Source organism: Rhinichthys klamathensis, unplaced genomic scaffold, assembly GCF_029890125.1.
Source record: "Rhinichthys klamathensis goyatoka isolate OS25496 unplaced genomic scaffold, OSU_Roscu_1.1 h1tg000393l_1, whole genome shotgun sequence".
NCBI lineage: Eukaryota > Metazoa > Chordata > Actinopteri > Cypriniformes > Leuciscidae > Rhinichthys > Rhinichthys klamathensis.
Genome location: NW_026606895.1, coordinates 169 through 144,347, shown reverse-complemented (window position 1 = coordinate 144,347; position 144,179 = coordinate 169). Strand labels below are relative to the sequence as shown.

At 38.9% G+C, this 144,179-nt stretch overlaps 5 protein-coding genes, 1 long non-coding RNA gene and 2 pseudogenes across 12 annotated transcripts; 5 read left to right on the top strand and 3 right to left on the bottom strand.

The window, feature by feature from the left end:
- Positions 1-2,235: 2,235 nt before the first annotated feature.
- Positions 2,236-13,829, bottom strand: wu:fj19g03 (uncharacterized). The gene is made up of 6 exons (XM_056234323.1): positions 13,704-13,829; positions 4,517-4,678; positions 3,737-4,225; positions 2,686-2,755; positions 2,566-2,604; positions 2,236-2,486 (listed from the first exon to the last, which is right to left on the bottom strand). Exons 2-6 carry the CDS (start codon positions 4,671-4,673, stop codon positions 2,417-2,419), a joined length of 825 nt encoding a protein of 274 aa, XP_056090298.1. The 5' UTR covers positions 4,674-4,678; positions 13,704-13,829; the 3' UTR covers positions 2,236-2,416.
- Positions 13,830-30,788: 16,959 nt separating this feature from the next.
- LOC130070049 (oocyte zinc finger protein XlCOF6-like) lies at positions 30,789-44,593 on the top strand (annotated as a pseudogene).
- Positions 44,594-49,687: 5,094 nt separating this feature from the next.
- Positions 49,688-53,292, bottom strand: LOC130070054 (B-cell receptor CD22-like). Of its 2 annotated transcripts, XM_056234331.1 has the most exons (9): positions 53,283-53,292; positions 53,080-53,123; positions 52,347-52,688; positions 52,015-52,263; positions 51,658-51,933; positions 51,494-51,584; positions 50,070-50,127; positions 49,913-49,984; positions 49,688-49,836 (listed from the first exon to the last, which is right to left on the bottom strand). In XM_056234331.1, the coding sequence occupies exons 2-9, from the start codon at positions 53,120-53,122 to the stop codon at positions 49,765-49,767; spliced, it is 1,203 nt and encodes a 400-aa protein (XP_056090306.1). In that variant the 5' UTR covers position 53,123; positions 53,283-53,292; the 3' UTR covers positions 49,688-49,764. The 2 variants fall into 2 exon arrangements, with proteins under 2 accessions (XP_056090306.1, XP_056090305.1); XM_056234330.1 differs by having other exon boundaries at positions 49,691-49,984.
- A 1,140-nt stretch (positions 53,293-54,432) lies between these two features.
- Positions 54,433-68,523, top strand: LOC130070078 (zinc finger protein 721-like; annotated as a pseudogene).
- A 5,568-nt stretch (positions 68,524-74,091) lies between these two features.
- Positions 74,092-78,613, bottom strand: tekt4 (tektin 4). The gene is made up of 6 exons (XM_056234352.1): positions 77,744-78,613; positions 77,050-77,120; positions 76,596-76,739; positions 76,180-76,402; positions 75,568-75,722; positions 74,092-74,412 (listed from the first exon to the last, which is right to left on the bottom strand). The coding sequence occupies exons 1-6, from the start codon at positions 78,290-78,292 to the stop codon at positions 74,199-74,201; spliced, it is 1,356 nt and encodes a 451-aa protein (XP_056090327.1). The 5' UTR covers positions 78,293-78,613; the 3' UTR covers positions 74,092-74,198.
- Positions 75,653-75,922, top strand: LOC130070071 (uncharacterized). Its single transcript, XR_008803833.1, has 2 exons — positions 75,653-75,765; positions 75,805-75,922. It is a non-coding gene; the product is annotated as an uncharacterized LOC130070071 (long non-coding RNA).
- A 647-nt stretch (positions 78,614-79,260) lies between the features above and the next one.
- Positions 79,261-83,560, top strand: LOC130070069 (cell death-inducing p53-target protein 1 homolog). The gene is made up of 5 exons (XM_056234351.1): positions 79,261-79,364; positions 79,546-79,655; positions 82,385-82,468; positions 82,971-83,112; positions 83,203-83,560. The coding sequence occupies exons 2-5, from the start codon at positions 79,556-79,558 to the stop codon at positions 83,306-83,308; spliced, it is 432 nt and encodes a 143-aa protein (XP_056090326.1). The 5' UTR covers positions 79,261-79,364; positions 79,546-79,555; the 3' UTR covers positions 83,309-83,560.
- A 5,814-nt stretch (positions 83,561-89,374) lies between these two features.
- Positions 89,375-139,169, top strand: si:ch211-202h22.8 (Lipopolysaccharide-induced tumor necrosis factor-alpha factor homolog-like). 6 transcript variants are annotated; one of them, XM_056234339.1, is made up of 5 exons: positions 89,375-89,443; positions 94,676-94,785; positions 96,342-96,416; positions 96,580-96,724; positions 98,631-98,783. In XM_056234339.1, the coding sequence occupies exons 2-5, from the start codon at positions 94,686-94,688 to the stop codon at positions 98,734-98,736; spliced, it is 426 nt and encodes a 141-aa protein (XP_056090314.1). In that variant the 5' UTR covers positions 89,375-89,443; positions 94,676-94,685; the 3' UTR covers positions 98,737-98,783. The 6 variants fall into 6 exon arrangements, with proteins under 6 accessions (XP_056090314.1, XP_056090315.1, XP_056090316.1 ...); XM_056234340.1 differs by lacking the exons at positions 89,375-89,443; positions 98,631-98,783 and adding exons at positions 91,536-91,621; positions 139,063-139,169; XM_056234341.1 differs by lacking the exons at positions 89,375-89,443; positions 98,631-98,783 and adding exons at positions 91,536-91,621; positions 121,587-121,843.
- The last annotated feature ends 5,010 nt before the right edge of the window (positions 139,170-144,179 follow it).

Genomic DNA, 144,179 nt, shown 5'->3' with positions numbered 1-144,179 from the left:
CACTTTAACATGCTATAAAAAAGTAAAAATGTTCCTTAATTTCTTCATGTAGTTTCTAATGCATTGCATTCTATCAGAAATATGCACTTATGAATTATGAAAAAGACACGTCCTATATACCTCTCTCTCTCTTTTCTGTACTACATGTGTTGTAGACTCTTGTAAAACTTACTTTTAATAAAAGTGTTTCTAAATGACTAAATATAAATGTTTGTCCCTGTTATAGAACAAACATCCAATAGTGATTTTTCTTTGGTTAACAGAAAAAAAATCCCTCGACGTCTATAATTACACTGAGTGAGTAAGAACACCATTATTTCTTGGATGTTTAGTCATAGTCTTTTCACTAGAAATGCCTAAAAAATAAAGCAGCCCAGCATTAGTGTCTGTGTAAATTATGTAGCCGGTGTTTTGACTTGTGTTCATGCTTCAGGCTAAGAATTAAAGCACACATTTGTGTTTCTTCTCACAAAGTGTGGTTTTTTTAAGTGAATTTCTCTTGTTTCTTGATTGTGGTGAGGTTTGTTGAGCCGGCAGGGGTGTGATGACGACAGCTCACACCCACGGCTTCTCAAATGTCATATAGCTTTTAAGCTCGTCTCCCTGTTAATACCTCGCACTCTTCCAACCAAATAAAGTTTCTCATTTTTGTCTCTAAGGGAATTTACTGTAAGAGCTGCATTTGTTAGTTTAAAGCAAATTCATGTTATTTTTCAATCAAAATTGGTTATTTTTCAAACGACTTGTTTGACGGATTCAATTCCTTTTCTTTTTTTAAAAACAAAATATCCTAATCTGAAAATATATGAAATACGCCACTGATTTATTGGATTCTGTTCAACCTGAATATGATGCAAAATGGGCTCCGAGAAACAATCCTGAATTATTAACCTTTCATTTGGTATTTTCCATTTCACTGCTTTTCGATTTCTTCCTTATAAGGTTTTCCAGGTCTAACCCTGCTTCTCATTACGGCCCAATACCTTTGTCGAGTGACCCGAGAGCGAGCGGTCAGCCTTTGGTCGTCCATGGGCCACTCGAGAACCACAGAGAAAATTGCGGGGTCATTACAGCGCTCGGGGCTCGTTGCGAATGAAATGGTTTGATGGTTTTGTGTGTGAAATGATTCTTAGTCTACCTCAATAGATGAAGTCAAAGCAGCGGATTCTGTGGTTTCAGAGAGTTATTGATCTGCGTCGCACATGGACAACAGACTCTTTGTCTTCTGCTTTCATGCACACACACACAAAATGTGGTTATGGTGAAAAGAAAAAGTGGTCATATCTGAGATTTTAAAAAAGAACAACTTGAGCCTGAGGTTTGTTACTTTTGACATTAGATTGCAACTTTTAGTGACAGTACATTAAAGACAGTTGCTTATCCTGTTGGTGGTTTACGGTCTTCACAGTGGCTTTTAAAAACACCCCTACAAAACTACAGGTTATAGGAACACGTCCTTCATCATGGAGTCCAAATATATTTATTATCCTAGCAGACATTTTGTTTGACAAATACATCAGAGATGAACTAAAGATCGTTCAAAAGTTTGGGGTCAGGTCCCTTATGTTCACCAAGGCTGATAAAAATATGGTAAAAACAGTAATAATGTGAAATATTATTACAATTTACAATAACTGTTTTCTATTTGATTATATTGTAAAATGTAATTTATTCCTGTCATCAAAGCTGAATTTTCAGCATCATGACTCCAGTCTTCAGTGTCACATGATCCTTCAGAAATCACTCTAATATGATGATTTGATGCTCAAGTAACATTTATGATCATTATCAATGTTGAAAAGAGTTGTGCTGCCTCATATTTTTGTGAAAACAGTGATACATTTTTTTTCAGGATTTATGGAGAACAGCATTTGTTTGAAATAGAAATGTTCTGTAACATTATAAATGTCTTTACTGTCACTTTTGATTAATTTATTGCATCCTTGCTGAATAAAACTGTAATCTTACTGACCCCAGATTTTCTTTTTAACCATTTACAATGAACTCATCTAACATTGAGACGATAAAAACTTAAAGAGCTCAAGAATTGGCTTGTTTTTTTTTAGTTTGAATCTGGCTAAAAAAGCTATTTCATGTCATAAACAAGCCTTTTATGTATATTTTAGGGGGTGGGATATTTTCTTTCTATAGAGCATTTTATTAGACAAAAATATGGATAAACCTATTTTCCCAGAGAATAATAATAACCTCAAATTAAATTTTCTCAGCTTTTCTCAGGTACATTAACATATAAATGATCTAAAAGCCCCTAAAGGTACAATTTTGAATTCATTGGGTCTTTAAGTGTGTGAAATAGTAACCGTTGAGTCTCCTTGCATGTGATTGAAAAACGGCCTCAGCGGTGAAGATGGTCGTTCCAGCCGTCGGATGGAGAAGCTTCATCCGTCGGGATGTTTTAAGCGCACTCAGCGAAATACTTAGAAGGAACGACAGAGCGACACTCCTTCACCAGCTCCATTGCCAACCTGAAGCACATAAACACACGTGTAGCTCAGCGCTGGAGCTCAATCACAGGAACAGTTACGGACCGGTGTTCATACTCACATCTTAGCCAGGAATCTCTTCTTGGGATTGAAGCCACTGCTAGAAACAAGATATTTGGGTTGAATCTGCAACTGATCGTATGTGCATTTGTGCACTTGCTTTTGCATGTGTGAAACTTACAGCTTGCCGCGACTTCCCGCCAAAGTCTCCAAGCAAGCGATGTCATCGGTGATGTCATCATTGATGAGAGCTGTCAAGGTAAAAGAAAGACAGGAAGACATGGGGCCGGTTTCACAAAGCTATTTTAGACCGGTCTATAGTGTTAGACAAGTCTAAAAGTTGCTCATAGACGAGCCTAATGCAAGTTAGACTGGTTCACAAAAACAAAGACTGACTTAATTTAGACCAAAACAATTAGACACCTTAGGCTAACTTAGGTCTAAGACTCTGTTACCTTGGCAACCAGCAGTAACAGTCAGTTACATTACAAACAGCCAAAAGCAAACATAGGCCATAATCTTTTTCCAAATTAAACATTTCTTCTTGTTACTGCATTCTCCGCTAAATTTCCCAAGTAAAATGTCCTTGTAACTGTTATATTCCTCCAACAAACACATATTTAAACTGGGGTAAACTGCACTGAGCGGTTGAATGCGCTCACTCGATCCGCCATGTTTTTTGTTTTAAAAAGTGTCTTATTTTACCCAGAATGCATTGCAGTGTAGTCCTACTTTAAGATAGTCAGAGTCTTGAGTGCTTTGTGCAACGGTCTGATATAGATGTCTATCTGAAGTCTGACTATCTACTATATCTAAGCCGTAGTCAAAGTCTATCTGTGTGAAACCGGCCCCTGCTTTTATTGCTGTCGCTGCTGAGCAAGTACGGGACTTGCTACTGCCGATACACACACGACACGCTGCTGTGAGCAAGTAAGACATGCTGCTGCTGTACAATATAATGTACATGAGTTACCCGTAGCAGATCTATACAGGTGGAGCTGGGGAAGGAGGAGGGTTTCTGAAAGTGCACTGCAAACTGCAACAGCAAATGCTGACCAAGTATTTAAAGGTTTAGCAGCGAGCTCATTGGCTACTGATACAGCAGGAACCAATCAGCTGTGCCCTACAGAGGACCTTTTAGCCTGCGCCATCTAGAGTCTATATATATATATGTATACAGTATATCTATATATATTTGTTTAGGAATTTGGGAATATTTGTTCTCCACTCACCACTGCACTCCAGACCACAAAGGTTTAGCGATCCACTCAATCCGGAGTCACAAGCAACGCGATCGCTCAGCTGGAAGATTCCCAACGGGCTCCATGCGACGACATCTTCCCGTTCCTCCTCCTCTGAGCTGTCTCCGGAGCTGTCCTCCTCGGACGTCGCCTCTGAGCCGCTTCCAGACGAGTCGGCGGGGACCTTTTCCGGGAACAGATCACGGTGCCATGCCCAGAAAACCTCCTTTGCTCCCTGTTTCTCAAAGGTCTTGCCCTCAGGGACAGATCTTCCACGTCTTCCCTTGGGATGACTTTGTGGTTGAACAGGGATTATGTGTTCTTCTTCCAATTTCTCATCATTGTCTTCCTTTGCTGGTGTTTTTTCGTCTTTTGGTTTGGGAGGAATTTGGAACGGGGGTCTGATCTCATCTTGGTTGATCTGGACGCTGGTGACGAGGCTGGTGTTGAAGCCGGAAATGTTTTCCACATTACAAACAACTGAAAGAAAGAGAAGGAAATAATTTGGCGGACACTTGAATGTAAAAATATGAATGGGGTTTGAGAGATTTTCAGTGAAAATGGCAAATTTGGCCCTTTTTCCTCAGACAATCTTTTGAATGTCTATTGGGTACAGACATTTTCTTAGCGATTTTCAACCCCATCTCAGAGGAAAAAGTATCTATTTTACCAGTTGGCGATTTCATATGAATGACATTGTACACATTTATTCAAATTAAGGTGGTGTTGTGATTATTTTTGGTCATTTTTAGAGCAGAAAGGGTTACTCACGTCTAGCGATGAATTTGTCCACGGTTGTTTTGTCTCCCATGGCTTCAGTCACCTGAATCTGAGCCGCCTCGAGTTGTGCCTTCAGCTCACATTTACTGAGAATCCGTCCCTCCGTCGCACTGGACACCAGCAGAACCAGAGCCAACGCCGCCAACATCTTCACTGGGAGAACGCTGTGCATCAAACAACACAATCAATAAATACAGAAATTCATATAATTTTTAACAGCAAGCTTGCAAAAAACGATACTTTTCCACATACAGGCTTTTGGATAATGCTAACTAATAGCAAATAGCTATTTAAGTAATTATTTTAACTATTTATTGATTGTGTTGTTTGATGCACAGCACAATCAATAAATACAGAAATTCATATAATCTTTAACAATAAGCTTCCAAAAAAACAATACTTTTCCACTTACAGTTTTTTGGATGATGCTAATAGCAAATAGCTATTTAAGTATTATTTTAACTATTTTTAAAAATCGATTGATTTTATAATTTAAAGACCATTCTTAATTCACAAGGACAATAACTAATGATAACTATGGCTAAAGTTTTAATAATCATTCTAAGAGAATAGTGGAGGTCACAAAACAGCTACTATCATGTGAATCATTTTCTGAACGTTTTTTTCCAGCTGATGAACGATAAAAAACACTGACAACCAATCAGGGGTGCTTTTCCCAAAGCCAAGTTCCGTCGTTACCAATAGAGTTCAATGGAAATTGTGATCATAGTTGGATAACGATGCTTTCAGGAAACGCACTCCAGAATGACTATAATGTCATTTAAAGGAGCAGCTGCCACAACTGCAGTGAGCGCTTATAATAAACAATGTTATCATCCGTTTGTGTGTGGATGCTGATATAGTAAAGATAAAGTTATAAAAATCATATAAAGATATAGTTATCATTGTAAATATAAAAGAATAGCAATTCCACACAACAACTATAACGATAAGGGCACAGAGAAATTACATTGTTGAAATCAGAACAATTTTTGAACAATTGACGGCCAATCAGAATCCATCCTGCCGTAACGATCTCGAGCATTTAAAGCGACAGACAAAACTGCAGTGCGTGCTTATAATGAAAAGAACATATCATGCGCTGGCTAATATAATTATCGTTATAGTTATCTTTACAGTTATCATTCTTGGTGTGAACGGGCTTTAAAAATCAAGTCCTTTCCTACATTTTTTCTCTCTGAAATAAGATTCGGAAAAGGTGGCCTATGCTAAATCATACTTCAGTAAAATACTGGAAACCAATTGTTGTTGCAATTAAGTTAGTGTCACGCAAACGACAGAAATTTTAAGAAAAAATATAAAATGTCCCCAAAAATGACTCAAATTAAAAATGACATCAACATTTTCAGTTTATTCCCGTTTCTCCCTATCATTTGTTCTCAGGCAAATCAAGCCCAGAAAAGGCAAGGGTTGTCCTGAGTGTGTCTGAGAGGAGATAAAAGGAAAGCCACGCTGAGCTTTGGTAGCAGGTGGGCAGATGTTTATGTGCCAGCAGACGTGAGACACATTTATAAGGAGAGAAAGAAGCAAGACAACTGCTTCACTATCAGCCCCTGACGATTTCCACTTTCAGCCTAAATTTTTAGTCACTTTGAGGAGAGAAAACACTTTAAAAGCGAGCTCCAACTGACATTAGCACTCCGAATCTTTTTTAAGATGCAGAGACCATCTAAAAAGAAAGTATGTTTTGATTCGGGGAGGTTTATATAAGTTACATATAAACCTCCCCGAATCAAAACAAATGAAGTTAAGCCATTAAAAGCTATACGTGAGGACACCCAGTCAGACCAAATTAATCATGTTTTAAATATCAAATGTTCAAATAAGAGAAGTGTCATCACTAGCCTTACCAGAGGATGTGTTGGGAAGATGCTTTGCTGGAGATTCCTTACTGGTTTGCTGCTGGTTCTTCTTATATATGTAGCGGTGACCTGTAATTATATCAGTATGTGTTCTGGTCACACCAAGACCAATATTTAGGACAGGCATGTCAGCCTATGTGACAAAAGCTTCATTCTTTCGTTGTTGTTTTACCTTTGGTTTTTCTTCAGTTGTGTAACCCTGACAGTGTACTTAAGGGGTGTTTTGAAACTCTTATTGTCACTATAGATAAGAGCCATAGTCACGCAGTGATGTGAGTATAGAGAAACTAGAAACACTAATGCAAAGTGTCAATAATCACGCTACGGCAAACACATTTTCTTTCCTTGAGTGTTTTGGTACAATGCTTGACAGCAAAGCAAAGCACAGAACTGAACTGTTATAGTTTTGGTTTTACTGCCTCTAACGCTTACAAAATCCCTCCTTGTGACAACAGTGCAGCATTAAAGAGGCTTTCATGACAAGGTTATCCAGCTCTGGAATGTTTTTCTACCATTTACACTGATCGGGAGAGTCCCAAATGATTCATTTGTTTTGTGCAGAACAATGTTTTTGTTCTAAGAATTTTTTCCAGATCATTTAGGTTTGGTTATGTAAATGTTAAAATGCTCAGTTTTCTTAATGTTAGAGGGACGTTTTTTTTTTTTGAAAAGGTTTTTTTTTTTTGAAAAGGTTATGTGTTTTTTTGAAAAGGTTATTTTTATTATCAACTCGACATTCTAGGAATGTTGATTTGTAACAGTCCGAGAACATAAAAATGTCAGTTTCCTTAATGTTAATAGAATTTCATATAAAGGTTAGTATGATGTTCCTCAAACATTCTGTCAGTCATTCAAACACCTGATGTTAACAAGCAGAATCACTGAAGAAAAGAGAAACAACAAGAACAGAAAATACAACTGACTTCAGCCACAAATAACTGAAGATAAAAGAAGACATTAAGGGGCTGTTTACACGACACCATTTTCAACTAAAAATGTAAAACTTTTTATGCGTTTTGGCCGTTCATTTACACAACAGCGTTTTGGGGGCATGAAAAATCAAACTTTTGAAAACTGGTTTCAAAGTGCAAGTTTTTGAAAACGGTCTTCGAGTAAACAACAAAAACGCAGATCTCTGAAGACGATGACGTCATACACGTGTATTACGTGTTCAGTCTATAGCAGGGGTCTCAAACTCAACTTAACTGGGGGCCGCTGGAGGTAGAGTCGGGGTCAGGCTGGGCCGCATCAAGTATTCCACAAAAAAATAGTATTCAAGTATACCAAAAAAGGAGCACAACTGATCCAATCTTCTCAATCTTTATTATTAACGTTTCTTCTGAACTGTTCCTCTGAATTTGAACATTCATTTCTGTACATGATTGGTTCTTCATGAGCTGTCCTTCTGACAGTTGAAGTTCATTTTACAAACTTTCTTTGTCTTTTCCTTATACACAACATCTTTGTGATTCTTATATTTGCTCATGTCCTTTTTATTTTCAATATGATATTGAATGTTTTTTTGGAAGGCACATTTCCTTTTATTATACTTAGAAAAACAATTATTGCTTTTGAAATACAAATATTTGCAGTCATGTCTGCCCGTCTTATTGAGTTCTTTCTACACATGTATAGTGTCTCAGGCAAATTACTGACTGCACAAATCAAAGCAAACCTTCTTATCAACCTGTTGGCCACGTATTACAAGCTCAAAATTATTAACTTACTCTCACATTGTTTTAGAGCAGGGGTCTCCAACACGTCGCTCGTGAGCTACCAGTAGCTCGAGGCCTGATTGGTGGTAGCTCGCCAAGGGGCCGTTCACATATCGCGCTCACATATTTTGCGCGCTCAAGTTCGTTATTTCAAATGTAGGCGCGCGGCAAGCGGGCTCATAATTGAAGCGACGCGCTCATTTTTTCCAGGCGCAGTACGTATGTTTGTACTTCGCGGTTGTCTATGACAACTATTGACAACAAACCCACCCGTAAGCTGTCACGAGACTATCTATGGTAGCCCATAAGGGATAAAAAAAAAAAAAAAAAAACGCGGCACACGCAACGACGGGGCGCACTAACATTAAACTTTAAAGTCAAGTAGGGGGCCACAAAATATCACCCCGCGGGCCGCGAGTTTGAGACCACTGGTCTATAGTGTTTCATCGCCACCTAATGCCCTGGCAGCAAAATACAGAGTTTTTAATCGTTTTCACGGATCGTTTTGATAATGGTTTCATCTGTACGCAGAAAACTCTCCGTTTGAAGCATATCGTTTGAAGCAAAACTTCTCCGTTTGAAGCATATCGTTGTCGTGTAAACATACCCTGAATCTCAAGATCTCATCTAAACAACTCCACAAACAGCTTCACGTAGGCTATTACTAAGCAGATTGACCTTATTTCTTTATTTTAGTTCAAAGAATGATGTTCAGAGAATGTTTTCAAAAGCATGCATATTGTAGATACTTACAACATCAGCAAACAGACAGAATCATACAATTACACGTCCAGTGGGTTTTTAAGGGCATTTTGAAAAGAAAACTGGTCGCCAGGGTGTTGCTAAGGTGGAGTGGCTTCTAGTTGCTATGTGGTTTCTAGCAGGGTTCCAAATGGAACTGAATTGAGAATGCCTTTAAATTCTGATTCCATTTGTGATTTTGAATTGAGGCAATTTGGAATTAAAATTTACATTTGAAAAGACGTTCATATAACTGTCATTTTAACTACAAAACCAGCTCCCTAAGACTAAATATTGGCTTGTTGCCTCATTTGAGATATGTAAAAAGCATTGCTGGATAACCTGACTGATGCCAAACCTGGTGCGGCACATCGTGACAGAACTTAAATATTTTGCCGCATTAGCCTATTCCTTGAGCACACACAGTTTATCAAGCTGAACATCAGTCAGATGCTTTGCAGACGCAGGTTTGACGCCTACAGACTTTGTAAGCAAATGTCAAATTTAACAACCATCATCTGTTCCCTACATGCTTGAGCGAAAGAGACTTTAGCGTTTTTTTCCCCCCGGCTGAACAGAAAGTAGATGATTCGGGCATACATTCTGAAACTGCTTTTAAACTCTGATCTATTGAGTATCATAGGAGGCCGGGGTCAACACTTGCGTTTTGAGTGTATTCATAAGATGAGCACGCTGGGCCATTCAGATGATGGATTACGCATGTGTTTTCTGAGTCCTCACACAGTGAGAGTGAAGGCTGCCTCCATCCGCACACATCTCTCATTAAAACCAGGTTTTATCATTAGATTGGTCATTGCTTCTTGTGTTCAGAGTGGCCTTGCGCTGAACAGAAACCGTGTTGATTCCTCTAGTCTAGTGGACAAAGAGAAGTACATTTGCATTAGCAGAAAAAACCCTGGAAAAAGCAGTTAAAGTTTCAGGTCATTTTAGGTTTTAGGCTTTGGTTCTGAGTGAATTAAATCTTGAGGAGTGAGTAATTAAAAACTCCAGGGCTTCTCACTTTATCACATTTTTCGGTAGCAATCCAGCAGCTCAGCTATTTTCAAAAAGGTAGATTTTCCAATAAAAAGCTGCTTATTTAATGAGTTGCAGAGTAGTAGCTTCACATGGTAATGCAGTGTGCCAAATACTCTCTCTCTCTCTCTCTCTCTCTCTCTCTCTCTCTCTCTCTCTCTCTCTCTCTCTCTCTCTCTCTCTCTCTCTCTCTCTCTCTCTCTCTCTCTCTCTCTCTCTCTCTCTCTCTCTCTCTCTCTTAGGCTAAGTGAACTGGTTTGCTTCACAGTTCATGCAAATGAATTATTATTATTTTGTATTTATTTGAGCAAAGAAGTGCTTGTATGGCATTTTGTGTCTTGTTTTTTTCTGCCGTGTTTTCTGTTGCCGATGAAGAGCATCATAACACAACGTGGCACCACCTTTTCTGAGTAAATGTAGAGATATAGAGGTTAAATGGATGCAAATGACAAAAGACCAATCACAGTTCAGTATGCAAATAGGCTCGGAATGCATGCTAGAGTGATGTCATAGTAGTCAGTCAGATTTTAAATGCAAGCATGCTGTCAAATCCAAAGTTGTGTCCTAAATGATTAATTATATACACTATGTACTCAATCGAGTAGAGTATGAACTTTATAAAGTTATTTTGTCATGATATCCTCCCCTTTGCTACGTAACTAAAGCAGCGACAGTTGAGTGTTTTACATTCCACACTTTGTTTTTGTTTTTTTCCGGGTTAACTTAAGTGCATCTTCCGGGTATTTAAAGTGCACTTTTTCTCTTTGGAATTGTCAGTGTGAAAACAATACTCACTATGTAAACTACGAAACGTAGAATAGTGCACAAGTACGCGAATTAGAACGCACCTCAGGTTTAGACTAGCTTACATTTTTTAGTAAACAAATTGATAAACAAAAAGAGAAAGAGACTGCAGAAGTCTAGTCTTGTTTTACAAGCATTTATTTTATAGGGAGTGGCGGTAATGATAAAGATAAGATATTTTACCAGATAAGATATTTGTCTATTTTTGTCTATGATATTTGTCAATGTCGCTCAGGATCTGCTGCGCACCAAATCCTCCGCCATCGTCCAGTCAGTCATCTCTCTTTACTCTTGTCACGCAATCAGTGAAATCTGATGTACTGTAATGTGACTGACTACCACAGCAAGCCTCACCATGTCCCTTTAGGGGCTCCGTAGAACGTGTTACTCATTTTCCGTGCCTTTCCGAATTCGGATTTAGGCTTCGGGCACATCCCTACTCGCGTGAGCTAACCTTTCTGAAGCTCTGTGTGTTCAAGGTTTGGTGTAATTTATGACTCTTTGGTGTGTGTGTGTGTAAAGGTTCTTGTAATTGCAGTTCAGTAAGGGTTGACCGGGTGCAATGTTAATCCCACACACACTCGAGCACAAAAGAACACCTGACATTTTCAAGGAGAAGGATTACTCACCGATTCAATTAGTTTATCTCTCGGAATCTCCTTGTTTCTCTCTGTACTTTTCAAAGCTTGTAGAGTTAATAAACAGCACTGGTGTAGGTACAGTCAGTCCTCTCTGCCGCACTACAACATATCAAGCAACCAAAACAACATATCAAGAAACAAAAACTCTTTACGCTAGGACAGCCTAAGGCACACCTGTGCAATAATCATGCTGGCTAATCAGCATCTTGATATGCCAGACCTGTGAGGTGGATGGATGATCTCGGCAGAGGAGAAGTTCTTACTAACACAGTTTTAGACAGATTCGTGAACAATATTTGAGAGAAATAGGCCTTTTGTGTACATAGAAAAAGTTCTTTGAGTTCAGCTCATGAAAAATGGGGGCAAAAACAAAAGTGTTGCATTTATAATTTTGTTCAGTGTATATACATATATATGTATATGCGTGATTACACATCTTTAACCACACATTAATATTGAGGCAAGTTGCTACAGTATGTTAGCCTGGCTCCGCCCTCCTACGCACTTCCGCTCAATTTTATTTTCCTTCAGTACTACGTCTGGGATTGTGCTGTAGACTTTGGTTTCCAGAAATAATTTTTTTACCGGTCCAATCAGCGAACAGAGGGAGTGGCTGAGAACGATGACGTTGATGTAGCGCGTCAGTTTGAGTTGGAGTTCAGTAATGGCAGCGGAGAAAGACGTGAGAAAATCTATTCGGTCCGTTGTTGCAAAACTGCCGAATATCCAGAAGTTAAAGCCGGAGCAAGATCAATGTTTGCTAAGTGTTGTTGGTGGCCATGATGTTGTGGCCCTCCTCCCCACGGGGTTCGGGAAAAGTTTAATTTTCCAGCTCACTCCGCTAGTGGTGAATGTCAATGAGTTAGCTAAGGCGAACGATAGGATGCAAAGCCGATAGTTGTTGTCGTCTCCTCTTGTTGCACTAATGGAGGACCAAGTGAGGGAGGCAGAAAGGTTAGGAGTTGGTGCTGGGCAGCTCGGCGTGCACGATGATCACTGTACAGCATTTGCGGCAGATCCGAAACGACCGCAGCGGCGTATTGTTAATGATTACACCCAGCTTCGACAGTTGACTGAATACATCACTGTCCTTAGTGTCAAATATACATTTAGAATTTAGAATTGTTCCTTGAACTCTTAAATTCGATGAACAAAACATGCAGCTCTCGTTGACAGACATCTTATTCTAAACATAATCCTCTGATCATTCGGACTTGTTTTTTTTTATTGCTTAAAACAATACACAAGTAATAACAGAAAACATAATACAAAAACAAACAAAAAATAATAATAAAAACAAAAATAAAACAGTAGGGGGATAATATAAAATAAACATGAACAAGTTAAGAGAATTACATGACACTGAAAAAAGGAAAATAATTACAAACAGATAATGTTTTTAAGGCTTTTTTTGTTCTCAGACAACTTAATTGAAAAGAGGTATTTTTAAAATTCTTTCACAAATATAAGAAAGAGAGGTTTAGCATTTAGATATTTAGATTTATGAATATGGAATTCGGACTTGTTGTTTCCAGCCGGTTTCGGCGCATGACATACGTCACGACCACACGTTAGCGATTGGCTATGGCAGATCCTGAGTGACGCTGGGCAGATCCAATAGTTTTGAACTTTAACAGAGAACCCGCCTACAAGGAAGTAAACGTTTCTCAATGGAGCGAGGCCAGACTCTCTGTACAAATGAAATGTACGAGAGTCTGGTAGAACCAGGCTAACAGTATGTTGCCTATAAACCGTAAATAACCTAAAGTGGTAAAATCACTAATAATGCGCAACCTCTCGTGGCTCATTGCCGTGTTTCTTCTTCATCATCCTGCCTGCATTCACAGAGGAAAGCAAACACACACTGAAAATCATTTGCTGTTGTCCGTGTGTTTATCGCTGGTAACAATCTCAAGAACAGCTTCTGTTTGTCCTGTGTCTGTGTGTTTTATGGGCTGTTTGCATTGATTTATAGTCTGCATGGGAACAACTCTTTAAATATATCCCTCTTCTTTATTGAAACTTTCAGTTAATAAGGTCAGAAAAGTTATTTCTGATTGATATTCATCCGTTTAAACATTACATGTCTACGACTTTAAATGCACATTCGGCTTCAAAAGTGTGCTTGCGTTTCTTTCTTTAAAATAAAAGACACTTTGATATGTTATCCAGTGGCGTTCTGACATTGATTTATATATTGTTTAGTCGTAGTAGTTTATTTTGGCGCAGCTGGTTCATTCACTTTGTAAGTGACATTCTCTAAAGGCCTTGTCTTGGTGACCTTACGGTGTGAAGTTCAGGTAAAGCATTGTGATTAATGTGTTGTGACTGAAATCTTTGGTGATGAGGATGCTCTTACGTAATGATGGTGTGGGATGAGAAGGCCAGACAGCGATACAGCCCGATGAGCTGACGCACCCGTTTCAAACACCTTGACCTCCTGCGTCCTGAGCAATCGACCCACGCCGTCTCTCGCCTTCATTAGAGCTCACCACAAAATTACAATGCGGTTTTAGACACTACGTGTCATTCCAAACCCATTTTTCTGAGAAAAACACACAAAAAAAGAAAGATTTTAGAAATCTTCATACATAGTTACAATGACTATCAAAAATAAACAAGATGTCCACCTGTCTGCAGATGGTTGTGCATCTTAGTCATTCAAAACACTCGGTTACACAATCAGGATAACACACTCTGCAAAACCTGGCTGGTGTGAGGAAAGAGTTTGGCTTAGATTCAAACAGGAAAATTTGTCTTTTAGTGATTTTCTTTTTTTTAAATCATTGCCCTCCAGAAACATCCAAAATGAATTTTAAAGCAAAAATGAAAACCATGCTCAGCATAAATTAGGTAATGGCACTTTAATGTGTTTAAATGTTTTTTTTGTTTTTTTTTCTACATTTTTAGAAACATGATTCTGAAGAAAATATTAGTGGTTGGTGAAGCTGGAAATTCAATGCTAAGGTATTCCTACACTCTTAAAAATAAATAGATTTCAAAAATAGAAGAACAATTTTGGGTTCATAATAGTTCATAAAATAACCATTTTTTTCTTTGAGTAAATAACTTTTTTTTTATAATCTAAAGAACCTTTTGCCAAAGAATCTTGTGTCCAATGCAAAGGCTGGTTGTTTACTCAAGTCTCTGTGATCTATGGCTCGAGTCCATGCAAGTTTTTGAAAACGATACCGTTCTCGTCTCCGTGTAAACTACAAAAATGTGAATTTGTGAAAACGGTGATGTCAGGTGCATGTGTGTTTCCCAGACAGCAACATAGTGTCAGTCCAGATCCGGCCCACATCTGGACCGTGTGGAATCCCAACCCGATCACACTAAATGCGTCTCTATAGCACGCAGTGTGTTTATCGTGTAATTTATACGCGAAAATGAGTTTTTACGTGCATAGGATACGCATGGGTTGGTTAGGGTAGGTTTAGTAGTGGTGTGGGGTGCGTGTGTATTATACGTTTAGTAGGGGTGGGCGATATGAGCAAAAATTCATACCACGATATTTTTCACTGTCCGGACGATATCGATATTATATCGCGATATGAGAAAAAAAATTGGAATCACATTTTAGTACACCTTAGTTAAATTACAGGCAAAATATGTATTTTAACAGTAGATAACTAGAAACAGGTGAGGCATTTCATTGGACATAGACCTGAAATGTTTTTTTTTTTTTTTTTTGCCTTTTTTTTTCTCAAAAAGTGCAAACGTGCAACATGAGGTAGGCCTGAATGCACTTGTTATGTCTTTCCACTTTTTGCTCGTCTTGTTATAATGAGAACCGGCAGCGAATGAAGACTTTATTGATTTCTGAGTGAGAGCCGTCTTCGGGTGTGCTCTGTCTCCGGGAATATCTGTTGTTATAGTTTTGCTTTTTTAAATTAGCTTTTCTTTTAATATCGTTTTCAATTTTGCTTTAAATTTCAGTTTAGTTTTAGCTAGTTTCATTAATGGTTTTGTTAGTTTTTATTTAGTTTTATTTTGCAAACACATTTCTATATAGTTTTTATTTTATTTAGTTTCAGTTTTAGTAATTATAGTTTAGCTTTAGCAGAGCGAGCAGAACACTTCCAGTGTAGACCAAAGCGAGACGTTTAATTTAAGTTTAATGTTTGCACAGATTACAGTTAACTCTTGTGCAGACATCTTAATAATAAAAATAAAATAATGGTTTGAGATTAAACAAAGCACCAAATAAATAGAACTTAAAAGTATAAGAAACTATAAAAGTAAGAAAAAAACAATGAAAATTTTCATACAAACTAATTCATTAGTGTAAGGAGACAGAATAAAGGCCTACAGTTTGTACAGTATAAAACCCATTACGTCTATGGAGAGTCCCCACAAAGATAGTGGACCAGTGTGTGTGTATGCGCGCGCTTATGTGTGTGTCGTGTGTATGCGCGCGCTTATGTGTGTGTCGTGTCCTGTTATTCATGGCCTAACGTTACATTGCGGGGAAATGTCTCCACGTGGATAATATTATTAGCAGTAAATGTTTTGTAAAAACAAAGATAATAACAGCAGCTTTCAACCTTCATGAAAACATGACATCTCAAACATACAGTACTTTAACGTTTAAACTTTAACGTTTGTTTGTGCTTGACGAACTTGTTTTGGTGTTGCACCCGCGTCTCGCAAATGAAACGGCATTCTAAAAATGCTGCGCTCAAGTTAAAAGTCGAACTTGCGTCTCATTACCTTGTTATTTCCCATTCCACCGCAAAAGATGCATCCTTTATGAACAGCAGCTTAGCACTAGCGATGTGTTCTACGTTACGGTCCTTCATTGAACGCGTCACAGGACAGCGGTTAATCGCCTCAGCAACTTCACGCATGAAGCGCCAAATCAGCCATTTCCTTAAACAGTGTATTCGATTCTGTATCGTCATTAGTGTTAACAGTTGTAAAGAGTTGGCTACCAAATTGAACAAAACAATATAACTGCAAAATTTGAATTTATGAATACGGTATCCTCAGTATCGCAAAATCCATATCATGGCACAACATAATACCGGTATTCACGTTCATACCGGTATAGCGCCCACCCCTAACGTTTAGGTAGAATTAGTGGTGTGGGGTGCGTGTGTATTACACGCAAATGAACTACGTATCAAATGCACGGGAAAACTGCGTATCATATGCACGTAAAAACTCATTTTCGCGTATAAATTGCACGATAATACACAATGCGTGCTTATAGAGACGCATTTACGTGAGAACAGGCTGGGAATCCACACGGTCCAGATGTGGGCCGGATCTGGACCGACTCAATGGGTTACGTGTTCAGTCTGTAGTGTTTCTTTACAAAGTGACATCGCCAACTACTGGCCTGGCAGCAGAACAACACCGTGTTTTTAGTCGTTTTCGCGGATCCGTGTGAACGGGGATCGTTTTGACAACGTTGTCGTCTGTTTGCAAAAAACTAAAGTTGAATTCCGTTTTTAATACACTGTTGTTGTGTAAATACCCTAAGAATGTGAAGGTTCGGTTCACTGAAAGGTTGGGGAACACAAAACGGTTCTTGTCTCGCATTGCTGTGAAAACACGCTTTTGGAACCTTTATTTTTAAAAGTGAACAAACAGCATTATTTCAGCTATAATTGGACGTGTAATGCACCGAAGTTTAACACTTATGGTTATTGTTTATCGCTAACCCTATATATGATCAAAAACCAACAACAACTGCCTTAAAAGGTCATGAGCCGGATTCGAACTCACGTTCCCGTATAAGCACCACAGATCGACCTGTGAGAGTGACCACACGCAGCCCCAACAAAACGCAATAACTCTTCATTATTTCACATTTGTATGCAAGTCCCCAGTGTGTTCATTTGTGATGTTTCTATTAATGTGAGGCAACTGTCGGAAAGACCTACAAAAAAAAAAAAAAAAACGGCTTAATTGCAGTTGAGGAAGTGGAACTAATCCTACTTTGATTTGCATGTCAAGGTGCAAAAAGAACAAAGACAAAGAATTTTCATAATTATGATGGTACAGCCAGAACACTTGTTAAAAAAAGTAATATCTCTGGTTTCTCACCTGCGTTGACTCGCCTTTTCTCTCTTCTTTTATATTGAAATGTAAATCAATAAGGTTACAAGTCAGTTGGTGTTTAGCGCTCTACAATCAAACTCATTTACATTTTAATGAGGATGAGAGAATACAGAGAAAAGGGGATGAAAACCCAACTGATTGACTGCTTTATACAAGAAAAGAGCAGAAACAAATTTAGGTGAAAGGGAATGAAAGACCAGGGAGAAAATGAGAAGGTTTTGAGGATGAAAGAAAAAGAAAGGTTGAGCAGGACATTCAGCACTCATTACACATATCTCATTTCATTCACACCTCATGATATTTACTTTTGAAAAAAATCTAAGTTTGCTCAGTAATAGAAATTAAACGAATAAAATGCAGCCTTGAAGAGGCTTCTTTCAAAAACATTAACAAATCCTACAGACCCAGAACATTTGAACTGTAGATATATGGATCGTTACTGCTTATTTCCATGACTTTTTTATCATCATGTTCTTACGGTTCTGTGCGTCACAGATGTTCCTGCCCAAACAGTGAGCGTTATAATGACTTTGATGTAGACTGAGGGAATACAGTTGCTAAAAAGTTGCATGGATAACTCATCTTGAAGCACCTCTTCATCTTTCCTCTTTTGATCGCATATTTTTGGACTAAGTGCATGTTTTCTTTTTTTAAATTCATGGAGTTTGGACATCCCTGCTAATGTCTGAGCAGAAACAAAAACACGAGATCCAACATTTAATTATACATAATTCATAATTCTGACATGCAATTTTAAAACGCAGCTTAGATCAACTTCCTGTGGATGAACAGTTTCAATTGTATTTTTTTACTTCAGGTCTTACAATAAAATTAGCTTTTGGAAGTAGCATATTGTTTTTTACGGAAGCGTATTGCATTCACTTGAGAAAAAAAATCTAATCTGTTTTTCTGAATTAACGAGTTAATTATCCAACGCTATCTCACGACCAATTCGTACGAATTTGTACGAATGATTAAAAGGTGGCTAATTCGTACGAATTCATACGAACTCGTACGGATTCGTACGATTTGTCTAAACCCACGTGATGGGTAGGTTTAGGGGCGGGGTCAGGGGTAGGTCATTCGTATGAATTCATACGAATTTGGAATTCGTAAAATATGTACGATTTAGCAAAAATCCTACAAATTCGTACAAATTTGTACGAGTCAGGTCGTATGAATTGTTACGAATTAGCCACTCGTACAAATTCGTGCAAATTGGTCGTGAGATCGGGTTGAATTATCTCAGAATTACGAGATAATTTTTCATGGAAAAAAAGGTTTTTCTCTGTTTTTCTGAATTAACGAGTTAATATCTCAGAATTATGAGATATGTTTTTCTTGAAAAAAAAATTTCACTCTGTTTTTATGAATTAATGAGTTACTCATAATTTTGAGATAATTAAGTCATTAATTCAGAAAAACAGAGCAAAAACTTTTTTTCCATGAAAAATTATCTCGTAATTCTGAGATAATTAACTCGTTAATTCAGAAAAACAGTGTAGATTTTTTTTCCTCAAGTGAATGCAATACGCTTCCGTAGTTTTTGACCTTGCACGCCTGTGATCTAAACTCAGCTGATAGTTACAAAAACTATGAACATTTATTTAATTTGTGTGAAACTGTGTATTTCTATCCTTTTGGGGATTCAACATCCCCAGACGAACAGCAAACCCTGACTGAAACTTTAGATGGGGCTTCTCACAAAGACTGTCTCATAAATAATTGAGGTTAGGTATATTTCAGGATTCGGTTCATATATGATAATGGAAATCCATGTAGTTGTGAATGGGAAGTCCCGATAATACACTAGGATAAATATACATGTGTGTGTGAGAGAGGGCACTGTTTTCCCACATCTTGTAAACCACCACATAAAGCTCAATTAGATTCAAACCTAAATTCCTCTGGAGCGTCGCAAAGCTGAAACGCTTGTCTCGCCCTCCATCAGCCGGTCTGCACTGCATGAATCTTTCTTTCTGCAGACCCAAAAAAGGTAAGGATTGACTATAATAGAGAATGACACCAGTGTACATTCCAGTCACGCAGACTACATCAAGATCTCTTCTGAGAGTTCAAATATGTCTCCGCTAGTTGTAAACCCACGACAGGGCTAAATAAACGTGTTGGGTTCATGAGAGCTGTTGTCCCCGATAAACATTGTGGACGCACTAAATGAAGCGAAACAGACTACGAAAATAAATGGTTTTCCTCAAGCACTGGCCATGGATCATATGCGCTTGGTTATCCTTTATGTTTCATGCAACTCTGCCTTGAATAGATATCAGTTTGCAGGCCTCAATGCTGGTTCATTTCTGGTCTGTACAAATCCACAATGCATTATTGTATACATATACTGTATAAAAGACTTATGTTGCATTGTCATCTACACGGATTCACAGGCACTGACCTTCAGTGAAAATATGAAACGCACAGCATTTATTGATGAAAAAGCACAGATTCGTTATAATGTGTATGAGTGACTGTCCTTTTTTATCTACTGAAGCCCTATTTGTTTGGTTTTGTTTTCGCGACGATCACGATTTTCTCACGGAAAGTCATTCAGTCTGTTTATTTGTTTGAGTGCATATTCAAAAAAATATTTATGCCTGATTTTAAGAGTTGTATATTTGAATTACATATAAACCTTCCATGCATTTGGATATTTTATGGTTTTAACCTTGGCTAATAAAACAATACGATGCATATTTGTCAGCCATGCATGCATAAATTAAACATATAGTACTAATTAGTACTAATATACTGACTATTATAATACACAATAACCAGGTTTATATACTTATCGATAAATCCAACTTGTTTCAATCGACAGACAGACGGACAGATGGACGGACGGACGGATGGATGGATGGACGGACGGACGGACAGAAAGACAGAACTAAGATAAGATAGATAGATAGATAGATAGATAGATAGATAGATAGATAGATAGATAGATAGATAGATAGATAGATAGATAGATAGATTTCTTCTAAAAGCAGATGCACTAAAGGAAGATTTTGATGGCTCTTTTTCTCTTGCTTCTGTCATTTCCTGTGGCAGAGTGATCTTGATCTTGATATCTGTCCAGAACTGCAGCTGCTGCCAGAGACCCAGCGTCTGAACTTCCCTGAGCGGGGAGAGCAATTGGAAAGGAAAATAGTGGAAAAGAGGAGTACGTCCATGAGTGTCAGTCAGCAGGTCTCTGAGATAAGATGCAGAGAGAGGCACGATCTCCCTCGTGTGACGCACACGCTTCAGTTCGGACAGAAGGTTCTGCTGGAATGAGAAATACTGATTGCATTTCCAGCGGAGTGGAAAGATGCTTTCGATTAGATGGCAACAAAGAAGTTTTTACCCCAGCGTGGAATATCACTTTCATTTTTTTCATACTTCAGTCCAGTGTTAGCAGTGTTTTGATATCATTCTCAAGGGATACTGTTTTTTGTAAAAAAAAAAAAAAGATAATTCAATAAAAATGAGAAAACATTCAATCTAATCAGATTTCCTGCAACACTGCAAGCCTGTAAAACCTAACAGTAATATTTACTCAATTAAATTGAGTTCACTGCACTCAAATAATACTGAAACTTGAAGTGGCTTGAAGGACTGAAACAGAACTCAAACTGAATGAGTTATAAAAAAATTCTAGATCCCAGAATGATAATTGAATAATAATAATTGTATAGTTAATTAATCATCAATAAAGTGATGATTGCTCATTAGTGATGAACACTTGCTGTTAACAAGCAGAATTACTGAACGAAAGAGAAACACAAGAAATACAAGGTTTAAGGTCACCATGATGGAGATCAGCGTTTGCTTTAGTTGGGCTCTTGACCCTTGACGATTGAGTACAAGTCTTTCTTTGGCTGCTGTTATTGAGTGTTTATGAAACATTTGTTATGGCACAAAAGTCAAGGAAAAGTATGATCGGGTGATGATGGTCAAGGTTTGATGATGACAATCATCAATTAATGACTTAATTCACTGATCTCATTCAGAGTCTAATCTCTGATTATATTATTAGTTGTATTCGAAAATATATTCTACAACATAAGAACTAGCAATGTTATGACTATCAGATAGTATGAAGGATTTTACAGAAAATGTAATTATTACCAAAACTAACACAGATATCAAGAATCAGCATCTGAATCTCAACAATGGTGACCATTAAAAAAACTATTCATACTGCAATGCATGCTGGGTACTACCATAATACAAACCTTATCCATGGCTCCCAGGATGCATTGCAGCATGAATCGAATTTTTAATGGTCACCATTGTTGAGATTCATATACTGATTCTTGATGTCTGTGTAAGTCAGCATGATACCATAGAGGTTTTTAAAATCTGATCGAAACAACAATGGGCCTTGCAGCAGAATCACTGTTCTTTTATAATGGATAATACAAGTTATATATCACCTGTTTAATCAGAGATTATTCTCTAGAAAAGATCAGAGAATCAAGACACCAAATGATGATTCATCATTCCATAAATCATCATCAAAAATAAATTTTCTTTTGGCTTTTGTGCCATAACAAATGAGTTATATAAACACTCAGTTACAGCAGCCAGAGGAAAAACTGGTGTTATAAAGTCAAGGGTCAAGAGCCCAACTAAAGCAAACACTGACCACTATCATGGTGTCTTTAAATGAAAGTCAATAAATCCTCTTCATCTAAACCTCTGTTCATTCACACTAACAACTTCTGTAGACGCGTGATAAAAGTCAATCTGGTTAGTAAGTGAAGCTGGTAATGCTGTTTGTGGAGTTGTTCAATCCTCCTCAGCTGAGATCTTGAGAGATTTAAACATTTTATCTTCAGTTCATTTCATCTAATGTTGTGGTTGGAAGTCAGTTGTAGTTCTTGTGTTTCTCTTTCCTTCAGTGATGTTAACAGCAGGTGTTCATCATTAATGCTCAACAATCACTTAATTAATCACTTATTTAATCTACTTTTAGTGAACTCAACTGAAATAATTTCAGAGTACTCATAACTATTGTTTTTTATAAACTTAAATGAATTGAGGCAATCGGTTTCCTCAAATGAAATGAGTTAGCTTAACTCATTGGATTTGACTTTGTGTGTGATATTGTGAGCTAGCAGTAACTGCAAGTGCTCTGAGTTCATTTAAAGTTTGTCAATTCACTGTTTTTACTCAATAAAGTGAAGTTTCAGCTATATACAGTATTAAATGCAGTGTAAAGTTTAATTGTGTTTTAAGAAATATTATTGTTTTAGTGAACTCGAATAAAATAAGTTCAGAGTCATAACTATTGTTTTTTATAAACTTAAATGAATTGAGGCAATCGGTTTCCTCAAATGAAATGAGTTAGCTTAACTTGTTGGGTTTTACAGTGTGTGTGTTCTTTTAACTCATGACATTTAGACCAATAATGGAGCTAATTGTTAACTTAAATTTGGTCTGTTTTTCACACAAAGGTGGAAACATGAATGGAAAAGGGTGTTTGGATCACATTCTGGCCACCGGGCTCAGGCTTGTCTTTAAAAACATTTCCAAGATATTGTAATGTTTTCTCCAGAAAGATTCTGACTGGTGGGAATTGTAGAGATTACTCTAACCCCATAAAGACCGATGCCTTCCCACAATCTCTTCCTACACTCGTCCCTCTGCAGTCCTCCTATCTTTAATTGTCTGTCATTCCCATGTTTCAGTGGCTGTGGTTCCGCCATTCATCATAAAGGCCATCATTAGGGAATCCAGTGAATCTGCCGTACCTCCGAGAGCATGGAAACCCACGGCGAGGTCATGAGACAGTACATTACATGTCACCATTATTTTTAGCACGGACAAAAACAAAACAGAGACACAATTAGACTGTATTCATTCACACGTTTAAACGCAAACAGAGCGACTCTCGGAGGCTCAATGATAACATACGCTGTTTACAGTAGCAGAACACACTGTTTATCCACACATTCACTGCCACTGCAAAAGAAGCACGTGTGTCACACTAATGGTTCTCACGACCGCATGTTTATGTCATGCTTAATGAACTGTGCTGGGTTTGGAAGTCTGAACTGTGAACTTTTGGAAAATTGAAAATTGGCTACGATTTTAACCTGTCAGACTTATCAGAATGTAAAAATAAACTGCTATCTGCAGCCCTGCGCACAGAGGATACATGACTGATTTCTGCAGAATAAAGTATAATGTCTTCCACTAGGGCTACCCATATAGTCATAAATACATATTTTATAACAAGTATTTTCATCATCGCAAAAGAACCACATTGTAAGGGGCTGTTGTTTCAATAGCGAATGCATTTGCACCCCTCTGTGCGCCCATTGGCTGCTGGTCTGAAAACGAGGTGTGTGTTCAGGTGCATTGTTGGCGCGTTGCTATTTTGAATCAACAGAAATAGACTGCGCCACTGACCAACTGAAACCTGCTCTAAAGTCAATGGCGCAGTATTTTTTTTATTTATTTAAAGAGCGCGTTAGTAAAATGCGCCTATAGGCGGGTCCACAGCGTGCGTACACATTGTCCCGTAGATCGTCTGCTTGTGCGCTTTAACCTCGCGCACGAGCAAATCCGTTTCTTCTCTAGAGAAGTGTTCAGTTTTTCCGCTTACAAATTCCGCCATGTAAAATCCCTTTTAAAGGGAATGGGAGATGAGACTCTGATAGGTTTATTGCACATTACACCCAAAACACACCCATTACTCATTAAAGGGGTGGTAAAGTAGTTAGTGTGTAATGTTGCTGTTTGAGCATAAACAACATCTGCAAAGTTACAACGCTCTAAGTTCAAAGTAAAGGAAGATATTTGCTTTAAAAGAAAAGGACTACAACAAACGGTTGGCATGGACTACAGGACATTCCTCCTGGGTTAGTGACATCACCAGCCCTAAAATGTACATAAGCCCCGCCCCCGGGAACACGCAGTCCATGTTGAGAAGAGGAAAAGTTGTTGTATAAGAGTACATTTGTGAGTCAGCTCAAACTGTAGAATCCATCTTTTCACATGCTATAGAAAGTCACTCTGTGTGCATCTCACAACAGTTCCTATATGAGCGATTTATAGATTACCATGACAGAATATCCTTGAAGATAGTTAACTCCACATCAGCAACATAAATTCATCAACTAACCATTCAGAGACGTCCTGTTGAATTCTACGTGTTGTCACTTCTTCTTGAGTCTCTCCATCTTTCTGTGACTCTATTTTAACATTAAAGGCAGAACAGTTTCTGTCATTTTAGTGTGTCTGCGTGAGGTAATCGCAGATGCTAACACACGGGCTCTTGAAACCCCGCCCTCTGCAGCAGCTCATTTGCATTTAAAGGGCCAGGCACAAAACGGTGCGTTTTTGCAAACCCTCAAAAAGTGTAAATTTTAACATGCTATATAAAAATATCTATGGGGTATTTTGTGCTAAAACTTCACAAACACTCTGGGGACATCAGTGGTTTATTTTACATCTTATGAAAATGGCATTTTACCACCCCTTTAAGAAAATAGGGACAACTCTTTTAGACCATGCGCCGGGAGCGCCGACCAGTTTTCCCGTCATTAAACTATAGCAAAAGTGGATTTGGACGCCCTAAGTGCACTCGTGCCGTGTGCTTTAGAGTTTAGACCATGCCCTTAGATCAGGGGTGCCCAATCCTGCTCCTGGCGATCGACTGTCCTGCACAGTTCATCTCCAACCCTAATCAAACACACCTGAAGCAACCAATTAAGGTCTTTAGAGCACGTCAGGATCACTTGAAAATTAAAGGCAGGTGTGTTTGATTAGGGTTGGAGATGAACTGTGCAGGACAGTCGATCGCCAGGAGCAGGATTGGGCACCCCTGCCTTAGATAGTTAAAATAGGGCCCTTAGAATCCAATATGGAGCTGATTTATTATTTACAGTTTTTTATGCACCATTTTATAGGCCTGTATGTATGCTTAGGCTGTTAAAAACTTTTATATAAACAAATATTAAATATGAATATATTTATATAAAATATAAAGAACTGCACAAATAAAAATAATAATACAATAAACTATGACTGTGTTAAACAAAAACAGTAATCTTAAGGTAGTTACAAGTAACGCAGTTAAATGTCAAAATAACTTCAATATCATACACTAGAGTTGTGTGGGGTGGGGGTCAATTAAGCGCGACCTGCTGTGACGTCACAATCGTGGTCTTCGGATCTGCCTGATGTGTACATGTTGAGTAGACTCGCTCCCTCTGTCAGAATCGAGGGGTCGAGGGTCTGTTCAAGTAAACTTCCCTCAACCACTTGACGAAGTTGAATGCACTTCTAAAGTCTAAAATTGGCCTTGAACGCAGCCCAAGTTAAAAGAAGTTCCGTTTTAGAATGTTCCAGGTTTTTTTAGAACGCCGTGTCACAAACATAGACAGTAAAAGAAATGGACACAGCGACCCCATAGACTTCAACGGAGAAAAGTGAAGTCAATTAGAAGAACTCACTTCTTGATTGCCAAGCGCACTGCGCAGGCTCACACTGAGCTTGATGACGCAGATGTGACGTGAGCAACCTGACTCACAGTTGTACGTCTTCTAGTAGCTGTGCCAAGACGAATCTGAATCATTCCCTTCCGAATCTTGCTGAGATGGAGATCGTGAGTATTAGCTGTCCACGAGCTCGTAGCAGGATCAACTTTACAACTCTCTATGGGCTTCTCCCTCGACTTTATGCCTCCACGTCCCCCCGATTGCACGCGAGCTTCTACTTCTGTCTATACGGTAATTTCTGTACTGTGAGACAGAGAGTCGCGTGGTTATGACGCAATCGTTAGCCTATTTTTATAAAAACAGCTTCTACAGGGCCATAACATAAGATACAAGGTAATGGAGCCTTTTATACATTGTCGTGTTTCTTTAGAAATAAACAATGGACAAATGGAGTCTTTAAACGCCTCAGATGTAAAGTTATTCGCTGTCAAAGTGACGCCAAAATGAATGGGAGTCAATGGAATGCTAACAGCAGATGAAGGCTTGCTAGCCAATGGCGGCCCACGGGGAGACTTCAGTTTCCGGCTGGTGGATTACCCCCTTGGTCACAAACAACTGAAGCAAGACTCTGCACAAGACACGAGACTTGAGCGCAATGGACAAAAACGTAGGCCTAGTGCTTGTTTAAAAACAATGAGAAAGTATCATGGCCCCCTACTGGCCTGGCAGCAGAATAACAGTGTTTTAGTCGTTTTCGTGGATTCGTGTAAATTGGGGATCATTTTGACAACGTTGACATCGGTACGCGAAAAACACAAAGGAAAAACTTTTCCATTTTTCTTTTCTTTATTAATAGTAATAGTGACGATAAAAAAGATAATCTTTGATATTTTATCCCATTTAAGATGCTGCTAAAAGTGTGCTAAATCAGATTTAGCAAACTGCTACGCCATTTAAATTAAAATAAACGTTTAAAATTTGTTGTAAAATACTTATCATCAATGTGTTTTATAAAGGTTGTGCACCTTTATAAAGGTGTCATCCAGCTTTTGTGGCCCGGCCTCTCACTCAATACGTCTGTCGTCTGTGTGTGTATCTGAAGTCTTGTGAGTCTTGTGTTTGTGTTTAGTGATTTTTCTCCAACACCTTTTGATTTAAACCTGTTTCTCAGGAGGCGGTTTCACCCTGAGCTGGAAGAAGTGACCAAATAATGTGTTAATGGACATATTACACGTTTGTGCAAGGGCTTGGTTTCATAGCAAATATTATTAGTTTAATATAAAATCAAGAGAATTATATAATGTGTCATGTTTTACCTACATTGTTGTGAGGCTAAAATGTCCCCTCAAGAAAAATATAGCAAACGTAATAAATAACATCTTAATGAACAATGTTTGTGTGAGAGGTGATACACACACACACACACACACACACACACACACACACACACACACACACACACACACACACACACACGTGTATGAGAGTTCTCGAGTTTAATCTTTTCTGTCTATATCCATGTGAAATTTGATTTCTTATCTAAGGAGTTTATGATTAGGCATTATTGTGTGAATGATGCTTATGATAAGGGAAATAACTTGCACACATTCACTAAACTGCAAAACAGGAAGAAGAGGCGTGCAGAAAGGCCGTGATCGGAATGGAAAAGCATATATTGGTCTACTATTTTGTAGAATAAAACAATAACACAACGGACCTCAATATGTTGCATGTTGTGTCATCAAGCTATATCATCTCAGAAGGTAATAAAGTCAATATTTTGCATTTTTTATCCACTTTTTAATATCTGGATATTCCATGCATACTGAAATGTTGTGCACAGCATACAAGATATATACTGCAGAAACAGTATGATTACTACAGTAGTGTGTTTTCAAACCTAGCCTGAATATCATATCGGAGTAACAGAAAGAATAGACATAAATATGAATGATGGCTTTGAAGAAAAGAGGAGAAAAAAAGGCTAGAATGAGAAGTTTTGAAGTGAAGTGAGTGGCCCAGACACACACACACACACACACACACACACACACAGGCCTCATGTGTCACTGAGACCCCGCAGTCCCAGTATTGACTTTGATGAGAAAGTCTGTATGAAGTTTGACCATCCTGTCGATCAGAATAAACATCCAGGGAAAAAGTCAAAATCCTGGTTGCAACTTCCCTACTTCATAATAAGCAAAGGGGAATAAGTGAATGAATAGGATGACAGAGTACACATTTATAATTTATGTATTTGAATTGCATTTTTTTTTAGATAAAGATGTAGTTATAATAATCGTAATAAAAGTACAAAAAAATATATAAAACATAAAAGATAAACAATATCATTAATCATGTTCAGAATCCTTTTGTTATTTTTTTTTTCAGCTGATGAACAAATAAAACATTGACAGCCAATCAGAATCCATCCTGCTTTAAAGAGCTCGAGCATTTAAAGCGACAGACAACAAAACCGCAGAATAAACAGGACGATATCGGACAGTATGAACATATTCTTTTACTTTTATAACGATTATTATAACTACATCTTTATCGTTCTTGGGATAAACGGGCCTTGATTCTGTTACCACTGAAAGAAAGTGTAAAAATCTAGTTTATTTCAGAGTAGACTATGCATAAGCGGAAGTGAATGATCAACCACGCATTAGTGACTAGAAATGAAAACATTTAACAACGGCTCTGTGTGTTGGTTCGCACACTCGAAAAATTGTCATTTTTAACACTAGTGTTGAATAACACATGACTGAATGAGCAAGAGGAACACTCAGATAATGCCCTACAGTGACAATTAACTGGCTGTGTGTGTGTGCGTGTGTGTGTGAAGTTTTTATAATGGGAATGAAATTTCTGAAAATGGCCTAAGAGGATTAAACCACATTCTGAGCACGTCTCTAAAAAATAAATAAATGCCCATGGATACTTTAAAATGATGCTACAGTTTATATTTAATAATGCAAAATGTTATATTTTAGTGTTAGGGTCAGTATATCATTATCTTAGTTACAATAGATTGAACTGGCAGCCTGGATGGATACACAATAGTAAATGTTTGTAAAACAAAGAAACAATGTGAGGTTTTCATTTCTTTTCTCATCTCGAAGACCTGTATATAACATCATCCCTCCGAAACGATCCAGGCTTTGTGCCTCTGTTCTGCTCTCTGCTCACTAAACAAGATACGGCGAGTTTGCAGCATCTGTGAACCTCCAGATCTCATTTCATCTCAAGAGTATAATTAAAAGAAAAAATCAGGGCAAAGAGGACAAAGAACATTTTCATCTCCGTATGAATACATGCTACAGCTGATGCTCAGCAATAACCATAGATAATAATAGATTTTCATATGTTGTTCACACAGACACTCATCCTTTCACACAGTAAAATGAGTTGTGGAAAATGGATAGAGATAAAAAAAAAGTTAAAGGTAAAGATACTTTGCAATGTTTATATATATATACATTCCATTAGTACTGAGTCTGCAACTATGGGTCTATTTTCTTCACAAACTTGCTTTCAAAGATGTGAGATACTACAATAACTCCTTCTGTTCCTTTGTAGATTGTAACTGTTTTTATCGATTAAAGTAATGATAGGAGAACAGAGATTTTAGACACTTAGAATCAGGTGAAGCAATTGCATAAAATGATTCTCCTCTGAAGCGCTCGAAACACTTTACGCTGGCGACACCTGCTGGTCAAGACGATGTGCAAGACACTTTACAAAACAAATGCAAATTGCATGAAAGAGTAATCTATTAAAAGTGATCTATTAGTCAGATACCGTTAAACATGAAGTGTATATGTTTTGTGGTGTTTTTTTTATTCATTTGTCTTCAAATTCCTTCAGATCATCGGACTAAAACACTGCTGAATCACATGCTGTAGGGCTAGAATAATCAAAAACATAAAATGAATAACATACCCATATGATCACTGGATGAAATCAGTGAATCCGCCCACTAGATGATGACTGTCACCCCATCCACTTGATCACATCTTATCTTCTTCATAATAAATGCGCCTAAAAAACACACAGTTATGGCAGTCAGAGCTAATGTCAAAGAGTCAAGGGTCCAACTAAATCAAACACTGGTCACCATAATGATGACTTCAAACGAAACATTTTCAATAAAACAATATCTGAATCTTTGTTAATTCTTAATAAGGACTTCTGTAGACGTCTGACAGAAATAAAGTCAAACTGGTGTGCGTTTCCCAAAAGCATCATTACCCAAGTATGGTCACAAGTTCTGTTGAATTGTGTTGTTAAAGACGGAAATTGTGACTACAGTTGTCTTTGGGAAATGCACGCCATGCACCCCTAGGTTCAAGGAGTCTAGTTAGTAATAAGTGAAGCTGGTAATGCTGTTTGTGGAGTTGTCCACATCCAGTGCACACTGGGAAATTTCCCTCTAAAAACTTTATAAGAATATTAGGGGATAATAATGTACAGTGTTAGCACTAAACATATTTAGAATGTTTTTAGAGAATGTTATCCTATAACTTTTAGGAAAACGTTCCGGGAACAAAATACAACTTGCTGCTGAAAACATTACTAGAACAAAAAAATGTCTAGCTGGGTCAATACTTTTAATTGTTGTTAGATTTAATTTCTAACAGCTTTGTTGTCATTAAAGCATTTCGTAAATGCCATAAATTTGAAAGCTAAATTCATTTTTAAACATCAGAAGTATTGCTAACATTAATAAAATGCCATACTTTCTGCCATGTCGTGTCTTTCTATTACCCCACCTCCATAGTGAACTGCTTGGAGGTTAAACAGTGACTGTAAAAAAGGGTTTAAACCTATGTGCGCTTCACACTTCAGACCAGTAGCTGGCGGAAATGCGCCTTTAAAGTTGATGTGCCAAACCGTGATAAAACTCGATGAAGAAGAAGTTTCGGAGCTTCTTAAAGCAGTAGTGTTTTTAAAAGCGACTTTTTCAGTTCCAGCTTATTCCAGTTATCAGTTTTGGTTGTGTAATTTGTATTAGAAGATATAGAGTGAACAAAATGACTGATGGAGCGATCTGTGAAATGATTATGAACGGGATCGAACATTTCCAGGTGATGAAGACTGAACAGCATGAAAACACCCAGACCACACAGATACCAGACGGGATGACAGAGACCTTCGAGTCGACACTAGAGTGCAAGAATGAAACGCTGTGTAAGTTTGGTGATTCAATTACAAAGAATAAATTAAGTTAAAAGCATTGGGTAATTGTCAAATCTACAAATTATCCATTTTAAAATTACCCGACTAAAATTGAACCAGAGATCCAATTGCTGCAGAAACGGCGATTTTTCCTCATATTTGTTAGTATCTGCTGAAAAATTGTAAAAATGCAGTAAATTGGGCCACTTTTTGAAAAAGTAATAAAATAAAAGCACATATGCACATAATGCTCAATTTTACAAAGGTATTCTTTTTTTAAAAACAAAAGTTTTCCAAACACAACGCCTGATGCCATGTGAAAACAATTTAATTCAGGTAGAGAAACTGGGAGCAAAAACATAATTAAAGAAACAAAGCTTTAAATTTTTTATATTTTTTATTATTATTTAAGTATTCCAGAGTCTTAAGTTCTGGTTTAAACGGATAATTTCTTCACAAACCATCGAAACGTTTTTATTTAGTTCATACTGTAAAATGCAGTTACCAGGAAAAGCAAATCACTGCCGTTGCATCTTGTGACAAATGTGATTTCAGCCATCGAATCACAAAACATTTCTGATCCTGTGTTTACCCCTGTATTAACTGCTATAAGTGAGATGGATGCTAGTACCTGGTGTAAATTGAGCCTAAAGGCCTTTCACACTGAGCACAACGTGATGAAACTAAGCAAAGTACCAACAAATGTGAAGCAGTTGATCGCCTTCGGCTAATTCACACCAGCACGATAGGTGGCACTGAACCGAGAAAGCATGTATCTCATAGGGTTTTCCATTTGGAAATTCAATTCACAATTATTTGTTTAGCACTTTTTACAATACATACCGTTTTAAAGCAGCTTTACAGAAAATGCACATGTCTACAATTTAGAGTGATCTGTTTATCAGAAGTGACCGTGTCCAGTGATGTATTTCAACCTCGTCAACCTCTGCTGTAACCTCTGCTTTAAAGCTGCCGTCGGCAACATTTTTTTTATCATATTCAGTGAAATCGACACTATAATCCGACAGAACAACATAAATAAAGTGGTTTTTAGAAAAAAAAACCAGAGACTAATGCCGCGTTCCAGGCAACCTGTAACCCGTGTTTTTTCAACTCGTAACTGGGAGTACATCGATCTAGTACGAATTCACGGGTGGGAAGTCACGGGTTTGACTGCCGTTCCAGTGCACTTTCACCAGTATAAGGTTGAAAAAACACGGGTTACAGGTTGCCTGGAACGATGTACTCCCAGTTACGAGTTGGAAAAACACGGGTTACAGGTTGCCTGGAACGATGTACTCCCAGTTACGAGTTGGAAAAACACGGGTTACAGGTTGCCTGGAACGCGGCATTAACTCCACCTGGAGCGTGTTATTTGTTTTGCAAAAATCCACAGCTCCCGATCATCGGGTCCAATCAGCGCAGGGGGGTGTGAGATCTGACTGTCAATCACAGATCGGGCACACGCCACCCCTCGCGCACGTTACAATCACATGCACACGCCGGAAGTTCGCGCAGTAACGAAGAGTGATGGCGGATGTATCTCGCTTTCACTAACACTAACAAATCAAGTAAGCTCATTTAGAGTATAAATGATGTTAGCAATTGCAATCCATCGGTAGATTAGCCAGGGCAGCATACCTCCAAATACTCCATGGTGTTGATGGATGCTGATGAGACGGGCGCGTTCACAGATAACCTGGTGCACACGCACTGACGAGCACGAACTCGGTTGGGAGGGTATCCGTTGATAGTGGGGGAGGGCCATGAGAGTTGTAAACATTCAAAATTTTGCCTAAGTCCACTCAATCTGCCAGACTTGCCGACTGCAGCTTTAACCTCATCCGCTGCACAACACACTGCAGTAAAATAAGATAAATTAAGTTTGGTACTACACCAATAACACAAACTATCTAAAATACTTACAAGACCTTATTATGAGAAATATTTAGATCGAATACATCTTAAAATATAATCACAGCTGGGTAACAAGTGCATTAGAGCTACAATTATCATCAAGCTAATTTATGAAATTATTACTGTTTTTGCTCAAACCCCCCTTAAACCATCATAGAGTGCTTGTATAAACTTCCAATTGTGATCTAAAGTCGATTTTGATTATGTAATGTCCAGACATGCATTATTTGTGTTTTATAATGGACTGCATTTCTCATGTAAACGTCCTCTAAAAATACCCTGAAACACATTGAAAAACACATACAGAACATATATCATTGTAATGTCTATTTGGCTTCATGTTTCATCTGTAGAAACGTTTCCCTCAATTGTTTATGCACAGAACTCAGAACGAGGAAGTAATCAGGACGTTGTCATCTGGAAGTGCAGGAGTTATGATTACGTATTATGATTGACAGATATAGAGTGAATGAGTGCACTCTGACTCAACACACATTCACACAGAAGTAAAAGAGACACACCAGCGCTCTAGAATAACTTACATTCGCGTCGCTTGATTGTTCACCTAAAAATGAAATTTCTGTCATTACTTGCCCTCAATCCCGTAAGACCTTCGTTCATCTTCGGAACACAAATTAAGATATTTTTGATGAAATCCGAGAGGTTTCTGATCCCTCCATAAACTGTAACGTAATCACAACTTTCAAGGCCCAGAAAGGTAGACACCGTTAAAATAGTCCATGTGACTACAGTGGTTCAACCTTAATGTAATGAAGCGACAAGAATATTTTTTGTGCACAAACCACCAATCTCTTCTCTTCCATGTCAGTCTCTGAAGCTGTTCGCGTAGTAACAGCAGTGCAGCGCATCCTGGTTCTACGTCTGAACGCCGGCTCTGAACAAAGGCTGCGATTATTTTATGTGCAGCTTGTCAGTGCAGCACAGGACTGAGTAAAAACATGTTATTAAATGTTGAATTTTGTTGGACAAGATGTTCATAAATGCTTCTCAAGATGGAAAGATGTTTGACCCGTGTTGCTTTTTCAAATGCACGTTATAAGTGACTCAAACTCGCAGTGCTTTCAGATGGAACAGCGTTTACTGACATAATACTAGATGATGACTGTCACCCCATCCACTTGATCACATCTTCTCTTCTTCATAATAAATGTGCCTTATAAACACACAGTTATGGCAGTCAGAGCTAATGTCAAAAAGTCAAGGGTCCAACTAAATCAAACACTGATCACCATAATGATGACTTCAAACGAAACATTTTCAATAAAACAATATCTGAACCTCTGTTAATTCTTAATAAGGACTTCTGTAGACGTCTGACAGAAATAAAGTCAAACTGGTGTGCGTTTCCCAAAAGCATCATTACCCAAGTATGGTCACAAGTTCTGTTGAATTGTGTTGTTAAAGACGGAAATTGTGACAACAGTTGTCTTTGGGAAACGCACACCATGCACCCCTAGTTAGTAATAAGTGAAGCTGGTAATGCTGTTTGTGAAGTTGTCCACATCCAGTGCCCACTGGGAAATTTCCATCTAAAAACTTTATAAGAATGTTAGGGGATAATAATGTACAGTGTTATCACTAAACATATTTAGAATGTTTTTAGAGAATGTTATCCTATAACTTTTCATAAATGCTTCTCAAGATGGAAAGATGTTTGACGCGTGTTGCTTTTTCAAATGCACGTTATAAGTGAGTGCTTTCAGATGGAGCAGCGTTTACCACTGACCACAGAGCCGTACTTCACAAGTGACAAGCTTGCGCATAAAAAAATAATCGGAGCCTTTGCGATTTCATAATTGCGATAAGCCAATTGGTTTAAGCGCGATTTCATGTTAATTGCGATTAATCGTGCAGCCCTAGTGATGATGAACGGTCTTACGGGTTAGGAACGACATGAGGGTGAGTAATTAATGCCAGAAATTTCATTTTTGGGAGAACTAACCCTTTAACTTACACAACCCTCTACGCACACCTTGGCAATAGAATTGCCATTGGCTTGTACATTTTTTAGTTTACTCGCCAGACTGATAATCTATTTTATATTTATTCCACCAAATCAGCTTATCTTTGTAAAATGGCACAGCTTTTTAAATATCTGAGCGCAAGTTCAGTTTGGGTCAGAATCCACTTCCGCTAGTTTAATGACGGGAAAAATGGTCGGCGCACGGTCTAAAAGGGTTGTCCATATTCTCTTAATGAGTAATGGGTGTGTTTTGGGCGTAACGTGAAATAAACCAACCAGAGTCCCATTCCCTTTAAAAGCCAGTTGCGCTCGCGCCATGGCGGATTCGCTATTTACATGGCGAAATTTGATAGTGAAAAGACTGAACACTTCTCCGGAGAGCAAACGGAAATGCTATAGGAAAGTTCATCAAAAAATAAAACTAACTTTGTGTCTTTGACATAATAAAGGTTAAATATGTCATTCTCATGTTCTTGCCATTAAATCTGGTAATGGTTATACAATTACCTCTGTTGCAATTTGTTAGTGAATTTTTTTTCAGATCTATAACTATCACACCTTTATTGTGCTTGGACTGATTTTGACATTGATTTTTTTTAATGTTCATTTTAGATCTGAAAGAAGATTCTGTCATTTGCCATCAATGTGGGATGCATTTCACAGAGCAAGCAAGCCTTACACAGCACATGAGGATTCACACTGGAGAGAAGTCGTTCCCCTGCCCTCAGTGTGGAAAGTGTTTCTCAGTGAAACAAAGACTTGTAATTCACATGAGGATTCACACTGGAGAGAAGCCTTTCACTTGTTCTCTGTGTGGAAAGAGTTTCACAGTGAAAGGAAACCTTGAGAATCACATGAGAAGTCACACCGGAGAGAAACCATTCAACTGTTTTCTGTGTGGAAAGAGTTTCACAGTGAAAGGAAACCTAGAGATTCACATGAGAATTCACAGTGGAGAGAAGCCGTTCGCCTGCCTTCAGTGTGGAAAGAGATTCACAGTAAAAGGAAACCTTGAGAATCACTTAAGAATTCACACCGGAGAGAAGCCATTCAAGTGCACTCAGTGTGGAAAGAGTTTCACAGCGAAAGGAAACCTTGAGAATCACATGAGAAGTCACACCGGAGAGAAGCCATTCAACTGCACTCAGTGTGGAAAGAGTTTCACAGCGAAAGGAAACCTTGAGAATCACATGAGAAGTCACACCGGAGAGAAGCCATTCAAGTGCACTCAGTGTGGAAAGAGTTTCACAGCGAAAGGAAACCTTGAGAATCACATGAGAAGTCACACCGGAGAGAAGCCATTCAACTGTTCTCTGTGTGGAAAGAGTTTCACCGTTAAAGGAAACCTTGAAATTCACATGAGAAGTCACACTGGAGAGAAGCCATTCAACTGTTCTCTGTGTGGAAAGAGTTTCACAGTGAAAGGAAACCTTGAGAATCACATGAGAAGTCACACCGGAGTGAAGCCATTCAACTGTTTTCTGTGTGGAAAGAGTTTTACAATGAAGCAATGCCTAGAGATTCACATGAGAATTCACAGTGGAGAGAAGCCGTTCGCCTGCACTCAGTGTGGAAAGAGATTCACAGTGAAAGGAAACCTTGAGAATCACATAAGAATTCATACTGGAGAGAAGCCATTCAAGTGCACTCAGTGTGGAATGAGTTTCACACAACAAGGACATCTTCAACGTCATGAGCGTTCACACTGGGGTGAAGCCTTTCAAATGCTCTCAGTGTGGAAAGAGTTTCACAGAACAAGGAGAGCTGACACGTCACATGAGTTCACACTGGAGTGAAGCCCTTCATCTGTTCTCAATGTGGAAAGGGTTTCACAGTGAAATATAACCGTAATATTCACATGAGAAATCACAGTTGATTAGACATGTAAAGCAGAATTACTATGACATTTTTTTGTTGTGAGAACATGAATGTGAAGAACATGCATATTTCTGTTTAGATGCAGTCAGAGCTTTGACAACGCAAATATCTAAGGTTATTCAATAAACTGCTTTATCACTTCATTTCTTGCCTCATAATACATCATACATCAATACATACAATATGTTTGAAGACATTTAGAAGAGAAAATCCTACAGGTATGACATTGGTATCTCAAGAAGATCTGTGACAAAAGCTCTTCAGTCCACTGTGGGTTTTTTGTACTCCGCTGTAACCAGTGCGGGGGAAATTAACTTTTAAAAAGTAATGCATTACATTACAATATTGCTTTACTCCCTAAAAATGACTTTTAGTTACTTTTTATGGAAATGAATGTTATGTTACTTTTTCTCACCTGGGCTGGGCTTGCTTGTTTGTTTTTTAATAACAGAAAAAAGCAACATTTGGCCCTAAAAGTGAAATGAATAAGTCTTAGGCTAAAAGCAGATCAAAACTTTAACCTGTACTAGATTGCAGAATAATTGGTTGCAAGAGAAGTTCAACAAAGTGCAAAAAAAACAAATCACAATGTCATGTTTATTTAAAGTCATTTTTCCTTATGCTACGTTCACACCGGACGCGAATAGCGCGTCAAATTCGCGTCTACCGCGTCTAGTTTGACGCTTGACCACTTTGTGTTAATTCGCGTGTCAATGGCGAAATTGACGCGCATAAAAAAAAAAGTTTGAAGCGAAATTTACGCGCGTCAGAGGCGAAAGTTTCGAAACCCGTCGGCGGCCATCTTTTTAGATGTTTATCGAGCATTAGCATTATTCGAGAGAGTCACCGCTCGTATATGCTCTGGAGAGCAGAAACAGCTGCGTAGGGGACATCGTCGCTGTACTCGGGTCCACCAGACCCTCCGGAGGGTTTCAGGAGTTTCATCATTTGTTCCAGGAGCTAGGTTTGGTGGACCTAACGGTGAGGACGCTGACGAGGACACCGTAGGCCGTGTAAAGCCTCGGCCTCGAGTGGTCGCTGCCTGACGAGCCCGCGCTCTACAGCCCGGCGCGAGGTTCACCCTCGCCCGCACATTTATTTGATAATAAATGGAGCCAGCCTCCAAAAGTGAAACCTGTCCTGTGATTTTTTTATTTATTATACACTATGTGTTTGTTGTTTTTACATTAAAATAATAATGTTTCATATAATCTAAAATAGATATGGAATAAATAGCATTCAATACAACATGAGTACTATCTCTCATATATTAAAATCGAGTTTTTATGTGAAAGATTTGCTTTGTTGTGCATTAGAACCACACCAGACATTTTAGTAATATTACAAAATTTATTAAAATAACAAACTTTCACTTCACCACGTGACAGCAGCAAACAGGCTCCTGATTGGTTAACGCGGCGCGAATTGACGCAGAAGTTCAAATTTTTCAACTCGGGCGGCAGACGCGAATTCGCGTCAAACGCGTGAATGCACAAATAGCACTAACTAAATCATTCGCGCGTAACGCGCTTCCGCGCCAACATTCGCGCGAACTTGACGCGCGAATGAGGCGTATTCGCGTCTACCGCGCCGCGCTCTACGCCTCATTCGCGCCGCAGGGATTTTTTACGCGCGTAACGCGTCTTTGCATTGACTTAACATTGAAATCACTCGCGCCTGACGCGCTATTCGCGTCCGGTGTGAACGTAGCATTATGGTTGAATTGGCTCATCGAAGGTCAGCAGCAAAGACATTGATTAATAAAGTGAGATTAAATACAGTAAGCGTGAGTGAGTTGCATTTCACTGTTTTCATCCATTTTGAAGAATACTGAATCTGTTTGTCAAAAAACTCTCCCGACAGCGAGGCGAACATGTCGGGTTCTGCAGTTTCTCTACACCGACTGCGCTGATCGAAAGCAAGATGGCAATCGACTTGCTGACGACACAGCTTAATGCTCATTGGTTTAAACAACCCTGATATATTGTTCTCTTTTAAAAGGTTTGATTTTAAAACTCTGATATCATTTTTTTTATGTGTATAAATTATGTGTGAGTATTCCCAAACTCTCGGACAGTGCAGTCTCTATAAATATATAAAAACATGTCTGTAAACACGTATGTCGAATTCAATTAAATAAGTTGGCTACTTTTGGAGTCTTGTTCATATATATTTAACAGAATTAAAATGCATCCAGTTTATTAGCAATGCCGTGCATGAGTGTGGATATCCGCATTTGTTCTCGTAGGTGTCTGATCCACTTTTTCACTTCACAGCCTCATAGTCTCGGCTGAATTTCAGGCATGGCGCATCTCCTATTATTCAGCTGTTTTTCCTAGCATTATCAACAAACGGTGCTGTCTGGTCAGTGTGTCACTCACTTCCTCATGTTGCTACAGTCTCCGTCTCTGAATAGAACTAATGTATGTATCCAGTTTATTTACTTCAAATTTTACACCGGCGTTTTCATGGGTTCATCAGATCAACGCCCTCGCAAACCAGTCCAGTATACATGACGTAACGAAGCCTCGTTCGTTTCTGAAATCACGTGACATGGCAAATTTGATTCGCGCTCCGAATCACTGATTCGAAACAAAAGACCGGTTACGTTTCGGATCTTCACGAAGCAATGTTTTTAAAGCGCCTAGGACTACATTAAAGCTGTTGTTATTTTAAAGCAAACCAGCTGCGGTTGTAGAATCTCGATTAGATAATAGAGTGAATCAAAACTGACTGATGGAGAGCTATCTGCGGGATAAACTTGATCGATAAAGATGGAGCACCATGAAAACAACCAGACCACACAGGTACCAGATGTCAAGACGAAAACCTGCCAGTCGCCTAGTCTTCTTCACCAGCAGAATAAAGTACTGTGTAAGTTGGTTATTTGTAAGTTACAAAGACTCAAATATGTTAAAAATTAATGTGTTAATTCTGTTAATGGTTGATCGTGACTAATAAATCCAAGTGTGTCAAATTAGGTATGCCTGTAAAGCCTAGAAAGGTGTTGTTACTTCAGATGTTCAGTTGACCATAACTTAGTTGATGATTTGTAAGAGGAACTATATGTTCGTTAAATTAGCTGACTGAAACCATGAAGGCAAGTGCAGCAGAAAAAGCTCTTTTATGCTTATTCATTCCTTTGTGTGTGTGTGTGTGTGTGTGTGTAAAAATCATAACTACAATCTGCAAGCAAACACATTCTTCTTCATTGACTGGCTTTTTTTGCAAGCTGCAACATTTCATTGTAATAGACATAGTGATGAATTTGATTCATAGCTTTCTTACTATAAAGACAATGAATTTGTGATTATGTGAAGTTAAAGTTACTTCTCATAATAATAATAATAATACAAAGTCACCTTAAGGGTGATACTACTACATCCCTCCACCCCTGACAGTATATTATCATTTTTATTACACCTCTAAAGCTACTCACCAAATAAATAAGGAAATAAAAAATATTTTATTTTATAATCTTACCCCTATATTGACTTAAAATGTATATAATATAATATTTCACTGTAAATCTGCATAGCAACAAGAAGTAAAAAAATAAATAAAAAATTCCCTGCAATCAAACAATTGAGAACAATACGTCAACTCTATGTGGATAATGCCGTTTTTCTTAAGGGCACCATACAAATAAATCATATTCATTTTGGATCCAGTTTATTGACAAACAAGTAAGTTGGATTTTGGTAGTAGCCGATAAATGGGGCCTAACAGTGTCTAATAGAGGGAAATGCTGTTGCAAAGTTAATCTAAAAGATAATAACCTTGTATAAGTCTTGCCAGATTTAATAGCAAGAACATTAGTTAAATGACAGATTTAACCATTTGTTTGTCAAAGACAAACTGTCACATTAGGCTTGCTGCGGTGGTTTTTGTTACAGTGTTCAGCTGTACACAGATGACATTATCTGGCCTCCGTGGCGCACTGTTGTTTTTTTTTTTTTTTTTTATAGAAATAAAAAATATTTAGTTCAGTTGGACAACGGATGCACACAGTGCAAGCAGGAGTCAGATTTTACTTATCACGCAACGAGTAAGGAGAAATGACTGACAGGACGACGGTGGTGGATTTTGTGCGCAACAGATCCAGATCTTATCTTGTAAAATGTGCAGTCACTGCACACTGTAAAATCTAATTAGTCAGTCTTAAAAAAAACCATGCTGCAAACCAGTTACCTTAAAAAGACCAAGTAAAATAGTAGTATTTTGTACTGACAAATGCTTAGTTAGTATAGTTCACTTGCACAAGAGATCTAGTAACTAATAAATAATAAATAAAATGTAGGCTAATTGTTACCATTGTTGTGTTTTTTTATGCTGCATGTTGAAACCAGCTTGTGTTTTAAACATGGTCAATTGTAAAATATTGTCACACATATAAAGGTATTATACACTCACCTAAAGGATTATTAGGAACACCATACTACTGTGTTTGACCCCCTTTCGCCTTCAGAAGTGCCTTAATTCTACGTTAGAAATGTTGGCCCATATTGATAGGATAGGATCTTGTAGTTGATGGAGATTTGTGGGATGCACATCCAGGGCACGAAGCTCCCGTTCCACCACATCCCAAAGATGCTCTATTGGGTTGAGATCTGGTGACTGTGGGGGCCATTTTAGTACAGTGAACTCATTGTCATGTTCAAGAAACCAATTTGAAATGATTCGAGCTTTGTGACATGATGCATTATCCTGCTGGAAGTAGCCATCAGAGGATGGGTACATGGTGGCCATAAAGGGATGGACATGGTCAGAAACAATGCTCAGGTAGGCCATGGCATTTAAACAATGCCTAATTGGCACTAAGGGGCCTAAAGTGTGCCAAAAAAACATCCCCCACACCATTACACCACCACCACCAGCCTGCACAGTGGTAACAAGGCATGATGGATCCATGTTCTCATTCTGGTTACGCCAAATTCTGACTCTACCATCTGAGTGTCTCAACAGAATTCGAGACTCATCAGACCAGGCAACATTTTTCCAGTCTTCAACTGTCCAATTTTGGTGAGCTCTTGCATATTGTAGACTCTTTTTCCTATTTGTAGTGGAGATGAGTGGTACCCGGTGGGGTCTTCTGCTGTTGTAGCCCATCCGCCTCAAGGTTGTGCGTGTTGTGGCTTTAACAAATGCTTTGCTGCATACCTCGGTTGTAACGAGTGGTTATTTCAGTCAAAGTTGCTCTTTTATCAGCTTGAATCAGTCGGCCCATTCTCCTCTGACCTCTAGCATCAACAAGGACTTTTTTTTTGCCCACAGGACTGCCGCATACTGGATGTTTTTGCCTTTTCACACCATTCTTTGTAAACCCTAGAAATGGTTGTGCGTGAAAATCCCAGTAACTGAGCAGATTGTGAAATACTCAGACCGGCCCGTCTGGCACCAACAACCATGCCACGCTCAAAATTGCTTAAATCACCTTTCTTTCCCATTCTGACATTCAGTTTGGAGTTCAGGAGATTGTCTTGACCAGGACCACACCCCTAAATTCATTGAAGCAACTGCCATGTGATTGGTTGATTAGATAATTGCATTAATGAGAAATTGAACAGGTGTTCCTAATAATCCTTTAGGTGAGTGTATATCAACCCAATTAAAACTTTCACAAATTTTAAAAGATCATTATTCAACATGAAAAATAGACTAGTTAAGGATTTATTTAGAAGATAGGTCACCCTTTAAAAGAAACCTATTTATTAGTTCTCTTTTGAAACCAAATAACTGATTTCTTGTTGCATCGCTTCACCAATAGGAAGATAATTACAATGATATAAATGAAGTTCCTAGAGACCAACCAAAGGGAACACTGATCACCACAATGCTGAGTTCAAACAGTGCAGAATTGGAGGGTATGAGAATGAAGAATTGCCCCGCCTTAAAATTTAAAAATGTTTTTGTTGTTGACAAAAGGGTACACAAACCAATCAATTAATCATAACTTGGTAGCTTGGAGTAAACAAGGAATAGTACGTGAACAGTACAGATTACTAAATGTTTACAATTAAGTTAAGACATTAAGTAAATTTAACTAAAAAGTGTTAGTTTGAACAACTGTTGGATTTTACAGTGTACAAAGCCCCTATATACAGAGTACACATGATCACAAATGCGGAAGTAAGCACACATTCTAAAGCAATTTCAATACCCTGCATATAGATAGCAGCTTCCTGATGTCCATGAATTATAGGCCTATCCACAGAGCACCCATGATAGCAAATTCAAAGTCGAAAGTGAAAAGCAAGCACGCATTCAAAATCCCCCTGTCCCTCTGGTGTTATCAGTAAAACTGTTGTTGTTGAAAGTTTATACGGTGTAAAAATGTCCTCACTGTGACATACGCATGTCACATTCTGCCAGTGGTCTGTGTTGCAGATCTGTTACTTTGGCTATTGGCTCTTTCAAATGTATTGTCCTTGAATTGAGTTTTGAGATTGATTTTTTTTCAATGTTCATTTTAGATCGGAATGAACTGAAGAAAGATTATATCACTTGCCATCAATGTGGAAAACATTTTACAAAACAAGGAAGCCTTAAGCAGCACATGAGAATTCACACTGGTGAGAAGCCGTTCACCTGCCCTCAGTGTGGAAAGAGTTTCAGATTGAAACAAAGCCTTGAGGTTCACATCAGAAGTCACACTGGAGAGAACCCTTTCAACTGCTCTGAGTGTGGAAAGAGTTTCACAGCCAAACAAAGCCTTAAAATTCACATAAAAATTCACACTGGAGAGAAGCCTTTCACCTGCCCTCAGTGTGAGATGAGCTTCTCACAACAAGAATACCTTAAACGTCACATAAGAACACACACTGGAGAGAAGCCGTTCACCTGCTCTCAATGTGGAAAGAGTTTCAGATTGAAACGAAGCCTTGAAAGTCACATGAGCAATCACACTGGAGAGAAGCCTTTCACCTGCCCTCAATGTGGAAAGAGTTTTACAGTAAAACAAAACCTTGAAAATCACATGAGAATTCACACTGGAGTGAGGCCATTCTCCTGCCCCAAGTGTGGAAAGAGATTCACAGTGAAACAAAGCCTTGATAATCACATGACCATTCACACAGGCGAAAAGCCATTCACCTGCCCTCAATGTGGAAAGAGTTTCGCTGTAAAACGAAACCTTGAGTATCACATTAGAATTCACACTGGAGAGAAGCCTTTCGTCTGCCCTCAATGTGGGAACAGTTTCGCAATGAAAAACAACCTTGGGAGACACATGAAACTTCACATAGGAGCAAAGCCTTTCACCTGCTCCGAGTGTGGAAAGAGTTTTGCAGTGAAATATGGCCTTGAGATTCACATGAGAATTCACACTGGAGAGAAGCCTTTCATCTGCTCTGATTGTGGAAAGAGTTTCACAGTGAAGCAAAGCCTTGAGAGCCACATGAGAAGTCACATTAGAGAGAAGTCTTACAGCTGCTCAGAGTGTGGAATGAGTTTTACAGTAAAACAAGGCCTTGAGAGACACATGAGTATTCACACTGGTAAAAAGCTTTTCATCTGCCCTCAATGTGCGAAGAGCTTCACGCAACACAGACACCTTAAACGTCACATGAGAATTCATACCTAAAAGAAGCCTTTTCAACAGAGTGGGGGAATCTCTTCCTCTGCCTGTGTGCAGCATCCATCAGAATGAAGTGACTGCAGTCATAGTGTACCAGAAACCCCACCAGCTATCAGAGGTGAGAGATGTAATCAACATTTTATATAATTAGGAGGCCTTAACTGATTAGAGACCAATGGGACAATTTGGTTGCGATACCATGTTTACACGCCTACTCAAGCAAGTGTTTCTATTGTTCATTATAATGGGAGATGCTGAACCTCAGCAAGAATACGTTGTAAATTGTAAACATTTGATACAAGGAAATCTAGACCTAAATAAAATGCATTAACCAAAACTTTTTACAATTAGTTAACCGTAGTCATAATCTCAGTTAATCATTTGAAAATTGAGTAAGTTGAGTAGCAGTGCCATCCACTGGCAGTCACTCTGCAGCTTCTTCCGATCATGGGTGCGTTTCCCATACAAAGGCACAACTCGCTTCTTAACTGCCATCGTTGAAGAAATCAACTAGCTAGGCACGACTGTTTCCCGAAACCATATTGTCCAAAGTTGTTGTTCAACCACGTTGGTTAATGATGTCACGAACTTGGTGAAGTAAAAACTACTTTTAATTAATCGTTAGAGATCGAATTAATACTAGAGTTTTTGCCATAAATTACAAACATGGCATCTGAGAACTAATTCTAATTTTTTCTAATTTATTTTGCTTTATTTCCAGATTCAATCATAGGCTCTTCGTACTAGAGAACGTTCGCACATGCGCACTCTTCAATAACGACATTTTAAATCGCTGAACAAACTAAAGGAGGTAAAAGACATTTGTATGTATTCTAAATAAAAGACACAGATTGTAATGAATGTCATCATGCTTATTTGGCTCAAGATAAGGATTTATTGAGTCCACATGTCATGCAAACAAGAAACTCCTTCTAACCACAGGTCGAGATCTGTTGTTCCAAACACTCAACTCTGCAATGCTGTTTGCGAATGTTCGTTAGAACTATGGTTTCGGGAAACACAGACTCGTTGAACTGCTGATGACGACGGGACTTTGACCATAGTTGGCTAACAATGTTTTTGTGAAACGCACCCCTGGTCGAGGGCATCTGGCATCGGGCATCTGGCTCTGAAGAGCTAGATGTAACAAGAGTTGAGGCAGACACTTTCAGTGAGCCCACCTCCTCCGTTAGCCCCGTGTACGAGGAGCTGGTTGAGCTCATGATCCGCGCCACAGCTAGACTCAGTCTAGACTGGTCAGCAGAGAAAAAAGAAGTTGCTCTAAGTAGAGTTGATGAACATGTCCTGGTGGGTCATAGATGCTCTTTCCTCATGAATCTTCTGTCTTTTTCCGATCTACATGCTGGGGTGTTGAGATTGTGGGTACTTTTGCTTAGTAACCTCTACTGCTTCTAATTGCTTGAATGTGGAGGGACTGGTATGAGAAGATACCCTGGGTTGAAGAGGCACTCATGATCTATCTCTCCCCTGGTGCGGCGTCTTCTCTGAAGGCTCCGGTCTTGCCCTCTAAACCATGTCAAATGACATCTAGACTGGTGGACAAGGCCTATGCGGTGGCAGGTCAGGCTGGTGGAGCTCTGCACACTATGGCTGTGTTGCAGGCTTATCAGGCTGACTTCCTGAAATACCTCTCACCCTCCGCGCCAGCAAGCAGACGACCATGGCTGCAATAGTCACCATGGAGAGGCATCTGTGGTTGAACCTCTCAAGGATAAAGGAGGAGGAGAAATTCATCTTGCACTCTGGCCTGCTATTGACACTGTTGTCAAGAGGTTCAGATAGGCTAGGGTTCAGTCTGCGACATTCAAATGCTACATCCCCCTTAGGTCCTCCGCAAACTCTTCTATCTCTGGACCCAGCATGAGTGCTTGAAGGCACTCCAATTTCTGGGTGGTTCATAAGGAGGCTATGAGGCTACGTTTGGAGCAGGGATAGAGCTCTCCGTTCTCTTGTTCAATACCACTTCTTTTGCACTTAATTGCCTCTAACGTCCCAAGGAAAACATCCACTAAAAACAGATCTTTTGAGGGCCAACACCATACACAGCCTCGCACTTACATTTGGAACCCAGAGACATTATTTTGATTAAAAATGATCATGGTAGGACAGGCGAGAATGCACATTACTTAAAGTGTAACTTTGCCAATTTTCAACCCGCTTTGTATTTTAACAATGTCGGTGGTATATGTAAATGAGCAAGGTTTACTTATTCTCTGTGTTACCTGGACTGATAAATTCACATTTATTTGTTTCAAGTTAATTGGCGGACTTTTGACAGCTCCGGGGCTTTTGTGAAATACACATGTTATACGTCTGCATTTTTATTGCATTCCCACACAAGGACCAAGTGCACGAGGTGTGGGCCAACACTATATTGCTGTTTGGGACAGCCGGATAGACAGAGTTGTTAACAGAACTGTTATTGTAAAGGTAGGTTTATCACTGAAAATGTACTATGTCTACCCTTCAAACAGCATTATGGTAAAAATGTAACATTATAGCAACAGCTTTCTTACCTGTAAGCGTAGGCGTACTTCGGGGTTGGGTGGAAATGACAGAACGACAATTTCTTTCAGTTTTCCCCCTTCATTTTGCCTAAAACACTGTATAGTCATACAGTTTGACTATAATTGACTACAAATGTTGACTACAAACACAGTTCTTTTCAGATTTTTCATTGCGCTGTTCTCTCCATATTTATAATTCTTTGCAGCCTTTGGCCACTGCCTACAACGCACTGGATCCTTCACTGGAAACCTAAAATAACTCACTCCCGCTAAACATTTACTCTTTGAATTATACCATTATAACTCATTATAACTAAAAGTTTGCTAAGAACTATTTCCTACTAAAGCAAGGTGGTATTTGACTCTGGTCAGGCGTATCCATAGCAGACTGGTGGGAGTGGCCTTGGACTGTTATATTCCCACTGCATTATGGGTGTTGAAGTTTTCCTACCTATTTGGCAAAAGGGAAGACAACAGCATTTTTTTCTGTTTTCTCTATCAGGTAGCAGCTATTTAATTTTTTCGCCTTTCAGCCAAGACAGCCAAGTTTTATTGAAAGCCCATTTTGCCAGCAGTGAATTGACAGAAAGTATAAGTTACATCAATGGCTTATTATTTACATCACTTTTACTCTGTCTATTACTAAATGGAAATTACTATTCCATTGTTTTGGTGCGGTACCCATAGACATGTTGGTCAGAAAAAAAGTTGATTCAATCTTATTTTGTATGTGCAGTGTGCACTCAAGAGTCATCAAATAACATTCTAGCCAATTCCTTTTGGCCTAGTCAGATTTTGATACCATCATGACGTTTTTTAATGCTTTTCCAATGTACCAATTTCATTATTTTAACACCTAAATAAACCGTTTTACAAAAGTTGCAGCTTTGGTTTGGTTTTGTTTTCTTATAGTAAACACATGTGGTATGTATGTTTTGTTTATTATTATTATTATTTATTGACTATTTAAAACATCCCAGGTAGAGATTTTTATCTGAGAAGATTGTAGTTTTATTGTAGATTGTAGTAGTGTGGGATTTCCCCTTCATTTGGTCATCCTTTTATGGCCAGCAGCCATATCACCCTGTAGCCCAAGACTGGTTGCCCACTGAAGCTAAGCAGGGCTGAGCCTGGTTAGTAGCTGATGGGAGACTCCTGGGAAAACCAGGTTGCTGCTGGAAGAGGTGTTAGTGAGGCCAGCAGGGGGTGCTCACCCTGTGGTCTGTGTGGGTCCTAACGCCCCAGTATAGTGACGGGGACACTATACTGTCAAAGATCACCGTCCTTCGGATGAGACGTTAGACCGAGGTCCTGACTCTCTGTGGTCTCAAAAAATCCCAGGATGTTTTTCGAAAGAGTAGGGGTGTAACCCCGGCATCCTGGCCAAATTTGCCCAGTGGCCTCTGTCCATCATGACCTCCTAATCAACCCCATATATATATATATATACCAATTGGCTTCATCACTCTGTCTCCTCTCCACCAGTAAGCTGGTGTGTGGTGGGCGTTCTGGCGCAATATGGCTGCCGTCGCATCATCCAGGTGGAGCTGCACATTGGTGGTGGTTGAAGAGATTCCCCCTTCTATGTAAAGCGCTTTGAGTGCAGAGAAAAGCGCTATATAAATGTAATGAATTATTATTATTATTATTATTATTTTATGGGAATGCGTAAAACTTTCACACTGTCCCTCTTACGGTCACCATTGTCAGTCACTGTAGTTGAGGTAGGTGGCATAGTCAACTGAATCTAACTGTACAGTGTTGTGGCAAATTTCTTAAACATCATCACTGCGTAAGAGACACTGAGTCAAATAGTCTTTTAAAGTAATTTATTTAAATCAAGCAGACTTATCCATCATAGGTCATAGTTGGTGTAATGGCTAGTTCGGCGTGACCGGTCAGATATCAAAGATAGATTAAAATAGATATACAAAGTGTTGTTTTGACACCTTTAAGAGAATATCGCAGATTTTACATTATCTCATATCTGCAGAGATGGAAATAAAAATATATTTGATATGAAGGTAAATTGTTACGTAACTGCATTGAGAGACTTGGGCTGGAGATCCAAACACAGCTTTATTGAGAGTAATCCACAATCATACTCCATATTACAGGGCTTATATACACAGACAATAACAAGCTAATGACACACAGGTGGATGTAATCACATGATAATGAGTCCAGGCAAAGGTTTATGGGAAATGTAGTTCATGATGGAATGGCGAAGGACTAGGGAGACATCACGTACATCAACTCTGATGGAAAATACAGCCACTCGATCTTACAACACAGAAGAGACACCGAAGGTCTTACATTTGGAAATAATCAAACATATCAGAGCATATAGTAGAAAATATATAAATGATTAAAAGAAATCAATAACATGTAATAATAATAATAATGCAACATATAACAATTAATGATGATTAATTAATATAACAATTAATGATGATTAAATTAATACATAGCTATCAATGACTAGAATTCATAAAGAAGAAATTAATAAGATTCATAAAAATAAATAATTAATAAAAGAAAGAAAGAAAATACATTAATCAAAAGAATACAAATAATTTTGCATACACCAGCATCTAAAAAATAAATAACGTAATTCTACAAATAACAACGAACATTCAGTTGTTAAAAGAAGGAGGTTATCATAGTTACAGGAAACTGACTTTACTAAGGTTGCTCAAGTAAGAACAAACCATCTTTACCACAATAAATAAAGAAACAAATATCAAGTATTAAATTCTAAGTCGTAGAGAGGGTGGAAATCTGACTGTAATAAAAGGGAAAAGTAAATAATAAAAAAGGCATGATATGACCACTAAGATTAATCATTTGTCCATGTTATAATATGTACAATCCTGATCTTCAGGGTCGTCTGTGTCACAGGATCTCTTCATATTCTAGAGAAGAAGTGAATATATGCATCACAAATAAGATCTCATGTAACACCTTCACAACAACAGCAGAATAACTCACATCCAGTGTGTCGTACTCAGAACATCTGGACTTGGGGTCAAGGGTCATGTAGGCGTCCTCAGGAGACTCAACCTGACGACACAATGATGAGAGAATCAATTCTCCCTTCATAACTGACAGGACACACATGAGAAGAAGCTTGAGAAGATTGTCTCACTGTTTTATGGTGTTGTGATGCTCTGTGGTTTTGCTCTTCTGATGGAGTCACTCGTTTCCTGTGAGAGAAGAAGAAATGGACATGAACACAAACTGACTCTGAATCTTTATGACGCTTCAGACACAGGGCCCTGTTTTAGTGATCTAAGCGATGGTCTAAAGCACACGGCGCATGTGTCCGAATCCACTTTTGCTAGTTTAAAGGGTAACTAAACCCTAAAACAACTTTTTTTAGTTAATTATCTGTAAGACTGGGGCTTTATTAATGCTGGTCATTGATTCAAGTAATTTTTTTGACATTTGGGTATAAAGTGTTTTTATTCTACAATATATGGTGTAAACACGTCTGAGTGCTGCCCTCTTCAGGTTGAACGGTGGCTACTGCAGTTGAATTTTCCTATTGGAAGTTGTGGTGCCCTGTGATGTAAGCAGGCACAAGCTAACCACACCCCTGCCTACAGAGAGACCTGTCTCAGGTGCACACACCCCCTCCGCTGGGCTCTGCCCACTTTTCCAGCATTTTTCAAATATTGCCAGTGGGTGGAGTCTAGTCTCGCGTAGCCAGACCTTCAGACTGACGGCTGAAGGTCTGGAATTCATAGCAGCTTTCTTTGGCCAAGGCCCGCCCATAAGGCCGTTTGACCGACATATCAAACAACCAATTACACTTTGTTTCGTTCAGCGTCACGTTTCGGGGCGTGGAAATGTCCCCACAACAACAGACCGGCGTGCAACAAGTCAGTCAGCATAGAAAATCAAAGAAGGAGAAGAAAATAAGCAGTATCTGTGTATGTCTATGCATAATAGATAGGAGGGGACACACAACTAGTAAAATTGGATCTGCTGGGAATCCTTCTAAATGCTGACAAAGGGTCGGCCAGGCTTGGAAAATAATACTCTTCCCAAATCCCATCGGCAAACAGGCTAAAATATCTCTTTTTGTCTCCACTAAGTGCCTCAAACAAAAGTCCTGGACATCTCTTAAAGAGTCTATGCCGTGAACCTCGCATACTTTTGAGAATCCTACGTTTAGCTATTCTTGATAAATGCTCATTGTCACTCATGTAAACACAACAGTTTTTCTTCCGCAATCACACGGTCTGCGGTTTGTTTCCCGGCGGACCGAAAATAAACACGACACTCGCACCCCCCGGAAATCCGATAAAATTCAACCAATCAGATGACGACTTCGACATTCCTGAAGTGTTTCCAGTTAAGTGTACCATATGCATCAGACGTTTAGCCAACGTTCCGTGGGCGTGACGTCTGAGGCTGAGACTAGGTGGAGTCAGGCTCTGACCAGGGGTTTAGTTACCCTTTACCAACGAGAAAAATGGTCGCCGCACCCAGCGCATGATCTAGAATTGTCCCTATTCTCTTAATGTGTAAAAAACACTTGTGTCGCGCTTAGTGCTTTTCTCTTACCTGAGGATTTGTATTACTACAACAACAGCGCAGATGGCGATGAGCGCAGCCCCGATGCCAGCAGCTGCAAACAGACCTGTGTTCAGGCCACCTGAGCGAAGAGAAACATCATTCACACGGCTGATAATCACACCAGCAGAAGAGCCAGCGGCACATGTCAATACCTGCAGATGTTGCAGACACGAACAAAGACACAGACGCTGATCTCCGAGATCCATATTTATTCTGAGCCTCACAGTAGAAGCGTCCACTGAAACTGGAGTTAAAGCTGGAGATGCTGAAACTCTGTCCAGATCCAACAGCTGAGGTTTCCTTCTCCTTAAACCAGCTGAAGTTCAGAGCAGGAGGGTTTGAGTCACTGCTGCAGTTCAGAGTCACTGAATCTCCCTCCACTATTACACCAGACCCACTGACCCACACTGACACGCTCTGTGGAGGATCTGAAAAGACAAAAAATTACTCACAGTGCATCATTTGATGAGTCTGGACTGAACTTGTCTGAAAGCTGAAGTGTGTGTTACATCTGACGCTGAGAGTGACGGCAGGAGACGGCAGATGTTCCTGATCTCTCGCTGCACAGCTGTAGTTTCCCGTATCATCCCTGCTGACCGACTGCAGAATCAGACGATTCCCGTCGCTCGACTCTGAGAAAGACTCGCCGTTTTTATACCAGATAAAGTCTGTTCTGTCTGAGAGGTTACAGGTGCTCTTACAAAATAAAACAGGGGAATCTTTCTCAACGACCTCTTCAGGAATCTCCACTCTGAGCTCTGAAATCACACACAAAACACACTTTATATTTATATGAAAGAACAGAGTAAAATCTGTCAGTGCAATATTAGTTAGACTGTACCTGTTACACTGAGCTCAATCCCAGGAAAACCCAGAAATCTTTCTCTTTCTTCATTTGTCAGGATTCTGATGCAGTAGTTTCCCTCATCCTCACGTCTCACATTACTGAGTCTGAGAATGAATGTTCGGTCTTTACTGGGGAAATACTCAACTCTGCCTCTGTAATCTGGAAGATTTAACAGATTGATGACCTTGTCTTTACCTGGGTTTTTGACCCAAAATATCTCTGTCACAGTGAGATGATCTGGGTGTTTAAAAGTGCCTGATAAATGTGTTGTTGAACCCTTTAGGACACATTTGCTCATACTCGTGTACTGAACCTTCCATTCCCGACTGCAAATCCCTGGAAAATATAAAACATTTTTTTTCTCTACAACACAAAAGCAGTTCTTCTTCTTCAGTATTTTCTTTGGTGGTTTTCTTTGCTACTTAAAAAAAAAAAACACTCATGCTCTCTATATCCTAAATATTCTAGTAACACCCCACCCAGAGGATCCCAAACACTTTACATGAACACAAAAATGGCACAGATAGCCAGTATTTCCAGGAAGTGTCTAAAGACTAATTTGATGAAAATTGAAAATTTCTGTGTCAGTTTAGCAGAACTGTGAACACTACACATTCTTGACATAGACATTAAACTGTCTTTAAATACAGAAATACAGACAAAACATCCTGAAAGATGGAGGTTTCTTCAGCGTATGTGTGAAAACAAGAATTAGGTTCAGACTCACCAGGAATCACAAGCAGAGAAATCAGAGAGAAAACACCAAACATTCTGGAAGACATGAGGAAGATTGTTACAATTACACAAGTATGACTGATGAGTGTTTATAGATACATATAAAACAAGTATACTTCATATATGATATTCAATTATCTCTCTATTAAAGCTGAAACTTGTTTTTGCATTGTAAAATATATGTGCGTGTCCTACCTTACTGCAATCTGCAAAATCTGAGTGTAAAAACTGCACTATGATCTGTTTGCTAACTGTTTTCACACATCCCGTCTTTCTTCACTTCCTCTGAGTGAGTGCAACACCTCTTGCAGTCAAACGACACAAGTGCTAGTTTACACTCACACACACACACAATATATATATATATATATAATTCTTTGGAAATATGATTCTGCAAACCCAGATGAAAATGTCTGATTATGATTAAATGTCACTCAAGCCTGTTTGAATCTGTATTAATGCATTAGTTCAGTCACAGAGGAGCAAGTCATTATTTGCATGCGAGTTTACTGAAATGTCAATGTCACATTCACATGGCACTAAAAAGACACTTCTGTAGAACCGCTTCCTTTTTCTCTTCTAGCATATGCTGATGCAAGATAAATGTCCATCATGTTCTCGTGAGAAACAGCTTCTCTTTGACTTCATTTAAACTATCATCAACACAAACACAAATCACCCCAGATATTCCACATAAACACAGTGTAAACGGCAGAAATCAAGAGGATTTGATGATTTCATAATTGATAATTTACTGTAATTTCTGAATCTCACAAAGAAGGTTTACCCGGGGGTTTATTTTTATTATTATTATTTTTTCTTCCAGAACAGCATTGGGGCCTTAGGTTGCACAGATGGTGCAGATACACAATGAGATGAAAAGGCAAAGTTGCAGTGACATTCATCTTGCATATAGAATTGTTTATTATTATTATGCTTTTATTGTTTTCCTCTTGCTACATATAGGCCTACTAGGCATCTCAAACGCTTTTATTTTATAACATTAGAACACTGAACATTCCAACACACACACATCACTGGTGATGTATTTTATTTATTTATTTTTATTTTTATCAGTACCTCGGACAGCGCCCTCACACACACACACACACGCACACACACACCTACAGCTCACCGACCCAATAGTCCTGACGCGCTCTCTACAGGAATATATGTAACTGCATCAGTGAGAGAAAAGCCCATTTAGGGAATTAAACCCAGAAGATGGCAGTAGTGTAACGCCTCTGGATGCAAGCTGCCGTTAATTCCCAAAGAAGAAGAAGAAGAAGAATAACTGACTGATGGAGCGATCTGGAAAATTAACTGGATCTAACATTTCCTGGAGATAAAGATGGAGCTGCATGAAGACAACCAGACCACACCAGATGTGAAGACGAAAACATGCCAGTCATCACCAAGACAAGAATGGACGAATGAAGGACCGTGTAAGTTTTTTTTATTTTTATTTTTTATTTTTTTTTATCACAAATGCTGGGTTCAGTCTGTTGGGTCATTGTATTGGGTTATTCGTAATATTTTTTATTCTGCTGGGCCAATACAAATGATCAGTGTTGAGCATGTTACTTAAAAAAAGTAATTAGTTATAGCTATTAGTTACTTCTCACAAATAGTAACTGAGTTAGTAACTGAGTTTCACCATTATAAAAGTAACTAATTACCAGAGAAAGTAACTATTGCATTACTTAAAAAAAAAAAATTCAAATAGGCCTATGTCAAATAATTTGGATGCCCCCAGTATTAAATATGTTAAATTAATGAAATGGACACTTAATAGTGTAGATTAGCGTTCAATGTTTTATAATAATAATTTATTCTATTTTAATGTTGCTGTGGGACAATGTAACAATAAAACAATAAAATAAAACAATAAAACATCATGGTTTATACTTAATATCACACAGTATTTTTAAAGTTTAAAAATAAATTATGCTTCTTAAGAAATGTACCAAAAATGAATAAATAATAATAAAAAATATACATACTCTTTGTGCATATTAAAATGATAAAACTGTTACACAACTTCACAACTAGTAGACATACTGTAGCCTAAGTATTTTCTTCCTAACAAAAGTAAACAGTTTAACAAGTGCTCTCTCAATATAATACTGAACAATTTACCAAAAAAAAAAAAAAAAAAACTAAAATATAATATTTTGGGGGTTTATTTTTATAACCTATAGCGAACATCATCATCAGAGGTTATTTAAGCCAAATTCTAGACATGTTTGCCGCACGTGTTTACAACCGGTCAAACAAAGATGTTTTCAGTGTTATAGATTTTATTTGTATAACCATGTAGATTAATTAACGTTGCAGATGATACCAATAGGCTATAGATAATGCTGTCTAATGCTGAAATAAGTCATTTATTTATAAACAAACTATATAATGCTCGGACACCCTCGGTCTCTCTTGCGCAACTGTTGAGCGCGCTCTCGGACACATTCGGTCTCTCTCGCGCATTGAGCGCGCACGCGCCGTTCGGGCTTCGCTTTTGTCCACTCCGGCGCCTCATAAACACACACACACACACACACACACCAGAGAAAAAAACTTTGCAGGTCCTATGGCGGAGCCGGAGAGAGAGCCTACTCGGATGAAAACCGCTTCAGTGAGTTCAATTATAGTAACGCCACATTTTTTTTGTCAGTAACGGTAACTGCGTTGTAACGGGGGAAACAGTAATTCGTTTGATTACTCGTTACTGAAAAAGATAACGCCGTTATTAACGCCGTTTATTTATAACGCCGTTATTCCCATCACTGCAAATGATACCTACCTACCCAGCGCTGGGTCAATGTGAAACATCGCTGTCATGTGTGTAGAAGCTGCCGTGAGCCGCTGACGCATCAATAGGAGCGCTATTGATCTAATGCACTCGCGCTATGCGTTTGGCACTTATGACAGATGATGAGATGGCACAAGGTAAAGCTGTTTTTAATGTAACTTTTCACACATGAATATATAAGATTGTCATTTAATGACCTGGAACAGCATATGATACCAGTTTTCTTCCCACAGATTCCCATAGGCTGCTTGGGAAGCCTCTTGCTACTCTTGTTACATCCTAAAGCGTTTACTAAAAATTCTTTTTGATTGTAATTATGTGTTTGATTGTAAAAGACTGACTTGCCATTGAATAAAAAATATTGTAGCCTATATAAACTGGTCCTGATATACAGGTCCTTCTCAAAAAATTAGCATATTGTGATAAAGTTCATAATTTTCCATAATGTAATGATAAAAATTAAACTTTCATATATTTTAGATTCATTGCACACCAACTGAAATATTTCAGGTCTTTTATTGTTTTAATACTGATGATTTTGGCATACAGCTCATGAAAACCCAAAATTCCTGTCTCAAAAAATTAGCATATTTCATCCGACCAATATAAGAAGTGTTTTTAATACAAAAAAAAAAGTCAACCTTCAAATAATTATGTTCAGTTATGCACTCAATAGTCAATACTTGGTCGGGAATCCTTTTGCAGAAATGACTGCTTCAATGCGGCGTGGCATGGAGGCAATCAGCCTGTGGCACTGCTGAGGTGTTATGGAGGCCCAGGATGCTTCGATAACACGAGAATGAACCTCATTGGTTCCTGCTGAAGCTCAAATGTCCTGCGTAACACGAGAATGAACCTCATTGGTTCCTGCTGAAGCTCAAATGTCCTGCGTAACACGAGAATGAACCTCATTGGTTCCTGCTGAAGCTCAAATGTCCTGCGTAACACGAGAATGAACCTCATTGGTTCCTGCTGAAGCTCAAATGTCCTGCGTAACACGAGAATGAACCTCATTGGTTCCTGCTGAAGCTCAAATGTCCTGCGTAACACGAGAATGAACCTCATTGGTTCCTGCTGAAGCTCAAATGTCCTGCGTAACACGAGAATGAACCTCATTGGTTCTTGCTGAGGCTCAAACGTGCTGCGTAACACGAGAATGAACCTCATTGGTTCTTGCTGAAGCTGAAGAATGATGTATTATTTATATTTATGGAGCTAGTAATATTTATATTTAATATATGTTTAATAATAATAATGCAACAAAAGTATAAATACTTTTTATAGTTTTACTGAATTGGTCAAAAACAGTAGAAATGTGATCTATGAAAACTCTGGCGGAGAGATATTTTTTAAAAGTCTGTTAAGCTTACTAAAGGTTTAAGTTTGTTCTTGTTAAGAGTAAACCCAAATGTGAACACCCAAATCACTTAAACCCAAATTTTTTTCATAGCGCAATATATATCACAGGAAAAACTAAAAAATTTTCCCAATATCTTGCAGCCCTAGACAGATGAGATGGATGTTAGTACCAGGGGTAACTTGAGCCTAACAGTGTCTGTTAATAGAGGAAAAGGCTATAGCAAAGTGCATATAAAAGATAATACCCTTGTATAAGCCATACCAGATTTAATAGCAAAAACTTGAGAATGAAAGATTCAACGTTCAGTATGTCAAAGATAAAACAATGACATCTGGTGCAAATCTAACATTGGCTATCTCACTTTTATTGTCCTTGAATTGATTTTTGACTTTTGCTTTTGTTTATGCTTATTTCAGGTCTGAAAGAACTGAAAGAAGATTATTTCACTTGCCATCAATGTGGGATATGTTTCACCAAGCAAGCAAGCCTAGAAAAGCACATAAGAATTCACACTGGAGAGAAGCCGTTCACCTGCTCCCAGTGTGGAAAGAGTTTTACAGTAAAACAAAGCCTTGAAGTTCACATGAGAATTCACACCGGAGAGAAGCCATTCACCTGTTCTCAGTGTGGAAAGAGTTTCGCAGCGAAAACTACCCTTAATTTTCATATGAGAATTCACACGGGAGAGAAGCCTTTCACCTGCTCTCAGTGTGGAAAGAGTTTCGCAGAGAGAAAAAAACTTTATATTCACATGAGAATTCACACTGGAGAGAAGCCCTTCACCTGCTCTCAGTGTGACAAAAGTTTCAACATGAAGCAAAACCTTGATATTCACATGAGAAATCACACCGGAGAGAAGCCTTTCATCTGCTCTGTGTGCGGAAGGAGTTTCACAGTAAAACAAAACCTTGATAGCCACATTAAAATTCACACGGGAGATAAGCCTTTTACCTGCCCTCAGTGTGGAAAGAGTTTCACAGAGAAACAAAACCTTAAATGTCACATGAGAATTCACACCGGAGAGAAGCCCTTCACCTGCTCTCAGTGTGGAAAGAGTTTCACAATGAAGCACAGCCTTGAGATTCACATGAGAAGTCACACCGGAGAGAAGCCGTTCGCCTGCTCTCAGTGCGAAAAGAGATTCACAGTGAAACAAAACCTTGACACTCACATGAGGATTCACACTGGAGAGAAGCCCTTCAACTGCTCTCAGTGTGGAAAGAGCTTCACAGAGAAGAAAAAACTTCATAATCACATGAGGATTCACACTGGAGAGAAGCCTTTCACATGCTCTCAGTGTGGAAAGAGTTTCACACAACAAAACCACCTTAAATGTCACATGATACTTCACACCGAAGAGAAGCCTTTTAGCTGCTATGAGTGTGGAAAGAGTTTCAACATGAAACAAAAGCTTAAAAGACACATGTGGATTCACACTGGAGTGAAGCCTTTTACCTGCTCTGAGTGTGAAAAGGGTTTCACAGTGAAACAAAACCTTGAGAGACACATGAGGATTCACACCGGAAAGAAGCCTTTCACCTGCTCTGAGTGTGGAAAGAGTTTTACAAAAGAAGTCAACCTTGAATGTCACATCCGAATTCACACTGGAGAGAATGGAAATGCTACAAGTGTGGAAAAAAGCATGTCTGATAAAAAATCAATAGGAAAAATGGGTCAGGTGAACACTCCTTCATGAGGGAGCCTCTGCAACATCATCAACACTCCTATTATAATAACAGATAGGGATGCACCAATACCTCTTTTTTTCCCAAAACGAGTCCGATGCGATACCTGTATTATCATTGCATTTGTAATTTTTAAGGTAGGTCTCAACAGCAGTTTTCAGGTACAGAAATGGAATAATCAAATGTAAAATAACATTGCATTGTCTTTATTGTATAAATTAAATATAGTTTAATCTATATTAAAGTTACAAAAGTTATTCAATCAAAAGCAGGGAGTGATTTTCTCTTTGTCTTTTGCTGTTAGATTAACATTAAGGACACAGAGAGCAGCAAGTAGGCTTATATTAGGCTGCTGTCACTTTAAGAGCTGCACGTATCCAATATACTGTTACACACGCTTTTTCTTTTCCAACTGTTTACTGTTTACAAACACTGTACATGCGCTGCATGGTATCGTTTTTTTGGTATCGGAGCATTTTAATAAGTACTAGTGCAGTATCAGACCCGCTGCATCCCTAATAACAAATATAGCCGCAACAGTCAGGGTCAAAGCACTACTGGCCCATGTGGATGATTTACAATCTTATTGAAATGTATCTTATGATGTGGTTTATATAGCATAGTCCATAACAAATCTTCACTGAAAGTTAGGGTTTGTTCATAATATGTGTGGACTCGTATTTAACATTTACATTTAGATGAATCTTATATCATAGGATGTCACAGGACTTTGCTGTTTTGAGTGTGCATTACACAAGGGAAACATCAAGTTGGTCCTATTCAACAGAAGAGGGTGAGCACATAACCTTCACCATTCCTAGAGATTGGCATGGGGTACTTTCCATAAGATCATCTCTCAATGCAAATCAAACCAGCTATTATGGTGTGTTCACACCGAACGCGAATAGAGCGTCAAATACGCGTCTAGTTAGACGCTTGAATCTTCCGCTCGAATTCAAACTTGCGCGGAAGACGTTCGCTGCAAACGCGTCGCCCAATTCGCGTCATTCGCGACGCCCGGCGCGAATGATGCGTCTATTCGCGTCTTTGCATTGACTTTGTATGTAATCTACTCGCGCAAATAATTAAATTCGCGTTAAATAAATAAAGAGCTGAGACAGGGGAACCTTTGATATTTCTTTTCGCTGCTTTCTTTGTGGTCCTTGCATTGAGTTAACAGTGGCTTTGCATGCTGGCAAGATTACAGTCTCAGTGATTGTGTGGCGCTTTTTTTTTTTTCGACTTGGCTACTATTTCAGCCACAAGATAGCTAGCCTTCAGTGCTCATTCGACACTTTTGCACTCTTCATCATAATTTCCTCTTGTTTTTGTGTTCCCTTTTTAATCAAATCAAATATTCTGCATCCTTGCTTACTATGGGTGACTTTTTGTGTGTCAGATGCTGTTTTAGTTTGCTAGGAACCATTGCTTCATTCGACAGTTTGTCCCAACTTACCAGCCATAGAGGAAGAGGACACTATTGATCTCTGATAAAGGTGAAGACATAAGACAAGTAACTGTCTCTTCTTCTTGCTGCTGTCGGCTACCCGCTCGACACTGCTACATGAGGATGAAGTTCAAGCATCTGGAGCTTTTCTTTTAAGAAATCTTTCCATATTCTGTTCACAAAAACCGGTACATTAATTTTCACAAAATGTAGAAATATATCCATTTTTGTAATGGTAGGCCATTCAGATTTGATGTTATTATACTGAAATTTAATTGGCTGCTGGTGGGCATATTTTTTTGAAGTATCGGAGTCATGTTAGAGGACATGTTAGGACGTCCGCCAAAGAAGACGCATACCAATTTTTAACTTTATGGATCATATGGTTGCGAAGTTATATTTGTTTTTTAGTTGTAGTGTCCTCTATTGGCAGAATTTTACAATACTTGGTGTGCGTCCTCAGAATGCCCTGCCATCTTTGTGTCTCAAGTTTCATTAAGGACATTGCATTTAGCAGCTATGTCAACTCGTAAAAATAGGGCGTTGCCTGACCAATTAATTGACATAACTTTGCCTGTTTATATTTTAGTCCTGGCGCAAGGATTTTCACAGGAAATTGTGTACATACTGTGTGCCACTCAACCGTGCATGTCTTATCATATCCATAAACTATATGTGTAAAGTACCTGTGTGCACAATCATTGGTCAGAAAACAGTGTAAAGAGACAACTGCAATTGAGATTGTTAGATGTTTAGCTGGCACAGGCTTTGTTGAAACAATAAAGTCTGCTTTTTGGCATCTGGAACTCCTTGATTTGAGAGATCTTTTGGAAAAAGAAAATACTTACTAAAGCAATACCATTTGCTTTTTCACCGATGCCAATGTGAGGCTGCTCCTGTCACTGCCTAAATAAAATTAAGGTTTTTTTTTCTTAAATGTTATTTTTTAGAAATATTTCATGCTTATTTTAGTGTCATGTTTTACAAAAATAAACTTAAAATAAAATAACAGTGTTCTAATGCCATGCATGTGTAAGGATAGCATAGACTCACAGAGGTGCGTGAACCATAAACTGTTTAATAGCAAAATGAGGACAGCATTTTCATTTTTGGGATGGACTAATCCTTCACTGTAAATATATTTATAATATGTAGTAAAAATGTAAATGAAAGTGTCACAATAAACATTTAAAGCTATTTTACTCTATCCTAAAACCACACTGATTGATTTTCGCTTACATTAAAAAATGCAAGATTAAACAGCTCTCTGAATAAAATCCTTTTCTCATCCAGATTTTACAGATTAAGTGCTGAAAACACCTTACGCTGGCGACTCCTGCTGGTCAACAACACTATGTAAATGCAACAAGAATACAGCCCAAACATGTAGGCTATAATGACATTACAAACCAATAGCAAATGTTTTGAAAGTGTAATCTATTAAATATAATCTAAAAATAATTAAATGGCATTAATGAAGTATGTATCATTTGTGTTATTTTATTAATTGTTATTGTTTGTTTTTTTGTTTATTTTCTGGGAAAGCTTGGCTAACCGGTCCAATAAATGTCACTCTCCGTCCCTTCTGCATACATGTTTGCAGGTTAGAACATAAATTATAAAACTGAACCGAGATCAGGTAAAAAATCATATCAATACAGACACTGGTTCATGTTTCAGTAAGATGGATCTTATGGCTCTGGTTCTGGAGATTAACGCCTCCTAGCGGCGAATACTCAGTATGTGACGTAACGATCACGTGACTTGGCCAGTTTGACGAGCTCTCCAAGCCATGGATTCGCAAACGTCTCGAAGCTTATTCAAGCAGCGTTTTGAACGCAAAATCACTGATTTCAAACCAAATCAATTTTGGTTGTAGAATATCTGTTATAGAATAGAGTGAATAAAACCTGACTGATGGAGACTGATGAAATAAGCTGCATCGAACATTTCCTAGTGATAAAGATGGAGCAGCCTGAAAACAACCAGACCACACAAGCACCAGATGTGAAGACGAAAACCTGCCAGACGACACCTATCCAAGACTGGAAGAATAAAAGACAGAGTAAGTTTGTTATTTGTCACTTACAATGTAACAAATCAATTAAAATAATTTGTTAATTCTGTTCAGTGTTAATCGTGACTAATAAAAAGCCTCATGTATCAAATTTAAGCCTACCTAAGTAGGTGATGTTCAAATGTCCACAATAGTACATCACAGCAAAACATCCAATGTTAAATTAACTATCCTGGGGGTTTATTTGAGACCACACTCAAGAGTGTCAACGTTAAAATACGAGTGTTAAATGAACACTGAAAAGTGTTCACATTAAAGTTATTTAGATAATTAAGTGATTGATTGAGTGACGATTGACCATTATTGAAGATTCCTGATGTTAACAAGCAGAATCACCAAAGGAGAAAATCACAGTTTTAAGTCAACATTATGGTGATCAGTGTTTGCTTTACTTGGGCTTTTGTCCCTTGAGTTTTTATATTAGATTTTGTTTGGGCTACTGGAACTGAGTTGTATCAGCCAGACACAAAGAGAAAGCAAAGAGAAAAGGTGATCAGGTGGTGTTGGTTATGTTTTCACATAATAATCATTTTACCTGAATCACCAAACTAATTTAGAGTCTAATCTCTGAGTTATGTTTACGTTATTGATAACAGCAGCATTGTGGTTCATTCTACAGCATAAGATTCAACATTATCAATATAATCCAAAGGTTTTCTTAAAAGCCTCATACCCAGCAAACACAGAACATTACCCTAACGTTAGAACCAGAACATTGCAGGGATGTTATTTTTGCATAACCTAAAAATAGTTACAGAGCGTTTCCTAATGTTTATTTTTTTAGGTTATTATTTTGCGTAATATTTAGCATCATTAAATGTTTATTCAAATAATGCAAAATTTTACAAAAGTGTTCCCATTGAATTTTGTTTTGTTCTAATACACATATTTAGTGGCAGATAAAACTATTGAATTCAGGTAAACCAGGTCAGAGAAACTGGGGAACAAGGATATCATTATCATTAAAGTTTATAATTTATAATTAAAATAAAAAAAATACTATATTTTGAAAAAAAAATTGTTGAACATGGCATTTCAAGAAATTGTTGCAAAAAGTGTGTTGAAAACAATGTTGTACTAGATGCACTTTTCATTAACTTTTCCTTTCAATTGTGTCTAAATCAACCCCTTAGCTTAGACAGTGCAAGTTACTTTACATGATCATATAAAAACATTGTATTTCATTAATGGTAAAATAGCTTTGGTAATAGTTTTTTATTTTACCATTATTTAAATAACTTTTTAAATGCAAGAGTAAATGTGTTCTGAGTAAATGAGAGTACTGAGTGTGTGTTTTAAGGAATAATGGCATTTACACCATTTGAATGTATGTTAGTCAGCAGGTCATTATTGCAAAATAAACACTTTTGTGGTGATACAATTCAAAACCTTTCTGCTCCTGACTTATTGCTTTCTGATCCTACTTAGCTATGGCTACTGACCATAAAAATAAATATGTGGACATGAAATATTAATTTGAGTTTAAATACAGCCTGTATATTATCTTAAAGCTTCTGCTAAGAAAAAGAAATAGTCCACCACAATATAAAAAAATCTATGTCACAACAAGGTGCTGCACAAATATTACAGTAATCTTGATACTGAATCCTTAGTTGCTTTTGTATGAAACTAGAGCATTCATGTTTATGGTGTGAAATGAGACATATGAAAATGTAGCTGGTTTAATTTACCCACATCAACAAACTTAAATACTGAGTTACCTTGTTGTTACATAAGTAATTTAATAACAATTTAAAACAACATGTTATTTCAGTTACTTGTGTCCTTAAGCCCATCCTAAGTTCTAGTCCTATTCGGTGAAGATCTAGTATAATAGGACAATTTCTTCACAGGCTGTATGAACTTTTTTTATTATTCATATTTATTATGTTCATCTTACTTGTTAAAGATCTGCCCCTACGTGCAACCAAGCAAACGGCTCGCTCCATCGGCCATTCAATGGGTGCTTTGGTTAGCACGGAGATGCATCTGCCACCCAGGCCACCCAGACTCGCCCTGGTCCTTCTAAACGTGAGGCACAAAAACAAGACTGGGGACCGGCTCGTCGCTCTCAGTAGCCTCCAAAAAGGCAAGATCTCTTGACCATAATTTTCAAAAAGATCTCCTGATGGTCTTGCGCCCAGCCCTGTATTGGGCATCCCCCCTCGGTACGGGGCATGTAAATCTACCTGCCTGTTCGCGACACCCCCTTACGAAACCTCTGTACCATCCCCGCCACCTCTGGGGTTGCGGGGGGCAGTGGTTTCCAGCGAAATGTACTAAGGTTGGGTTCTACTTGGGTTCTAAGGACAGTAAAAAAAAGGTTACAGAATCCAATTAGATCGTCGTCATCCGCATTTCAACGGCAAGGTCTCCACTACCGTGAACTCGGAGGAGGCGCATTTACTGTCACAAGAGCTGCAATCTCTTCTGGTCATAGAACATGTTCCCCTTCATGGGAATTTTTCACAATTCTTCTAGAAGTGCAGTTGTGAGGTCAGGTACTGATGTTGAACGATAAGGCCTGGCTCGCAGTCTCCGCTCTAAATTATTCCTAAAGGTGCTCTATCGGGTTGAGGTCAGGACTCTGTGCAGGCCAGTCAAGTTCCTCCACACCAAACTCACTCATCCATGTCTTTATGGACCTTGCTTTGTGCATTGGTGCGCAGTCATGTTGGAACCGGAAGGGGCCATCCCAAACTGTTCCCACAAAGTTGGGAGCATGAAATTGTCCAAAATGTCTTGGTATGCTGAAGCATTAAGAGTTCCTTTCACTGGAACTAAGGGGCCAAGCCCAACCCCTGAAAAACAACCCCACACCATAATCCCCCTCCACCAAACTTTAAACTTGGCACAATGCAGTCAGGCAAGTACCATTCTCCTCGCAACCGCTAAACCCAGACCATACCCAGTCCATCGGATTGCCAGACAGAGATGCGTGATTCATCACTCCAGAGAACACTTCTCCACTACTATAGAGTCCAGTGGTGGTGTGCTTTACACCACTGCATCCGATGCTTTGCATTGCACTTGGTGATGTAAGGCTTGGATGCAGCTGCTTGGCCATGGAAACCCATTCCATGAAGCTCTATATGCACTGTTCTTCAGCTAATCTGAAGGCCACACGAAGTTTGGAGGTCTGTAGCTATTGACTCTGCAAAGGTTGGCGACTTCTGTGCACTGTGTGTGCCTCAGCATGCGCTGACCCCGCTCTGTGATTTTACCTGGCCCACCACTTTGTAGCTGAGTTGCTATTGTTCCCAATTGCTTCCACTTTGTTATAAAAACACTAACAGTTGATCGTGGAATATTTAGTAGTGAGGGAATTTGATGAATGGACTTATTGCACAGGTGGTAACCACACTTGAATTCACTGAGCTCCTGAGAGCGACCCAAAAAGTCTGCATGCCTAGGAGCTTGATTTTAAACAACTGTGGTCATGGAAGTGATTGGAACACCTGAATTCAATGATTTGGAGGGGTGTCCCTTTAATAGTGTATATTCACAGCCGGTCACACAAAAAAAGTGTTCTCAGAGCGCTGAATCAAGCGCAGCATCTCATTCCCACTTTTTCAGGAAACAGGGTTACATTCAAGTAACCCGAGACGTTCATTTGTAATGAATCAGGATACATAGTAACAGGTCTACAACTTTGTATAAAATGTTCAGTTTCAATTGGATTTGAGCAATGTTCATCTTAATTTATTGTTTGGGGTGCACATCTATTACTTTGGCCATCTCATCTTTGCTGCCCTGGAATTGACTTTTAACATCGATCTTTCAATGTTTGTTTTTAGCTCTGACGGAACTGAAAGAAGATTCTGTCACTTGCCATCAATGTGGGGTGTGTTTCACTGAACAAGTAAGTCTAAAGAAGCACATGAGAATTCACACTGGAGAGAAGCCGTTCACCTGCTCTCAGTGCGGAAAGAGTTTCACACAACAAGGACAGCTGACACGTCACATGAAAATTCACACTGGAGAGAAGCCTTTCTCCTGCTCTGAGTGTGGAATGAACTTCATAGAAAAACACAAGCTTATTATTCACATGAGGATTCACACTGGGGAGAAGCCTTGCACTTGCTCTCAGTGTGGAAAGAGTTTCACACAACAAGGACAGCTGACACGTCACATGAAAATTCACACTGGAGAGAAGCCTTTCTCCTGCTCTGAGTGTGGAAGGAGTTTCATGGATCAACGACAACTAATAATTCACAACAGAATTCACACTGGCGAGAAGCCTTTCACTTGCCCTCAATGTGGAAAGAGTTTCACACAACATGGACAGCGGAAACGTCATATGAGAGTTCACACTGGAGAGAAGCCTTTCTCCTGCTCTAGGTGTGGAAAGAGTTTCACAGTCAAACAAAGCCTTGAGAGTCACATGAGAATTCACAGTGGAGAGAAGCCTTTCACATGCCCTCAGTGTGAAAAGAGTTTCACATTGAAACAAAGCCTTGAGCGGCACATTAGAATTCATACTGGAGAGAAGCCTTTTATCTGCTCTGAGTGTGGGATGGGCTTCATAGAAAAACAACAGCTTAATACTCACATGAGAATACACACTGGAGAGCAACCTTTCATCTGCTCTCAGTGTGGAAAGAGTTTCATTTTTAAACAAAGCCTTGACAGACACATGAGAATTCACACTGGCGAGAAGCCGTTCACCTGTACCGAGTGTGGGATGGGCTTCATAGAGATGCAAAAGCTTAAAATTCATATGAGAATTCACACCGGAGAGAAACCTTTTACCTGCCCTCAATGTGGAAAGAGTTTCAGAGTAAACCGGAGCCTGAAGAGACACATGAGCATTCACACTGGAGAGAAACCTTTTGCCTGCACCCAGTGTGCAAGGAGTTACACAGTAAAACAACACCTTGAGAGTCACATGAGAATTCACACTGGAGTGAAGCCCTTCATCTGCTCTCAGTGTGGAAACAGTTTCACGGAACAACGGCAACTTGTAATTCACATGAGAATTCATACTGGAGAAAAACCTTTCTCCTGCCCTCAATGTGGAAAAAGTTTCAAACAACAAGGACAGCTGAGATGTCACATGAGAATTCACACTGGAGAGAAGCCTTTCTCCTGCTCTCAATGTGGAAAGAGTTTCACAGTAAAGGGTAACCTTGAGAGCCACAAAAGAATTCACACCGGCGAGAAGCCATTTTCCTGCTTTCTGTGTGGAAGGAGTTTCGTGCAACAAGGACAACTTCAAATTCACATGAAAATTCACACTGGACAGAAGCCTTTCATCTGCTCTTATTGTATGAAGAGTTTCACATTGAAACATGTCCTTGAGAGACACATGAGAAATCACACTGGAGAGAAGCCGTTCATCTGTTCTCAGTGTGGAAAGAGTTTTACAGTGAGAAGGAGCCTTAAGATACACATGGGCACTCACACAGGAGAGAAGCATTTCATCTGCTCTGAGTGTGGAAAGAGTTTCACAGTGAAGAGCAGCCTTGAGAGACACATGAAAATCCACACTGGAGAGAAACCTTTCACCTGTCCTTATTGTATATTGAGTTTCACAGTGAAACAAAGCCTTGAGAGACACATAAGAATTCACACTGGAGAGAAGCCGTTCTCCTGCTCTGAGTGTGGAAAGAGTTTCATGCAACAAGGACACCTTCAAAATCACATAAGAAGTCACACCGGAGAGAAGCCCTTCGTCTGCTCTGAGTGTGGAAAGGGTTTCACAGTGAAACAAAGCCTTGAGAGACACATAAGAATTCACACTGGAGAGAAGCCGTTCTCCTGCTCTGAGTGTGGAAAGAGTTTCATGCAACGAGGACCCCTTCAAAGTCACACTAGAAGTCACACTGGAGAGAAGCCCTTCGTCTGCTCTGAGTGTGGAAAGAGTTTCACAGTGAAACAAAGCCTTAAAATTCACATGAGAATTCACATTGGAGGGAAACCATTCGACAAAGTAGTGGAATCTCCTCTACCACCACCTGTATGTAGCATCTATCCAAGTGATACGAAGGCAGTCATAGTTTACCCGGACACCCACCAGCTATCAGAAGAAAGAGATGTGGTCAATCTGTTTAAATGATCAGGAGCTCATGACTCAAAAGAAGCCAATGGGACAATTTGGTTAGAACGCCAGGCAAAACACATTGTAAATAGAAACATTTGATGCAATGAGAGTACACCTAATTTCAGTACCATAACCAACACTAATTGCAGCAACCTTTGTCATAATCCTGATTATTTATTTAAAGAATTGCCTATATCAAACACAAATGTTGAGTCATTTGAGTAGCATTGCCATCACTGCAGTTTAGTCAGTCATGATTTTTTTACCCTGTATATTTATTTATTTTGTTGTATATTTACAAATTTATCCTATGCACATTTCATTTTTTTTTACCTTATATATATATATATATATATATAGCTTTCATTTATTTACCATGCTTTTCCGATGCTGTAACCTTACCTTGTAAATAATACATACTGCTGTGCAAAAAATAACATTCACGATTTAATTATGTGCAAGGCAAATTAAATAAGTCAAACTATACTTTGGCATTGTGGTACAGTATTTTCACTTCCATGAATACATTATACAGATTAATTTACCAATGTCCCTATATCGACAAAGCCCATAATCATTGTTTAAACTATACACACACAAGTAAACACTCACTAATCACTGAAGACAGCCATCAAAACCCAAATTATCCAGTCACAATGACACGCATAAGGGCATTAGTAATAATTGTGATGCTTCATTGTAGGGCTGTAGTCAAGACCACCTTTGTCGAGTCCAAGACAAGTCCAAGACCAGGACTAGTCAAGTCCAAGTCCAAAGAGGTTAGAGTCCAAGACAAGACAACTGAATGACAATATAGCTTCACTCCAGTAAAATATATCTGTGGTAATTTCTTCACGTTAAACCGAACTTTTATTTTGACGGGTATTTTGATTTATTTCTGAGTGTATCTGACGATGAAATGCTGAAGATAAACGTGTACTTGAGTATGTGTAGTACATGAACCTGGTGCTGGTTGAGGAGAGAACCCCTGATATGATCGTAAAGCGCTTTGGGTGTACAGTAGTACATATGAAAGCGCTATATAAATGCCTCATTCATTCATTCAACCTGCGGCACTCATTTGCAGACTCGCGGAACAATCAGATTTGATAGCAGTCTTTAATATTCACAGTCACTAGTCCATATAGCAATTTCATATTTGATCGGCAGCGAATAGACAGACCTGTTATTTCAGCTATGCGCCGGTATTACAGTAGCAAATAGTAGAAAAGAAATCACACACGTAGGTCGTACTTGTCAATGACGGGCACTACAATCTGCGGTAATCTGCAGAGGTTTCTGTGGAAGTCTGCGGGTGCATACTACAATAATACGTTACTGGGAACATAAAAAAGAAACCTGGACTCGGTCGAGACCAAAAGCCATATTTGGCAAGACCAGTGGCCGAGACCGAGACGAGTCCGAATACCAGCGAGTCCGAGACAAGTCCGAGACCATAGAAAAACGGTCTCGAGTCCGGACTCGAGTACTACAGCCCTGCTTCATTGAAAAATAAATGCAAATTTTCAGGCTGAACACTTAACAATTTTTATGTACACGGGTAACGCCATCAGCGGTGACCAGTGTCTGAAGCACATGTGAAAACAACACATTTTATTGGTCAACAATAGTCCATGATGTCATTAGTGAAGTGCCATTAGTATAAGAGGGAGCCTGTAATACACATCATCAACTCTTTTGTCTGAAAGAGACACTCAGGTAGGCCTAAGGCATGGCAATGAGACGCTGTCTCGCTCCCCTTCTCGGTCGTAACCTGAGATGTTCCCTTTCGAAGTGGAACTTCAACACTGCGCCTTGGATTGACGTTATAGGGAACGAATACCCACTACGCCATGCTGAGAGAATGCCTGTGAATCAAGGGCGCATTCACAAAGACTCAGACTGTCTAGTGGTACCACTCCTTAAGCCACTATCTTCCAATAATAGAAGATATCCAAGCTTCTATGCTCTTATAACAAGGGAAGTCAACCCTCCTCCCTCCCGTGCAGGCCATATGCCGGGCTCAAGAGCAGATCTCTAAAGAATAACTGGCTCAGCTATGAGAGCTTCTTTAAAGAAAGAGTGCAGAATAACAAGAGGGATTGCTTATTAGGCAAATTACCTTTACTTGTTAGGTTCTTAACATGGGTCAACTTGAGCTTTAAAGGGGAGCGAATGACCCTACTTTAAGACCCAACACAGTTGGGGAGGGAGTAAACAACTTACTCAAACCTAAGGTCTTAAAGAGCAGCTGACCAAAGGGAGCATGCAAGGCGCTAAAACCGCAGAAGCTACCACCTTCAATGTTTCTGCTCCTCCAAGGGCGAGCCTCAGGCACAGGAGAGGCTCAACCCCAAGGGAGCCGCAGGGGAGCTTAACCCTATTTAAAGACCTCAGAATACTGAGGGAGGTAGCTCGAATCCCACTTTAGGTAAAACACTCATCTAGGACCTGCTATAGCCAGTGCTTAGTTTTTCTCTATTAGTGTTAGCTATTGTAAGTGACAGAGAACAAGGAGGGATGAACTTCTTCAACTTATTAGCATCATCTATTTCCATATTCAACCAGGGTCAACTAGAGAGGCCTAAAAAGCCCACCCATCAGGAGGAGAACATACACCCCTGCTTAAAGACCCAACCGTACTTTGGGAGGAAAGCAAACTAAGTAGAGGGGATATACATGTATAATTCCCTACAATACTCAGTTCACCCTGCATCAACCCTAAGGATCAAAGGAGAGCAAAGATGCTTAGATGACATGCCTGAAGCCTTCAGAGAGGATGATTCACCCTTTGAGAGAAAGCTGGCAAGCGTCTCTTCAAAAGGGCAATCCTCGCTCATGCAACCCCTCCACATTCACATAATTTGAATGTTGGAGTGAATAAATGCGGGCTGAATATTATTTCTTCAACGACGACTTTACCTCTGCTTGGAGTTCAGGAAGAAATTAAAGGCTCATGGGGAGCGCTAATGGGTCGAGTCTGCCGCGAGCGACTTCCTGTTTCACGCCCCCATACCAAATCCAAATCTGGTTTTATATATACACTCACCGGCCACTTTATTAGGTACCCCATGCTAGTAACGGGTTGGACCCCCTTTTGCCTTCAGAACTGCCTCAATTCTTCGTGGCATAGATTCAACAAGGTGCTGGAAGCATTCCTCAGGGAGTTTGGTCCATATTGACATGATGGCATCACACAGTTGCCGCAGATTTGTCGGCTGCACATCCATGATGCGAATCTCCCGTTCCACCACATCCCAAAGATGCTCTATTGGGTTGAGATCTGGTGACTGTGGAGGCCATTTTAGTACAGTGAACTCATTGTCATGTTCAAGAAACCAATTTGAAATGATTAGAGCTTTGTGACATGGTGGAAGTAGCCATCAGAGGATGGGTACATGGTGGCCATAAAGGGATGGACATGGTCAGAAACAATGCTCAGGTAGGCCGTGGCATTTAAACGATGCCCAATTGGCACTAAGGGGCCTAAAGTGTGCCAGGAAAACATCCCCCACACCATTACACCACCACCACCAGCCTGCACAGTGGTAACAAGGCATGATGGTTCCATGTTCTCATTCTGTTTACGCCAAATTCTGACTCTAACATCTGAATGTCTCAACAGAAATCGAGACTCATCAGACCAGGCAACATTTTTCCAGTCTTCAACTGTTCAATTTTGGTGAGCTCTTGCAAATTGTAGCCTCTTTTTCCTATTTGTAGTGGAGATGAGTGGTACCCGGTGGAGTCTTCTGCTGTTGTAGCCCATCCGCCTCAAGGTTGTGCGTGTTGTGGCTTCACAAATGCTTTGCTGCATACCTCGGTTGTAACGAGTGGTTATTTCAGTCACTGTTGCCCTTCTATCAGCTCGAACCAGTCTGGCCATTCTCCTCTGACCTCTGGCATCAACAAGGCATTTCCGCCCACAGAACTGCCGCTCACTGGATGTTTTTTCTTTTTCGGACCATTCTCTGTAAACCCTAGAGATGGTTGTGCGTGAAAATCCCAGTAGATTAGCAGTTTCTGAAATACTCAGACCAGCCCTTCTGGCACCAACAATCATGCCACGTTCAAAGTCACTCAAATCAACTTTCTTCCCCATACTGATGCTCGGTTTGAACTGCAGGAGATTGTCTTGACCATGTCTACATGCCTAAATGCACTGAGTTGCCGCCATGTGATTGGCTGCTTAGAAATTAAGTGTTAACGAGCAGTTGGACAGGTGTACCTAATAAAGTGGCCGGTGAGTGTATATATTCACCACATGCTATTTTACAAACAAACGGTTCCTGAAGACAAAAAACGCTGATGACATGCATTACAGGTGCCCTCAGCCCTCTTATACTCAAAAGCTCTCTGCTAATGATCTCATGGACTTTCGCTGACCAATAACATTTTGCGTGTTTTCACACATGCTTCAGACACCGGTCATGTTGAAGGTGTACCCTATAACGTCAATCTAAGAAGCAGTGTTGAAATTCCAATCTTCCTGAATGGAATTAACATTCTTATGCACTTGAGACATAAACAACAACATAATTTTTATAAGCGCTCACTTTACTTTTTGCATGAGCCATGAGCCATATAATCAGATTATAAAGTACGTTCCAGTTTTGTTTATATTTGACAGTCTGTAAGTTGAAACTAGTCCTACCATACTGATACCATTTGTCTGTCCACAAATGCCTGTTTCAACAGTTATCAACATTGCAAATCTAGTTTTTTGTATTTTCATTTTTAAAATATTTAATATACATGTATAACTCTATACTTTGTGTTACATTACCTTGGCAGTAAATTACAAAACACAAATGAGGGAGTTCTAATACAACGGCTGAGGGAGTGATGGTAAATTTCACATCTTTCTCTCTTTTGACTGCTGTAATTAATCTCTCAATATTTATTCCCTCTTTTGGAAACTCAGAAACGCTGATATGGGTTTTTTTTCTTTTGATATTGTAGCAAATGGGAATACAAAAATTATATTTGCTGCCATCTCCTGTTCACCACTATAGAAGTTTTCCCAACAATGGCAATATCTGCTTCTGAGAACCCCAGAAATGTGAAAAAGGTCCTGTTATTATTTTATTGGAATGACTTTCAAATCCTGATTTAACAAAGAAAATAATACAATAATAATAGTGTTCTTATGTCATGTATGTTTGATTTCCATTAATAATATTAAAGGGATAGTGTGCTAAAAAAAAACACTCGCACAGTTTAATAAAAGTCAGTGGTTTCCAATGTTATTTTGACCTCGCTGACTTTCATTGTGTGGTTCATTTCAACTTTCATTGAAACGTTCTTCAAAATCTTTCCTTTTGTGTTCCGCAGAAGAAATAAGCTCAGATTTGTCATTTTTGGACTGACTATCCCTTTAAATGTAAATTCGTGTAGGCCTAAAAACTTCTGATTGGTCACTCTTAATTTATTTATAATATGTAGGAACAAATATAAATGACAAATAAAAGAGACACAATAAGACATTTAATAACTATAATAATTTATCATTAAAAGTAGAAAGATTGCTTTTGGAAAAAAAATCTTTAAAAGCATTTTCTTTAAAACCAGAGGATATATAATCATTGCATAAAAAAAACCCAGACACACACACACACACACTGCAGGCCACTGGAAGTAACAGTCTAACAGACCCGGACCTCCTGTTGAGGGAATGTTATGAGTGTGTGTCAGTACCCAGACAGCACTGTGACAGTAGGGTAGCGTGTGCGGTGCGTCATACACTTCTCTCTGTCGATGAGGAGAGAGTTAGTTTTGCAAGCGATGTCTTTCTCCAGGGCCAGTCGACTCTCCTCCAGGTCAGACAAAGATCTGCGTGCCTCATACAGCTGCTGCTGTAGGGCTGATACTGTACTGCCGAGCTCTGATGCCTCACCTAACAGACTACAAAACACACACGCATCAGATCAGTTCATGTGAGAGAGAGTGTGAGAGAGTGAGAGAGTGAGTGAGTGTGTGAGTAAGTGTGTGAGTGAGAGTGCGAGTGAGTGAGTGTGTGCGAGTGAATGAGTGAGTGATTAAGTGAGTGTGCGAGTGAGTGAGTGAGAGAGTGAGTGTGTGAGTAATTGTGTGAGTGAGTGAGTGTGTGCGAGTGAATGAGTGAGTGATTAAGTGAGTGTGCGAGTGAGTGAGTGAGAGAGTGAGTGTGTGAGTAATTGTGTGAGTGAGTGAGTGTGTGCGAGTGAATGAGTGAGTGATTAAGTGAGTGTGCGAGAGTGAGTGAGTGTGTGTGCGAGTGAGAGAGTGAGTGTGAGTAAGTGTGTGAGTGAGTGAGCGAGTGAGTAAGTGTGTGAGAGTGCATGTGAGTGAGTGTGTGTGCGAGTGAATTAGTGAGTGAGTGAGTGAGTATGTGCGAGTGAGTGTATGAGTGAGTGAGTGTGTAAGTGAGTAAATGAGTGAGAGTATGTGAGTGAGTAAATGGGTGAGTGAGTGAGTGAGTGTGTAAGTGAGTGAATAAGTGAGTGAGTGTGTAAGTGAATAAATGAGTGTGTAAGTGAGTGTGTAAATGAGTGAGAGAGTGAGTGTGTGAGTGCGATTGAGTGAGTGTGCGAGTGAATGAGTGAGTGATTAAGTGAGTGTGCGAGTGTGTGTGCGAGTGAGTGTATGAGTGAGTGAGTGTGTAAGTGAGTAAATGAGTGAGTGAGAGTATGTAAGTGTGTGAGTGAGTGAGTGCGAGTGAGTGAGTGTGTGTGCGAGTGACTGAGTGAGTGTATGAGTGAGTGAGTGTGTAAGTGAGTGAGTGAGTGAGTGTATGAGTGAGTGAGTGTGTAAGTGAGTGAGTGAGTGAGTGAATGGGTGAGTGAGTGAGTCAGTGAGTGAGTAAGTAAATAAATGAGTGTGTAAATAAGTAAGTGAGTAAATGAGTGAGTGAATGAGTGAGTGAGTGAGTGAGTAAGTGAGTGAGTAAGTGAGTGAGTGAGTAAGTGAGTGAGTAAGTGAGTGAGTGAGTGAGTAAGTGAGTAAATGAGTGAGTAAATGAGTCAGTGAGTGTGTAAATGAGTGAGTGAGTGAGTGAGTGAGTGAGTGCATGTACTGTACCTGAGTTGCGGCTGGTCTCGGCACAGCTCAATGTTGGGTCTGAAGGTCCGGTTATGCAGCCTGGATTGAGCCACTCTGAGTGGAGCTTCTTTGTCATACACAGCTTGCTGCAAGTATGATATATTCTTCTCCTGAGCCCCGATCTGATCCAGAATCTATTACACGCACACAGTAAACAACCATAGAGAGTCATTTCATGTTTATTTGTATAAAGTATGAAATGTGAAGATTATATAGGTTCTATCATACACTGTAAACAATTATCTAAAATGTATTTTCTTATCAGTTATGTAGTTTAGGGTTTTATGCTATATCTTATGCTATTAAATAAATAAATGTGTATTGTATTATTTGAGTATAAAGTGCTGTATGTCATTTTTTGGCTGTACTAAAGGATAAAAATATGTTTACAGATATTTAGGAAACATGCTGTTCACATACTTGTTTCTCCGAAAAACACTTCTACAACCAGTTATTCTTTGAAATATGCGTTCCGTTAAAACGTAAAATGCCTCTAAGTTTTTTACTGTAAAGTTCTGGCAACCACAGCTGCCGTTTTTTTTTTTTTTTTACAGTGTATATAGAGTTTTGCTTTGTATAGGTGTGTATTGCCTGTCCCAGGTGCAGCTCCAGCTGTGTTTTGGACTGGCTCAGCTCCATGCAGCGCTGGATGAATGCCTGATCTACAGTAACACACTGCGCCCGCAGATCCTCAGTCGTCTCCTGCAACACTCGCTCAGACAGCCTTCTCAGGGCCTGGCTCGCCGTCTCCTCTCTCTCCGCCAGCCGCAGGTTATCCACAGTAAACTTACGCCACACCTCCTCATCACACACCCTACCGAGAAACACACCGGAGAGTGCCGTCACCGGTGAACCCGTCATTATGCATTATCGAGAATCCAATACAGACAAAAACTGTTCATAATGATCTGGTTAAGCTAAACGGCACCTTTGATATGCTGAAATGTATTGTGCAAGGTGTGTGTGAAATGAAAGCACTGTTTGTGTTTGTGAGTTGTGGCACACACTGATCCTGCAGCACTGCTGAGCTGGGATGCTGTTGTGTGTCCATGCTCCTGTTGTTATAACGTCCACACTGGTCATCCAAGTTGTAGGCCTGCTGTTTATCAGACCAGTCGAACTCGAGAGTCTGCGTCACCTCCCGGTTCAGCCTGGCACACACAAACAGTTTTATGACTTTACATTCTAAAAAATGTTGGGTTGTTTCAACCCAATTTTGGGGTGAAATATGGACAAAGATAACAATTTAACCCAACGTTTGGTCCATATTTCACCCAATTTGGTCTATATTTAATTGGGTTAAAACAACCCAGCATTTTTTAGAGTGTAATCTGCAATCTGAATAAAACCCATCTCAGTTACTGAATGTGCTGTAGTCTCTAAGAAAGTAAATGATGAAAAATATTTCAATTTCTGATGACAGAATATATTAAAGAGAGGTTCATAATTTAGATAACTGGCCTGATCTGGTTGAGAGTTTGATCCAGAGTTTTTTTCAGCAAGGCCTGGATGCTTCTGATCAGCTCCACCTCCTGATGGAAATCATTCAATGAACTGTTTTAAGATCTGTTGTTCACATATTGGTCTTCTGTTCTTTTTAGCAACCTAACTCCCAGAACGTCCCATGCAGGTTATTTTTAGGTTTTATTTTGTATAATGTTATGCTGAAATGTGTAATTTTTCACGTATATTTTGGATAAGCAAAACATTTGATATTAATTTGAGTTTTACAAATGACGAAATCTTACAAATAATGGAATCAATCTTTTAATCTTCCGTATAACGGTTTGTTCCATAAGAGAACCTTTTGCAAAAAAAAAAAAAAAAAAAAAAAAAAAAAAACCTGTTCTATTTCCGCAATGAGAACTTTCCTAGCTAACCAAAAACAAACGTTACAAATAACATGTTTTGGAAACGTTCCCTTCCCAGTACGTTCAGAGAACCCAAAACTAACGGCCCACCAAGAACGCCTGGGAACCAAAAATTGTTCGCTGCATGGGAACTACTAATAGTGTATTTATTGTTTTATGTATTATTATTATTCTCTTGAACAAAGAAAAGAAAAAAATAGATCATATATTTCCACTTTGTGGGGAGCCAAAGACAAATTTCCATACGAGTTAACAAAAATCGATTATTTTTATGTTTTTCATGCCTTTAGAAGTTCCTCTTGCACCGGGTCCTCCACCAGATCCGGACCGAAGCGTCTCTCTCGGCAGGTCAGGTTATCAGTGGCGATGGCGAAGGGGATCTCCGTGGCGTCCAGCGCTTTTTCCAGCCGCCTCCTCGAGCCAACCAGCAGGTGTGTTTCTGCGTTCAGCCGCTCGATAAACCGCGCCAACTCGGATCTCCAGCGGTGGATGTCCTGCAGCCGCTCGCCCAGGTGTTTGGTGCCCTCGGTCTGCGTGCGTAAAGTCCCGGCGTCGGTCTCCGCTTTCAGCGCTTTGGACTCGTGGCAAATATTCTCCGCGCGGTTCCGGTCCACGACGGCCCGGTTTAAGAGAGCAGAGTTATTGGTGATCCACTCTTCGGGGGTGTATTTGGCGCTCCGGTAGCCCGCGGTGGCCAGACCGGCGGATGTACCCGCGTAAACGTTTTCCTTAACGGTGGTCTCCGGGTTTGTGACCGGCGGCTGTGAGCCATTCCGTGCCACTACCCGCGTGTCAAAATGGGGTCGTGACACTAAAACTTGGGATGACATCATAATTGGTGTAAATTAAAAAGTACTTATTAACCTGTATTTAAAATCGTTTTGTTAAAGAGATCTGTTCCGGTAGCGGTCGAAGTCGCCGAATGTTTGTATTCCGTAGCCTGGATACCGCCGGTCTCTATGGACGCGTTTTTCTCACACACACACACACACACACACACACACACACACACACACACACACACACACACACACACACACACACACACACACACACACACACACACACACACACACACACACACACACTCACTCTCTCTCTCTCTCTCTCTCTCTCTCTCTCTCTCTCTCTCTCTCTCTCTCTCTCTCTCTCTCTCTCTCTCTCTCTCTCTCTCTCTCTCTCTCTCTCTCTCTCTCTCTGGAAATGTTGCACTCAAATTGAGGTGATATGAATCAGATTACAACAGCACACATCTGTTTCAGTGAGTTAATGGAAAATCTTCCCACAATGGGCAATCACATTAAAGTTTAATGAGCAATGACTACAAGCTGACAGAGTGAAATATAAGGGTGCATTTACAATGTGCACATCACCAAAAAGAATTGAAAGCAAGGAACTCGAAATTGTAATACATACAATTAACATAATAAAAGAGAAAGTATAAAGTTTTAGAAATATAAAAATGTAAATATTCTTTACATTTTTAACAACCAACCGTAATATATTCCATTCATTCCTGTTATTTTCCCCTATACAACATATAATGTAACATTGCTTAAACTGTGACACAGTTTAATATGTTCATTGTATCATTTAAATCCCAAGTCTGCCTGCTGACCTGCCAACATTTGCTTTAACATTAACAACATGTGCAAACAAGTAGAAAAATAATTTGGCTAATCTGATAATGTTGCTTTCTCTTCCTTAATTGTCATGGGAAATCTGGAGGTTGACCATCATTTAGTGGGCCAAAGATAGCCCTGCCTACACAGTGCACATTTATGACTGTAATCTGCTGTTGTCATGAACCGCACCCTCGCTCTCTCACTCATAGTCATCCATATTCTGCTGTACGTTCTCGAAAAGAGGAAGCGACACAACCGCACGGTTTCACACTGCATACAGGTACGAGCGTACATCATTATGCTTTTGTTAAATGTCTAGTGCATAAGGGGATGTTATTCAGCTTTGCATAGTGTGTGGTTTTTACCAAATTAATAGGGAAATTAGTAGAACAAGATTAGAATGTCACAAAGATAAAGAAATGTTTGCGATTCCTCATATCTTCATGTATTCTCATTCCCAGGTCTTTGATAATGGAGAAGGAATACACCCCCCCTCCTTACTACGGTCCTCAGCCGACCCAGACGGGCGTGAACTACCCCGGACCGCAGGCGCACTACCCTCCTCAAACAGGTCAGACCATCTTCACTAACAAGAGCAAACAAGAGGATTACAGACCAGAGCCATAACGCTTTACAATAAGGGTGCATTAGCTATTTTGGTTAATGCAACTAACAAACAATGCGCAATACATTTTTACAGTACTTATTCATCTTTTGTTGAAGAAAGTGCGCCATCGAGATGTGTTTCATGGACGGGTAATCAGGAAGTCATGCACTGTGCAAAGGTCCACTCAATGACGTCAGATGTGTGTTTAAGGACGTTACCTGTTCAACAAACAGACTTTGGGTGGTGATACACTGTAAAAAAAATCTGTAGAAATTACAGTATTACTGGCAGCTGCTTGCCAGTAACTTACTGTAGTTTTAAATTGATGTTATTTACTGGCAACAGTTTGTTCAAAGTTAAATGAACATTAAACATTAACAAGTCTTTATCTTTACAGAATAAAACTAAAATAACAGCCTCATGCAAAGCATTCTGGGAACCAAAATCTGAAGGAAAAAAAACAGAAAAAGGTTGATGAAGATTTCTGGTTCCCAGAATGCTTTGCATTAGATTGTAATTTTATAATTTTATTCTGTAAAGACAAAGACTTGTTAATGTTTAATGTTCATTTAACTTTGAACAAACTGTTGCAAGTAAATATACATCAATTTAAATCTACAGTAAGTTACTGGCAAACAGCTGCATAACTACAGCAATTTTTTACAGTGTATAGTTTGTGCTTTTACAGAAGACCTCAAGAAACATGAATGAAACTTTTACAAGATGTTGACCTCTAAGTAATGGCCTGGTAGATTAGATTACTAACGGATGGATACTGTTGTAGTGGGTGGGAACATCTCTGACTGTGAAAGCCTGTAAAAGATCAAAAATAAAATAAAAATGGTTAGGAGGAGGATAATTGCTATGTTCTCCAAAAACAGAAACACTGGGTGTCAGGACGTGTCCATCTCACACTCACAGAACATTGAATTTCGGGTTTTTTCCCAGTAATGCGTGTACATCCAAGACTGGGTAATAAAGCATGTTATTGATCCTGGAAACAAAGAAATCAACAACTGAAACAATTGAAACCCAAGTATTGTTTTAAATGGGACTAACCTTCAACCGCTCTTTAAAGGGATAGTTCACCCAAAAATGAAACTTCTGTCATCATTTACTCACCCTCAAGTTGTTTCAAACCTGTATGAATTTCTTTTTTCTGTTGAACACAAAAGATTATATTTTGAAGAATGTCTGTAACCAAACAGTTGATGGGCCCCATTGACTTCCATAGTATTTTTTTTTTCCTACTATGGGAGTCAATGGGTGCTTGGGCCTGTCTGGTTACCCATATTCCTCAAAATATCTTCTTTTGTGTTCAGCAGAAGAAAGAAATTCATACAGGTTTGAAACAACTTGAGGGTGAGTAAATTATGACAGAAGTTTCATTTTTGGGTTAACTATCCCTTTAAGTGGTTTGCGAAGAGCCTTATTTTAAAAATAAGGGCCAAAATTCCTTTCAGATGACATGTGTGACAACTAAAACCAGAAGAGTTTGGTTGTTAAGTGATGCTAGAGAAAGCACAAGCCTGGGCTCTTAATTGGAAATACACTAGGTATTTTACATGCACTCATTTTGGCAAACCGATTTCAAATTGTGAAAGTTTATCCTAAACTCTAGCCTGGTTAAAACCAGACCATTCTCAGTTGTAACGGAGTTATGGTCTGGCAAAGCGTCATAGACAAATCATTTCCAGAGGGGCGTCACCAACGGACGTCGCGGATAGACCTAAACCCAGTCAGAGCGATGAAGGAGATGACGTATGCAGAGCGGCGGAGAAACATCTCCGAGTGTTGTTCTTTGCTCGGTTTTTAACTAAAAGGAAACGTTCAAATCGCTTAAAACAGACGCGATAGCTGATTCGAACGAGTGATGTTTGACGGCGGCATCCATCTTTGTAATGTAGGCTACAAAATCTGCTTCAAAATCCCAGCGCTGTCCTCATCGTGTAAAGCCCGCCCCAACGTTTCTGATTGGTGCCGCGATTTCGACGGATTGGAAATGGGCTTGAATGAGCTCTTTGCCAGACTAACTTTCAGAGCAAATCTAAATTTGCCGGAAGTTGTCTGGGTTTTCCCAGGCTACCTAAACTCTGCAATACGACTGACATTTTTGTTATAAAAGGGCTTCAGTAAACATTTAAATATCACCGCACAAGGTATTTTTAAAATCTGATCGAGAAGATACTCATACTCAAGTGTTTACATGCTTATTTTTTCCTCTTAATCTGATTATTTCAGGTCTACCCCTTTTAATCACAATTTCACTCAGGTCGAGCTCAGTTGAGTCGATTGAGGTGTTTTCATGAAGGCTTTTCATTCTGATTGAGCCATCAATCCAATTACTAACAGATTATTTGGGTGCATGTTAACGTGGCTAGTGTTTTCTTTGATGTGGTCACTTGAATGAATGAATGAATGAATGAATGAATGAAGCATTTATATAGTATATAATATATATAGTTATTTATATTTATATTTATATACTTGTTTAATTGGATCATTTGAGATAGTTGGCCCAGATCCGGCCCACATCTGGTAGACATGGAATCCACACGTATCTGATGTGGGCCGGATCTGTGCCGGCACGGATTGCTGTCTGGGTTTTAAATAAAGCGGATGATCTCACATCCTATAAATCTCCAGTGCAGAGGGTTTCAGTGTTTCTAACTGGTGTTTTGACCCTTTTACAGGTCCACACGCTGCACCTTACCAACCACCTCCATACGGGTTCGGGGCTCCACCCACCAACTTCCAGCCTGTGATGGTCCCTGTCGGTGAGTGTTCAGAACCCAAGACCCATCATTTCTCATGTTTTATTCATTTCATGAGTGGCAAACACTAGAATGTAGTAGCATGACGAGGATAAACCATATCAATTGGAGGGAACTGATAATGCCTGCAAACATTTTCACATAAGATTTCCTCTGAATCAGAAAGCCGCCATTTACTTAATTCTACTTCATTCCCTGAACTTTGCATGTTTTGTCATCAAGTGTTTAGGGGTGTGAAGTACTTTATTATTACTTTGAAGAATTTGTACTTTACTTGAGTACTATTGAAACTTATACTCCACTAATAAATTCCACTAATCAGGCATCACAGCAGAAAGGACATGTGTGATTGTGATGTGTATATACTTATGTAACCAAAAAGAAGTTACTTTAATGGATTTACTCTGAAAAATAAGATTTATGCTGATATTGTCTATATACTGTATATACTGTATATGCAATATTTTATATTTGTTCCGCATTTGATGCATTTGTACATGTGCAGTAACGCAGGCGCCGGTTGTGAGTCTCACTGATGTCCCGAGCCGTATTATCTGCCCTCACTGCATGACGGAGGTCCTCACGGAAATCGAATATTTAAATGGGTTGATCACCTGGTTAATCTGCGGAGTTCTTGGGTTCTTTCTGTGAGTATGCTAACTGTACAAGCTTTAGAGCGTTTACCCTGCTTGAATTTACAGACTGCGGATTTAGAGATTGTCTGTTGTGTTTTTCAGGTGCTGGCTCTGTTGTTGCATTCCCTTCTGTATGGACTCGTGCAAGGATGTGAAACACACCTGTCCAAACTGCAAAAACATCATTTGCATTTACAAACGAATTTAATGAGTGATCGAAGCTGTGTCATTTGTATGCTTCACATGGGAGTTTAACATTGTGAAATCCTGTAGAACAGATGCATTATTAATTACAATCTCACAGATGTGTAAATCAAAAGTTATGACAGAAATATCTAATGATTGAATTACACTGTCTCTGGAGGGAATTAGCAAACTTCCCATTGGGCCTGTTTTTGCAAATTAATGTTTTTATAATATGTGTATATATATGTGCATGAATAAAATAAGTTCTATTTTAGCTCTATTTGCAGTGAAAAATCACTTGTTTTACAAACACACACCTGAAGCTCCAGGTATTTGCCCACAACAACTGAAACATATCCTTAGAGTTAAATCAGCACTGCTCAGTACAGTTTGTCCTACTATACAAAGTGTTAAAGACACACTGAAGCAGAGTTGCCGTCAATGATATAATCAGATGATGAATTGAGTGATGATTAATCATTAGTTATGAACACCTGTTGTTAACAAGCAGAATCACTGAAGTAAAGCAGAACAAGAACAGAAAAAATAGAAGAGACAAGCAGAAACAAGAACTGCAACTGATTTCCAGCCACAGCCTTAGATGAAATCAACTGAAGATGATGATGAAACTTGATCTGTTTCTGAATATTTTGATGATTGTCACCATTGTTGAGGTTTGTTGTTGAAGTGTCTCAGCGATGATGTTTGTTTAATTTCAGTGTTAATGTATTACAGTGTTCAATCACAAAAGCGGCTTCTGTTTAATAGCACAAATTTTACAGTTCGGTAATACCTCAATAAATCAATAAACTTTAAAAACTTAAAAAAAAAAACCTCACTGTGTGACATTCATTTAAATGTCATACAAGTAGGCAACTTCAGCTTGTGTGTTTTGCTAAAAAAAGAGAGATAAAAAAAGCACAAGGCATTTTGTGAAACACTATTGCAAATGTTAAAAAATTATTTAAAAACTCAAGGGTCAATAGACCAACTAAAACAAACACTAATCACCAGTATTCAGTATTCACAATTTTAGGTATTCAGTGGAGTCGACAAGTGGATCTCAATATTTCGAATACTCAGACTTTGGGCTTTGTATTCGGGCGGACTGGAAAGTGTAAGAGACATCTCCAAATGGTCTGTAGTTTTATGTGTGCATCTTATTGTGTGTTGTGTGTGCGCTCGTGTGTAATTATTGGTGTGTTGCCCGGTCATAAATCTGGATCTGTACGCTGTTTGTGTGTGTGTCCTGCGTATGTGTGCATAAATGTGTGCTCCAAGAGTGTGAAGGGTCTTGGGGTTGGGTTGTCAAATGTTATGTATGTTTGGTGGCAAGGTGTAGGTATGACAAAACTAAAAAACAAATGTATAACAATGAGGATGAATTGAGTGATGTGGATATTAATGATGTAGAATCTATAAACGGTAGTGAAGACAATATTCTGTACGATGATATAAATTATAGAACAAATGAGTTTGGCTGTGACATAGATCCGGATGAGCATTTGTTTAATAATATAATTAATGATTGTGATTACTATACTGACGAGCAGTTTAAATGCATGAATGGTGCCTTTAGTATTATACATTTCAATAGTAGGAGTCTGAACAAAAATTATAACGACATTAAACAATATCTTAGTCAGTTTAATAAATTCAGTGCCATTGCTGTTTCTGAGACTTGGTTGGATGCAGACAGGTGCTGTGAAGTAGAATTAGATGGATATGATTTGTTCACTACCAATCGGATAAATAAAAGAGGTGGGGGTGTTGCACTATACATAGATACAGATCTGGGGTTTAAGAGGATTAAAGGTGAGTCAACCACCATTGATGATGTTTTGGAGTGTATAACATGTGAAATTATTTTAGAAAAATCTAAAAATATTGTTGTTAGTTGTGTGGACAGAACACCGGGATCAAGTCTAGACATCTTCAATAATAAAATGGACAGTCTTTTTAGTAATCTAAACAAGGTCCATATTGTGTGTGGGGACTTTAATATTGATCTTCTGAACCCTCAGAAAAATGTCAAAACAACAGACTTCATTAATACTATGTATAGCAACACTCTATTTCCTCTTATTGTTACGCCAACCAGAATTACCACGGATACATCAACATTAATAGATAATATTTTTACTAATCAATTAGCAAGTCAAATAACCGCTGGAGTACTTATCAATGACATCACTGATCATTTTCCTATTTTTAGTATTTTCAAACAATTACGAAATAATACAACCAAAACAAATGATTTTAAATTCGTAAGACAGAGAACTCCTGAAGCTATTGCTGCTCTCAGGGATGATTTATGTTCCCAAACTTGGGAAGAAGTGTATACAACTCCTGACCCTGATAGGGCATACAATGCCTTCCTACTTACCCTAATCCAATTGTATGACCAGCACTGTCCGCGTAAGAAATATTATATTAAAAACAAAAATAGCCAGGAAAAGCCATGGCTTACCAAGGGCATAATTAAGGCTTGTAAAAGAAAACAACAACTCTATAGAGTCTATTTAAAGCAAAGGACTAAACGAAATGAAGAAAGGTATAAAATGTATAAAAATAAGTTAATTCAAATAATAAGATTTACTAAAAAAGTATACCACTGCAATTTGCTGGAGCAGAACAAGAATGATATCCAGGGTACTTGGAGGGTTTTGAATGGTATTATCAGGAATGGGAAAAAAAGGAAGAATATCCAAATTACTTCACAGTGAATAACTCAATCATCAGTGAAAAAAAGGAAATTGCAAATGCATTTAATAGTTTTTTTGTCGGTGTTGGGCCTAAGTTATCTAATGGAATTGTGCAATCAAATAATGTAAAAGAATTTGAAGAAATTAACATTAAAAATAATTTAAACTCACTTTTCATTGAAAGTGTTAGTGAGAGAGAAATCATGGAAATTGTACATTCCTTCAAGACCAAGAGAACAACAGATGGATTTGACATTGATATGGTCCTCGTGAAAGATATCATTGATTGTATTGTTACTCCGTTAACGTATATATGTAATCAGTCTTTTTTAATGGGTATCTTTCCGAGTAAAATGAAAACTGCCAAAGTAATACCTATTTTTAAAAATGGAGAAAAGCAACAGTTTACCAATTATAGACCGATCTCAATACTCTCGCAGTTTTCAAAATATTGAAAAAACTATTTGTGAAACGACTTGATGGCTTTATAGGCAAGCATAATCTGTTAAGTGAGCATCAGTACGGTTTTAGACCCAACAGGTCCACTTCAATGGCAGTTACTGAACTAGTAGAACAGATATCAACATCTATTGAGAACAGTGAGTATGCTGTTGGTGTCTTTATTGATCTTAGCAAGGCCTTTGACACCATAGACCATTCATTGCTTTTAAATAAATTAGAAAGGTATGGTGTCAGGGGCGTAGCACATACTTGGCTAAAAAGCTATCTAAGTGACCGAAATCAGTATGTACATATTAATGGTATCCGTTCAATGGAGGCAAAAATAACCCACGGTGTTCCTCAGGGCTCCGTTCTGGGACCTAAACTATTTATTATGTACATTAATGACATTTGTGAAGTCCTTAATAAATTGCAATGTATCCTATTTGCTGATGATACTAGTTTGTACGTTTCGGGAAAAGATCTTGAGCTGCTTTTGAATTCAGTAGAAACCGAACTTAAGAGACTCAAAAAATGGTTTGAAGTAAATAAACTTTCCATAAATCTGCAAAAAACTAAATATATTGTATTTGGAAACAAGGTAGTAAACAAACTATGTCGACTCAAAATTGGGGAGGTAGAAATTGAAAGGGTGTATGTAATAAAGTTTTTGGGAATTAATATTGATGATAAGTTAAATTGGAAGGTGCATATAAATATACTAAAGACTAAAATTTCAAAACTTATTGCCATACTGTGTAAAATAAAAACTTGAATCAAAACGCATTGTATATATTGTATAATTCCCTCGTCTTTCCATACCTTAGGTATTGTGTGGAAATATGGGGGAATACCTATAAAACTAATATACAGCCTATTTTTTTTATTACAGAAGAAAGCAATTAGAGTGATTAGCTATGCTGAATATTTTGCCCCAACAAACCCACTTTTTATTAGATTAAATATATTAAAATTTCATGATCTTGTTGATGTTTACACAGCAGTTGTGAAGTACAAGGCTCACAATTTCATGCTTCCTCACTGTTTACAAGAGATGTTTCGAATCAGAGAATCTAGATATAGCCTCAGAGGAATTGATTTGTTACAAAAACCCATGGCGAAGAGTAATACTAAGAGAAGGTGTTTATCAGTTAAAAGAGTTAATTTATGGAACAGTCTTCTAATTTCACTTAAGAGCTCTAAAACTATTAATGCATTTAAGAAAAGATATAAGTTAAACATTATGGAAAAGTATAGAACACTTGAATGAAGAACATTAGAAAAGTAAGCGAAAGTGGATGCATAATATAATTTTGATTGTTGAAGTTTAAGTTCTGTGCTTACATGTTATCATTTTTGGTATGAGAGAAACCATAAAATTGTGTCATCTTTGGATATTGTTTTTGTTGTAAAAGGGGTTGGCCTAAACCCTTCGGCCTAAACTTCAGCCTAAACCCCTTCGGTCAGGTATTATTTAGCATTTAAATTCCTAGGTACTCATTTTGTATTTATCTTTCTAATGTATTTAAATTTTCTTTTCTTTCTCTATTTGTTTCATTGTTTTATGTTTTTTTTTCTTCATTGTATTATGTACAGGATTTTTGAATTACATATGACCTAAGATTTAATTGTTTAAAATGACCGAAGAAAATAAATAAATAACTAACTAAAACTAACTAACTAACCATAGTGACTTCAAATGAAATATTTTCAATAAAACATCAACATTATCTACAGCTAAACCTCTGTTAATTCTCAATGAGAGCTTTTTTATAGATGCATGACAGAAAGAAAAGCCAAACTTTATATTCTAACTTTATAGTCATACTATATATTCAAAATAATAGAGAAAAAATGAAAGGCCTGTAGTACCTTTGGCTTATCGATCAGGCACAAACTCTTTAGAGAGATGTCATGTACGCCTCTCTTGGACATGACCCAAACAAGTCTCTGAGAATCAACAGAGATGTAATGTTTTATTTGATGCCTCATGCTCATTTTTTTTTATTCAATTGTTTTTTTAAGAACTTGAAACCGACTGTCAGATCTGAAAAGCTTAAACAAAGTGGGGGGGGGGACGGGCAGGACAGTTACAGTTTATGTGCCTATGAGTGCTTAATATGTTATTATTTTTTTATTTAAATTATCTGTGCAATGACGCAGGTGGTGATGCTGCCACTGAGTCTATCCGATGTCCCGGGACAGATGAAATGTCCTCACTGAGCAGCACAATATCACAGAGACCAAATACTGTACATCAATGGCCTGCTAACCTGGGCCATCTGTGGCTTGTCATTTGCAAGGCATCATTTTCAAATTTAAGAGTAATTTACTTTCAGATTTTCAGAACACTGCTTAAACCCCAAAACAAAGATTTTGTTTTAATGTGCTTCCTTGCTTAAACATTAGATGGCATACTAGCTTCTAACCAGCAACATTACCTGTCCTCACTGCCTGGAGGAACATCTCAATGGTTGCTCAATCTGCGCTCAATTATTGTGCTTCACTGACAAAAAGATTTATTATACTCTATAGAAACATCATTGCAGCCGTTTGACGTAAATATTCAGATCATGGTCCTTTATGATAGCAGAATAAAACACCAAACCCACAAAGACAACAAAAATGTTGTCTTCGCATTATACATGATACATTAATCATAAACTCTCTACCTTCTGAATTCAACACAAAAATTGGGTTTGTATTGCATACACCCACGTTCACATTGTTAGTGTGTTTATGCCAAGCATTTAAGAGAATATGAATTTTGACAGTCTGAGATTGAGCAAAAATGCATAAGCTGACAGGTAGCCTATAAGCAGAACTATTTTGCATCATATGATGAGAAACTTCTGAAAATGCATTAGCATCAGCCTTCATACCTGTAATTCAGCTCCACCCCTTAAATCGGCCATATCCGTGCTTCTTCTCACAGTCATCACTATCCAGTGTCTTCATAGGAAAGAGCATCAGAATTTCCACAGCTCACCGTCGACTGCAGAAACACACAGGTATGTGTCATATTATGAGTTTAGAAATTTAAGATTTAGATGGGGATCATATTCTTTACTTTGGATTATCTGTTATCCACAGTCACACTCAAAAACTATAATAAACTTAATGTGATGCATGTCAGTCATACATAAATGAAACGTAAGATTTCTGTATTTATAAATGTGACAATGGTGATGTCCACAATGGTGACACTTCAAATGAAACCAACATCTAAACCTCTGCTAATTCTCACTAAGATCATCTGACAGCAATAGTCAAAGTAATTATGTCTAAATGAGACCATAAATGATGTAAAAAATATGTCCACAATGACCACATTTGAACTAGTTTTTAAACTTGTACGAAGAGGGTCCATGAACGTCTATATCGGACGTGCAGAACACGTCAAAAAAAGACGTCATAAAAACTTTCCTTCTGGCTCCTCAGTGGACGTCTTTTCAACGTCCGACTTTTGTGACAAAGCTTTAAAAATACGTCTTTTGGACATCATTTTGCTTAGTGGGTTCATGCCTTTTAAATCAAGCAAGTTTTAAATGGCCTTTACTTTTCTTGACGATTCCTCTGGTAGCTTTTGTTTGAAGGCATTAAATTGCTCCAAAAACACTAACGTTAGTAGCCCTACTGCACTTAATCACAACTGGTTAAATGCGCTCGGCAAGAAATAAACCGCATCACCGACAAATAAAAGTAAATAAACCAATTACAACAAGGACACTATAACTAACACATATACAATCAGGGAACCCACGAGTGTGAACTAATCTTTCAATGTGTGACGATATGCATAAAATGATAAACGCGACGGGCTCCGACAGTCATTTGCCTAACATGATGGCAACTAAATAACGTTACGTTAACAGTTTATTTGACATTTAGCAAAACATAATTTTCGGGTTTTACCACAGAAGTGTCAGAATGGCTTCCTAGTGTCTCATTTTTGTTTCCTACATTTGAACTCCTGTGCACTGTTAAAAATATTTGTGTGAAATTACAGTATATTCCAGGTTAATAATTGCATGATTTTCACAGTAATTCCACAGGACTTCTCATGTATCTAACTGCACTCTTGGAAATTTCTTGTAAAATATATACAATATACCGTAGTTCTACAGTACTATGAAGGTAGCCAGCATGCATTGCGGCATGAATAGATTATGCAGTGGAGTTTCTTGATTCTTGTTGGTTTTGTACTGCTGAACTTATTTTTGGTCCACTTTTAGCAGTTTGTGTAGTTTGTTCATTTTGTAATGTAAAAAACCCCCACATTTTGAAAGCATGCTATCACATTAGAGAAACTTTAGGTGAAATTTCGAGGGCATTTTCGATTGTCAGTAAAGTAAGAAGCACAGCTCACACAGAAATCACTTTCAAATTCAGGCAGCTTCCTGAGAAATTTCGCAGAGTAACGGTTAATGTGACTGCGCGTTTAGTGTGCTTCTTTTCTCATTAAACATTAGAAGGCATAATAGTAGCAACATCATGTCCTCACTGCTGGAGGAACATCTCATCGTACTTCCCTTAAAAAAATAATGTTAAACTCTATTTTGTAGAAATGCAATTGAAGAGTGCTTTATAGAATGGGAGGCTTTTATTAAATGGCCCTGTAGAACAGTAAAATAAAACATCAAACCCACAAAGGCAAATACATTGTTGTCTTCGCATCCATTAGTATATCCAGTTTCATTGTCCAGTCTTACTGTCCAATTACAAGAATGTCCATTTGTTACCAGGATACATGAAAAACAAACATTGTGCACATTACAGGTTGTAACTGAACCTCTTCCAACAAAAATATGGGGTTTATCTGTATAACGTACGGCACGCAGTCCTCTTTATGTGTTTATGTAAAGGATTTAAGAGAATGTAAAGGTCAACAGTCTGAGATTGAGCAAAACTGGATAAGTTGGTTATGGTCATGGTTGGGATGAGATGGGACACTGGAGGACGCGTTAGTCCTGGATATTGAAGTGTTTTTTGAACATTTTTCCCACTGATCATTCAATCAGGAAGCAGTTTAGATATCGTGCAGAACTTCTGATTGGCCATTAGCATCAGCTTTCAGCCCCACCCCTTATTTCTGCCATTTCAGTGCCTATTCTGAGAGTTTCTCTATCTGTCCAAGTGTCTTTATAGGAAAGGGCTCCAGAATCTCCACAGCTCTCCACCGACTGCAGGTATGTGTCATATTATAAGTTTGGGTGTTTTAGATATTCTTTACTTTGGATTATGTGCTTCCACTGCCACTTTGTGATGTTTGGATACAGATACAAGTTATTATATGAAATCCTGGGATATAATAAAATAATAAAACCTTATGTTCAAATTCTGACCTGTGTTTTAAGTTTAATATTATGAAGGCTGAACAGATCTTAACAGATCAGGTAAATGTCAATGTCAAAAGTGGCCTAAAGTGGTCACCTTAGCTTAGTACAACTTTCTATTCATTGCCATCTGTCCATTAGTTTGTTGTGGTGTTTAATGCATGTCAGTACTCGTTTCCTTTGCGATTGTTAAAACCTTCTCACTTTGATAATGTTCAAATTTGAAATGTTTGACACAGATGCTGTGTTTAAACCATGTCATAATTACTGTTATTATTCATATTCTTGTGCTTTGTTCCAATTCGCATATTATTCGTCCTAAATAGTATTGAAAATTAGTGTGTCCCAAATCGTAGTATGGTGAAATGAGTATCCAAAAGTACCCGGATGGTTTACTAGTTTTGGTGGAAATTCAAAGTGGAGATCTGTGCACACTCAGATAACAGATAATATTGCCCACAACCCATTGCGCGTTGGACGAGGATCTGATTTGAATTAGTATAAGCACAAATAAAAATACTGCGTCTGAAATGGCATACTGAATAGAAGGTACCACGTTTGGTTTGAGACTTACTTTATGACTGTTAAAAAGTATGTTGTATGTACTACATCCACATCGTCACTTTTTATACAACAGAATTTATTTTAAATATATATATATATTTTTTTTTACTTATTAACTTTTTTTTAAATAACCGTTACCATGGTAAACACAATGCAATTATGACAAAGTAGTATATCCTGCTTGCCTACTCTTCTGCTACACACTCTAAAGTATGTACTTTGTCTTTACAAATGGCATGGTGTAAGAGAACTGGAATGCGGGGTTGGGCATGGAATTATGCATTTCTATGGCAACATAGTCGACGACGAAATGAATCTGTGGCTGCGTCCCAATTCGCCTACTTATACTACGCCCTAAAAGTATACTTTTTGTGAAGAAAAAGTACATACTTTTGAGTGTATAGCAAAAGAGTAGGCAAGCTTTGGGACATACTACCTCATCATCTTTAAGGGACAGATCTGTCGCGTGCATCCTATCACGTAAACTGCCCTGTCAATCATCTCGTCACAGTTAAAATCCTCCATTCAATCTAATATAATTTCTTACCATTTCGGAGAGAAATGATGTTGCACGTTCACCTGCCAGTCGTGGGTCTTTCATGCGGAGATTCTCCTTTGCAATTTGAATGTAATGATGAATTTAAACGTTAATGGCTAAACCAACGTATCTTTACAAAAGTTCACAACGCTGCTGCAGATGCAATAAAATGTAGACAACATTGAATAAATACATTTTCGTCAGGTTAGATACACTGTAAAAAAATTGCTGTAGTTATGCAGCTGTTTGCCAGTAACTTACTGTAGATTTAAATTGATGTATATTTACTGGCAACAGTTTGTTCAAAGTTAAATGAATATTAAACATTAACAAGTCTTTGTCTTTACAGAATAAAATTATAAAATAACAATCTAATGCAAAGCATTCTGGGAACCAGAAATCTTCATCAACCTGTTTTTTTTCCTTCAGATTTCGGTTCCCAGAATGCTTTGCATGAGGCTGTTATTTTAGTTTTATTCTGTAAAGATAAAGACCTGTTAATGTTTAATGTTCATTTAACTTTGAACAAACTGTTGCCAGTAAATAACATCAATTTAAAACTACAGTAAGTTACTGGCAAGCAGCTGCCAGTAATACTGTAATTTCTACAGATTTTTTTTACAGTGTACTGATAATTAATCACTCAAACCCCTTTATCTAAACCTCTCTACACTACCGCCGGACTCGCGCGTCCTCCATGTCTGTAGTTTCTTAACACTTTTCACTCGTGTTTGTAGTTCTAACAGAATCCTCGTCGGGTTGTGGGCAATATCAGCCGTTAGAGTGTGTCTCTTTGGAACACTCTTTTCAACATACTACGATTTGGGACGTACTAATTCTATTTTCTAATACTATTTAGGACGGATAGTATGCGAATTGGGACGCAGCATGTAGCAATCAGGTGGTACAAACAGGAGGTCACATGGTACGAGTGGACGCTCTCAGAAAGTGTACAAGTTCTGTGAGGATGTTTTTACCAGTCGGAATCAGGGCATTTCTGACACGGCATAAACAGACCTAAATTCACCTTTCCGAAGACATATTCCGCTGACTCTTCTGTCATTTTGAAAATGACCTCCAGACAGATAAAATGTTGTCAAACTAGCTGATCAGGGGCTCTTCTTTCAGGAAATCAGTTTCCATGATAACACGGTTAGACAATGATGAACACTTAAGTCACACTTAAAAGAGAATAGCAAAGTCATGACATTAGATGCAAAATATCAAAACAAGTTGCATTTGAAAGAAGACTCGCACACTTTTTGCAGTAAAATAGTTTTTCAGGTTTTAAATGAATAAGTTATACTATATAATAATGATTTGAGAGATATATTGTTCAAAATGAAGACAAAAGGTATTGTGAAGCGTTAGCGGATCAAGTTGACACTTAATGTCCATTAAAATACTAAAATTAAAAAACAAATGTAAGTGCTGCTGTTCAAAGATGCAGCAACATGCATATCTGAATGCCCAACCAATCACTGCTTTAATTGTAACATGGTACATTAACCACAGGTGCATGGCAAATGTTCATGGCAATTCCTGTTCATCTCAATAGCACGACTACATAAACCCAAGAAGTATGTCGAAAGTATATTTGATTCATTCACTTATGAATGCTCTGTGATTCATCACTGAGAACAACTGATTGATGCAACCACAAGAATCTGTACAATCCAAACACTTCATTACTTCCTGATTTGTCCATCCAGTCTATTTGCTATTTTTATTGTTGCTTTGCCAGTGTTGAATGTAAAACCTTTACAACACACCATTAAAGCACTTTTTGTTTTTCTCATTCACAGATTGGTGATTATGGATAAAGGACAGTTCCCCCCTCCATATCCTGGACCGCCAATGGACCAGACCAACTTTCCTTACCAGCAACAGCAGGTTTCCTATCAAACCCAACCAGGTCAGCGGACCCTCACTCTGATATTCAATTCAGAGACTATTGGTCATTGGTAACTACAGTGCTTCAATAATGATCTTTTTTTGCAGTACAAATGAACACTGTATACAATCCACCGCCCCAACAGACGTCAGTCATGAACTCCCAAACGGTCCAGTCCTCTGTCATGGGTGAGAACTGATGTTTACTTTGTAGTTTAGAAGGAAACTGGAACGTTTCTGTATGTCACAATGAGCATCAAAAATGCAGAAGTCCTACAGCATTCCAAAACACTGCCGACACCTTCTAAACATTAAGGGAAAAGTTGTAAAAACATGACTTGTTCTGTCCAACTGCGTTGTTTGACTTAAGATATAAATATGTACGGATAAATAGGGGCCGAGCATCTATTGAACCCAATAGTTTTCTTGTTCTTCCGCTCTTGATGTCTTTGGCAGCCTATAGAACCGTATTAGCCTGGTTAAAACCAGACCATTCTCAGTTGTAACTGAGTTATGGTCTGGCAAAGCGTCATAGACAAATCATTTCCAGAGGGGCGTCACCAACGGACGTCGCGGATAGTCCTAAACCCAATCAGAGCGATGAAGGAGATGACGTATGCAGAGCGGCGGAGAAACATCTCCGAGTGTTGTTCTTTGCTCGGTTTTTAACAAAAAGGAAACGTTCAGATTGCTTAAAACAGACGCGATAGCTGAAGCTGATAGTGATGTTCGACGGCGGCATCCATCTTTGTAATGTAGGCTACAAAATCTGCTTCAAAATCCCAGCGCTGCTGTCATCATCTAAAGCCCACCCCAACGTTTCTGATTGGTGCCTCGATTTTGACGGATTGGAAATGGGCTTGAATGAGCTCTTTGCCAGACTAACTTTCAGAGCAAATCTAAATTTGCCGGAAGTTGTCTGGGTTTCCCAGGCTAGAACCGTATGGTAAAAAGTTTTGAAATTTGGCACAAAGATAGTGGGCAGTCCGAACATTCACCACAGCAAATTGAGAGTCTCTACCTCAATCCCTCTAGCGCCACCACCTGTGCAAATTTGCACCCTATGACGTAATTTTCCGTCATTAAAATTCTTGAAAATTTTGAATGTTCAAAAATAAAAAAAATTACCTTTTCGAACTCATCCTAGAAGGTTTGTCCAATTTTCACCAACATTGGCTTAAGACCATTATGATTTACCAAAGTATGTTTTTTTTGGTTTGTCTTATGTGGTGGAAATCAACTTCCATAGATATGACCCCAAAAAACAATGAAGAATCTCCAAATGCAGGTTGGATCTTGGGGAAACTTGGGCCTTGTCAGTTCTGACTAATAAAACTCATGTTTGGTTTCACAGCATCACAGCCCATGTCTTCATCCACCGTAACTCAAACAATCCATTCTTCAAGTACGCCTGCCTTTGGTGAGTGTCGATGTCTGGAGTTATGAGAGTCTCTGTTTAACTCCCATCCAGGATGCTTTAGTATGAGACTATAAAATGAAAAGCAAAAGTTTACAGGATAATATTTCCCTTATCTCAAGTTTGAAGGAATTTCTGGTTCTGTTTGTTTTCTTTTTCAGCTCCAATGGTAATTTACAACCAACAGCCCGCCATGTCCACCGTCACTCAGATGGTCCAGTCTGCGCCTGCCTCGGGTGAGCAGAAAAGCTCTAGATTCACAAGACTTATTCAAGCACGTTCAAGCACTAGACGCTTTCAGCATGCACATGATGCACCTGTACAGAATACTATTCTGGAGGTTTATGATCACATTGTTATTGATTTTCATCAGTATTACCTTTTTTTCTGCATATGTAGCCACAGTGGTAATTATGCCACCACGTCTGACTGAAGTTCCTGGGCAGATGCAATGTCCTTACTGCCAGCAGCTGATCGTCACACAGACGACATACATCAATGGGACGATGGCGTGGGTCATCTGTGGAACTCTTGGCATTTTAGGGTAAGGAACATGTACAGACTTTTGAAAAAAGAAATCTGATTCAGACATATATTGAAACTTGTATATCATGTATTTTAATATATTTGTATTCACACATTTACAATGATGAATTTGCAAATTAGTACATTTAAAATATATTAACTTTAAATATAATATCAAATAAAATAACACACTACAGTTACAAATCAAGTCCTATAAATGTTATGTATGTTAGTCAACACATCAAAATATGTGTACTTCTTAACAGCATGACTGATTGATTGATTGATTGATTGATTGATTGATTGATTGATTGATTGAACATTTTGGCGGTTCATTTACACGACAACAGCGTTTTGGTGGCCTGAGAAAGTAGTGCAAGTTTTTAAAAACGGGTTTTGAAAGCGATACCGTTATCATCTCAGGGTAAACTTCAAAACGTGAATCTGTGATAGGGGGTGACGGCATGCACATGCATGTTACGTGTTTAGTCTATAGGTATGCGCCTTTGAATGCAAAGTGCGTGGCCAAGTAGTCTTTCTTTACAAAGTGACATTGTCAATTACTTGTCCGGCGTACATAATACAGCGTTTTTGTTGTTTGTGGATCCGTGTGAATGGGAATCAACGGGAATCGGAATTAAGTTAAAGGTGAACTAAGTAACTTTTTTACCTTAACCGAACAGCTTTGGAGTCATTGTAATGTTTATATTACTGATTTCGTGTTGAATGGTGGTCGTCTCGCACCCCCCTGGTGCCTGTGAGCCGCAAAACCACCCTTGCAACTTTGGGCCGGCGAGCCGCCGGCCTGAGTGTTAGGAAGTATCGCGTGATATCAGGTCTCGCGAGGTAACGAATTGCTTTACGGCAAAAAACAGATCTGATAAAATTATGATAAAATGAGCATCAAACAGAAATAACCCGGCGCCGTATACATGTGGTGTTGGGCGCGCGCAGCCCTTAAAGGGGCCATACCTTATTTCCACTCGTTACAGCGTCCATCCTACTGAACAGGTACCGGTGTACAGGGGGAGGGGATCCGGCCGTGAGTGCGAGCCATCTCTGCGTGAGTGCTATTCACAACAGTACAAGTACTCCACAGCGACTCTAGGGGTCGCTGTTTGACAAAAACAGAATTCTTACTGAGTGCTGCTTTAACTAAAAAAGTGTGAGTTGAACAGCTGTTGGATTTTACAGTGTAGGTTTATCCCTGAAAATTGTATTGGACTATGTCTACTCTTGAAACAGCATTATGGTAAAAATGTAACACTATAGCAACAGTTTTTTTTACCTGTACGCGAGTATTTGTATTTGACTCCGGTCAGGCGTATCCATAGCAGACTGGTGGGAGTGGCCTTGGACGCTTATATGCCCAATGCATTATGGGTGTTGAAGTTTTCCTACCTATTTGGCAAAAGGGAAGACAACGGCCCTTTTCTCTTTTTCCTCTATTCAAGGTAGCAAAAACGTTTTCGTCTTTCTACTGTATAGGCAGGCAAATTTAATTGAAATCCCATTTTGCCAACGGTGAATTACCCGTTTAAAGGGTTAGTTCACCAAAAAAAAAGGATTCTGTCATTGATTACTCACTTTTATGTCGTTCCAAACCTGTAAGACTTTCATTTATTTTCGGAACACAAATGAAGATATTTTAAATTAAATCTGAGCCTAAATTCAATATGTTCATCATATAAAGTGATCGTGTCTCTTCAGAACATTTTGGACTAAATCGCTCAATCCATATGGATTAGTTTTACAATCTCTTTATGAACTTCTTGAAACATCAAAGTAGTAGTTGCGTAGACTGTCATGGAGAGAAAGAAATCTCTATTTAGTTGCTGATTGAATTAATGATGACTACTAACCACAAAGGTATTTCGGGAGAAACTAAAGTTTATTTTTTAACACACTTATTTTTTTCTGTCCAGGATCTGGCCATGTTGTTTGATTCCTTTCTGTGTGAATGCCTGCAAGGACGTAGAGCATCGCTGTCCAAGCTGTCAAAGCCTCGTCCATGTGTACAGACGCATGTAGCTGGTTCTGAAGCAGAGAAAATCTGAACGACCAAAAGACAAACTTTACAGACTTTGGACATTACTGGACTTCCTAATTCAAAGAAAAATAATACCATGACGTGGGGGTCTCTTTCCTTCTTTATGCATGTAAAGGACCATTAAATCTCCCTGTCTCTGAAATGGGCTGTCACCTTTACCTCCAGCCATAGAGGGCGGTGTGGTCATGGCATGGGATACCTGAATAACTGAAGGTTTTCACAAAAAGGGGACTCTTATTAAACATGAGCTAAAAAAACTCTTTATTTGTTTATATTTTGGTTTATTAATGTTTTTCGCTGAATACAAAATGTTCACACTGTATTTTTATTTTGTTTTACAAGAGCGTCTGTCACTTACCACACATGCTTTTATTTTGAAGTCCGTGTAAGGAAGTGCAGTGTGTATGTTGGCGCACTTTTTATGTAACGGGTCATTCTGATTAGAGCTTCCAGAAAAGTGAGATGAGGAGAGGTTCAAGATGGCGCTCTAGGAAGACGAAAGTTGATGTGCTCTGCAAACTCAAATAGTTTTAGTGACTTTTAGTGCAGTCAGAAAAAGAGGTTATTATTTTCCCTTCACTATACACCTATTAGTTGGTATTTGTTACCACTAGAAAGTATGGGCAAGTCCGAAAAAAGAAAAAACAAGTCGAATGTTTTGCAGAAGAATGCTAATCCTGCTACTGCTAACAATAGTGAAACGCAGCAAGTTTCCAGTGTTTCTGGTGCAGTGAATAGGCATGACTATGTCAAGACAGACCTGGATGCAGTTTCTGACGATTTCATGTTGTGCGAGGAGGAATTTCCTGCACTTTTAGATACGCCTTGCAAATCCCCTGCAGCCAAACAACGGAAGACGGAGCGTTCTGACATTGCTGATGTCCTCTCTCAACTCGGAGCACTCTCGCAATTGATAAACAGCCGGTCTGACTCCCTGGAAAAATTGATAGGAGAAAATACACGTGCCATTACTAATATGAAAGAGGTGATAAACGAAAACACCAAGCAAATCACTAGTGTCAAGGAAGCCATCGAATTTATGAGCGAAGAAGTGAACAGTCTGAAACTCAAATATGGAGTGGTGGAGGCCAAGGTGGGCAAAGTGGATCAGGCTACTAATGAGCAAGAAAGAAGACTAGCACACCTGGAAAGTTGTTCGCGACGCTGGAATTTAAGAATCCACGGGTCCCTGAGAAGGAGAGAGAAGATGTTAGGCAACGGATCATCCAGCTGTGTCAGCAACTAATGCCAGAAGACAAAGATAAACTTCCGAACGCTATTGATACTGTGCACCGGCTTGGTCGCAAAGAACCGAATGAGACCAGAGGAATTATTTGTCAATTTGCCTCGCGTTTCTTTCGCGACGCTGTGTGGCGTGCAGCGAAGGAGTCTGCCGTTCTCAGGGAAAATGGCCTGAAAATATCTGAGGACCTATCTCCTGCAGATAAAGAGAGGAGGATCAAACTTTGGCCGGTAGTGGAAAAAGCAAGACAAAATAACAAACGTGCTTACTTTATTGGAGGTAGGGCATTTGTAGAAGGAGTCGAAATACTCCCTCCAGCCTGAATCTTTAAGTTGCTGACATGGTTGAAGCCTTTTTCTAATTTGCATTGATCCTGAGGGCTAACGAAAGTCTGTTGAATCTCGAGATTGTTGCCTGCCTTAAAGGGACACTCCACCCATTTGCATTAAGAGGTCCATTGTTAGACAACCAGTCATACTATTGAATGGTCGTGCAACATTCTTTCATTTTCCCCTGAGACGAGAGAAATCTACTATTTACCTTTTTCACTTCCTCCTACAATGACGCAAAAATCGTCATTTGACGTCATTGTAGGAGGAAGTGTAAAAAGGGGGGATTTCTGTATAGACTACAAGCACAAATTCCCACCCTTTCAAACCCGCCCATAGGGGGTTGGACCTAATGCGCTAACAGAGCTATCACAGATCAGTGGGTGGGACTTCACTTGCAGATACTGAAAGCAATATCAGCCATCTTGTTTATAAGCTAAGCTAACAAGCGCTGTGGATATAGGAAGTTACGACAATGACGGAAGAAACTAAACATGATATGGAAGAAGAGGATTTTGAAATTCTGCTGCTCGAATCCGCTGTTCGTGGCTATCTTTACGAGCCGCAATATAGTGAAGAGCAGCTGAGGCTGATGGTGGAACAGGAGGCGGCTGCCTGTCGCGGACGAGGAGCCCGGGCTGGCTTGAGCTGGGCGGACTGCTGGTGCGTGTGCTCTCGCTGTGCGCTACGGACACAGATAGAGTCCGTCTGCTGCAGAGAATTTCAACAAGGCAGTTTCTCCTGGACGAAATCTCTGAATCAGACGACCACACGGACGTTTGTGTTGTGATGTGAACCATCCTAGTTTCGCCTGACTGAACATGCAGGTATCATGCAATAATTCACCATATAGAAAGAAATACAAACGAGTAATTCACTAATGAGTTTGCCAATGTAACGGGGTTCGTTGTTGTGGGAAGAAGGAGGCTGGAACCGGCGAACATTTAAACGTTTTAATAGTAAAATAAACAAATACAAAACAAAAGTATAAGCCAGCTGGCCACACACAACAGAAACAAAACATAAAATCAGGCCTGTTCCTTTTGTGCTTCCGCTCCTCCGTGAGAGATATGAGACCGCTGCACAGGTGCCATTCATTATCACTCGCGTCGTCCTCTCACGTCCCTCGCCCTCGTCCTGCTCGCCACAACTAACTAGACATTTGTGAAATGAATTTTAAACTCATTTGGCAGCTAGCCTTCTTGTAGACGGAAGAGCGATTTCTCTGATGTTTGCGCTGTTCTGGATTAGTGGGAGTGGCTTGCGGAGCTGTGCAACATGGTGCATTGTGGGAGTTGTTGTCTTACATACAAATGCGCCCCAAAGTTATTTTCTGTCTTTTCTCGGTCAAGAGGGCACCAAATTTAAAATTTCTTTTACATTTCGACTACATATATAACCCACTTTCAATAAAGATTAATGTTGAAATGGGTGGAGTGACCCTTTAAGTTGTATTACTTTATTTATACAAAAAAAAAAAAAAAAATAGTTTAGACCAATTTGTACTTTTAACGAATATAAAATCACTTTATATAATTTATATAGGCCTAGTTATGTTAATTTAATGCTAATTCAACTTTTTTGATGTTTTCTTTTGGATTGAAGGCATAATCTCAGGAATTTGTTTTCTTAATCTTGATACTCATGGATGAAAACAAATAAGGAAGCTAAATCTAGTTCTAGTATTATAGGATCTGCGCTGAAGAAATACGAGTTAAGATTATTCATGTTCTATGAAGATTGAATTCTAAATTCTGATTTGCACTTTATATTTGTACTAGTATAGAGTTTGCTGTTCTCATCATTGCTTTGTTTGTATATTTCACACTTTCAGAGACCAGTTCAATCTACATCTATAGCATTTAATAGGCTATAGCTTATATCTTTTTTTTCTTATTTATGTCTCTTTATAGTTTCTTTTAATACTAGAGGGGTTAAGAAACATTAAAGGAAAGCGATTTTTCTATTTCTTAAACAGTTTAAATCTGACTTTTGTTTTTTGCAAGAATGAATCATATGAATCATATGAATCACCATTGCTGAGATTCATATGCTGATTCTTGATGTTTGTGTGTGCCTACTCAAGATATTTTTTAAGAAGTTTCTTTTTTATTTATTGATTTGATCATTTGAATTTCATTGAAAAGTCTAAAAATAGTATGCTCTACAATGACAGTGCTGCTATTATCCGTAAAGTAAACTTAACTCAGAAATTCGGTTTAATATAAGTTCATTGACTCAGGACAAATGATTGTAAAATAATGATTATGTTAACACACAATCAACACCATCAGATGACCTTTGTTTATTGTTCATCCGGCTGTTATAACTCATGTACAGCAACCAAACAAAATCTAAAGTAAATAAGTTAATGGTCAAGAGCCCAACTAAAACAAATACTTATCTCCATAATGGTGACTTAAACATTCTGGTTTTCTCCTTCAGAGATTCTGCTTGTTAACATCAGGTGTCTTCAATAATGCTCAATCATCACTCAGTTATTCACTTAATTAACTCATTAGCTCAGAGTTTAATTGGGTCGCTTAAAATGACCAAATTCCATGATGTTGAAGTTACATGAACATATTATGTTTCTTTAACGAAACATAGTTATGTGGAACCGGTGGAACCTGTTTACATAAAAAAGTTAAGTAAAGCCAACATATCATTTTTTTGAGTGTATGTAGGGGGTAGGGAGTAGAGCACTATATAGTGAGCTCACCAGCATAATAGAAACACCACTTTCGGACACTACTCGATCGTCTCTCGGCGCCGTTGATTACGTCATTTCTGGCCGTTTCTGTTATAATGCGTTCCTCCACATATGATTATAACTTATAAACATAAATAAAATTAATACACATATTTCATATATTTTCATTTTCGCGCCACAACGTTTTCTCTTGCCTGTCGACATTAGGAAAAAAAACAGATCTACGTTATCAAATACCTTGCTCATAATACTCTTAATAAAACAGCTTTTAGACTCTGTGGAGATGCCACTCAATATTTATCTTTTTTGTTTGTTTGTTCTCGTGCACAATCCAATCACGTTTGAGAGGGAAACAACAAATTAAGGGTTCCCGAGATTTTTCTTTTTTCCATTATTATTATTATATATTTTTTTGAAGTAGTAACGGGTACTCACGGTTATGGATAGAAATGTAGTGGAGTAAAGAGTACAATATTTCCCTCTCAAATGTAGGCCTACTTGAGTAAAGTCATGAGTACTCCCCAAAAATGAAACTCGAGTAAAGTACAGATGCCACAAAATTGTACTTAAGTACTATACTCAAGTAAATGTACTCTGTTACTGTCCGGCTCTGGTCTTTATATTTATATATTTACAACAGACACACAATTGATGTATTCTGTGAACAGTAAACCCTCAGTCAGACTGCGCCCCCTCCTGGGGAAACTTACACATTTCACACTCTACTGTCAAATTCGTATTGTCGCGCTGCTCTCCTTGACGTCTATCCGAGATTTTTACGATCAGCGCAATGCATGATGGTTTGTGGGGCTTGGGTTAGTGACCATAGGCCTATTTCACAAGATGGCCCCCGAGACCGGAAGTAGGGTAAACTCTTTTCCGGTGAAAGCGCTAGCAGCATAGACAGTATAAGAAATGGACAGAGCCATCTCATTGGAACTCAGTTGAGACAGTTGAAGCCCATTTTTAGCGATTTCTGAGCACTTCCGTTCCTGACGCGCAGACTTAAACCGACTCAAACTAAGCTTGATGACGTGAGCAACCTGTCTGACAGACGTTAATCTTCTAGTAGCTGTGCGTGGAAATTGCCAACGTTAATCTTGCAGAGACGGGGAACTTGAGCAAAGAGTTCTTTGGGGCGTGAGTGAGCAGGAGTAAGTATTCCGTTGCTTTTATGGACTCATTATCTATGGGCTTCTCCCTTGACGGGACGTCCCCCCGATTGCCTGCGAGCTTCTCCTCCTGTCTGTACGGTAATTTCTGTACAGCGCGACAGAGAGTCGAGTGGTTATGACGCAATCGTTAGCCTACTTTTACTAAAACTGTTTCTACGGGGCCATAATGTAACATAGAAGGTAATGGAGCACTTTATACATTGTTGTGTTTCTTTAGAAATAAATAATGGACAAATGGAGTCTTTAAACGCCTCAGATGTAAAGTTATTCGCTGTCAAAGTGACGCCAAAATGAATGGGAGTGAATGGAAATGCTAACGCAAGTGAAGTTCTGCTACAACATGGCGGCACCCGGCCGGCTTCAACTTCCGGTCGATGGATTACCCCCTTGGCTAGCAGTTACAGTCGGAGGACAAATGCGGAAACTATAAGCGGTTTAGTCCTGTTGCTTACCTTTTTTTATGGTGTTTATGTCAACCCAAAGAAGAAACAACCCTATTTATCACTTCACAGCTTTCCGTGTCTTACGGGTTTTCATGGAACAACTGGGGAGACGTTAAATCACGCCAGACACAGACGGCAAAAAGACTTCTGGTCGCGCCGCCCGCCCGAATCGCCATTCATTTTCAAAATGGACTTTGAACAGCTTGTTTTCTCTCCCAGTCATTCATATAATGTTATCTGACAAAAGTAAGAATATCAGATGTTGTCCGTTTTGTTGATAGTTTTCAGGGAGTTGTGAAAAGATCGAAATTGGACAAATTCTTGACGTTTGCTTAGTGCTTACATAAAAAAAGTTCCATTCATTTTTGGCATGACACTTGATGACTAAGCTCACATTTAACGTTAATATATCGAAAAACAATAAATAAATAAATTGAAATGATGTCTGATTGTAGGCTATGAGTTAAATCTAGTGGCTTTTGTTAAAAAAAAATCATGTTATTAAGTGTTAGTCCAGGAGATTGCAGCAATCTTCCACTACTAGATTATGGCTCCTTTTTCATGTTACCATGAATGAAACTAAGAATTGTACTTCTTTACAGTGAATTTGACCTAACGTTGCTAGTATGTCTAATAATGAAATTAAGGCAAATAAAAAAAATATTTAGACTAAAAACATAAATGAAGTGATTGATTTTACATGTTTTAAAAAAAATCATGTTACAAAATAATATTTAACTGTCTGGGGTCCCCTTATGAAAAGAAAATATTCCCTATATGAATGATCAATATATGAAATGGTTTAACAGTATATTTGAAAACATACAGAATAATATATGGTGATAATATTACAATATATTGAATGAAACATGTCATTCAAGTCACTTTTTGCATAGAAACACGTCATTTTCATATATTTAAAAATGTGAGAATATATTTACTAATATATAATGTAATTTTATATTCAGTAATACACTAAAAAATATATACAGGGATTAAAGTTATCCGTCGCTACGACGGACTTCCGTTAATATCAGGTTTCCCCCTGTCCTTATGTCTTAAATCACCCTTTTCATTATTTTAAGGCCGTAAATATGCTTATATTTCTCAAATAGTGTAATAAATGTCTTAATTTTAGTTCGAATGGGTCGGAAGGACGAGGTGTTCACCCGCTTAGGGAGATGTGATCAAAGCCTGGACTGGAGCAAAAGCCCGTTCCTCTCTGCACAGAAGCGTTCTATTATCACTCCGCTCCTGATCCACTCCGGGTTTTCCAGTCCCACTCACGGGAAAAACTGCTCCGTGTTCAAACAACTTTAAAAATGATTCCAATATGTTTATTTTTTTAAACCACAAACGTCTTTATTTATAAGACTATATGTAACGGTTTGGAAAGTATTTTACACGTTTAATAAATGTCCCAGCTGCCCTTGCTTGCACAAGTAAACAGCAGGCCTGGCATAGCGCACCCAGGTAAAAAGGAAAGAAAGTTACAGAAAACAACTTCTACAAACAATTTTAATTTGCCAACAGGTAGTAATAATAAATAAAAGTGCATGACGTGCAAATCGGGTAACAATCAAGTGCCATATAAACATGTTTTGTCAGGGCATCAGTCCCGAACCGGCATCAACACTCCATTTCAACATCTGCTTCCTCCTTCACACGCGCCTGGCGTGATTTAACTTCTCCCCGATTGTTCCATGAAAACCCGCAAAACACGAAAAGCTGTGAAGTGATCAATAGGGTTGTTTCTTCTTTGGGTTGAAACATAAAAAGGTAAGCAACCGCTTTTAGTCTCCGCATTTGTCCTCCGACTGTAACTGCTAGCGCTTTCACCGGAAAAGAGTTTACCCTACTTCCGGTCTCGGCGGCCATTTTTGTGAAATAGGCCTATCGGTTGTACACTACTTTTCAAAATGCATTCTGGGATACATTGAGTGGACTATACACTCAAAAAAATGATATGTTGGCTTTACTTAACTTTTTTATGTAAACAGGTTCCACCGGTTCCACATAACTATGATTCGTTAAACAAACATAATATGTTCATGTAACTTCAACATCATGGAATTTGGTCATTTTAAGCGACCCAATTAAGCTCTGAGCTAATGAGTTAATTAAGTGAATAACTGAGTGATGATTGAGCATTATTGAAGACACCTGATGTTAACAAGCAGAATCTCTGTAGGAGAAAACCGGAATGTTTAAGTCACCATTATGGAGATAAGTGTGTGTTTTAGTTGGGCTCTTGACCATTAACTTATTAACTTTAGATTTTGTTTGGTTGCTGTACATGAGTTATAACAGCCAGATAAACAATGAACTAAGGAGATCTGATGGTGTTGGTTGTTATTTAACATAATCATTATTTCACAATCATTTGACCTCAATCACTGAACTTATATTGAACCCAATTTCTGAGTTAAGTTTACCTTACTGTCATTGTAGAGCATACTATTTTTAGGCTTTTCAGTGAAATTCAAATGATCAAATCAAGAAATAAAAAAATAAACTTCTTAAAAAATTGTTGAGTAGGCACACACAGACATCAAGAATCAGCATATGAATCTCAGCAATGGTGACAAACAGATCATAAGCTCATTATTTATTCATGCAGCAATGCATGATGGGAGCCATGAATGAGTTTTGATTGGTGGCACCCAGAATGCACTGCAACATGCTTTATAATTGTCACCATTGTTGAGATTCACAGGCTGATTCTTGATGTCTGTGTGTGCCTACTCAAAATATTTTTTAGAAAGTTTCTTTTTTATTTATTGATTTGATCATTTGAATTTCATTGAAAAGTCTAAAAATAGTATGCTCTACAATGACAATGCTGCTATTATCTGAAAGGTTAACTTAACTCAGAAATTCGGTTTAATATAAGTTCAGTGACTCAGGTCAAATGATTGTGAAATAATGATTATGTTAAAACACAACCAACACCATCAGATGACCTTTGTTTATTGTTCATCCGGCTGTTATAACTCATGTACAGCACCCAAACAAAATCTAAAGTTAATAAGTTAATGGTCAAGAGCCCAACTAAAACACACACTTATCTCCATAATGGTGACTTAAACATTCCGGTTTTCTCCTACAGAGATTCTGCTTGTTAACATCAGGTGTCTTCAATAATGCTCAATCATCACTCAATTATTTACTTAATTAACTCATTAGCTCAGAGTTTAATTGGGTCGCTTAAAATGACCAAATTCCATTATGTTGAAGTTACATGAACATATTATGTTTGTTTAACGAAACATAGTTATGTGGAACCCATGGGTCGTCAGTTTGGTTTGAAATGTGGGGGGGACAGAGACGCATTCGGAAGGGCATTTTCAAAAGTGCTGGGTACTAAAGACGCGTTTCCATTACCCTTCAAATTGCGCAAATTGAAATTGCGAATTGAAATTAGGCTCAATGGAAACACGTCAATTTCGCAAAAACTCCCATTTATCGCAAAAAAGTTTTTACGCTCGCATGAGGAGGTTTTTCAGGCAATTCGAAAAAGGAATATTTCGCAAAACTGAAATGGAAACAGTTTTTGCGCATTTACAGTCACCTGACTGTGTGTTTGGGGTCCTTGGTATACGCAAATAATAATAGGCTAATAATTATCATCATTATTATAACATTTATTAGGCTACATGTTTAGAAGATGCTTTTATCCAAAATAGCAATAAAGCAATTCGTCAAATGTCATTCATAATGGTTAGACAATAATAATACAGGGCTAAGATTATCACAAATAACCACACTTTGACGCATATCCAAGTGTTTGTGCGGAGTGTGAGCGCGCGCAGGCAGGGAGACGCGGGCGCGAACACTTGCTTTTCCTATCAACAATGGAAACGACTTAAAATACTCTATAATTTCTGGTCATACAGAAAATAATAATACATTATTCGCAACTATGCTTTTATTTGTGTAATCTCACAATAACAAGAAAACGTTGTGCTTTTGTAAAATAAAATAAAACAATCATGCGCGCTTTCATGATCTCCGTGAACTGTAGCGCTACTATGTAGGCTAAAGCTTGAAATGTCCACTTTAAAACGAACAAATTCGAATCGAAAGCTAATACCTTCTGATTATGTAATCCGTATGAAAGGTGCATTTCTCTCTAAAGGTGCATTCGCACGGCGCGCCTCAGCGGAGATGGAGATATGTTTTTAGCCGACACTAATTCAGAAAATAATAGTTTATTAATAAAATTAAAATGCCTCGTTATTTTTTCAGACACATTTATTATCATTAGCTTATAACTCACCTAAATCACCTTTCTGTAGGCTGTGGTTCCAGAGACATAGGCCTAAAATAAATATGGCTCTTCTCATTCAGCACTGCAGGAAAAATATAATTTTCAGGTTCTAATTTGGCCTTAGAAAACCATTAAAATCTAATTTTTTTTTTGTATTAAGTTGTGAATATTTTAAATGTTTAATAAAGGGGCAAAAAGTCATAAACAAACATCTGAAATTTAGTCGTTTTTTTTTTTTTTCGCAGCATTTATGTACAGTTCAAATTAAAAAAAAAATGGTGTTCAACTTTGCATTTTAAAAAAGCAACCATCGTTCATTTTTCGTTTTGCAATACGGGTTAAATAAGGAAAAACGAATGGACACAAATGTACACTGACCGTTTGGACGGAGTTCTTTATTAAATTCATAAAAGAAACAATAGGCTACAGGAATACTGGATTCTAAACCTCAAAGAAATGCCACAATCAGACCTCGGAGCAGAAATGAGGGAGAAACACCCAGAAACTCCTTATGCCGTTCGCAGTATGGGTCTTTCCCTGCCATTAATGCTTGGATAACACACCACGTCTCCTTCCATTAATAATAATAATGTCTAGTGTGGTGGCTGTGATATAGGGATATAGGCTATAAACCTACCCGTTGATGTTTAAATGACTTATCGCGAGAGGGAAAAAAGGACGTTGTAGTCAGAGGTGTAGTGGTAAAAAAAGAGGTGGGTAAACTATAAATTCTGGTGGACCACGACGTGGTCACCCAAGGTGGGCCACTGCCTACCGGTGTATGTGTATCCTGATGACATTGCTAGGCAGGGCTCGAAATTAAGCCTTTTCATACGCTTGTCCTTCGGACAAGTAAATCTGTCATTCGAATGAAGTGATCACTTGTCCGAGTAAAAAAGTTTCTCGTTTTTTTGTTAATTTATTCTGAAACAATATTATCATCAGTGTTCAATCAGCTTTGATATTTAAATCGGCATATTGTAATATGCCGATTTAAATATAGGGGGTCACTGAAAAATTACAATTGCATAAAATAATGTTATGAACTTGATTTAAATTTACAAATAAGAAACGTTGGAAAGAATGATCTACTTTTAAACATAACACTAAACCGCCAGTAGGTGGCGGCAGGCGACTATCATAATGAGTAAGTCATTGAATCATTCATTCAAACGATTTGTTCAAACGGTTGATTCATTCAAGAATGAGACAGATGTTTGTGAATGGGTCATTGAATCTTTGACTCAATCGATTCGTTCAAAATGCTGAATCATTCAGTAATGAAAACAGTGAGTGTTCCTGTGAGATGCGCCATGGTTCTGCTGTGATTTTTGTTTGGAACTATTTTCGCTGCTGAAACAGAACAAAAAACAGCCAATATTGCATCTAAAATGTAAGTGACTTAATTTTAACTGTTTATTGAACTGTTGTAGGAAATCAATGTCACGTTTTCAATCGTAATGGTGTTCAGGAAAAATAATTGAGGTTGCTTAACATATGTTATTAATATAAAAACTCCACATTTAGATTTTTATTGGCAGTATGTTGTTAACTGAGTGTGTGCGTGCGCTCATTTGTGTAGATTTCTCCTCAAGAGGCTGCGCGAGCGTCAACAGCGCAACCTTACCGACAGTCAGTAATAGTCAACAACACTGACAGTAATGCAGCGCAATATGAAAGAGTTCGTCTTAGGTTTAACAACCTATGAAACTAATAATGAACAATATGAAACTAAAACGACATAAGCTTAATTTATAGCTATTTAGAGGTGGATAAACGCAATTTAGAGGTGGATAAACGCACTTTGGAGGTGGGTAAACGCTATTTCCGAATATTGGGAGGTGCGTAAACGACGTTTACGTGCGTTTAGCCTCCACTACATCCCTGGCGGCAAGGGACTGTCTTTGAGTGAGTCATTAAACTGTTCATTCAACGGAAATGTCAAAAAATTCGGATTCATTCCATATGTAATGAAACAAGCTGTTAATTATTTTAATATTTAATTTGAACTTTAAGCTCCACTATAAGCCTCAGCTGAGCAGCAATCCGGCGCATGGGCAACGCTGAAGCTGATGCGTCACTTCATAGAGATCAATGGCATTGATTCATTGTATTGACCAGAGCTGACGCCATTCATTAGAAATATCCTTAAATGTTAAAAGGATGATTTTTTTCAAAATTTCGCTTTCCTTGGTCACGGCTACCTTTTCACGAATATGACTTGATATGAAGGACAGCTATTTAGTTTACATCCACTTTTCAGCTTCCGATCTGTTGCGTGAGATCACGTGATCATGGTGGAATCATAGCAAGGCGCTTCCTCTGGCATGATAATCTTAAAGGAGCTGTATGTAAGAAATTTATTTCAATTAATCATGAAATGGCCCTGATATGTCACTAGACATTAAGAAATCATGTTCATTTCAAATACTTATATCCAGGGATGTAGTGGAGGCTAAACGCACGTAAACGCCGTTTACGCACCTCCCAATATTCGGAAATAGTGTTTACCCACCTCCAAAGTGCGTTTATCCACCTCTAAATTGCATTTATCCACCTCTAAATAGCTATTAATTAAGCTTATGTCGTTTTAGTTTCATATTGTTCATTATTAGTTTCATAGGTTGTTAAACCTAAGACGAACTCTTTCATATTGCGCTGCATTACTGTCAGTGTTGTTGACTATTACTGACTGTCGGTAAGGTTGCGCTGTTGACGCTCGCGCAGCCTCTTGAGGAGAAATCTACACAAATGAGCGCACGCACACACTCAGTTAACAACATACTGCCAATAAAAATCTAAATGTGGAGTTTTTATATTAATAACATATGTTAAGCAACCTCAATTATTTTTCCTGAACACCATCACGATTGAAAACGTGACATTGATTTCCTACAACAGTTCAATAAACAGTTAAAATTAAGTCACTTACATTTTAGATGCAATATTGGCTGTTTTTTGTTCTGTTTCAGCAGCGAAAATAGTTCCAAACAAAAATCACAGCAGAACCATGGCGCATCTCACAGGAACACTCAACCTGTTTTCATTACTGAATGATTCAGCATTTTGAACGAATCGATTGAGTCAAAGATTCAATGACCCATTCACAAACATCTGTCTCATTCTTGAATGAATCAACCGTTTGAACAAATCGTTTGAATGAATGATTCAATGACTTACTCATTATGATAGTCGCCTGCCGCCACCTACTGGCGGTTTAGTGTTATGTTTAAAAGTAGATCATTCTTTCCAACGTTTCTTATTTGTAAATTTAAATCAAGTTCATAACATTATTTTATGCAATTGTAATTTTTCAGTGACCCCCTATATTTAAATCGGCATATTACAATATGCCGATTTAAATATCAAAGCTGATTGAACACTGATGATAATGTTTCAGAATAAATTAACAAAAAAAACGAGAAACTTTTTTACTCGGACAAGTGATCACTTCATTCGAATGACAGATTTACTTGTCCGAAGGACAAGCGTATGAAAAGGCTTAATTTCGAGCCCTGCCTAGCAATGTCATCAGAATACACATGCACCGGTAGGCAGTGGCCCACCTTACCGGGTGACCACCTCGTGGTCCACCAGAATTGATAGTTTACCCACCTCTTTTTTTACCACTACACCTCTGCTTATATCACTGACAACAGTAGTCCGGCCAGGATATTGTCATTTAAAAAGTGAAGTTGCAGCCCTCAACTGATGTTGATGTTGTCATGTTGTGTTTTGGTCTGATGCTCCACCCTCCACCTATCTACCAATCACAAAGTCAGTAGTGTTGCGGGATCCGGGTTGCCAGCTCTGCTCTAGTTACCACTTCTTGGAGCAGACTACGTTCCTGCTGGATCCTGCAGCCTATCTGGCAACCTTGAGTCAGGGAGGAGGGGGAGGGGATACACCGCTCTACAGTAATTTGAAAGTGATTGTAGTACCAGTTTTGGCCACAATCTTACATATAGCTCCTTTAATAACACTGATAACACTGTGTAGTGTGTGATGCGCCGGGATTTTCAAATCTTGTAGTGTGAGCATGTTTAAGATTTGAGGGAAGAAAATCTGCAAAGATTCTCCTTTAGTGTGTGCTGCAACCAGATTTCACAATCGGTTAGGATTTTAAAACTCCTGTGGTGCGCCAGGCTTAACATCAGGTGTCTTCAATAATGCTCAATCATCACTCAATTATTCACTTAATTATCTCATTAACTTTAACACTGCTTCAGTGTTCATTTAACACTCAGCTCAGAGTTTTATTGGGTCGCTTAAAATTACTTAATTCCATTGTTGAACTTACATGAACAAATTATGTTTGTTTAACGTAACCGAGTTATGTGGAACCTGTTTACATAAAAAAGTTAATTAAAGTCAACATATAATTTTTTTGAGTGTAGGAAGGTTTTTATAATTATCATAAATTAATGCAATTTTTTTAATTCATTTTAACTAATTTAATATGGCTTTTTTCACAGCTAGCCATATTCTGTTCATATGTTTAACTGCACAATTTAGGTCTTTGAGTGCACAGGGATGATCGGATACAAATAAATGTTATGTGAAAACCTGAGATAAAGATAACAGCATTATTAAAACATGATTGTGCTGTGCACTAATGAAAGCTGAACTTATTGACAGATGATATGAAAACAGCTAAATCTGGTCAAAAGTGGCCTTATTTACCTGCGTATTCATTGCCATCTGTCCGGGCTTATGCTGCAGTATTTAATACATGTCAGTCATTGTTGTCAGCAACCAATAAAGCTCTCGCCTTTAGAATGTTAAAGTTTAAAAATGTGAAATGTTTGGCACAGATCCTCTCACTTTTTCCAAACACATATTCAGTTGATTTAAACATGAACTCCAGCTGGGTTTTCCAAAAAGCAGGTTATGTGACATACCTGAGTATGTTCAAGGGTAAGCAGATAACCTCAACTTTCAGTTCCAAAAACAGAAGTAATTTTCAGCAGCCATAGCAATTATTCTCTGAACATTACCTGCTCCAGTTGCAAGCACAGACTGTTATTTAGTTAAATCAGTTCTTTTTTTATGTTATAATTAGCACTAGCTTAAGATAAAAAAATGACAGAAATGTACGTGCAAATGATTTGTTGAAAAGCAGAGAACAGTAGCCATTCCTTTCAACATAAATAACATAAATAGAGAGAGAGAGAGAGAGAAAGAAAGAAAGAAAGAAAGAAAGAAAGAAAGAAAGAAAGAAAGAAAGAAAGAAAGAAAGAAAGAAAGAAAGAAAGAAAGAGAGGCAAGTGTGTGTGTGTGTATGTGTGTGTGGCAGAAAAGGTGGTGGTGTTTTCCTTGATCCACCTGTAGCCTAAGTTATCTTCTTCACACACAGCCTCTTCACGTTGTATCTTCATGCCTTTTAAATCCAGCAAGTCTTAAATGGCCTTTACTTTTCTTGACGACTCCTCTGGTAGCTTTTGTTTGAAGGCATTAATTGCTCCAAAAACACTAACGTTAACTGCACTTTACACTGTCAGAAAAAGGCGTACAGTAGGAGTCAATTTTTGTCCCCCAAGGTACAATCTACACTAATGTTTTTTTTCCCTTTTTATGTATCCTGTGCACAAAACAGGTTGTAACTGAACCACTTCCAACAAAAATATGGGGTTTATCTGTATAACGTACGGCACGCAGTCCTCTTTTTAGTATGTTTATCTCAAGCATTTAAGAGAATGTAAAGGTCAACAGTCTGAGATTGAGCAAAACTGGATAAGTTGGTTATGGTCATGGTTGGGATGAGATGGGTGTACATGAAGTGTTTTGTGAACATTTTCCCACTAATCTTTCAATCAGGAAGCAGTTTAGATATCGTGCAGAACTTCTGATTGGCCATTAGCATCAGCTTTCAGCCCCAACCCTTATTTCGAGATAGTCCTCACTGCAGAATGCGAAATCCAGGGGGAGGAGTTGGATCCAGATCCAACTCCTCCCACCTTACATATACCTAAACATACTCATCTACGCCCCCTGATCCCTAACCCCCCCCCCTAATCCTACCCATCTCCACCCCTTAGATCTGGATCCAACTCCGCCCCCTGGATCTTGTGTACTGCAATATTTCTGCCATTTCAGTGCCTATTCTGAGAGTTTCTCTATCTGTCCAAGTGTCTTTATAGGAAAAGGCTCCAGAATCTCCACAGCTCTCCACCGACTGCAGGTATGTGTCATATTATAAGTTTGGGTGTTTTAGATATTTTAGAAAATTTTAAAACCTGATGTTCAAATTCTGACCTGTGTTTTAAGTTTAATATTAAGAAGGCTGAACTTCTTAACAGATCAGGTAAATGTCAATATCAAAAGTAGCCTAAAGTGGTCACCTTAGCTTAGTATATACTTTCTATTCGTTGCCATCTGTCCATTAGTTTGTTGTGGTGTTTAATGCACGTCAGTTTCCTTTGCGATTGTTAAACCTTCAAAAAACTTTTATAATGTTCAAGTTTGAAATGTTTGACGCTGTTTAAACCATGTTGAAATTACCGTAATTACGACATGGTTTAAACACAGCATCTGTTCAGCTGTTTATGTTCTTGTGTTTGTTCCAATTCGCATATTATTCGTCTTAAATAGTATTGGAGTCTCAAATCGTAGTATGGTGAAATGAGTATCCAAAAGTACCCGGATGGTTGACTAGTTTTGGTGGAAATTCGAAGTGGAGATCTGTGCACACTCAGATAACAGATAATATTGCCCACAACCCATTGCGCGTTGGACGAGGATCTGATTTGAATTAGTATAAGCACAAATAAAAATACTGCGTCTGAAATGGCATACTGAATAGTAGGTACCACGTTTGGTTTGAAACTTACTTTGCGACTGTTAAAAAGTATGTTCTACTACATCCACATGTTGTCATTGTCATGTGACTTCACTGCCATTGCGTCGCTTCACTGACATTCACAAACCCTCTCCAAACTTTGACATTAGCTTGATATCATACAAAATATTTTTCACTAAAATTGCTACTAAATCAAAGCCATATGTCTAACCAAGTTGTGTTCCAAATTTGAAGTTGATATCACAAAAATGTTAGTTCCTATTAGATTTCGTTTAGGCGTAATAGCCACAGGATAAGACACCTTCTATTGAAATTGACACCTAGATTCCATAAAATAAAATTTGAAGCGTTCTCCTGTAACAAATGAATACACTTCTGTCACAATATCACTTCTATTACAAAACAGTCGCCAAATATGTAACCTTGAGTCTCAGGCCTTTCCGACGATATGTGTTTAGTCAAGATTAGAAAACATTTTGATTGTAAATATGTAGAATAAAATTTATTGTATAAAAAATGACTCCACCCACTAGGAGGAGGAGCCGGCTAAAATAAAATAAAATCACAGTTACCATGGTAACGCAACGCAATTTCATGAATTTTGAGTTTTTAAGCTTACAAATGAATTCATGATGATTCCTCAAATATGTGATAGGAAAAAAAAATTGCGCAAAAAAAAAAGAGTCAATCGTCCTGCTAGCAAGACGGTGACAGATGCAAGTAACTAAGTGACAGAGCGTTACAGATGCAATTATGACAAAGTAGTATATCCTGCTTACCTACTCTTCTGCTACACGCTCTAAAGTATGTACTTTCTCTTTACGCTGACTCATCTGTCACTCTGAAAATGAACTTGTGACAGATAAAATGTTGTCAAACTGGCTAAACAGGGACTCTTCTTTCAGGAAATAATTTTCCATGATAGCACGGTTAGACAATGATGAACACTGGACAATTACTGTAAGTCACACTTAAAAGAGAATAGCAAAGTCATGACATTAGATACAAAATATCAAAACAAGTTGCATTTGAAAGAAGACTCACACACTTTTTGCAGTAAAATATTTCATTAAAAATAGTTTTTTTTAGGTTTTAAATGAATAAAGTTATTCTATATAATAATGATTTGAGAGATATATTGTTCAAAATGAGACAGAAAGTATTGTGAAGCTTTAGCGGATCAAGTTGATACGTAATGTCCATTAAAATACTAAAATTAAAAAACAAATGTAAGTGCTGCTGTTCAAAGATGCAGCAACATGCATATCTGAATGCCCAACCAATCACTGCTTTAATTGTAACATGGTACATTAACCACAGGTGCATGGCAAACGCTATCTGTTGACATTCCTGTTCATCTCAATAGCACGACTACATAATAAACCCAAAAAGTATGCCAACCTGTTTGATGTCGAAAGTATTTTTGAGTAATTCACTTATGAATGCTATGTGATTCCTCACTGAGAACAACTGATTAATGCAACCACAAGAATCGCAACATGGCATCATGACTTTGCGTAAACATACACGCCACTTTCAAGTCAAGTGGCGTGTTATCTATACGCATTTTGAACTATCCGCGTGTATGTCCACGCCGAAACGAACCGTCATCTTTTGCGTGTATCATGTCTATGCCGTTAAATATCCGAGCGAAACAAGGCAAAATGTAGATCTACATCTGGGGAGCGATATTTTTTTTCCTAGGATGGTAGGGGAAGACTCATAAATGGTATTAACCCCAGTGACGGGTAGGTTTAGGGACGGGGTTGGAGTAGGTCATACATTTATATATACAGTAATGTACGTTAAGTCAACGGCGTTGATAAACACGCTGAAAAGTGATTATGCGTGTTGATAGCACGCCAAAAATGGAAATACGAATTGGCGTGTACATACGCCATTTCATGAGATCAGTCTGAGAATCTGTACAATCCAAACACTTCATTACTTCCTGATTTGTTACGTCAAAGGCAGCAGTCAGTCTATTTGTTATTTTTATTGTTGCTTTGCCCGTGTTGTATGTAAAACCTTTACAACACACCATTAAAGCACGTATTTCTCATTCACAGATTGTTGATTATGGATAATGGACAGTTCCCCCCTCAATATCCTGGACCGGTCCAGATCAACTTTCCTTTCCAGCAACAGCAGGTTTGCTATCAAACCCAACCAGGTCAGCGGACCCTCACTCTGATATTCAATTCAGAGACTATTGTTCATTGGCAGCTAACTACAGTGCTTCAATAATGATATTTTTTTGCAGTTCCAATGGCGGTCCAAAAGGTCCAGCCCATGGGTGAGAGCTGATGTTTACTTTGTAGTTTAGAAGGAAACTGGAACGTTTCTGCATGTTACAATGAGCATCAAAAATGCAGAAGTCCTACAGCATTCCAAAACACTGCCGACACCTTCTAAACATTAAGGGAAAAGTTGTAAAAACATGACTTGTTCTGTCCAACTGCGTTGTTTGACTTAAGATATAAATATGCACGCATAAATAGGGGCCGAGCATCTATTGAACCCAATAGTGTTCTTGTTCTTCCGCTCTTGATGTCTTTGGGAGCCTATAGAACCGTATGGTAAAAAGTTTTGATATTTGGCACAAAGATAGTGGGCAGTCTGAACATTCACCACAGCAAATTCAGAGTATCTACCTCAATCCCTCTAGCGCCACCACCTGTGCAAATTTGCACCCTACGACGTAATTTTCCGTCATTAAAATTCTTGAAAATTTTGAATGTTCAAAAATAAAAAAATTACCTTTTCGAACTCATCCTAGAAGGTTTGTCCAATTTTCACCAACATTGGCTTAAGACCATTATGATTTACAAAAGTATGTTTTTTTTTTTTTGTCTTATGTGTTGGAAATCAACTTCCATGTAACCCCAAAAAACAATGAAGAATATCCAAATGCAGTTTGGATCTTGGGGAAACTTGAGCCTGTCAGTTCTGACTAATAAAACTCATGTTTTGTTTCACTGCACCACAGTCTTCATCCAACGTAACTCAAACAGTCCAATTTTCAAGTAGGCTACGCCTGCCGTTGGTGAATGTCGATGTCTTGAGTTATGAGAGTCTCTTTTTAAGTCCCATCCAGGATGCTTATACAGGATAATATTTCTCTTATCTCAAGTTTGAAGGAATTTCTGGTTCTGTTTGTTTTCTTTTGCAGCTCCAATGATAATTTGCAACCAACAAGCCATTCCCGCCGTTGCCCAGCCTGCGCCTGCGCCTGCCCCGGGTGAGCAGAAAAGCTTTGAAATTTGGCACAAAGATAGTGGGCAGTCTGAACATTCACCACAGCAAATTCAGAGTCTCTACCTCAATCCCTCTAGCGCCACCACCTGTGCAAATTTGCATCCTATGACGTAATTTTCCGTAATTAAAATTCTTGAAAATTTTGAATGTTCAAAAATAAAAAAATTACCTTTTCGAACTCATCCTAGAAGGTTTGTCCAATTTTCACCAACATTGGCTTAAGACCATTATGATTTACAAAAGTATGTTTTTTTTTTTTTGTCTTATGTGTTGGAAATCAACTTCCATGTAACCCCAAAAAACAATGAAGAATATCCAAATGCAGGTTGGATCTTGGGGAAACTTGAGCCTGTCAGTTCTGACTAATAAAACTCATGTTTTGTTTCACTGCACCACAGTCTTCATCCAACGTAACTCAAACAGTCCAATTTTCAAGTACGCCTGCCGTTGGTGAATGTCGATGTCTGAAGTTATGAGAGTCTCTTTTTAAGTCCCATCCAGGATGCTTATACAGGATAATATTTCCCTTATCTCAAGTTTGAAGGAATTTCTGGTTCTGTTTGTTTTCTTTTGCAGCTCCAATGGTAATTTACAACCAACAAGCCATTCCCGCCGTTGTCCAGCCTGCGCCTGCGCCTGCGCCTGCCCCGGGTGAGCAGAAAAGTTCTAGATTCACAAGACTTATGTGTTCAAGCACTAGACGCTTTCAGCATGCACATGATGATTTTAATCATTATTACCTTTTATTCTGCATATGTAGCCAAAGGGGTAATTATGCCAACACGTCTGACTGAAGTTCCTGGGCCGATGCGATGTCCTTTCTGCCAGGAGCAGATCGTCACAGAGACGACATACATCAATGGGACGATGGTGTGGGTCATCTTTGGTGTTCTTGGCATTTTTGGGTAAGGAACATGTACAGACTTCTGAAAAAAGAATTCTGATTCAGACATATATTGAAACTTGTATATCATGTATTTTAATATATTTGTATAATGATGAATTTGCAAATTAGTACATTTAAAATATATTAACTTTAAATATAATATCAAATAAAATAACACACTACAGTTACAATTATAATCAAGTCCTTTAAATGTTATGTATGTTAGTCAACACATCAAAATATGTGTACTTCTTAACAGCATGACTGATTGATCGATTGATTGATTGATTGATTGATTGATTGATTGATCGATCATTCTGGCAGTTTATTTACACGATAACGGCATTTTGATGGCCTGAGAACTCGAAATTTGAAATAGGTTTCAAGGTGCACGTTTTTGAAAACGGGTTTTGAAAGCGATACCGTTTTCATCTCCGTGTAAACTTCAAAACGTGAATCTGTAAAAAGGGTGACGGCATGCACATGCATGTTACGTGTTTAGTCTATAGGTATGCGCATTTGAATGCAAAGTGCGTGGCCACTTACGAAGTGACTTTGCCAATTACTTGTCTGGCATACATAATACAGCATTTTTAGTTGTTTGCGGATCCATGTTAATAGAAATCAACAGGGACGGGAATTAAATTAACTAAAAAAGTGTGAGTTAGAACAACTGTTGGATTTTACAGTGTTATCACGAAAAATGTAATTGTGCTATGTCTACTCTTTAAACAGCATTATGGTAAAAATGTAACACTATAGCAACAGCTTTCTTACCTCACCTGTACTTTGGTGGTTGGGTGGAAATGACAGAACGGCAGTTTCTTTCAGTTTTTCCCTCCGTTTGACATAAAACAATGTGTTCATTGTCATTCAGTTTGAAGTGTTGACTACTACAAACTACTTCAAATCTACTACCAGATTTTTCATTGCACTGTTCTCTCCATATTAATGATTCTTTGCAGCTATTGGCCACTGCTTACAATGCTCTGGATCCTTCACTGGAGACTGAAAATAACTCACTCTCGCAAAGCGTTTACCCTTTGAATTCAATACAAGTTTACACCATTATAACTAAAAGTTTGCTAAGAGACATTTCATACTAAAGCAAGGTGGGATTTGACTCTGGTCAGGCGTATCCATAGCAGACAGGTGGGAGTGGCCTTGGACTGTTATATGCCCACTGCATTATGGGTGTTGAAGTTTTCCTTCCAATTTGGCAAAAGAGTTTCGACTATTCAAGGTAGCAAAAAAGTTTTCATCTTTCTACTGTATAGGCAGCCAAATTTAATTGAAATCCCATTTTGCCAATGGTGAATTACCCATTTAAAGGGTTAGTTCACAAAAAAATTAAAATTCTGTCATTAATTACTCACTCTTATGACGTTCCAAACCCGTAAGACTTTCATTCATTTTCGGAACACAAATGAAGATATTTTTAATGAAATCTGAGCCTAAATTCAATATGCTCATCCTATAAACTTAAGTGATGGTGTCTCTTCAGAACATTTTGGACTAAATCGCTCAATCCATATGGATTAGTTTTTACGATCTCTTTATTAACTTCTTGAAACATCAAAGTTGTAGTTGCGAAGACTGTCAATGGAGAGAAAGAAATCTCTAGTTGCTGATTGAATTAATGATGACCCACTAACAAAGGTATTTCGGGAGAAACTAAAGTTTATTTTTTAAGACACTTATTTTTTTCTGTCCAGGATCTGGCCATGTTGTTTGATTCCTTTCTGTGTGAAAGGCTGCAAGGATGTAAAGCATCGCTGTCCAAGCTGTAAAAACCTCATCCATGTATACAAACGCATGTAGCTGGTTCTGAAGCAGAGAAAATCTGAACGACTAAATGAAAAATTTTACAGACAGCATCTTTTGGACATTACTGGACTTCCTAATTCAAAGACAAAATAATACCATGACGTGGGGTTCTCTTTCCTTCTTTATGCATATATATATATATATATATATATATATATAGATAGATAGATAGATAGATAGATAGATAGATAGATAGATAGATAGATAGATAGATAGATAGATAGATAGATAGATACGGAATATGGTTAAATTCTTTTCTTATTGTAAAATTCATAATGAACTCTGCAGGATCTTGTAATGTTATCAAGCACAACATCTTACTACTTGTTGCCATTTCTGCACAACCTGTGTTTTTACTTCAGGGTTTTGTTCATTTAATAAAAAGAAATCTAAATCTAAAGGTCTGCAAAGCCTAATTTTTTCTCAAAAATCTTTAAAAAACAAGATTTGTCATGTGAAATTATGATTAGCTGACAATAAAGCATGGTATTTCAATTACGGAATCTATAGCATTGTTGAAGGTATTCTGCATGTATGTCTTTTGGCGCTTCTGTAAAAATCACTTTTTGGTTTCTAATTTCAATTCTGACTCCATGGATAATTTATTCTGACTCCAATTTTTTTATTATTATTCGAATTTACTGTGTAACCCTAACCTAACCCTAATGTATCGGTTACGGATGTAACCCTCGTTCCCTGAGTAGGAAACGGAGACGTTCTGTCGGATGACGACGAATGGGGTTTCGCTTAGAAAGCCTATCGACTTTGAGTATTACAAAACGAGCCAATGGCAAAGAAATGCAATGGGTCTGCGGATTTTGCATGGCGTGTCTCCACCTTACCTCATGGTACAGGAGGACGCCGGCAATCTGCAGATATGTTTCTTCGCTGAGGAGTCAAAACTGAACTCGGCTGTTCCAGCGGTACAGCGGAAGGAGGCAGGAAGACGGAACGTCTCCGTTCCCTACTCAGGGAAAGAGGGTTACACACGTAACCGAGACGTTCCCTTTCGTTGTCACTCCGAGTTCCGTAGGATGACGACGAATGGGGTTACCAGTCTAATCACGCCACCTTCACAGCTGTCTTCCAGTGGCCTGCGTAAATCTGCAAATACTGCCAACCCAGAAGGGGGGGGGGACTTAAGAATACACATAACCCGAAGGAAGCATATGGAGAAACACTGGGGTGTCCAGCCGCAGGTGGAATATTTCAATGCCAGGGTGGCAAGGTGGCTTGCCAAGGGAAAGACACATGCTCAGAGAGGCTTACAGTGGAAATACACATGTGGGGGTCGCTCAGGGGAGGGACCAAGAACATGGGAGGCACCTAGCCAACGTGCAGGCAATAGACACTGACGTCGGCGTCACCAGTGCTGGAGGAACTCAGGGCTTATGAGGCTCACCTGAGGAGAATAATCGCACGTATCCAGTCCGTGGAGTGGAATGGCGAGCAAGCGAAGACACCTGAGCGGGTCCTAGCTGGTTGAAGCGAGTACATGGGCGGACACAGACTCCACTCGGAGATTGTAGAATCTGGCGAATGTGTAGGGTGTCAGCTCTGCAGATGTCTGTTAGCGAGGCACCATGCGCTAGAGCCCAAGAGGATGCCACACTCCGGGTGGAGTGGGCAGACACACCAAGGAGGCATGGACAATCTTCCTGCTGGTTTGCCAAAGCATTGGCGTCCACTATTCAGAGGGAGAGCCTATGCTTGGAGAGAGCCTTTCCCTTCAGCTTCCCACCATAACAGACAAGAGCTGGTCTGAGGTCCTGAAACACTGCGTCCTGTCACGTGGGCACGAAGAGTGTGTACTGAACAGAGCAGTGCCAAGGCTGGGTCTGCCTCCTCCAGGGGAAGGGAGTGGTAGGAACCTTGGGCACACATCCAGGGCGGGGTCTCAGGATCACGTGAGAGTAGGCCGGCCCGCATTCCAGGCACGCTTCGTCAACGGAGAATGCGTGCAGGTCCCCCACCTTCTTGATGGAGGCCAATGCAACCAGGAGCGCTGTCTTCTTGACAGGAACTTAAGCTCACTGATTGCAAAGGCACAAGGAAGCACTCTGCAGGGGAGTTAGAACCACTGAGAGGTCCCAAGAGGGAACGAGAGGAGGCGAGAAGGATTCGGTCTCCTCGCTCCTCTCAATAACCTGACGATCAGCTTGTGCTTCCCCACAGACTTACCTTCGATAGGGTCATGGTGTGCGGCAATAGCGGCAACATAGACCTTCAGGAAGGAGGGAGACAGTCTTCGCTCCAACCCATCTTGAAGGAAGGAAAGCATGACACTGATCGAACATTTCCGGGGGTCTTCTCGGTGAGAAGAGCACCAGTTGACGAAGAGGTTCGACTTCAACGCATAGACGTGTCTTGTGGACGATGCTCTAGCGGAAGTGATGGTAGCCACCACCGCTAGTGGTAGGGTACTCAAACCTGCCTCATCCCGTCCAGGAGCCAAACGTGGAGGTTCCAAGATCGGGATGAAGGTGCCATAGGGTGCCCTGTCCCTGAGAAAGGAGTTCCTTCCTCAGAGGAAATGGCCAGGGAGGTGCTGTTGCGAGGAGTACAAGTTCGGAGAACCAGGTCCGGTTGGGCCAGTGTGGCGCAACCAGAATGACCTGCTCCTCGTCTACCCTGATCTTGCACAAGGTCTGTGCGAGAAGGCTCACTGGGGGAAACGCATATTGCCCAGGCACCGCAGCCAGCTGTGCGCCAGAGCATCCGTGCTGAGCGTGCCCTCGGTCAGGGAGTAAAACCGGTCGCAGTGGGACGAGTTGTGGGAGGCAAACAGATCTGTCTGTGTGTCCCCAAACTGATCCCAAATCAGCTGAAGTGACTGGGGATGGAGTCGCCATTCTCCAGGAAGAGGCTGAAGCCGTGAGAGCTCGTTGGCTGCACAGTTCAGGACATAAATGGCTCGAAGCAACCTCAGATGCTTCTGACACCATAAGTGGTGGCGGGCGAGTTGCGACATACGGCGGGAGCGTAGACCACCTTGTCGGAGATGTACGCTACTGTTGCGGTATTGACTGATCGGACTAGTACGTGCTGGTTCTTGAGCAGCGCATAGAAGCGGTGCAGAGCGAGACGTACTGCCAGCAACTCGAGGCAATTGACATGCCATAGGCATTGGGGTCCTGTCCAGGAGCCTGCGGCAGCATGTACATTGCACATGGCGCCCCAGCCCGTAGAAACTCAGTCGCGAAGTCAAAGCTAAAGCGGTCTCATATGAAGCAATCCGAGCGGCTTTGCCGCGGCTGCAGATGCCATATGCCCCAGGAGCCTCTGAAATAACTTCAGTGGAACCGCACTCTTGCGCTTGATTGCCAGGCAAGTCAGCAGTGGCTGAGTGGAGAAGGCGAGTGGAGAAGGCTGAGTCGAAACCGAGAAAAGAGATCCTCTGCACAGGGCAAAGTTTACTCTTTTCCCAGTTGACCCGAAGGCCCAGACGAGCTAGGTGCCGGAGCACTGGGTCCCTCTATTCGCAGACCATGTCTCGAGAGTGAGCTAGAAAAGCCAGTTGCCAAGATAGTTCAGGATGCGAACCCCGTGTTCCCATGGAGGAACAAGGGCTGCCTCGAAAACCTTTGTGAAGGCGCAAGGAGACAGGGCTAGCCCGAATGAGACAACGGCGTACTGATATGGGCTGTGAAACCCGGACCTTATTTCGGCTGGAGGGACTGTCTCGATCGTACCCCTCACCAGTAGGGTAGCAATCTCCACTTTGATGATAGGGGCACAGCCACCGACCATGGCGGAGCGGACTCCTCAGAAGCGGGGAGGGGACCGTGCGAACTGAATCGCAAGCTAAGCCTGATGGTTCGTGTGACCCAGCAGGACAGGTTGGGAAGCTCAGTGAGGCTCCCAAAGACTGTGCCAGCGGGGCCACGCGAGCCACAGACGTCCCCTCGGTGGTGCAGCGAAGCGGAATGACCGGCCCGGAGTTGGGGCACGGTCAAACCGCACCCTGACAGAGGAGGCCAGGGAAGGACCAGCGTTCCGCGGGGGCCTGCTCTGCCAGGGGTCTGGCGACAGAGCGGAATGAGAGTGCTCCCTGAAAGAACTGCAACCCACATCTGAGTTGCCCGTAACGGGAGCGCCGCATAGCCTGGCGTTCAGCGGGGCTGCGGGGCTGGTACGGGCAGGGGCGCCTTCCTGCGACCACCTCCACGGCGCGGCCCAGTGCTGCTGGGGCCGGGCGGGAGGGGGCAGAAGTCGCAGGAGGGCGCATTCTGCGGCAAGCAGACTGAGGTGTCTGAGCCAGCGGCTGGTTGGCAGCAGATGGCCGCGGGGTCAGACAAAATAGCCACAGTCCACTTCTGGGCGGCCGAGAACTGTTGGGCAGAGTCCTTGACCGTGCCGCCGAAGAGGCCAGCCTGGGATATGGGGGAGCTGAGGAAACGGGTTCACTCAGCCTGACACACATCAACCAGGTTAAGCCAGAGATGTCTGACCACGCATGTGGACATCACCTGACCCAGGGAGCGTGCAGTCACCTTCGTCGCTCGTAGAGCAAGGTCGGTGATGACAGGCAGCTCAAGGATGAGCCCTGAATCAGCCCATGGCAGAAGGTTCCACACAAGCGCGATACTCACGGCAGCCCGGGAAAGCATAGCTGTGAAATCTGGATCAAACTTATTATGCTAGCACGTCCGAGGATGGCAGCACAGACAAGCCATCATCTCTAGAGGACTCCAGCTCACCTTGTGATGCGGCGACTCGTTACGATTGACAATAACGTAAGGATAATTAAACTAAGAAAATATACATCTTAATATCAAATAACCTTCTCAAATGTATCACACAATAAATTTAACACTGTGTACTTACAGACATTGCATCTAACAGATGCAGAGAAAGGTGATGCTCAAAGATGTCACATAGCTACCACATTTTGCTGAACTATTGCAGTACTACTAGTACTTCCTGCTTCCTGAACTAAGAGGTTGTCTGTGACTGCTTTTCAAAATTTAAGTCCTCACTAGAATAGACATTTTCAAAATAATAAACCTGAAAATCCTAAATAATTTCAGTCCTGCACAATAACACTTTTTAAAATGCCTTTTTGAATAGATGGTAATGAAGACTTACACATGAGTAGGTGTTTAACTACATCTAATTGTTTTGATAGTATTTGATTTTTTTTTATTCAGAATATATTTCAATATGGTTTTACTGTAGAAATCAAAAGCACATTTCAGTCTTATTCATTTCTCATGGTTTTGAAATTAGGATAAATGTGCAAATTGGTGGTTGTGTCAAAGTGAGAAAATAATTATTGTAATTTGAAAGTAGTAGTCATTGAATGCATTATGTGCCAAAGCAATGATCCACAGTTTGCCAACATGGACTGCTGTTGTGCTTACTGTGTGAAGAGTTTTGAAAAAGTTACCATTGATAAATCTCATAACATTACTATTATTTATCACAAATAACTGGTATGTGTGTTTGTGCATGAGTGCAGAAGAGCGCTGTGATTCAACAGTGTTCAGTCGGAGCCTCAGGGCTTCGTCCTCTTACTGTTTTCTACATCACTACATTTTCCACAGGAGAATCACGACACAAGCTTGACTTGACCTGACATGAGAGTTTCCTTTGAATTACTGAGAGAGTACAAAACCAATGTGTGGGTGGAAATATTATATATAAATAATTTTTGTAATGAATGCTGGAAACCATAGATGAGTTTTATACTATGGTAGCTCCCAGCATGCATTATGTCACCATTGTTGAGATTCATACGCTGATTCTTGATGTGTCTGTGTGTCTAAATATAGTAGTAGTTCAAAATGTTTTATGCAAAAACTATTTTTAAAAAAAAACTGATTACCACAACAGTGCCGGACCTCTTGCTATAGTATCAGTGTTTATAATACAATATTTGATTGTGTTTAATGACCGAACACTCTTTTGATCAGTGATAAACCAAGTGATAAATTATGGGTTTTTGTTTAATTTTTTGTTGCCTTAATGATTGTATTTTAAAAACAGTGAGTCACAGCAGTTAAAAAGTTAAGGGTCAAAAGCCCAACTAACTAAAACAAACACCGATCACCATAATGACGACCAGACCAGAAACTTCATTATTTTCAATAAATCATTAACATCTAAACCTCTATGTTGTATTAACAACTTACAACTTTAAGTAAACCAAGCTTGAGAAATTATCAAGAATAAGGTAATCAGTTCCCTCATGTTTTCTAAGTACACTCAGCTAATTACATTTTACAGTAATATAGTATATATTGTCACATATTTTTCAATATATGAAAAGAGGCAATTATTTTTGTATTGTTCAATATATTGTAATATATTAACGCAACATATTAATGCAATATATCAACCATTTAATATAATGATCATAAATACATAGAAATATATTTTCTTTCCATAAGATTTCAGCCTTTTACAGATCTGTCAGCTTCATTTTGCCCCATTAAACACCTCCATATGGGTCTCCGTCCACCACAGTCTATCTCACTGAGGTTCTGGTCAATACAGGTGAGTGTTCAGCACCAAAGACTCGTCATTTCCGTTTTTATTCATGTTGTGGGAGATTCACACTTCATTGTAAACACTAGAGGGTGAAAGATGCTGAATGAATTGTAATAAAAACTCTTGAAAGCAATAGTGTTACTGTTAACCAACATTACCTGTCCTCAGTGCCTGGAGTAACATATCAGTGGTTGCTCAATCTGCGCTATCATTGTAATTCACTTAAAAAAGATTTATTATACTCTCTATATAGAAAATGTCATTATCCCAGATCAGGTCATGAGATCTTCCTGTAGAACAACAGAATAAAACACCAAACCACAAAAAGAAATACATTGTTGTCTTCGCATCCTTTGGCCATGTATCCAGTTTCATTCTCAAGCCTTTCTGTCCAATTACAAAATAGACTAGGTCGATTTTCAGATAATGTGACACCCTCGGGCATTTTTTAGTAAAAGTTGGCAAACAGACTATTCTAGGGGTATTTTTTCTGCTGAATCCATTTTTGCTGTTTGCCAAGCTGTATCTCTTATGTGAAACTCAGTAGAGCGCAAACTCCAGGATGACTTCTAAAATGTCAGGAAATTCCATATTTTAAAACTTTACATCAATTAACAAGTATATAAAGTTTATTTAGGTGGGAATTAAGGTACTTGTATGTGACAATGATAATTACATTATTTCTCTAAATATCTGTTTTTATCATTATATTTCAAATTGACAAACAGAATATCTAAAATGCGAGAGTCATTTGTTTGGAGTCACATGCATACTATTGTCTTTGGGTCAAATTTTGTGAATTGAGTTCTGAGTTATCCAAGAGGTTTTTTATTCTACTTACATTTACATTTAGTCATTTAGCAGACGCTTTTATCCAAAGCGACTTACATCAGAGGATTAAAAAACCAAACGAGTCATCGTGAAGAGGCAAGAACAATGCAAGAAGTGCTCAAAATACAAAGTTCAAACATTGCTCAGAGTAGCATAAACTAGACAAGTGAGGATTTAAAGATTTTTTTTAATTTTTTTATGTTAAGTGCTCACGGAAGAGATGAGTTTTCAGTTGTCTTTTGAATGCTGTCAGGGATTCTGCATTCCGGATGAGGGTGGGCAGATCATTCCACCAGCATGGTACCGTGAATGAGAATGTTCTGGAGAGTGATTTTGTGGCTCTTTATGATGGTACCACGAGCCGTCGCTCATTGATCGATCATAGGCTTCTGGTCCCTACCTCGGGGGTAGACTCGTAGGAGCGAGTGAAAGTAGGAGGGAGCTGAGCCAGTGGTCGATCTGTAAGCAAGTGTCAGCGCCTTGAACTTGATGCGAGCAGCGAGTGGTAGCCAGTGCAGAAAGATAAACAGAGGAGTGACCTTTTTTGCCTTTTGGGCTTGTTGAAGACGAGCAGCAGCATTCTGGATCATCTGTAGAGGTTTAGTTGCACATGATGGAAGTCCAATTACAGTAATCAAGCCTAGAAATGACCAGGGCCTGGACGAGAAGTTGTGTTGCATGCTCAGTTAGGAAAGGCCTGATCTTCCTGATGTTGTGCATTGCAAACCTGCATGATCGAGCTGTCTTTGTAATGTGGTCTGTGAAGGTCAGCTGGTCATCAAAGATTACTCCAAGATTTCTGACGGACCTTGATGGAGTGATTGAGGAAGAATCTAGCTGGATAGTGAAGTCGTGCTGTAGAGACGGATTTGCAGGGAGGATGAGAAGCTCAGTCTTTGCCAGGTTGAGCTGCAGGTGATGTTCCTTCATCCATGCCGAGATGTCTGCCAGACAGCTTGAGATCCGTACAGCTACTGTGGGATCATCTGGTTGAATTGAGAGGTAGAGCTGTGTGTCATCAGCATAGCAATGGTAAGAGAAACCATGTGCCTGTATGATGGGTCCCAGTGATGTGTAAATGGAGAAGAGGAGGGGTCCAAGAACTGAACCCTGGGGAACCCCTGTGGTCAGTTGATGTGCTTTGGATATCTCACCTCTCCATGTGACCCTGAAGGACCTACCTGTGAGATAGGACTCAAACCAGTAGAGGGAAGTTACAGTGATGCCCAGTGATGAGAGGGTGGACAGAAGGATCTGATGATTCACAGTGTCGAAGAAATAATTGACATACAATAGTATTACTATTGTAAGTTGTAATATTGTACTATTGTAATAATAGACATACAATAGACATACAACAAAAAAATACATTCACAGACAATAGAAATAATAGACATACTTTCTATTTGTATTACTTTCTGCAGTTATTTCCACACATTGTAAATTTCATCAGAATTAATTTCTATATACAAAGAGCGACATGAACCGAAACAAAATATTTCCAGTTGTGGAATTGTACCCATGAAGTTGGTCAGATTTTAAAGATCACCATTATGGAAGCTGTGTGTAGTTTGAAGCCTGACCGGTCAATGTCATTGTTTTGTAGTAAGAGAAGAGGAAATTATATCATGCATTCCAGAGAGCCTCTTCATGTTCCTTTGCTTATTGTTTGGTGGGCAGGGTCTCTTAGAAGTGAATCATGATGATGATAATGATGCTCAAAATAAAAAAAAGACGACACTCAAAGTAAGGTTCTTAGTGTTGCTCAAGACCTAGTGTACAACTTCAGTTGTGGTAAACACTGGACTACCAGCATATTGGTCTAGCAAGCACATTGCACCAAGCTACCAGATCAAAAGAACTGGTTGAGCTGTTTCACATGGCTGGTCACTTCATAAGCTACAACAACTTAAAACAGGTTGAGACAGCTTTGGCTGAAAGCACACTTCGTACTAGGGGTGCACCGAAATTTCGGCCGCCGAAAATGTTCGGCCGAAAATGGCATTATCGGTTTCGGGCCGAAAAAAAACCCCCAGCCGAAAACGTAAACCGAAAATTTATGTCACCCACCCGCCGCCCCTCCCATCCGTGCGCAAGCGCTTTAGGTTTCACTCACGTGCGCAAGCGCTTAGGTTTCACTCACGGTTGAGCTGTTAACACGCGTCTGCCTATCAAAGATTAAGCATGTCAGCGGTATGGAAGTATTTTAAAGTTTCAGATGAGGACACCAAAGTTGCAATATGTAACATTTGTTCTGCAAAAATCTCAAGAGGGGGTGTGGTGCCAAAGAACTTTTCGACAACAGGTTTGATACACCACCTGAAATCACGACATCCAATTGAACATGAGGAGTACCGCAAAACAACATTGGTTAAAAGTACCTCAACTACATCACAAACACCCTCTGTGGCCACACTCTTTGAAAAGGCTAAGAAATTTGCAAATGATAGTGCCAAAGCACATGGCATTACTGAGAAAGTAATGGAATTCATTGCCTTAGATGACCAACCATTTTCTGTCGTGGAGGACATTGGATTTCGTAGGCTCATACAACATATTGAGCCGCGTTATACACTGCCAAGCAGACGCTATTTTGCAGAAACATGTCTACCTGCAATGTATGACCGAGTTGCAAAACACGTTCATGAGCTCATGTCCACAGACATACAAACTCTAAGTTTTACCACAGACATTTGGAGCTCAGACGTTAGCCCAACTAGCATGCTTAGCTTAACAGCGCAGTGGATTGACCACGATTTTAAATTGCAAAACATTTTGCTTCACTCACGGGAGTTTGTTGGGTCACACACTGCAGCAGCGATATCTGATGCTTTGTCTACAATGCTTGACACTTGGCACATTGAGAAGTCTAATGTGCACGCGATTGTCCGAGATAATGCACGGAATATGATAAAGGCTATGGAGGACAGTGGACTGAACAGCATACCATGCATGGCACACACGCTTCAGTTGGCTGTGAATGAAGGAGTGCTGAGTCAGCGCAGCATTTTAGAAATAACAGCAATCGGGAGAAAAATCGTGGGACACTTTAAACATTCTCCGCTTGCTTATTCCCGACTGCAAGATTTGCAAATACAGTTTGGGATGTCACCCAAACGACTCCAGCAAGATGTAGCTACTCGCTGGAACAGTACGTACTACATGTTGCAAAGTCTACTTGAACAGAAGCTGGTCATAGCTGCCTATATGACAGATTACGATCTGCCTGCTACTTTGAGTGCACACCAGTGGATGCTAATGGAAAACATAGTGTCTCTTCTCGCCCCATTCGAACAGATGACCAAGGAAATAAGCTCGGCTAAAGCCTCGGTTGCAGAGGTTATTCCTTTGATAGCAGCACTGAAGCGTCTGCTTGGAAAAGAGGTGGAAACAGATCACGGTGTAAAAACAGCTAAAAAGACTCTATTGGAGGCTGTTAACAAGCGCTTTCAAGACACCGAGTCCAACCCTCTCTACTGTATTGCAACTATACTAGACCCGCGCTTTAAAGAACATTACTTTGATGAAGAGAAAAAGCAGCGAGTGCGTGAAATGACACTAAAAGAGCTGACGGAGATTGAAACATCTGGTGAAGGAAGAAACTCGACGGGGAGCGCACCGCAAATGGTGCCTGAGAAACGGTTACGTACAAGTGAGGAGGCATACACCCCCTCACTTTCTGAGATGTTTGACGAAATTTTACAGGAAAGCACCCCGATTCGTAGCGGTGTTGGAACAAGCGCAGCCGCACAACAAATAGAGACGTATCTAGCTGAACTACCCATTGCCAGAAGCGACAATCCCCTTGACTACTGGCGCGCGAACAAAGGCCGGTTTCCATTGCTTGCGCGGATTGCACGCAGGTATTTATCTGCCCCAAGCACCAGCACAGACAGTGAGAGACTATTCAGTGCAGCATCTCATGTTCTTAATGAGAAGAGGAACCGTCTTTCCTGTCAAAAAGCTGAGCAACTTTTGTTCTTAAAGAGAAACCTGCCACTTTTGCTTAAATAAACAGCAGTCCAATTTTCTGTGTATAGCAGTTACATTAAAATTTGCGTAGCACTGCACAACTGTGTTTCCTAAGGCTACATAGGCTGAAATGTTGTTTACAGTTTGAGTTTGGATTAAGTTATATTGCTGTTTTTGCACTGTTGTTTTGCACAGCAATTTAAAATGTAAGTAAACCATTGTTTACATGCAGCAGCAGAATAGAGGCCCACTGCCATTCTGTGATTTTGTGTGCAGTTATTAAGATAATTGTGGATCTTTTTTGCACAAATGTTAAAAAACAATTTTTTTTGATGGAACATAAAACTTGAAGAATATAATTATTTGGTATTATTATTTAAATTTATTTATTGTTACAAATATTTTAGGTTTTGTTATGTAACTGTTAATAAAAGTTTGATTATTCTATTGGTTTGTGATTTTTCATTTCAGATCCATTAAATTCAAGCAATTTAAATATATATATATATAAGTTTTTAAAAGAAGCCATTTTCGGCTTCAGTTTCGGTTTTCGGCCAAGTGCATCCTAAATTTTCGGTTTCGGTTTCGGCCCAGAATTTTCATTTCGGTGCACCACTAGTTCGTACAATGGACGTGGATACAGGAGCAGTGGTTCCACCAAACTTTGTACCCAACAGATTTGTGCACTTCACATGTGACAATATTGACATCAATGATAGCAGTTTTGATGGTAAAAACAGCTTTCATGCAACTCAAGTCGCTGGATGGCAAACAGGTCCAGAAGCAGTCATGGGACTGAATGATCTCCATCCATCTACAAAGAATAGTCTTCAAGTTCCTGAAATCATGGAACAACTTTCTCCAGCTGCAGTTGTGACAGGAAAAACAGAACCAGGATCAATTATACAAACCAACTAGGAATGGTACAATGAACTCCTTGATAATCCATCAGCATGTGTAGCACTTGCCAAGGACATGGCGTTTTTCGTCAAACGGCAAGATGCAGATATTATGACAGGTTGGACTAATTTCAATCAGACAATCTGCACGGCCAATTTAGGGGTCACAAGTATTGGCCATATGGGGCGGCAGTGGCTCAGTGGTCCATGTAGCTTGTCTACAAACTAGAAGGTTGGTGGTTCAATCCCCGGTTCCACCTGACCAAGTGTCGAGGTGTCCATGAGCAAGATGCCTAACCCCAGCTGCTCCCGACGAGCTGGATGGCGCCTTGCATGGCTGACACTGCTGTCGGTGTATGAATGAGTGAGTGAATGTGAGGCAATGTGTAAAGCGCTTTGGTGGCCATTGGGTCTGTGAAAGCGCTATATAAATGCAGTCCATTTACCATTTTTACCATATGCCAATTGTACAAGCTCCCGCCCATGAACTCGACCCACTCAACACAGTAATACAGAGATGCAGGCACATTGCAACAGCATTTGGTCAATAACACGTGGTCCTTACAGTTGACGAAGCACTTTACTTTACGGCCTTTTGCTGCCCCAGCATGATGTTGATGTTCTTATATGGACATACTCAAATGCACAAAATAACAGGTCAGTGTTTACCAGAAATATTGTAAGACAGAATGACTAACTTGTTCTGACTATTCAGTTTGTTTCTTTTACTCAATAAATGCTAAATCACAATAAAAACAGTTTATCTTTGAGCCAGTGCTGAGAAATCTGCTCATTTTGGCGTATGAGGCGGTCATCTTGGATTTTACACTCTACTGAGTTTCACGTAAGAGATACAGCTTGGCAAACAGCAAAAATGAATTCAGCAGAAAAAATACCCCTAGATTAGTCTGTTTGCCAACTTTTACTCAAAAATGCCTGAGGATTTTTATTTAGGCACATTTTTGTGATTTCAACCTGGTCTAAAAGTGTTTATTTGTTAGAAGAACACACGCAAACCTCTAAAAAAAAAAACATGCACATTACAGGCTGAAACTGAACCTCTTTCACTTCTGAATCCAACACAAACGTGGGGTTTATCTGTATAACGTACGGCATGCAGTCCTCTTTATAGTTTGTTTATGTCAAGTATTTAAAGGGTAACTACACCCCTGGTCAGAGCCTGACTCCACCCACTGGCAATATTTGAAAAATGCTGGAAAAGTGGGCAGAGCCCAGCGGAGATAGAGGGGATGAACTGAGACCGCAGTGAGGGATTGATTGACAGCTGCTGTCAAACTCGCTAAAATGGAGACCGACTGGAGTGACGCAAGTAGCTTTGCAACAGAGTGGTCATTTGAAGTATTTTCTTCCCCACCTTCATCTGATTTTTCTGCCTTTTAAGAGGGCCAAATCTGAGGTGTGTGGTCATATTTTGGCTTTTACAAAAGTCCTGAGGGAAACTTAATCGATGATGGTCACCCTGTCTGCAGAACATGCACAAAAAAGTCGCTGCAATACACTTCAAAATGTTGTTTTGAGTTGAAATATTTTATCTCACTCGAAATAAACGTGAAGCTTCCACGAAGAAAAGTTCGCATTAATGTTTTAAATCTTAACTTACCTGTTTATAAATCCATTTTGTACAGCGTACAAAACAATCGTCCAGACAAGATGATCACAACAATATTATCAAACTCTGTAAACAATAAATTAACTCTGATTTTATTTTCAATACAATCAAAAACGGAGACGCAAGACGGCAAATTGTATTTGAATGAAACGAGAGAGCGCGTCCGTTGTGATGCATGGATTTGCACTGTGTTTATAATGCGTTACTATTGACGACGGTCAGAAGAAAATGCCACAGAATAGAATCTTGCATAGAAAAGTGCATAGAGCTGCTTGTTTTATTTGTTGTTTGTTGATTTTCAAATATAAAACTATCCTGATCGTTTTCAATACTCGTAATTCCAACTCCTGACTCGCTACAGTAGTTTAACTTTTGACGGAACCAGATGCTTTCATGCCAGGGGCTGCCAAGGGCGTGGTGAGCTCGCACCAAGGGCGTGACAGAGTTACGTCAACGTCAGAGAGTATCCTACGTCAGAGAGTACCCCTACTGCAGGAGCTTTCCGTTTAACCTGAAGAGGGCAGCACTCATACGTTTTTACACCATATTTTTGAAAATTAAAACACTTTATACCCAAATGTCAAAAAATGTACTCGAATCAAAGAACAGCATTTATGAAGCTCCATTCTTACAGATCATTAACTAAAAAAAGTTGTTTCAGTGTTTAGTTACCCTTTAAGAGAATATAAAGGTCAACAGTCTGAGATTGAGCAAAACTGGATAAGTTGAATGATGTGTAAGCATGGTTGGGATGAGATGGGACACTGGAGGAGGTGTTAGTACTGGATATCGAGGTATTTTGTGAACATGTTCCCTCTGGTCATTCAATCAGGAACTCAGTCTATTTTGCATGACTTCATGAGGAACTTCTGAAAATGCATTTGCATCAGAATGCATGAATGTAATTCAGCTCCAACCCTTATATCGGCCATATCCGTGCTTATTCTCACAGTCTCATCACTATCCAGTGTCTTCATATAAAGAGCATCAGAATTTCCACAGCTCTCCGTCGACTGCAGAAACACACAGGTATGTGTCAAATTATGAGTATAGCAATTTTAGATTTAAAAAGATGGGGATTACATTCTTTACTTTAGATTATGTGCTTCCACAGTCACTTTGTGATGTTTGGATACAGATAATTGATATATGAAAACCTGAGATAAAGATAATTGCAATATTAAAGTCACTGGATAAACGCTTCCCCACCTACATTACTGCAAAACTCCAAAAACATACTTAAACTTACAATTCACTGCAGTTTCAGCTGAATTGAACACTGGTGGCAGTAAAACACCAACAACTTTTATTATTCCATTTCACTAAAATTATGATGAGAGGGGCAGATTATCAATTAATGAAGGCCCATTTTCTTATTTTTACAAGGTTATGAGGGCCACTGAATGGCAGAATTACACTTTTTGTTTAAATGAAGCCCAGGGAATTGGGACTTCACTTCCTCATCTTTATACTTTTGGTCAGCTTAAATTAAACGTGTGTTAAATTGGTTTCTTAACAGAATTGATACACATTGGATTGTGATTAAGTCTTTGAGATGCTATCTGTTATGTTCTTCACCATTTATTCATAATGTACAGAGGATTCGGTCATTGTCCAATATTTTCATGGTGACTAACACCCTCCTGGCATGAGAGGGTGTCAGGAAGTACTTGCATATTTCAAACATGTTTTCTCCTGCATTTCCTGATCTCCTTTATCTATCAGTATATTGGTCTTCAGGCTTGGTGATCAAGAGGAATAATGTCGTTTCAAACCTGTTTGACTTTCTTCTGTTGAACTTAAAACACATTTTGAGAAATGTCTCATTGTTTTGTTTTATTTTTTGTCCATACAATGGAAGTCAATGGCCACTGAAACGGTTTAGATAACAACATTCTTTAAAACATCTTCTTGTTCAACTTAAGAAAGAAACTCATATAGGTTTGGAAAAACATGAGGGTGAGTAAATAATGACAGAATTTTCATTTTTGGGTGAACAAACCCTTTAATATTTTCAGGATTACTGGAAGTCATTTTAACTGGCACATATAAAAAAAGTCATAATTATGACATCAAAATTATCAAATTTAATTTTGCAATTTGTTTACAGACATTTCTAATTCTAAATAGACTTTTTATACCATAATTGTGACCTTTCAATTATGATTTACCAATGTATGATTTTCTTTCTTTCTTATGTGGCGGAAATTGGCTTTGATAAATATGACCCCAAAACACAATAAAAATAAATAATGACCAAAATGTAGTTTGATAGAAAACTTGGAGAAAAGGCCTTTTCAATTCTGACTTATGTTGTGCCGCCATTTTGAAATCATGGTTTTCTGTTTTCCAGCTCCAATGGCCGTAGTTTACCCTTCACGGGTCATGCCTTCATCCATCGTAACTCAGACAGTCCACTCTTCAACTATGCCTGGCATTGGTGAGTGTTGTTTTAAGACTCTCTGTTTAAAGGGGTCATGACATGGATTAGTTTATTAGCTGTTTAAACTGGACACAAAGCGAACGCTCTTTCATTCACCTGTTGTCGACAGACTCAAACGCGTGCAGTACATCACAAACTGAACGCGCATCCAGTGTAGACAGCGTCAGTGATTATAATGGATTCTTTTTGCTTTTGACACGACGCTCACATCCGTCGTAAGCAAATGTCACCCGTTAAGCGACTGAACGTCAGTGGGCGGAGCCTTCTGATGCAAAGATGTATAACTATTCGTCAATGTCTTGCTTTAGAAGCAGTCATATGCAAATGTATTTTCCCATGTGACGTCACAGATCCCTTATTATGAGGAGGATGTTTTACGCTATGAGGCTTGCAGGATGTTTTAATGATACAAAGACCTCTTATATGTCAAATGATCAAGGCAAATTTGATTTCTCATGTCACGACCCCTTTAAATGACAACCAGAACACTTCAATCTAGGACTATAACATGAATAAAAACTGTTTACAGGCTAAAATGTGCCTTATCTCAATGATTTTTTAAAGCGTTTAAAACAGTCAACAACACATAAAGGGGGCATCAGAAGCCAAATCAGGTTCTGTAGGTTTTCATCATGAGCTTTTTTTCTCTTTCAGCTCCAATGGTAATTTACAACCAACAGCCCGTCATGTCCACCGTCACTCAGATGGTCCAGTCTGCGCCTGCCCCGGGTGAGCAGAAAAGCTAGTTTAATGAGACTCTGCTTCAGTTAAACACTAGAAGGTTCACACATGATGCATCTGAATAGAATAGTATGTTAGAGGTTTATAATCATATTAAATGTATTTCATCAATATGATCTCTTTCATGTATAGTGATAGTGTCACAGTGTCTGACTGAAGTTCCTGGGCAGATGCGATGTCCTTACTGCCAGCAGCAGATCGTCACACAGACGACATACATCAATGGGACGATGGCGTGGGTCATCTGTGGTGTTCTTGGCATTTTAGGGTAAGGAACTTTAGTACATTCCCAGCTAACAAGGAACACTTTAAGAACTTTAAGAACACGCTAATTCTCCTCTGTTTTTTCTGTCCAGGATCTGGCCGTGTTGTTTGATTCCTTTCTGTGTGAATGCCTGCAAGGACGTAGAGCATCACTGTCCAGGCTGTAAAAGCCTTGTCCATGTGTACAGACGCATGTAGCTGCACTATAAAAAAAAATGAAAATCAGAGAGAAAATGTGATCAGGTGTTGTTGGCTATTTATTGATGATGACATAATCATCATGTAGTGGCCTGATTCACTGATCTCATAAAGAGTCTTATCTTTCATTGAATGAGGAATGTTTAATACTAATATATTTCACAGTTTTGAGTATAATAGCTCTGTGACCCCACCGCATGCGAGCCAGCAGTGACTAACAGATAATCTGAAGAACTTTAAAAACACATGGTGTACAAAAAAGGGTTTAAACTACTGTACAATGCAGACCAACACAGACATCAAGAATCCGCGTATGAATCTCAACAATGGTGACAATCAACAAAATAATCAGATAAAACTCTGAATATCACAAAACAAGCTACTACAAAGTTGCAGCAAAAACAACAACAAAAATAAAAGCAGATAATAATAATAAAAGAAAATACTAAGGCAATTCAGCATAATTTAAGCATGCTGCAATGCATGCTGGGAGATATTGATGAATTTTGATTGATGGCTCCCATCATGCACTGCACTTTTATCATCACCGTTGGAAAAAACGCTAAAAAAACAGACTGCGCAGTTCGTACAGAACGTACATGCACTCGAGTCAGCATATGATTAGGCCATCGTGTTTATATTGTTTCACGTTCATGTTAAGAAAAACAATAATATCAACATGCTCGAGTGAGGAAATGCGCTGCGCTGACACAGACGTTGCAGAGACACGTGTGTGTGTGCAAAGTGAAGTAACAGCACTTTGCGTTTTCTGTTCTTAAAACTGTCTCCCTCAACGAAACTTAAAGGAAGCATATGTCTCAAAATCATTTTGCTACCAGAAGATATCATCTCGGATCACAATTCCCGCGGGGTACAGCTGCTGACCTGCAGTCGTTGATACAGTGATGGACAGCTGCTTCCTCAGTCGACTGCTGTTTCTTTGGATTTCATGTGATTTCTCATTGTGGTGGTGATATTATGATAACTCAGTTTAATTAATAATTGATTAAAAGTAATTCTATTTTGTAATAGGCTATCATTTTCATCTAAGTAATTCCAAACTTCGCGAGGCAGACAACGACATTATGTGATCAAATACAATCCACTTGTTAAACACGCTCCACCCAGTGCATTTAATGATAACTGCGAGAAAAAAATTAAAGAAAAAAATTCGAATAGTATTTTATTTTTCTAATAATAATTACAGATCGAAAATTCGTGTACATCCCTAATAGATCGATAGATCCCAAACTTGAACTTTAGAAAGTTACCAGCCACATTGGCTGGTGATCAAAAAAGTTAATTTAGAACCCTGCATATATTGTTTAATGAATATTTATGGCATTATTTGGAGTCGTGTGTGTGTCACCATGATGGTGTTTTGTATTTGTGTGTATGACACTGTGCACCTTCTTTATATTAATATGTGCTTCAGCTTGTGGAAAACCAATGATGGTGAACATTGAATCATCCTGTGGTTTTCTTTTTTACCGCATGTATTATTATGGTGGTTATCAGTATATTACAAATATATAAAACAGATTTTAATACTTTAGTGAAATTGAATGATAACGTTTAGCGGTTAATGAAATATAAGGGCTGTAAAGTACCGGGAACATAAATTTCACAGGGTTTTTTTACATTGAGGGTTTTTTGCCCATAAATTTAAGTCTCGTAAAACATAAAAGGTTGCCACAATATTTTTTACGATAAAATACTGGCAACCACAACTGCCGTTTTTTTTACCATAAATTTCACCGTTTTTTTTAACAGTGCATTACTGGAAGAACGTTTGTTCATATATTTGAGAGAACATTGCCAGAATTTGCCATTAGCAAAATTTATGAGAACATTCCATGATAGCTGGGAATGGCTAAACAGCTTGAAAGGAGCTAATTCAATAAGAATTTTCTTTGTGTCCTGAAATCCCCCACAATTCTTTGCACACATTCCAATTCATGAAAAAGAACTGACGGAAAATGAGTCTGTTGTAACCAGTCTTGAAATGTAAGAAACGAGGAGAAGGCATACATGTTATCTTTTGTTTTGGTGTAAATAAATCACTTAACACTAAACTGCCAAAATGTAAGCCACTGGGAGACCGCAGATCCGTGTCATTCACTCATAAAAAGCCAGTTAATGTAAAGATTTTTAATAAAAAGTATTTTTCCAAAATTAGTCAAGACAAACGCAACCTTAGTAAAGAACAATCTAAAGAGTGCAATACAACACACAGATGAAGCCAACAGTCGATACATGGAAACTCAAAAACAAAAATAAGGCACTACAAGTAAAACAGTAACAAATTAAACCTCACTATAAAACCTCAATCAAATGAAGTCCATTTATGAATCTATGAATGAATCTATAAATAGATTTATAGATATATTTTATCTAAATATTTAATAACTGGGTAGACCAAAGATAGGCCTAAATGTAAAGAAATATTTAGGTTGCCCACTATTCATAAATTGTCATTCATTAAGTTGAATACAGCCTTGCACTTGCAAAGATGATCGTGTGGGGATACATGATGACTAAAAAAAAAAATCAGATACTACTAGGACGCTCTCTAGTGGCTAATAAATGAAACAGCAACAAATGAAAACTCCCTAGTACCTACACAACCTCAATTTGTTTTATAAACACTTTTTGTTATAGGCCTACTGGTTGAAACTGTCTTCTCATCCTGATAGCAATCGATAATAGAGGTGGTCTAAATATTAAAACAGTGTTTGACCCCAAAATTGTTACATTATTAACAGATTTAAATTTGACATCACCACCACTGTGCAACTAGAGCAAGAGATCCAGCAGCAATCAGATATAATCAAATGTTTTCTTTTTAACAGATTATGCACATAAAAATAGAATTACTGCAGAAATTAGACACACACATATCAAAAATCAGCACATGAATCTCAACAATGGTACCATTAAAAAAATACCATTCAGCTGCATAATTTATTCATGCTGAAATTAGTTTTTTACTCTGTTGGCACCCAGCATGCATTGCGACATGAAACTTTATATTGTCACCATTGTTGAGATTCATATGCTGATTGTTAATATCTGTGTGTGTCTAGGTCATTAAAATGTTTTATGCACTATATAAATTCAATATGCTTCAAAATAACTGATTGAAACATTGCTGGATCTCACGCTGTAGATTCACAGAGATACTATAACCAATAAATATAAAATTAAAATACCCATAAAAATCAAAGATTAGACACAGCAAGAGATCAGTGAAACAGATGAGTCCATTACCCACAGTTACAGCAGCCAGAGAAAAACTAATGTTAAAGAGTCAAGAGCCCAACTAAAGCAAACACTGATCATCATAACGTGACTACAATATTTATTAGTATCAATAAAACATCTGCAGCTAAATCTCTGTTAATTCTCAACAATACCTTTTTTACATGTATGAAAGAAATAACGTTAAACTGGTTTGTAAACTGGTTTCACACTTAGTGTGGCTGGAAGTCAGTTGTAGTTATTGTGTTTCTCTTTTTTCTGTTCTTGTTTCTCTGTTTTTCAGTGATTCTGCTTGTTAACACAAGGTGTTCATCAGTGTCTGAATTCATTCACTTCTTTTCATTCACTCTGTCAAGTGGACTATATTAGTGTACTAATGTAGGGAATAGTGAATGAGGGTATATAGGGTGTGATTTGGTTACAGCCTCTAAGTGTAGACTTTGAGCGTCACAGTATATTCCTTTAGGCTGTTTTCTCGAAAACATTAAATATTACACAGAATGCATTGTTTTCTATAGTATATTACTGTTTTAATGGAAAATGGTGTGTTACAGTCATAATTTGGCCGTTTTTTTACAGCAAGGTTTTATAGTGTACCTGCCTATCAACATGTATTTCCATACCTCACACGTCATCAGTGCGTTGTAAAGGACAGCCGAGCACCGCCTGCAAACAAACAGCAGCAGCCTCAGTTCATCCTGAACCAAAACAACAAGCTTATGCTGCGTTACCTAAAATAATAAATACCTTTAGATTTACTTAATCATTATTTATCACAAATAACTGGTGTGTGTGTGTTTGTGCATGAGTGCAGAAGAGCGCTGTGATTCAACAGTGTTCAGTCGGAGCCTCAGGGCTTCGTCCTCTTACTGTTTTCTACATCACTACATTTTCCACAGGAGAATCACGACACAAGCTTGACTTGACCTGACATGAGAGTTTCCTTTGAATTACTGAGAGAGTACAAAACCATTGTTTTAGAATAATATATATATATATATATATTACAAAAACAAATCATCTTTATAATCATATTATAAAATATAATATATAAAATATAATGATTACAAAATCATGAAAAAATAACTTGAAGGATTTACTTGATAAAATCCTCGTAACAATTTGCACTAATTTGCACTATAACTAATCTGTTATTAACACGTACAATCGACTTACTATTGAACTTATCATTCATTTGACATTTAATTGACACTAAACATTTAATTGAAATAATAAACTAATATTACTTAATAATATTATTTCACATAGGATATAGAATTAAGTAACATCTACTTAACTAACTAAATTAAAAAAACTAAACTTTTTACTCAAACAATATAACTCTAAATTAACGCACACTTTTAAAGTATATCTTTTACTAAGAAAAATCTAGATATTGAATATTTTACATTCTGTATCTATGTAATGGTTATAACTGGCAGCTCAACACAGAGACCTCAATACTTGGTACACAATACATAATGACGGTAACATTCGTTAGATCGTTTTTGAGTATAAATGTGTCCTTTTGAGTAGAAAATGAATCCAGATGTCACAAATGGCAAGTTACCAAACCTAACAACAATTGAAATGATAAAACGGTAAATACAGCTGGAAAAAAGTGAAAAATTACCCTTATTACCCTTTTCAAGTAAATTACATTTGATTTCTGTAGCATTTACTTAATTCACCACAGAATGATTTTTATCAGTGTGGTCCTATATATATGCTGTCCTCGGTGTCCTAATGA

What these genes read in the sequence shown, in the direction of transcription:
- wu:fj19g03 (XM_056234323.1), bottom strand. Translation starts at nt 4,673, where the DNA reads ATGTTGGCGGCGTTGGCTCTGGTTCTGCTGGTGTCCAGTGCGACGGAG. An exon ending in GGACAAATTCATCGCTAGAC is followed by an intron (nt 4,226 to 4,516) that starts GTGAGTAACCCT and finishes TCTTTCTTTCAG; the next exon opens with TTGTTTGTAATGTGGAAAAC. An exon ending in GCGGGAAGTCGCGGCAAGCT is followed by an intron (nt 2,605 to 2,685) that starts GTAAGTTTCACA and finishes TCTTGTTTCTAG; the next exon opens with CAGTGGCTTCAATCCCAAGA.
- LOC130070054 (XM_056234330.1), bottom strand. Translation starts at nt 53,122, where the DNA reads ATGTTTGGTGTTTTCTCTCTGATTTCTCTGCTTGTGATTCCTG. An exon ending in GATTGAGCTCAGTGTAACAG is followed by an intron (nt 52,264 to 52,346) that starts GTACAGTCTAAC and finishes GTGTGATTTCAG; the next exon opens with AGCTCAGAGTGGAGATTCCT. An exon ending in CGTCACTCTCAGCGTCAGAT is followed by an intron (nt 51,934 to 52,014) that starts GTAACACACACT and finishes TTGTCTTTTCAG; the next exon opens with ATCCTCCACAGAGCGTGTCA.
- tekt4 (XM_056234352.1), bottom strand. Translation starts at nt 78,292, where the DNA reads ATGATGTCATCCCAAGTTTTAGTGTCACGACCCCATTTTGACACGCGG. An exon ending in TGGAGCTGCACCTGGGACAG is followed by an intron (nt 75,723 to 76,179) that starts GCAATACACACC and finishes TGCGTGTAATAG; the next exon opens with ATTCTGGATCAGATCGGGGC. An exon ending in CGAGACCAGCCGCAACTCAG is followed by an intron (nt 74,413 to 75,567) that starts GTACAGTACATG and finishes TGTGTTTTGTAG; the next exon opens with TCTGTTAGGTGAGGCATCAG.
- LOC130070069 (XM_056234351.1), top strand. Translation starts at nt 79,556, where the DNA reads ATGGAGAAGGAATACACCCCCCCTCCTTACTACGGTCCTCAGCCGACC. An exon ending in GCACTACCCTCCTCAAACAG is followed by an intron (nt 79,656 to 82,384) that starts GTCAGACCATCT and finishes ACCCTTTTACAG; the next exon opens with GTCCACACGCTGCACCTTAC. An exon ending in GCCTGTGATGGTCCCTGTCG is followed by an intron (nt 82,469 to 82,970) that starts GTGAGTGTTCAG and finishes GTACATGTGCAG; the next exon opens with TAACGCAGGCGCCGGTTGTG.
- si:ch211-202h22.8 (XM_056234337.1), top strand. Translation starts at nt 94,919, where the DNA reads ATGAACTCCCAAACGGTCCAGTCCTCTGTCATGG. An exon ending in GGTCCAGTCCTCTGTCATGG is followed by an intron (nt 94,953 to 118,899) that starts GTGAGAACTGAT and finishes TTTCTTTTGCAG; the next exon opens with CTCCAATGATAATTTGCAAC. An exon ending in TGCGCCTGCGCCTGCCCCGG is followed by an intron (nt 119,637 to 119,745) that starts GTGAGCAGAAAA and finishes CTGCATATGTAG; the next exon opens with CCAAAGGGGTAATTATGCCA.